At 47.1% G+C, this 121,896-nt stretch overlaps 3 protein-coding genes and 1 pseudogene across 7 annotated transcripts; 1 reads left to right on the top strand and 3 right to left on the bottom strand.

Moving 5' to 3' along the window:
- Positions 1–8,797: 8,797 nt before the first annotated feature.
- LOC139054787 (N-acetylneuraminate lyase-like) lies at positions 8,798–26,517 on the bottom strand. The gene is made up of 11 exons (XM_070532403.1): positions 26,364–26,517; positions 24,544–24,599; positions 22,754–22,824; positions 22,581–22,668; positions 21,886–21,943; positions 21,392–21,467; positions 19,581–19,673; positions 16,301–16,446; positions 13,409–13,540; positions 10,990–11,029; positions 8,798–9,080 (listed from the first exon to the last, which is right to left on the bottom strand). The coding sequence occupies exons 1-11, from the start codon at positions 26,382–26,384 to the stop codon at positions 8,935–8,937; spliced, it is 927 nt and encodes a 308-aa protein (XP_070388504.1). The 5' UTR covers positions 26,385–26,517; the 3' UTR covers positions 8,798–8,934.
- LOC139054788 (peptidase M20 domain-containing protein 2-like) lies at positions 14,871–93,505 on the top strand. Its single transcript, XM_070532404.1, has 8 exons — positions 14,871–15,005; positions 20,783–20,851; positions 70,390–70,594; positions 81,646–81,815; positions 82,627–82,776; positions 84,592–84,721; positions 87,579–87,824; positions 90,965–93,505. Exons 4-8 carry the CDS (start codon positions 81,771–81,773, stop codon positions 91,258–91,260), a joined length of 867 nt encoding a protein of 288 aa, XP_070388505.1. The 5' UTR covers positions 14,871–15,005; positions 20,783–20,851; positions 70,390–70,594; positions 81,646–81,770; the 3' UTR covers positions 91,261–93,505.
- On the bottom strand, positions 58,729–58,891 carry LOC139055066 (U2 spliceosomal RNA; annotated as a pseudogene).
- Positions 93,506–99,044: 5,539 nt separating the features above from the next.
- Positions 99,045–108,240, bottom strand: LOC139054786 (carbohydrate sulfotransferase 5-like). 5 transcript variants are annotated; one of them, XM_070532397.1, is made up of 4 exons: positions 107,938–108,240; positions 106,846–106,943; positions 102,936–103,468; positions 99,045–99,959 (listed from the first exon to the last, which is right to left on the bottom strand). In XM_070532397.1, the coding sequence occupies exons 1-4, from the start codon at positions 107,940–107,942 to the stop codon at positions 99,438–99,440; spliced, it is 1,158 nt and encodes a 385-aa protein (XP_070388498.1). In that variant the 5' UTR covers positions 107,943–108,240; the 3' UTR covers positions 99,045–99,437. The 5 variants fall into 5 exon arrangements, with proteins under 5 accessions (XP_070388498.1, XP_070388499.1, XP_070388500.1 ...); XM_070532398.1 differs by having other exon boundaries at positions 107,934–108,239; XM_070532399.1 differs by lacking the exon at positions 107,938–108,240 and adding an exon at positions 107,726–107,867.
- Positions 108,241–121,896: the final 13,656 nt, after the last annotated feature.

Below are 121,896 nucleotides of genomic sequence, written 5' to 3'. Positions count from 1 at the left end.
GAAACACAACAACGTGAGAAAACTCACCGAAAGTGCAGCCCTTTCTCCATTTCCCGCAGACATTCCAAAGGAGAGATGGCCTCCCGGGCACCCTGACAAGGCGGGTGGTGCGCTGGGTGGGTTTGAGTATTCTAAGACTCGGTGTTCACGATGAGATATGATGCCTCGAGAAAGCAGTCTGCATGCATCCTGTGGGTTAGTCATAAATGTTACTGGGTTTATCTAGGGAAAGCTTTGGATGGCATGGCATAGGTGACGGCGAGTGCTATGGCACACTCCTCGGCTACTTGAACCTGTGTGGGGGGGATGGCGATGATCGCACGGGGTTCGCTGCGCACATGCCTCCTTTGTTTGAGCATTCTGATGTATATGTGCACAGGACATCTGGGAGAGCCATTTCTGCGCTGTGGGTTTCAAGAAACCTAAGGTTTTATACCGATGCAACCTAGCTGTTACTCCTCTAAAATAAAACCGTTCAATATTATGGACTATTATATTACAGTATTTCGGGCGTTACAGATATCTAAGTGACGAACGTGCACATATGAGTATAATGCAGTGATATCATAAGAATCCATCAAACACTGACACAAAGGACAGCATAGTGAAAATTACTTGTGCTTAATAAATGAAATAAAGAAGCAATATATTTCGCGAAATGTGAAGCTTGTGGGTTCGGTTCCCACCTGCGGCAAGTTGTTTTTCATCCGCTTCAATTTCCATTATATTTATTGTTCCTTTATTTCATTTATTAAGCACAAGTAATTTCCCCTATGTTGTCATTGGTGTCAGTGTTTGCTGACTTCTTATGATATGACTAATAAAAATAAAAACCCACTGGAAATCGCGCATCTTTCGGCTGCGTTGAAGTCTGAATTAAAAAAGGCGAGAGATAACTTTTCTCGAACAGTTTGAGGAGCTTCATGCACAATCAGCCACACAAATTCTGGCGCTATCTGTCAAAACCTGAAAACCCAATAGTGGAAAGTGAAATCGCAGGATTTCTTACCCTTGATGCACCCACTATTGCTAACGCTATTAATGCCGATTTCCAATCCGTGTTCACACGCTCTCCCCGTCCAAGTGATGTTTCGTTTCATTTGATTCAGCGATGGATGACGTAGTTATAATGAGCCAGGCATACTGAACCTACTCTTGTACATTAACACAAAAAAATGCCCGGCCCCGATAATATTTCCAATACGTCTCTTAAACGATTTGCTGCCCAACTAGCTCCGTTTTTACACAGGATTTTTACGGCGTTGCTTCAAGCAGCTGATTACCTTCAGACTGGCTCGTCGAAAAGTAATGCCGATTCACAAAGGTGGCAATAGGTTGCACATAGACACATACCGACCAATTTCTTTGGCAAGCTGCTGTTGCAAATTATTGGAGCACATTATGAACAAATCCATTATTAGTTACTAAGAAAACAATAACATGATATACCCTAAACAGCTTGGCTTCAGGAAGGGCCTTTCTACAGTGACACAGCTATTGGAAATTTCGCATGACTTTGCAGGGATAATTAATTCCGGACTACAAGCAGACGCCATATTCATCGATTTCTCCAAAGCCTTCGATCGCGTACCTTACTGTGAACTGATCGGAAAACGTAAAGTCATTGGCATTGCATCTAACACTATTGCGTGGATAGCATCTTACCTCACACTCAGATTACAATATGTAAACAATAATGAGTCTGCGAACAATAATGAGTCAGAAGCCTTGAAGTCTTTTCTGGTGCTCCACAGGGGTCCGTGCTGGGGCCATTGCTATTTCTTTTGTATGTCAACGACGTCCCATGTTGTGTAGAGCCTAACGTAACCGTACGTCTTTTTGCAGATGACTGTGTTGACTACACAGCTCTTCGGGCTGTGAATGATCAAACTAAACTAAACACCTCACTAAACAGCTTTGCGCATTGGTGTGATAGGTGGGGAATGAAGTTCAACATCAGTAAAACAGCATGCATCACTATTACACATAAAAAGGTACCTGACATGTTCACTTACAACATAAGAGGCACAGCTATAATAAGATCAAATACAGGGAAATATTTGGGTGTGACATTCTCAAGATCGCTCAAACGGGACACTCACATTGACATCACATGGGCAAAGGCGTTTAGGCAGCTCAATTGCTTAGGTCGGAAATTGGCAACAGCACCATCTCATGTCAAATTAACTGCGTAGAAAACCCTCGTTCAGCCAGTACTTGAGTATGCTAGTATTGTATGGTCCCCGCAGCAGTCTGACCTCATTGATAAACTTGATAGAATACAGCTCATGGCACTCCGTTTCATTTATTCCAGATACTCGCCGTACGACAGCGTCACGGCTTTCCGTGAACAAGCAAATATCCCGACTCTAATATCAGGAAGGCATATGGCTGCCATGAAGTTCCTTTTTCTTCTTTATCACTGGCACATAAATATAGATAAAACAAAGTACATTAGGCCACTCTTCCAACATTCGGAAAGAACAAATCACCGTAACTGCATCAGTTAGTTTTCTGCACGTTGCAACACATTTAAATATTCATTCTTTCCATCTGTAATTAAATCCTGGAACCGTCTGCCGCAACCAATTGCACATGTTGACCCCATCGAAGAATTTGCAACCAGAATACGCGCACTTTTTTAAAGATTAGGTCTGTTTCCGATTATTTACTGCTTCGCTACAACGTTTCGTTGCGCCACTGTGTTTTGGCCGTTTCCCACCGCATCTGAATTGTTCATAGCTCTTACCCCTTCCCTATATTATCTGCCTTGTACTGTGTACTTTGGTCTGTCGTTGTGGTTGCATGTTATATCTTTCAATTGTAATAATTAGCGTATTTCATTGCTTTCTTCTGTTTTGACCAACAATGATTTGTTGTTTTGATTGTGACCCACTCCTGTATCAGCCTGTAAAAAGCTTGCAGTATTGCTAAATAAAAAAATCAGATAAATAAATATGGTACCCATTTTACCACTGACTACTCTGTCACCCGGAAAAGCGGGAAATCGGTTAAATGCAAACATACATTGACATAAACATAGATACAGAAATAGCTCTCGGAAACCATGTGAAGTATCCTAAGAATCCTAAAACATTAACAAAAACTAAGTAGTTGCACCAAGAAAATGTCTGAAACACAACAACGTGAGAAAACTCACCGAAAGTGCAGCCCTTTCTCCATTATCCCGCAGACTTTCACAGAAGGCAGGCGCTGGTGTCGAGCGTAGGAGCGCAGGTGACACTCGCACTACGAGGCTAAAAAGAAATATTGTCTTTAAAATGTCACTAACTTGAAATCCCCTGTTTCTAGGCACATTCCCCGCTGTGGGTTCGTGCCATGCCTTGAAGACACATCATCATCACCATATTTTTCATCTTCTTCTGTCTCGGATTCGCGTATCTTCCTCGGTGACGTGCCACTGAAATCGCTCTCATTCGTACATTCACTGCCTAGTAGCAAGTAAAGTGCCATCCGTGATTTCCGCTTAATTATATTGTGCACTGCCCCAATGGCAGCGCAACCAGCCCGGCAGATCTTCCGAGCCAAGCTGACGCCGCATCCTCGAGGCAGCCTGTCTGCTCCGGTGCTGTCCGAATACTACGTGATGCCACCTCTTTCCCTGACGTGCACCGCCGTGAGCCACGTACCTGACCGAGATCCGCTTCCGGCCTCAGCGACCTCGCTGCTGTCGTCTCCTGACTCACAGTCACTGCTGACGCCATGTCACGAACTGGTCTTGCAGACACAGTGCCACCCCCGCTCCGCGGACACTGGGTTACCGCGTCGTCCAGAAGGCATGTCGCTGCCGCCGCACACACTCCGGCATCTGATCTTGGCAGCAGCGTTGGTTGCGAGCATCATCGCCGCCTTAATGGCGGTGGATTTGCTCCTCCAGAAGAACAGCCACCCCGAGGAACAGAAGTACACGGAGGCGTGGCTGTGGCCCCTTGTTGACGAATCTCCCTCGGAAGCGCTTCCTGTGTCACATGACTACCGGACTGGTGGCACTGATGATGGAAGTACTACAGCCATCGCGACCGCGTACAGCGAAATTGATGAGGGAGAGAGTCAGTCCACGCATAGTACAGTACCTATGGCGACTTCCGCGCGGCGCTCTCAACACCGAACGCGTCGCCGATATTTTTGGAGTTCCCGACACACCCGACGCCGCATCTCAAGAAGCCACATTGGGACTCGCAAGCGGGCTCGTCCTTCGAAAAAAGCGCCACGGCCATTTCACTTGACAACCGTGTTCACTCGTCTCGCGTCAAGTAGAAGGAAAGGAAAACAGCCCCTGCACTATCTCTCAAAAGAGGTCAAGCAGGTCCGGCAATCGCGCACAACATTCGGCGCTCGACATGGCAGGTTGCTGGCAGTCGCCCGGGAAAGCAACCACACATCTTCGACGAAAATGTCACCACCTGCAGTGGTACTACCGAGAGGAGGAAGTGGTAACAGCGCACAGCTCGCTGCAACAAACCTCAACGGGAAAAGTGCAGCGTGAATATTTCTTACGGAAACTCGCAGCAAGAGAAATTTATGTTCAGGACGATGTGCTTCAACCGTTCGAGCATAACTGCAATATTGATACATTTGTTTTTGAATTGTAGAGTTTCATTTTATTAAACACATTACAGCCCTGTCACAAGGGCAAACTAAAATGCACTTTGAGCAAGTGCACTTCAGCATGGTGAGTGTCATTTTGGCTGTGCGCTGCTACACGAGAAAGAAAAGCGTTTTTTCAAATGGTGGCGATAGCGGTTGGAAGGCATACGGCTAATCATATATTGGCTAACTTAAAAAGTACATCCACGAAAAGAGTACGTCAACGTATGGAACAGCATTTACAAACAAGGTTGGCAGTGGCGGCGATTTGACCAGTACCAATACAATCGGCCCATTCCGTCAAACTGCGCGCCATTACCCAGCGTGACTGTAAACAGCCGGACAGTAAGAGAAGCTATTTGCTGTGCTTGTCCTTGTTTTGTTTTTTTCCACCGTGGCACACTATATTATCATGTAGCGCAACCAATTTAAAAAGAATGTTATCGAAGATTTATATTTTCTCTGCTTTCAATATTACTATACGTATTTTTTATTCATTCCTGACCAGGCTGCACACTTCGCTGCCGCAAGCTGTGTAAGCAGAACACACTCGCCGACGAGTGCCCTTTGCAGCGAGTGTTACTAAGCGTTCCCGTGTGGCAGCCTTGCAAATGGCACCAGCGGCGAAGTGCACTAGCTCAAATTGCACTACAGCTTGCCCAAGAGAAAGGGGTACTATTGAGAAAAGCTTGCTCCCAATAAGGATTCTCGGCATAGTGACCTTTGTCTATGCGCAATTTGCGTTGTATCGCAGTTTTCTGTCGGAACATGTGATCCTAGCTCTTCTGTCGGGAGCGACAGAGGGGTTAGCTTATTTAAATAGTAGCACTACAGGTTGGGCCCCTAGTGCAGGGCTACAATGGCCATGGCGATGCCACTGGCCCGCATCAACAATGCCTGCTGAATCAGGGGCTTTCCGTTTCTTAGCAAAGCCTTCCAGCTATGGACGTTTGAGATGGCGTTGTTCTAAGGTATGTGTCCAGGTGACGGGTGCTGGCACTCTAGCGTCACGTGGAATAACGTCGCGGAACCCCTAGAGCCATTAACGAGAGGAACAAGATGAAGATATACACTTCCACAACCAATGTGGCTGTGGAAGTCTTTATTACACGTAAAAAGAGGGAGTTGAACGTGTTGGCCTGCAATCACCCTGCAGCCACCAAGTAGGTATATATATTTCGGGTCCTGTAACGTCTGTATATATCTTTATTTACTGTAGCGATTGCGCAGCCCTGCTACTTAGGCGCACAGCATCTTTGTTGTGACATGCTGTCAAAATCAAATACACTAAACACCGTAAACAGTGCGGTAAGCGAAAACAAAGCTGAATATACGGGAGTGTCGGGAGGCCGAAGATCTTTTATTGTGTTATCAAGTATCCTGTGCTATCTAAGCTGAACTTTTTTCTGCTGGAAACTCTGGAACAGTCGCAGCCCAGAATAGCTAGCTAGATAGGCAATTCACTTTCATGCTGTCGTCGCAGCTGTAGCCTCCTTCAGCGCAGACACTGATAGCGTGCGAGCTCCGCCTGCGTGAATGGAAAGTCTGTCTATTTATTGAAACCCGCGCGATGCCGTCTGCGTTGCCAGCAATCAGGAGAGATTCTTAAATTGACACAAAGGTCCGTTCTCTGCACCCCTACCAGATGATGTGGCCCTCCGCGCATCACGGGTGCCTCGACCCACCGATCGCGCTCGCAGTATCGTGGATGTTCCGCAGCGGCCTAGTCACGCCTCACCGATCTCTATCTGAGTCTGCGGTGGTACGGGCGCTTGCCGCGTTAACTGCATAATGCTTGGCATCACGCCGTGTTCATCGTTTCACGGGAGCAAAGGTGGCTAGCCGAAAGTGTTGCTTCGCGAACAGGTGCGCGAGTGCATGGTAAAGGCAGCTGGCGAACTCTCGAGCATCTGAGAGCAGCGTTATACTAGAAACCAGAACACCCCAGTCTATCCTTTACATTCAAATGTCGTGGACGAAGCAGGACCTGAAAATATTTTGCACCGTACTAAGAAATTCTACTCGATCTGCCGTAGGGTCTACCGCGAATGCTTGAGCCAAATATTACGGCGCTGCATGCAGTAGAGAATGTGCAATATCGTGAGAAAAACGGCAAAAAAAAATAGTGCTTTCGCTCACTTCCACAATGGCGTCATGCGGCGTCACTGCAAGCAGCTGGACCCACCAGGGCGAACTAGCTGATGTGTGTGATCGTGAGATTATTGTCAGCTATGAATGAATGTTAATCTTCAGCGCAAAAAATGAAACATACCTGTGTCTGCAGCTCAAAATAATAGAATCGTCATTTCATCTTTACAATGCCGGTCTACGTACGGCACTTGCGCGTAGCTGCGTTTGCCGCACGTGCCTTCGATAATGCAGCGGTGTATGGTATGAAGAACTTTATTTAGGTCCTGAGGGATCAGTCTGGGACTGATGCGGGCCACTCCCACGTCGGTACAGAGAGGCCGAGCCCCTCTGCAATCACATGGGCCCTCTGGACAGCCCTGAGTTAGTCCGCCCGTATTCAACTTTTTGGGCTGAGCTTTGTCCTTTTTGCTTCACCGCTTCGTATCTTCCAGCGCGCTAACGGAGAATGAAAGAGAGAGATAACCAGGTATTGGCGCAATAACTCGGCTTTTAGTTGAAGGATTTGAAAAAAAATTTCGAAAGGAGATTCGTGTGAAATGACATCATTAGTATAGAGGCCATTCTATTCTTACATAGGAGTGTCTTTCAGGCCGTTTTTAAGGCCTCCAAGCGTTTGGGCGAGCTTGAGGTTTGGACTGAACGCGCTCAGCCCACACCATAGCTAGCGGTTACGCAGTCGCATTGCAGAATCATAATCACCGAGTCAGCTTTTCTTTTTTGTCAGGGATTCCGGGCCACATTGCCGTATGTACGTAGTGGGTCGAGGGCAAGAATGGGTCGAGCCCAAAAGAACAAAGAAGACCGCGCTTCTCTTCCCTGCTCGCGAGCCAGCCCCGACGGAGGCGTTTTCCAGGAGCCAGCTGCTCTGCGGTTTAATAAACCCCCAAGAGTACTCCTGAAGGCCCGTGACAATATAAACTATAACTTCGTAGGCTCACATTAGATTTTCTAGCGGTCACTTATTCTTAGCCTTATATGGAACTATACGAGCTCATTTCTTACCTTGGTTTGGTTAAGTGCCTACTAATATAGCTCAACCCACTACGGGGGATCGGCCATGAATCGGGCGGCAGTAGGTAAGAAGGGAAGAGTACTGAAATAGAATCTTGTAATTTAGGAACGATATTAAATGAAGACTAATCGCTATCAATTTTCAGGCTGTATTATTTTAAAATTTGAGGTTAATATTTTTGGATAAATAGTGAGGAAAGTAAACGAGTGAAATTAACATGGCAGCCTCGTTGTTTGACATACGAAGTAAATATGGCATCGAATACATTCCTATTGCAGTGTCCTAGTGCGGACGCCTGAAGAGACAGTTTCACAGGGAGCGTACTGCCCAAACCATGTTGGCGAAGGGGACCTTCCAGAAGTCATTTTCTATGCACCTTGAACCCACGACATTCTATAAAGAAATGTTCCCTAGTTTCAGGATTGTTGCTATAAAAACAATGAGGGGAAGGTGCCGAACCAGACCTGTGGGAATAAAAATTAAGCATTGGTATTCGGCAACGCTTCCTTGCGAATGAAACTTCAAATTTTCGTGTTGAACACAACTTTGCACTGCCAAAGGAATCTAAGGTGCTGGAAGTCATTTCATAGCAAGTGCACAGCTTGATATGTTTCAGTACACGACCGCTTTTGTAACTTTTTCTAAGCGTTTTTTATATATTCGAGTGGGAATCAATTCCAAATCAAACATAATCAGGAAAAACTTCATGTTCTGCCTTGCGCTTTGTCCATATTGTTGTGTCACAGGGAAAAATGAACAGCCATCTTCTATTTTTGCTGTAGACATTCGTGAAAAAAGTGAAGGAAGTTGTTGGCTGCATTTTAATCTTACCAGTGGTTTTTAATATACCGAAGAAATTCTTTTTTTTTACCATACATATATATAGCCTTTTTTCAATCGTGATGTTTTGTCCTTTTTTCTGCAATTTTGATGGCCACAATACCGTTGATTTGTTTTCCCTGATTATTACCATAAAGGTGAATGTCAGCGCTTGTTCTCCTTCTTTATTTTCGGACAAACAGGCAATTACAAAGATAAATTTTATTCATTCACTTCTTGTGGGAACAGAGCTTCGTGTCGCACTTTAGCAATTACATTCCTTACTTTCACTTCACGAATGTCGGTGACGGAAAGAAAGCACATTGTACGCCTTCACAGTGGCGTCACATGAGTATATCCAGGGCTCTAATCTCCTCCGCAAGCTTCTCGGCTTTGTCATCGGCCAATGGGCACACGGGTATTCGAGTGTCCCCGAAGTTGAGCCCGCTGACCTTGTTGGCGGCAGCCTTCAGAGCAGCCACGGAGAAACCTGGAACCACAGTCCACACGTTTCACGCATTCCAAACCGGAATAAAAAAAAACAGAGTTCAAGCAATTGTTACTTTCGTAACTAATACCAGTAACTGTATCAAGCGAGTAGTGGCACGGCCATAGCATTGCATTGCTTTGTTTGTATCTGTGCCATTATGCAATGTCCCGCTTCAGCATAAGTAAGATTTTTGGGGGCTTTGTTAAAAATTGTCATTAAAGAAAATTCCAGATTAGACTAAGAGCGATAGCGTGGCGATGATAGGCCTTCCACCTTAAGGCAGTATATTGCCACGGGGCGGAATTAGTGACACGACTGCATCGGAAGATGTATTTACAGGTGATTTACAAGCTGCTTCACAAACAAAGTGGCTGCCCAAACCAGCCGCGCGTGCTACGCGCGAAATCGTCTTCTTCGTCAACAACCAGTGCGTCTTTAGCAACAGGCCTCACTGCTCCCGTAACAACACGTTTTAAAGACCACATCTGAACACGATAGACGGAAAGTAGTTCATGCTTGCTACGCAGCCAGTCCTGGCCAACAAACAAATTAGAAGTAACGTCAGCTGAGCTTAGAGTGTCGAACCCCCGTATTCTAGAACATTCCTCCACTCAGTCCCCCACGTCGACTTGAGGATGATGATGATGTATATTGGTATGCCCTTTGAAATGGGATGGAGAAAGCTTCCCATAGCCTGTCTGATCTAATCAGGTTTCACTGCGTCTATCAGTGTCTATCCATTTGCATGCATGATCTCAATGTTAACTTTCTTACTTGTAATCTTTACCACTATGCTCTATCGTTACCCTCACTTGCAATGACTCCGGTTCCGTAAATGTCTTCTCTGCTTTTTATTTCCACCAATACTCTAATTAACCGTCTCTTACTTATCTCGACTGATGATCAGTTTATGCTTCCATCTTTGAATTCCATGGCTTCTGGATGGTGGGCACTCTACGAATATTGCTGGGCGAATATCTTTGCGTCCGTTTACGATGGGCCGAGTCGTTTCCGAGCTCCACACGTACAGCTCATTTCGTGACGCGCGTTTGCTCCATCATGCTTTCTCTCCTCAGGCAGCCACCTCGGGCCTTAATAGCAAGGCACTCCTCTTTGCGTTATCATACATATTCTCACCCCAGGTTTTTTTCTTGCCATTCTTGTGAATCTTCATTGTCTTTTTTGTTGTTTCCATGCTTTGCATCCAATTCGCCGTCTCTCTATTCTCACTTTGTTTTTATGACTCCTCGTTTTCTATCGACACTTTGAGTTACCCGGTACTCGGTTCTCACTTAATTGTCCTTTTACTACATTTCCTGCCGACGGTGTTGAGCTACAGATATTTGTGTACTTGAGCCGGCCATTTCCTTTCATGCGGGTTCGTTAGCGTTTCTTTAAAAATAACCTTGCTTTTCACGTCTCTGACTTCAAGAGAAGCCCGCCTCAAGTTTGCGTGCAGTGCTCCATTTCTGGTTTTACCGTAGAGGCCCAAAGCCGACCTCAGGTAAATCTCCAAGCCCAGAAGTGGATGATAACGCCACCCATCGGTCGATATGGTCATTGCTCTTTATTGATGCTTCATGTCAACTCTTTATAATCGTAGCTTCTTTTTCTGTCGAGGAACGACGGTGTGCTTAACGGGGTTCAGTGGAGGAAGAACTTCGAGTGAAGGATCGTTTTAGAATACGGGCGTAAGGCACTTTGTTTGCCTTTTTTATGGCCCAAATGGCATGATACTTCAAATATTTTATGTATTAAGCAGGGAAGATAAGATTTTTGGCAACGCACGTTACGGCCACAGTTTGTCATATATAATTTTCGTTTGACATAGGATGAATTTCACATCTGAAGAATGCATGCACTCCATGCAGTGCGTGCTGTTTAGCTTTAAATATATAGCAAAGCATACCATGATTGCAGAGGGTATCGATGCCATGCTTCAGCTTGTCCTGAGTTGGAAAAAAGAAAGTCATGTCACGGGTGATCTGCATCCGTATGGCCTTACGCATTTGAATTTAAATATAAAGGGTATTCAATATAAAGCTTAAATAGGGTATTCCCACATCAAATAGGAATGAGCTTCCATAAGTATGCACTCTAGCATTCTTAGAAACTAGTGCGATACGTTGATTTGCCATGACGAAATTGAAACAATGATTGAGCTCAGCGCTTGTTTATGAGTGGGTGTCGTTATTAGCCATGTAACTTCTGTTTTGTGATCTGACTACTCAGCTATTGAAACAGAGAGTTCTATTCCTGATTGTAATCTCCAAGTTGCATCAATAAAGCAGGGTTTTCTTTTGATATTGTAGGTTCGTTGCTATATACCAGCCGTAGTAATATTATTACCTATTGCACAAAGCAAAAGTAATATTTGGGCACCATACTATGCAGCCAGGAGGCACACACTATTATTAAAATACAAACACTATACACTAACGTGAATGTGTATTTGTGATCTTTTACTTTCTCCAAAACACTTATAAATTTTTAAATATTCCACATGACAATTTCCTCACAACCTTCATTATTCCTCATAGTACCAAAATTAGTGGGGGTCGTAGATCCCTTCGCAACTAATTTTCAGATTATTGGTGACTTGCACACTTATAGAAACTAAGTGCCTCGAATTTCTCAAAAATGGATTCGTCGAGATCAGTTTTCTTTCTGCAAAAATCATCTCATCACTCTTGCTGGTTCTCCGCCGCGCGATGATTAGGTGCTCGATTTAGCGCGCACTGAGGTCACGCTTTCTCGCGCTGCGTGGTTTAGAGCGGCCATGTATCTGGTTCCATAACGTACTTCCTGTGAGGTGCCTGGCTGCGGTATCGTGACGTGCATAATTGTTGTATAAAGGACTCATATTTTTCAGTACAGGCATGGCGTGGGTTTGGGTACGAGTTCCTCGTCACTCTGCTGCGGCCACATAGGATTCCCTTAGCCACGTGAGATATCTCTACCCGTGGCATAGGAGGAATCAGATCGTTTGTTTTCGCCATTCCCAACGTACTGACGCCTAAAAGAGCCATATTATCCTCACTACTTTTCAACATTGGTAGGACCCGAATGCTCCAGTTCATGCCAGATTTGGGGTAAGCCCTGCACGCCCTGTAAGCCTTGTACTCTACAGGAAACAGCACAGAAATTACATGCCTTTACGGAGTGCTGTGGTATCGGGTGAACCCCGGACAAATAGGAATTTGTTCGGGTACAGGGCTGAGGTTTACCATAGCAAGCAACTCTTCGGCCCTAGAATAGACGACCACCCATACTCATACTCGTAGCACTCATGCTCAAGCACTCCTACTCGGTGTCTTGGCACAGGGAAATAGGCACACAGACCACACACTTACAACCTTCGCCCGATAGTTAAGTTTGCTGCCTGGTACACAATGTAATCTACCATTGCAAAGGCTTTGAATAGGCGGAAACTCGGCGGGTAATCCACGCCTTTAAAATTAGCCGAGTCATGTACGGTCTCGCCTATCTATAACTCATTAAGGCCGAGGTCGAAGAAGCTGATACATTCCCCGGAACCGCCTACAAGGCTGCCCTCGGACTACTAATAGGAACAACCCCAGATAGGTTTCTAGCCTGAGCGACGTAGAACTAATTTGAGGAGCGGAGGACCGTGGTCATCATCTAGCAGAGAGAAAGACTGTCTCACAAACTTGGACCTGTTATCGTGAAACATATGTGTTTCAGCACATTACTCTGGCGCAATAAAACTTGAAATGATAGGCCCCTGTGACGCTTCGGATGATACTCGTAATAATTGGCTGTCCGGCTCCAACACACGTTAGATATCACAAAGACTACGACTTCGCATTCAAATAACTCACCCAAGATGAGACCTCACGCTATTAATTATTTATTCATTTGTTTTCATTACTTTCCCACTGGCGAAAACGCCATGTGCTACATCAGCAGCAGCGTCATGTCATGTAAAACAATCTTATGCGATCTCCTCCAAGGTCAGCCAGAGAATGTAAAAAATAGTGTATTTACAAAACAACCAGTCAAAATCATATCATTGGCTTTAGACACGACATACGAGGTGGCGACAAAGCAGTACAAAAGTGCCCAACAGCATCCACACATGAAGTGCTTCTTTGGTGAAGTGGGCCAGTTATTATTTTTTATCAGTTTTTAGAGCTTACCAAGCCATTCAAGCAATTTTTTTAGCAAAACACTTTTGCCTAAATTGAGCAGGAGCAACCCAGCTGTCTGACAGCAGGAAAGAGAAGGTGCTCATGACAAGATTTCTGTTTTTATTAAGTTATATCGCATGCTAAGCAGCTCAGTAATCCCAGAGCAGCTATTCTCACCTGGTGATGGCGTGCTCCGGCTAAATCACCTTTCTCGTACAAATCGACGATTTTCTTTGCAAGATGTCCCTGGTATGTGAATGTCCCTCCAATGGCGGCGGTCACTCCCAAAGCTAGAGCCGCAAGGAGCATCTGCGGCCAAAAAGTAATTTCACTTCATAGATGGCAGTGTCATTATGTCAGCTGACAGTAAATCGTCACATTCACCTTTAACAACTGGAACTTCAGTGTGTCAAAAGACTCTGGAATATCTGACACATTTTATTTGCTCGGTAGTATTTCCTGGGATGAAATATTGTTAACTCCACAGCTACTGCTCATTCAAGCTCCAATACGAAACTGTTCGAAACTTCGATATTCTGCCTCAGTTAGTAGTACATGAAGATGGTGGCCACGCATTTTTTTTCTCGTAACCACATAACGGTTTACATTGCATTTACAGCCGCAGGAGTCAGTAAAGTTCGTCTTCTAGACAACTAAGCGGGCTGTCGTTAAAGGCACAAGGCGGCTTTTGTTGCGCATTTTTTTTGTTTTTACGGCTGCAGGAAATTTATTATTAATGCACATGCGACTGTTCATTTATTTGCAATTATTTTAGTTTATTTTGGTTACTTCTCCGGCTACACGGATATGAAACGCATTGATACAGAATACTGAGATACAAAGATAAACGAACCTACATAAAACACCCTTTTGTCTTTCCTTCACATATCGAAGCACATGCCACTTTTCGTAGGACGTAATTAAACATTTCAACACCAAATCGAAAAAAAAAACATACAGATGCTCAAAGGAGTATAAAGAACTTTCCTCTTATCATTTGTGATTTTTTTTATTTGTTGGCGGTTATCAGTTTATTGAGTATTCGTGTTACCGGATACTCATACCCGCGCGCGACGTTCTTTCTCTAATAAAGCTCCGCTACCATTGTCACTAACAAGAAGGTGAGAATGTTTGCCTAAACATTTTTGATTCCAGAATCTTTAACTTCATTTAACTAAGTTGCACATGCCAAGCGAATGGAGTTGTACAACCAGCCGGATGCTCAAAATACCACGCAAGCATAGAACAGACGCTATGTCGGCGACTTATAACGGCAAGACGCAGCGATAGTTCACGCCTGCACGAATTCCACTCTACAGTCGTCTGCTACTCTGTTTCCTTAAGGTGTGCACAGGCCCTGACTTCATTACCTGGGAGACCCATCGCATTGCACATTCCTAATGGTAGGAATATAGAAAAACGGAAACTTATCAGCACGTGCACAGTATACTGAAACGTTTGGCTGATTGATGAGCCATCACAGATAAGAGAGGCCGGGCGTCTGGCACATTTAAGGGAACACTTTATCAAACGACACTGGACGCCGTAGAATGCTTTGCGCGCATGCGTGAACTATCCCCGATCGTGTCGCCTCTCGCCGTTATAAGGTGCTCGCTTAGCGTGAGGTCTATGCTGGCGCGATATTGTTGAGAATCTGGCTGTTTGTGCACCCTTGAGCAAAAGTACAGGGACCGCGGAAGCAGGTGCTGAATTTCATCGACGCGCTACCTTCCAGTGCGGCACCTGCTGTCGAGATTGGTGCTCGAACGCCCCGGTAAGCATGCACATGCTCTCATATCTTACGGTGTTTCTTGTTGCTAACCTTGAAATGGTACGCTAAATCTCGACTACACGTTAAACGGGTAGCTAACGGGGCCGCTTCCTTCGCTCCATCATATTTACACGACTGATGCGTTTCGGCAGAGCTGGCTTGCGCGCAGCGTTTTCAGGTTATCGCGTGGCCCTATTGCCTTCTCTCGCATCTTTAGATGACTCGGGTAGAAAGGCTTGTTTCTAACTGCCACGTTGTCTTATAAAAAGGGCTTCCAATATTTGCTGCCAACGTGCGACTGCTCCTTCAACAGATTACAGTGTCGATGTTTAGAATACGGCAATTTTTTCGCACGGTAATGGGTAACGATTGAAAAAGCGTGTTCAAATAAGCAGCACCACATATGGGAAGCGCCTCCCATAACATACGATCGCAGCATTAAGCATGGAGTTTTTCGCGTCATCAAAAGCGCCAGAGAATGCGATAACCGAAGAACTGCGATGCGCTACGGACGCTCATTCCGGCTCTCTCTGTCACTTGGTGAAAGAGCGGCGCAGATTAGCGGAGTCGGGGAGGCAGCACAGGTGGCACCCTATTAAACGTTTATTCAACGAGCAGTCTACCTCATTTGCAATGGCAACATGACGTAGGGGCAGATGTGATTAGACGTGCATGCGCACCCCTGCTCCAGCGCTAGTCTCGACAGCGGGTGCCGCGCCGAAAGATAGCGTCTCAGTCTAATTTGGCACGCTCTTCCGTTGTCCGTATGCTTCGGGCGAAGCACGTAGGTTTTATTATCTACAAGCATGTGGGCATCAATCATTGCTCTGCAACGTACAGTAAGACTCGTAGAAACACAGGATGAATTTGAACCATGAAATTCGATTCGGTGCCCTGGGCGATGGTACTCATCGTATATCAGTGTCACTTTAGCCAATCGCTGCTATCAGTTTGCAAGTTTTTTCATAGTTGGCTACATTATTTACTGGTGGGTGTCCCTCCTTGCTCACGTTCTGTACACCATGACGAAACATTTAACAGGTGACAACAGGACGGCGCTGAACAATCGTTATGATCGGCGGAAAACGGGTTGTGAAATATCCAGAGTGCTATAAACCGCCATGTGGTCGATGCGAAACGTCACTAATAATAACTTTAGATATAGTGTTTATATAGTGACACCATACCACCATACAGGTGGTATGGTGTCATAAATGATAATGACTGCAGTGTTTCTTGCGCGGGTGCTCTGAGAATCAGGTTCAGGCGTTCAGACTACAATAATAGTTACATCATACCTCTTCGTATCCAAAGAATATTTTGATGTCAGCTTTGTCTTCCCGCAAGAATCCAGCCAAGTCGCTCAGTTCACTGCATGAGTACTTCGCTCCACACAAAGCCGGCACGCGTCGCCTTGCCTCTGGTAGGAATTCAGTCATGCGCACTGAAAAAAAAAAGAACAATGAGTCATCTGCTGTGCGAAACCGTGATTGCCTTCTCGGGTTAAGTACGTCTCAGCCTTAACGCACCCAGAAGAAATGAACCTGCACTATTTGTTCCTTTACTGTGGCCTCCTCCAATCAGGATGAAGGCAATGTAAAATGGTTTACAAGGGTCAGACAAAAATTGTTGAGTGGTTTTGTTAGAGGGCCACTAAAGTACAGGTGCGTTAAGCTTGATTAGTAAATTACATGTCTTGAATACCGGAAAAGACCGGTTTAGCATGAGCGTCATTTTAATATGCAAGGAAATATGCAAAAATGAAAGACGGGGCTCCAGATCCTGTGCAATACCACGTCATATCATAGCATTCAGACAGCGGGTGGTCTCAACTCATTCGTACTTTTCGTTAAACAAAGATTCAATTTCTTTTCAATGTAAAGAAAACCATTACCTGCCGTGAGTTTCGAGAACCTTGTTTTATGATAACTGGCCCACTAAGGCGCAAATACGTTCGAACCCACTGCATCATACCAGCAATTTGGCGATGCGCTTTCTGTGCGAAATTTAGAGATATAAACAATGTCGCTCATTTGCGTCGCTAATCACGAACATTTCACCACGAAATACGTGCAAATGGAGCTTTCAGGAACACTTCATCCAAATTCACTAAATTAGCGGTGCTCGTTTGTGTTGCATTACATACATTCTCTTTAAAAACACAGTAAAGGAAATACTAAGTCATTAACCTGGATTAAAGGATTAGGCTTACGAAATAACACTTCCTTCTTTTGTAGCAAGACCGAAGCTTTTATAAGCAATAAAATATAAGGAAAAAAGAAAATAAATAAACAAAAATAAGGAAAAGGAACAGAATGAAAAGTCGGAGTGGCGTCACCCATTTTGCACTGCGGTACCTCTCGTATGACGTGAGCATTGGCTGATTCACAGAGGGTGGTACAGAATTATCTCACGTGAACATTATGCGATTTCGTCTCTTATGACTCGGACGTTCAAATTTAACGGCAATGGCACCTTCGATGTCAATTTATTCCACAAGCAAATTGTGTATATCTGCATGGCGAAGGATGATAGACTTTTTCGACGATGCTCTATTAATATAACTCGACCTAATATTTTCGGTTAGTGCCCCTTAATGGAGGACTTGAATGAGACCTTGCATGGCTAAATTATCGAATAATTTATTGCTGGTATGCAATGGGGCATGCTTATCAGAAAGAATAGCCGCGCTAAACGAAGCCACATGAGCCCAACATGGATGAAAAAGACATTTGACTAACTTGTTTCGCTTATCTATACAAGCGGGCAATTTCACGCGGTAATGAAGGAAAAGCTATGGAGACGCAGCTTCTGCGCATGTGTCACCATGCGAAGTAGTCCGGCAGTGTTCTCAGTTTCCCGGAACAGATGCTGAGGGAATCGACGCAGATTCCACATGCGACAGTTTCGCGTTTCATCAGAGACGGAAGGAAAATGCTGCAAAATAGGTCAACTTCCATCGTTAGTGGTGTTTTGCGGTGAAGCTGTACACCTCTACCTTCGAATGCATTTGTCGGGTGCGTGGCAAAAAAATTCGGGCCGATCCGCCACAGAAGTGACGCAGGCTTCAAGCACTCCGCCACTAGTAATAAATAATTATAAATGAAATAAATCAAACGCATTGCATTATTTCAAGTCGATGGGTATACTGGAATCGTTTGTGAACAGCACATTATATTCACAAGCAGGAGGTTTCCCATATGCGCAAAGGATAAAATGTGCGTACAACCATACCTCCTTGACTCACAAAAGAGCAACGCCACCACATGTGGCCATGTCTGTGTCGTACAAACGAAACACGGATTGCCGCATCTCCAGGCACCCCGAAATGTGATAACAAGAATTTCATGACCACGCACATTGCATGGTTAGCCGTAATGACACTACCTCTGTGATCACCCGCCGTGGTTGCTCAGTGGCTATGGCGTTGGGCTGCTGAGCACGAGGTCGCGGGATCGAATCCCGGCCACGGCGGCCGCATTTCGATGGGGGCGAAATGCGAAAACACCCGTGTGCTTAGATTTAGGTGCACGTTAAAGAACCCCAGGTGGTCGAAATTTCCGGAGTCCTCCACTACGACGTGCCTCATAATCAGAAAGTGGTTTTGGCACGTAAAACCCCAAATATTAAAAATTACCTCTGTGATCATCGTTGGAGATTTCAATGCGGCCACATCAAAAATAAGAAATGATCCATTTAGTTTATGCATGAAGAGCTTCGTTTGAGAGCCACATCATTCAAGTCGCTTCCTCGTCGCCAGTCACGTTGCAGCCGACCTTGTTCACTGAACCCACGTTTGAGGGCAGCACAATACCATTGCGCAAACGCTCCGTCATGTGGGTTTTTCATATTTCGCGGGCTCTCTTTGCAACCCGGAAGAAGGACTACGTGAGCCGTACCATAAAAGAAACAACTCGATCGGTGGTTTCTGAAGTTTCTCTACAAATCTGCGTATCATACATGGGGTCCTCAGCCAATAATTAAATAGTTGGGTAAAAATACCCAATTAATTCTTGAGTTATGGGGAAAACAAAAAAAAATGTCTGAGTTACTATTGGCTATTGCCAATACTATTCCTTTGGTTCAATTCGCTGCCGACGCGCCTTTAATTTTCAAATTCTTGGCTCAAGTTATGAGGGACACGCTGTATACCAGTAATCCCAAAGATGTCGTCACTAGCCTTACGAGGTGTTGAAAATAAATTCATGCGCCCTTGTATAAACCTGTGTGATCTGCTACAGCTTGGCGTGTCATCTACCTTCACAGAGTGGAGTGGTGCCTTAATTTTTTTGTCTAATTTATGTGTGGTAAATAAAGTGTTTATGTTGTCGCTACCAAAATAAACGCGGATGAAAGCATGAACCTTCTTTCAGAAGCACTCTCGAGTGAGCGCACTTTGCCTCTGTAGCTTACGCTTCATTGCCACAGAAAGTTGCTTGCAAGCATCGCCCTTCTTGGTGTGCTTTTGTCCATTAAGTCTTTTTGCTTCATTTATGTCTTCTGCACTTCAAGTTTTAACAGTGCTATTGTACACACTAAGCTACAGAGAATTGATTACTACCCAGACTGAAAACTCACCATTGACGCACGTGAACGCCGGAATATGGTAGTAGATGATCGGCGTGTTTGGAGCAGCTTTAGAAACTTCTTCGACGTAACGTATCAGGTGGTCTGAAATGAAGTGCAAATTATTGCACTGGTTATATGAAAGCTACATTTTCATTTCTGGTAATATATACAAGCTAACTCACTTTCTTTTACTCAAATGCTACCATTAGCTGGAAGAAGGCACTTGTTTTGCCGCCCATAATCATGCGCTCTTACGAACACTATACATTGCCGAGAAGGCTGCACTGCGAGTTAGCAAATCCTTTTTTTTGGGGGGGGGGGAAGTGGGGGGCTTTAAACCCTATTCCAAATTTACGTAGCGGCTCTAACACTTCTGTTTCGCGTACTTCAGTGTGAGTAAGCAATTTATTACTGGTGGCACTCAGGTACCGTTTGTACTGCGGTTAAAACTAAAGAGTTCGCATTCTGGAAGCTCCAATATACAGTGGAGTACAGCTTGTCCCATCCCGGTCGTAGTGCAGGGTGTAGGTGACTTATGAAATGTGTTTCCGGAGACAGGGTTGGCGATTTTGCAGCAGGACTTTGTTGTTCAATAGTCTCTATCTGTGTCCCTTGTGAACATAAGCTATTTCTCAAATGAATTAGTGATGCTTGTTCGATTTCCTCGTATATTTGTGTTTAAAATTACTTCAATCTTGTGACACCCAACTGGCCTAGGAGGGAATCGTCGCCAATAGTAACCAATACGCATCGTAAGTAAGCACCACACAGTAACTTGTAGTATATGGAAAGTGATTTCTATGTCCATGTTTTCCTTTAGTACTTGATTTTCAGACCACTGCGCACACGTTTAAGAGGAATACCGGTAGCCTTCCGGGCGTTTAGATGCGTGGCCTATGAAAGCAAGTGCATCACCGACTTAAATGAGTGCATTCGCATTTTCAGTCAATATGAACAAGACTACGGTGCGGAAGCCGAAACCTCTTTTAATATAATGCGTTTTGCCTTGATAGGCGCTGTGTGTATTACTTACTACGATGTTCTTCTACCAGAAGGGATTCCATTAGGCCCTCGATTTCAGTCGATGCCGATACTGAAGCACTAAAGAAGGCGTATTTTGCTGTCTCGCTTGCCCAAGACGCTAACTGCTAAAATTAGAGCCTTTACCGCATAGGGCTATCTTCTCTGTACCACATTTTCTCGCATTGCAGCTTTCTTGCCTCGGATTCACGGCAGAACCACGCAAATGGCTCTACCGCGATAACGCTTTACACAACAAGGTAGGTGTATAGGCTATACATATTCGATGAGTCAGAAAACCATGGCAATAAGCTACTGTTTATTAGACGCAAAGAGGACATAGGAACGGTCCTCAACTTCTCTACTCGGCGCGTTAAGAACATGAACGGCAAGATAACAGCTTAAACCAAATTAGCTGTAATAGGAACCACGGCCGTAAATACAAATTCCAGGACACTTCCGCATCACCTTCATAGGTAAGGTACTGCTGTTGGACAAAATGTAAATATAAGTGAAAACCCCTTCAGACGCATTCGTGCTCCAGTTTGAACGCATTAATGTATCGTTTGGAAAGTCGTAATTATATATGTTGTCCTGCCAAAAGAACGATAGCCTTGAATACGCTGCTATGGAGACCGCTCTAAGAGGCGGCAGTTCGTGATCCGGAGAACCTCACCTTCTTGCCATTTAGGCAAATAAATGTTTTCCTAACCATATTTCCCGCCGTAAAGTGCTAATCAAAAGAAGCAAAAGTTGTAGTGCGTTGAACTTGGCAACTCCATCGAACGGAGCAGACTTACCGATGGACGGAGACCTGAAGTAGAACGGTGGTAGAATGGAAATAGCGTCCACATTCAGGCTTTCAGCATGAGTCGCCTACAAGAAATAGCCACCATCAGCTCAAATCCTATGTATTCCTTTAACTCCTCATATGATGGAGGCATAGGATATGCTTGCTTCTTCGCGGTATCGCCTCGCCGAACCGACTCGTTCCAAAGAAAGGAATACAGCACTGCGCTGGGTACAAGATTGTTACTTCGTGTAAAGTGATGGTAAAAATTTCAAGTTCACGAGATGAAGTCTCATTATAAACAAATATGCACTATAGCATAGACATGGCAATATGTATTTTAGAACAAGCCCAACTGTGTAAAGCACACGAATGTCACGATTTATAAAAAAAAAGACGGGTTGACAGTCCTTGTCGAAAACATGAACGCATTGAAAAGCAGAAATCTGCAATATTCTGCGTTCGTTGAAACCTGTGAAAACATTGCAAAAGCAAGTCACTCACGAGCTCTCGGGTGTCCACTATTGACGCTGCCGTAACATGAACGATAACGAGGTCCAATCTGCAAGTAAAGTAGGTTTTGAGAGTTGTTTTGTTTATTTAGACTGTGTTCTGCAAGCCAGCAATAAGGTTTTGAATATGAAAGCATTTGCGGTATGGAATTCAATTATACATGCAGCGCTTTCGTAGCCTCGTGCATTGGCGGATTTCTCGCATTGATGGTAAGGGACGTTGCGAATCTGTAGTTTATTCTCTATCAACCATGTCAATTTAAATTAAATGGCAATGTGAAGTGCAACTTTCTGTACCATGGCGCTCTTGCAGAAAAGTTTCGCTACCAACAGAGCAAGCTATAGAACATTCAAAAGTCTCATTTGTGAGCTTTTCGGCGTCACAGCTCACATTGCATTGTAATCCAACGTTTCGAGAAAAAGACTTCCCTTCGGCAGGGAGAATGTTGCTGCCCGGACACAATTTGCGGCAATTTGTTCGACCACACTTATTCATTTCATGCCCACGTCCTCACGTGAACTTCTGTCTGGTTGCACTGCCTGAATCTGTCTGAATGAGAATGAATTGCTATTTTGTATACACTGCACAGGTTTTCAGCTAAACAGCTCTATTATAAAGTCACAATAATGTTATTTGTCACAGCACACCACTGGCAAAAATACAGGCAATGTAAGAACTTGGCTTACTTTCCTTTGGAGGCTTCAACCCATCTATCGGCCAGTTTCTTTCTCTCTGCGACGGTTAGTGAAAGTCCTTCACCAGTGGACCCATTAACTGCACCATGAAAATAAGCACATATTGTAATTTGTTTGTAAGCACTAAATATTCTAGGCATAAAGTGCATAAACAGAGCTCGTACCAAATGCCCCCGTGACACTCTGCTTCTGCAGCAGGCTCACATATTTGTCGATGAGATTGATGTCGATGTGGCTGAAAATACGCACAAATGCAAACGTATTACGACAAAATATAGCAATCGATGAAAATGCCGTTCCCGAGAAATGTGTTACAGTTCGTTTTAGCCGTCTGTCGTAATGTCCGAGATTGGGCGATGCGTCACAAAATCAGTGTAAAGATACTCCAAACATTACACATGTGGGGGGACTCAGAACAAACCGAGATTTCGTTTTGATAGCTCTCACGCATTACTTTGACGGAACCTTTGTAGATGCAAGTGATTCTGTGAATTGCTTTGTTCTGAAAACGTTAAACGAACACGACTTCAAAAGCATAATGTTTTCTGATTTTCGTTAAATCCTGAAGTGATATCTGTCGATTTCACATTGCAAAGCTGAGCAATAGAATAAGCTAAGACTCTACGGACAGCAATGACAAATAATGTACGAGGTGCTACGTGCAAAAAGCACATATATATTTCGTCATATTTCTTTCTGCTAGCTAAAACTATGAAGACTGTGGTACCGGTATTCCTTAGTGAAACATCAATCATAACCTACTGAGAATGGTTGGTATGAGAAGGGAAGCGCAGACAAGGATGAAACTGTGGGTGTCATAAAATGAGGAAATTCGGTCGCATAAAATGGGGTCAGCTCACGCAAGGTGCAGGTAATTGGATATTCATGAGGATAGGCCTTTGTCCTACAGTGACATAAACAGAACAATGATAATAATTATGAGAGAGCCTATAACAAAAAAGGGCTAAACCTAATGAATAAATTATCCCGCTATTATCCTTAAGATGTGGCTGGATAATGTCTAGACTGGACAATGGTGTCCAGTCCTAATTATGTACGTGCAATACGCGTGTTCTGGGTACAGCTTGGAACCTTTACACCATAGGGGGAGGGGGGGGGGGGTGGCACAGCACCACACGCAGCCGTGGCGTCGTAATACTCCTAAAATATTAGGCGAGTAACTCGCGATAGGTGAATCGTAAATTCGACTGCGCGCTCGCGAGCGCTTTCGCAGAGCAATTTACGCTGGACTGGCTCAAAACGAGCCCGGGGAACACATTAGCCTCGTTCAGTTCCGTCGCTGTACTTTCTGTCACCTGAGAGTTGGGAGTGTGCCAGAGACCCTATATAATCTCGATCACATGCTTGGTTACTCCGACTGCTCAGGGCGCAGCCCAACGTTCAGCTGGGGCAGGCTATCTAAGGCTCCGATCTTGAGAGTGTTACGCATCAGCGCATTGAGCGTGTACGAACCAATCCAAAGAGAGAGAGAGAGACAAAGAGGAGGAAAGGCAGGGAGGTTAGCCTCCCTGTCTTTCTGTAAGTGTAAGTGTAGACTGTAAGTACCTGTAAGTGTAGTGACTGTAAGTGTAGTGACTGTAGTGACCTGTAAGTGTAAGTGACTGTTTCTGTAATTGTAGACTGTAAGTACCGGCTGGCTACCCTGCGCTGAAGAAAGGGGTAAAGGGAATAAAAGGAGAAAGAAGAAGAAGAGGAGAAAAAAATAAGGAAATTCGCGCAGTCCAGTCCAATCCATTCCAAACCAATCCAGTCCAATTCAAACCAATCCAATGTACCACAAAGCACCTTGCCGAGGATGCATGCTTCCTGTCCCATTAGAGATCTCTATTTCCCATGTTTCTTTTTTGACGCTCATGCATCCGCGTAATTTCACACCGAGGTTAAGTGTTTCTGCCCTTTAGAGAAAAACCGGTGTCACTGTAATGCTCCTTACCCTTTACTGTCAAAAGGCGTGAATGGAGCGACGCAGAGGCCCCTGTAGTTTTTTATCTGCAAGAAAAAAAAATTGGACCGTTCAACGTTGTCTTGCATATGAAATAATTCGCGGTCTTTCGAACAGACTGAAACGTTTCCCCCCATTTCAATAGAGGTAACTCGAAACAGCGCAAGCTTTCGACAATAGAGAAGCAGGGTGCTGCTTCATTTCTACGTGTTACGTCATTTAATTTTAATCGACCATGACAAAAAGACAATATACAAGAAAACCGTAGGGCGAATAGCCGAAGGCAGCGGTGGTCCATGGTGAGCCCCAATTGGCAGCACAGCACTGTAGTACAAGCATCACTGTGAAGATGTAGCCGGTTCAAGTACTAGTCACACTGTCAAAATGTAAATCTAATTCATAAAAAAAGTCGAAGAATAGAGCTATAGTGAATGTACAACATATACACCTACACACAAAAAAAAAAACGCCATACGGACAACCACAATACGTTCGCCATACGTATAGAAAAAGTATATGGACGAAATTACACGATAGTTCAGGTGCAAGAAAGTTAATGAGCTAGATGCAGTGAAATAACGTTGGTGGTGGCAAAATTTAGCAAAAAGAACCTTTTAATTGATAGACCAATGTGGTTACATCATGTTATGAAATGCAAGGTTTATTGCGGTATATCTATTCGCGCCATAATGCCGTATAAGACGTTTAGTGGAGGCGTTACGCGTAGCAGGTGATCTTATATTCAAGGTTGTTAGCGTCTCCGGAATGACTAGTTGGTACAGTGAAAATGTTAATGAGGGGATGATAACTATGCATGATATCATTAGGGTTGTATTGAACTCAAGTTCCAAGACAGAGACGAATTGAAGGTTTTGCGCGCTTCTTTTTGAATAGGTGATAACGGAGCTAAAGGTTTCGGAGATTAGGTCAGGAAACTAGAGATGTGGTCTAGGTTTGGAAATTCATCATATTGCGACGTACATCGACCCCCACTCGGGCAGGAGAAGCAACAGTTGTTTGCAATTCACCGTGCTGATGCGTTATATATTAAGTGGCATGTAGGCACTGCCAAAGTCGAGCATCTCTTCTGGCGTCTCCATTATTAAGCTAGCTTTGAAATTGCTATTTGTCTCCTAGTATACCCCACAGTTATGAAGGTAATGAGCTAGAGGCAATGCAATATTATTCGTGCGGGCAAACGTTAGCAAAAAGAACCGTTTAGGTGATAGACTAATGTGGTTACATCATGTTATGAAATGCAAAGTTTATTGCGTTATATCTTTTTGAGCCATAATACTGTATAAGACGTTCAGCGCACACGTTACGCGTAGCAGGTGATCTTAACTTCAAGGCTGTCAGCGTCTCCGGTATGACTGGTTGGTACAGTCACACCGAGCTACGGCTGTGCGGTCTTTTGAAACTCTTGTTCTCACAATATGCATTAAGTAGCGCGAGCCCACAGCTTCTTTCTAGAAGATGAAAAAGTAGCAGCTGTGGGGGCAAATCTGTGCGCCTACTAACGCAGCTTGTGCAATTGACACTTTAATTATTGCGTGAAAACATGGAAGTGAAGCCGCTCGGAACGTGTCAAAGAAGACACGCTGATGGAACACTTTTTTATGCTAAAGCTAGTGACTGCCGCCTATCTACAAGCACCTTCCCGCCAAGTGCGATTAAATGCGCGAGAAAGTGTTCGCCAAAGACAGGCGCTTGTGACGCAAGCGGTCGCATGACGTTATTTTGATGGTAAAACCACCAACCAGGAGAAACACGCTAGTATTAGCAAGTCAGGAGAAAGTGGGCGTACTTGCCTTGGCTATCTTTGCGTCCATTTTGAGCGCCTCTACTCTCTGGCGGTGATTAAGACTAAGCAGCTGTACCGTCTCTCGGTCCAAAGAACTCGGCGTTTGTCTTTAACTTTTTTTGTTCTGAACGAGGGTGCAGATAGAGGGAGCGCGAGACAAGACCGCACGGCGCTCTCGACAACACGGCTCTCGCAATCTCTACGTCCGTGGCCACATGAGATAACAGGGTGCAGTCTCCCTCTCTGACTGCACGAATGAAACGAGCATCGCTACAGCGCGAAAGCTCGGTTTCCTTCAGTAGTGGTATCGGCTAGTGGCGAGATAAAATTACGCTGCGGCAGCGCAGGGAACCTCGTTTCCTCGAGGTGCTCATGTTTTTTTACGAGTGAAGCATCAACACATGCTGAGGACAACGTGCGTTCTCGCACAACGACACTGACATTCTCCGGAGAGTTCAACGATCAGCAACAAACAGCTGCGTTGGCCGAGCAGCTGGCAAGACCACTCTTCGCTTTTAGGTGCCGCAGGAGGTATTTTTCCCAGTATTTGCGTGAAACGCACGGGAGGCTTTGACGAAACATCGCGAAATATGCACGAACGCTAGCCGTTGACACTGCGAGCAGCAATTTTATTCTGATGGAATGAAGAAATTTCCGTGTTGCAGCAGGCCTATCTACAGCCTTTTAGATTCGTGTGCCCTTAAATGCTGGCAAAAAATTTCATTCCATCTTTATTACGCTTAGAAAACCTAGCGAGGAATCCCATTAATCACAGCCCCAGCGCATCACTAAATAGTTCAAAAACGCAACCTCATTTCTTTCCTACCTTGAGCAGCAGTACGTAAAATACATTTTTACTCAGTATAGGTCGCATACTGGTGAAACTTCAGTGTAATCCTTGAGATTTCGAAAGCAACCACGAGTGCCATGCGTTATAGCACTGTCCTGAGGAATGGGATTCTCCACATATATAATTTGTTTTGTTACTTCAAGGCCCTCGCCGCAATGCCATTCACTTTTTTGAAGGAAGTCAATCATTGCACTCGTAGGTAATAATAGGCACAAGATAAATGCTCCTGCCCGGTGTTCGTTAATAAAGAGCTTTAGTATAGCAAGAGCTAGCGTTTAGCGGGCGCAATTCATTGCGTGCGCCCTAGTACGCGTGAGCAGCACGCAAAAGGAGAGATTGCATTTTGCGGCCGCATGCAATTTTTGGTAGGTTGCGGGGGACGCTAACGCTCGCAATGCACGGACGCTAAGAAATAACGTTGTGAAGCATGGCGGCACCCATGGCTCTAGCTTCACCGTGAATTCTCGTGATGGCTACGCACCCGCTCCCCTTTTTTTATTATTGCGACAGCGTGCCTTCTGGCATAAATAATTATTTGCACATGTAGATACACGCCGTATTCTCAGAGGAAGTCCAGCAGTGTCCGCCAGTGGGGCCCCAAGACTCAACTCTTTACATCTGGTGGCCGACCTGGGGGTGGTCCACATCGAAGCAGGTGTTTCTGGCGGAGGGCGTCTAGAGAGGGACAGGTCAGTAGGAGGTGCCTAGTGTCCACCTCGTAGACAGGAACGGGACAGAAGGGGCAGGAATCGCTGACGGAGGCACGGTACTGTGCCAACTACGACCAGGTTACCGCAGAGGTAAGGGCGACACGGAGGCGTAACCTTCGTAGCAAGACCTCTTCCCAGCACGCTAGGCCGCCAGGGAGGTCGGTGCCACACGGTGGGAGAAGTGCTCGCGTGGCGCGCAGAAGGTGTTCTTTTTCGGCGAGGAACCTTGTCTCCAGAGAGAAGGGGCCGATTGAAGTGGACGAGAAGTTTTGTTATGACTTGCTGCATTCACTAAGGCCTGTGTGCGATGTGTATTGCAACGTATCCATTGTACACGTACTGTAACGGGTAATTGCTCAACTTTGTCCTGAATCTCCTGCGCCAAAACGTCGGAACTCAGAACACGCCGCAGACAACGGATGACAGCTGAGGAATCAGTGAAGATGTCAATGTGCCTACTAGACGGCAAAATGAGCGGATAGAGGATGGATATTGCGTCTCGGATTGCCAAGAGCTCCACCTGTGTCGACGGCCAGGCAGGGGAGCATCCATACGAGCACGTTGCTATTGGTGTCAATATTTCCGGACAAGCGACAGCCGTGGTCACGTGATCATCCCTCACACTAGTGTCGACATACGCTAAAAGTCTGCGGGAAGAGCTCGCACTCGTAGTTGATGACCTATTTGCTATTGCACTGGACTCACTAAGGGTGGCCAACGGATCGTGTGTGTATGTGAGTTAGAGGCCGACTGTCCGTAACTTGCTGCTAAAGGCACGGTGGTCGTGGCGGGGAGAAATCGCGGGGCATCACCGAACCGTCTGCCATATACTTATGAAGAGCTGCGGCATCAAGGATATTATGGCACTTTGCTGAATAAGCATGGCGAAGTTGCTGAGCCAGTCGTCTAGCGTATTTAATTGCGCTTTGGCTTGGAGCGCGTGAATGGGTGTAATTTGTGGGAGGCTCGTAATAACACGCATTGCTGCTCGATTGATAGATTACAAGCAGACACACTCTGCGCGTGTCATGTGGGAAAACTGGGCTTGCTATATCAATATTGGCTCTAATACAGTACGTATGCGGACGCAGGCGATGGTGGTTGTGGCACAACCTGACTTTTGAGAAATACTGCGGATGAGTTGCAGCATTTGGGATGCCTTCTGATGTGCTGTTCGAATCGAGCGGCCGGCGGATCCGAAAGCGTACAGGTCCAGGCCGAGAAGTCGGAGTGAGTTGACGACTGGAATTCTGCTTCCGTGCAAAAAAAAAAAAGGCGGATAGGGGGGATGTTAAACGTAGGGCGACCGCGCGCATTCGCCAACAAAAGTAGAGCCGTCTTTTGAGGCCACAAAGTGAGTCCTACAAAAGAGCACCATTGATTTGTAATTGTAATAGTGAGCTGTAGCCATGTGGCTTGAATTCAGAGCGATGGGTGGATGGTCCAGGCTGTGATGTCATCCGTATAAATGAGTGCGTGCAGGTCAGTAATATCACCAAATGGCCATGCCAAGGGATGGTAATGTTGAAAAGTAAGGGGGCTCGCACTGACCCTTGCGGTACACCGCGATGTGGCCGACAGGATCCCACATCGTCTTTGTTGATGCGGATGGAAAATTCACGAGATGCAAAAAGTGTGTGTATAAACTTGCGTATGTGGGCGGCTAAGTGTATCCAGCGTACCACTTCAACGAGGGCCGCGTGGCTGACGTGGTCGTGTGGCGTGTGCACATCCACGACGAGTATGGTCCTCACTCGAGTCGATCGGCCACCAATCAAAACCATAGAGGATAAGTGACCTAGGCCATCCTCTGGACAAAGGTGGGGGTGAAAGCCAACTTGCGACGGATGATACCAGTGATGTACGTCTAGCCACCACTGGAGACGGTTAGCCACCATACGTTCCAACCATTTCCATAATGTACACATAAGAGAAATTGATCGAAGGTTTGATATGTTGTCATGAGGTTTGCCGGGCTTTGAGAGATTATAGCTGCTTGCAGCCAGTGCTTCCGTACTTCTTCTGGAAGCGATGGAGCGTTTAATGAGCTGAGAACAGCTTGCAAGGTGGCTCCTTCTAGGTTTTTAAATGCCTCATATGTCCCGCCATCAGGACCCGGGGCAGTTTTCAATTTGGCTTGGTCTATTGCAGCGAGAAATTCAGCTACCGTGAATGGAGACTGCATGCCAGAGATAACATGAGCTTATGGGAGTGCTCCTGCATACTGCGGAAGCGTATATAGGTCGGAAACCACAGGTGGTTGCGCATCATAACCGGGAAATATTTCCTGCACCATGTCAAATGCAAACATTTCTGGGGTTTAGCCGGATGCGATGCACTCGCTGGAACCTGGGTCAGGGAAGCGTCCACCAACTTCCATTGCTCGGAACGTTCTCCATATTGAGGCGGCACTGGTGGCTGTACCTAGCGAAGAACACCACGCCAGCCAGCGTTGGCGTGAGAAGCGGCTTTCGTGGCATCTAGCTGCAGCTGTCAACTGACAGTGGCGGAGTTTAGCTTCCACGGAATCTTGGTGTCCCCCGGCATGAACCTCTACCTGGCGATGCTGTGGTCGAAGCTGTAGGAGTGGAAGATTTGGTGCCGGAAGAGATTCCTCGACCCATGACGTTAAAGTGGCTGTTTTGACCGCCGCTTGTCACATAGGGATGGGGTCGCATAGAGGGTCGAGAGCGTCCCTTGCTAACGAAGCACGAAACGTGTCCCATTCGATCACCCTACGTTGGCGACGGAGGCGATCGGTTTTCTGAGGGGCTGGGCCGAGCCGAATGGGATGGTGATCACTACCCCAGCAGTCCGGTTCCCTATGCTCGGTAACTGTCTGATGGCCGAAACACCAGGCCAGTTGTGGTGAATATGGTGGCATTCGTGGGTGGGTGCAGCGTCGTGCAGGCATGGATACGTCATTAATAAGATTACAGTTGTTCTGGGTGAGAGTATCAAGGATGAGATGTCCACGTTCACTGGACACAGAGTACCCCCAATCACGGTGAGGAGCATTGAATTCACCGGCGACGAGAATAGGACAGCCAGCATGATGCCGACGAATCCAGATGATCCACCCTAGACGAAGACCTGTCCCGTGTGGGGACGCACATAACACGATACAAGCACAATCGCACACTGAGGGAGTTGCACGTTTACAGCCACGACCTCTCGCCACACAGTGCACCATGTCACCATAGGTATAGCCGTCTGAACGAGAGAGGTATGATCATGTATAGCTGATTTGCCTGGTTTATCACCTGACAAGAACACACGGCGATCTGGGATGGAAGGTATTGCGTAGCTAGTAAACACTGAGATTCGAAGAAGAGAGTTCTGCTCCTGTAGGAGCAGAAGCTCTTCCCCAAGCTCTTCCCTCTTCGCCCAAACTCGAAGTGAGCCCAAGCGAATGTGTTTTCGCAGCTCACCAACCTTCTTAGCAAGACCACGACAGTTCCATTGAATTACATGTGAAGACGGGTTAGAGGCCATTGTGGCAGCCATCGTAGGTGCTCTGCAAGAATGGCAGTGAGAGCCTGTAACTGTTGCACGACATAACGCAGAAGCGATGCGCGGTCGGAGGCAATTTAGGCGCAGGTTTATGCGTAGACGCACTACCTGACGCCGGCACTGGTGGAGGACATTTATGAGGCGTTTGCGCCACCGATGACCTATTTGTAACCGACAAAGTATTCGCAGTGACAAAGCGGTTGCGGCGAGAGTTGAGTTTGGGCAATTCCGCTTGCAATCTTTCGATGCGGCGATCGATGTCACCCAATTCCTTTTCAAGTTCCTCTTGGGCCGTTGTTGTAGACTCACGATATCTGTGACGAGTCCGCCTAGTAACATCGCTGTAGGTTGCCTGAGGAGTAGATACCTCCTTAGATGATGAAGGGTCATCTTTCTCGATGGCTTCATCCTCTTCTGTTAGTGAAGCGGAGCGGTTGGGATACCAGCAGGTCCTGGGTATGTGGAGTAGGGCGAAAAGTATGAAGCCACGTTTACTTTTTTGAGCATTACGCTTGGTGATCTGTTAGTGAATGGCCATTGGATTTGCATAGACCACAGCGGAAGTCTTGGGAGGTGTTTGGCTCATTTGTCTGCACCGAAGCCGGGTTAGGGCACGATGCACGCATGTGTGCTTACTGTAGACGCTGGTAACAGTATACTGCGCTTGGGCGGTATGAACGAGGTTGAAGAACGCACCCATTGTAGATAAATCGTTTGGGCGGGGTAGCGGGTGCTGAAACTATTACAAGGCATATGTGACCACGTCTTAGGTAGCGATATAGCAGCACATGATGAGTGTCACATGTCAAAGTATCACGTAGGATTTCAGGCGATTCATTGGGATCGACACCTGTTAGCACGTAGCGAGAGATGTCAGTGCCAGAGAGCAGGTATGCTTGAACGGACAAGACGCGTGCATTGGGAAGACTGATTGCTGCCAATGTGTACAGGGAACACACGTTCTCTAAGGACGGCACCCAAGACGCGGGCACAGTGTTGGAGGCCCGGTGATATGTGTAGCCTGAGAAGCCCGTCGCGGTGACGCAGGAAGCGAGCGTTTTCTGAAGGGTCGTCATAGGGATCCCTTCTATGTTGTAGCTTTGCTTTGGATGGATGGCAACTTTATACGATGCAGGGGGGGCTATTAGGTGGGCGTACCGGGAGAGCGTCTGGATTGAGCAGACACGGACGCTTTTGAACAGGAGCAACTGGCGAGGCACGCCAAAGCCGTTGGGCAAGCGCGGGAGACGCGCCCGCTGTTGCAGCATTGCACGGAGACGCCGGTGTCCGCTGGTCGTCTACCTCGTCTTACATCCTCCCTTCGTTGGTGGCGGTTGCCGACTCAGCAGCTGGAATAGTCGCCATAATCTCCTTAGCTAACCGCTGCCGCAGCTACTCTTTGTTACGTGGCGTTATTGTGCCTTGGCGGCATCGCTGTTCACGCGATAAGGCGGCTAAGCCTAAAGAATTCTGACTCGCTTTAGGCGATGCTGTCTTGCCCTCGGGAGCATCCCGGAGGACATCAATGGCTCGGTTCGGTGCCCCAGGTGGACTGGCTACAAGGTGCAGCCAAAGGTGGCAGAATTTCACAATTCCAAAGGGACAAAACACATCAAACGCTGGAGCTGCAGGAACGCACGTCCCACGAAAGCAAGCGCTTGCAGAGCCCTCTACTTGCTCTCCTTGGTCACCAGCAACTGTTGAAATGCCTACCTCTAAACTCACCTGAAACGCTAGTTACGGGCACATAGCGCATCCAATTTTTGAGATTGTTCGGCTATTCTGGCGTCCGTAGGCCTGACGAGACGCATCCGCATAGCAACGTCAGAGAGGAGACGTTCATTTGAGGGATCGCCCCGCGGTTGTGCGCAGGCGCGAGTAATAACGGGCGCGAGAGAGAAAGTGTGAGGGCTATTGCTCCTTGAATACAGGGTTATGAATATTTCGCTGCGTTTCTTCCAAAAATGATTTTGCAGCAAAAGTGATAGTTCGCGAGTTGGTACGGATTCATAGTTAAATATTCTGCCCGCACAATCGACAAGAACACAGCGCTCGTGTGTCCCCTTCACTGTGTCCTTGTCGACTGTGCGGGCCAAATATTTCACTATGATTTTGCACTCACCACTGCACTGTTCTCCCTGATATTTTCCAGATGGATCGCATTTTGTTGACGACTTCGTTTAGTATACTACTTGCCATGATTAGTCGCCAGTTTTTAGGACAAAAATGAGAAGCTTTTTTCGCCAATGGAGAAAACTGGCGTCTGAAAACCGGGCCATAGCATAGACTTGAGTCGCTGTCTGCCGGCAGCAGCAGGAAGGAGCTGCTGCCGCCTACGCGGCCGATTTCAATATGCCGTTTTGTCTCTTAAGTTTTCTCCAGCGATATCAACGTGGGCTCGCTTGCTTTGCTGCAAAAGAGATAGGATACTGCACTTCTCGCCCAAATAGACTTACTTTTTCCGCTAATCAAAAATGCTGCTTTGACTACTCTTAATTAGATGGCCAGCCAATCAAGTTGAGATTTGACTACTGGCTCCTAGGTGGTGCGCTATTGGGGGCGAGGTCTTACGGAGTCCCGATCTGGTGGAAGCACCTGGCTTGCGTAGTATGAGGGATAACGCGGCGCACTCCTCACAGTTTAGGCTTACGGCGCTCAATAAAAACACCACGCGGAGCCCTCCTGGAGACATCTGTAAGTATTCTCTCAAAACGAGAGAAGTTTTTACTGTCAAAATAATTACCTTGGGCAAATTGAAATCACAGAATCGTTTACAGACGCAATCACTTTACTGAATATGTACAGTGAACGCCACTGCGCACGGTCACAGCGGTCATGTCTCCCGAACCGGCTTCTTGCGTGAAAGGCGGGCAAAGACAGAGAGCAAATTATGTGAAAATACGTTCTTATGGTGGGCTATCTGTATCACTAAATGGAGCATAACAGGATGAATCCTCCATGCAGCGATCGCATAGTTTCGTAGCGACCGAGTGTGCGTCTGTATGCATGTCCGCGCGCAATGTTTTCAGCCGTGCCGTGAGCCACAATATGAGCATTTGACAGTGCCCAAGCAACCATTGTTGCGTGGACACTGTCAGAGCTGTTCAAAAATAATTCCGTTATAGAGACATCGACGCCTAGCTACGGCGACTGTGATGTGCTGTCGCAACGAGGTAATCTTTTAATTAGTTAGTTATTTAGGTAGTCTTCTAAATTCTTGGACATTTTGACATTTTCTGTTGCACCCTTCCCAAACATAATTCTCAATATCTGGCAGGTCTTCAGAGTCTCTAAGGTGCGTTTCTGTCACCGCATACACCCCTATTCGATCTCTATTTAGCTGCTCCTCAATCTCTGCCCACTTTTTATTTCTTCTGCCGCCCTGCATGTTTATGTAGCCTATTGCACGGCGAGATCTCCTTCTTGCTTTTCTCCTTTTCTTGCTATCGATGGCGATGCTCTTCTCAGGTTCCCCCAGGGGACCTTCTTCATTACTATCTTCTCTGGCCTCCTGAGCGCCCGCGGACCCCCTAAAAAAGCAACAGCGTGACCACCAATTCACCAGCCCACTTCTTGTGCCAGCTTGTAATTGAAGTGGATACCGTCTCGTTTAAAACCACCACACCTTCTCACTTCCCTCTCAATCCCGTACTGAGTGTCATCTAGCGGCTATTGCACCAACCACCAAAAATAGAACACGTTGGTCCCAAAACCTGGCACTGCACACATCTGCAGAATCCCTTCTACAGACGAAAATAAATCTTTATGGAACTTTACGGGCAAATGATTCCGCCTTCCCCCCAGCACTCCCTTTGGCGCGTGCTTGAACATGGTACCGCGCTCTTGACTCTCCTTGCCTTCGGCGCCTGGGAATACGGCGTGCATCAGGCCACCCTTCTCCGCTCACTCTTACATGCTCTCCCTCTCATCTTCAGCGTACGGAGCGCAATGGGATCTTATCAAACATGCACTTATACTTAACATCACGGCCACCCCGACGGAGACAAGGATGGCGAAAAGCGGCCGCGTGTGTCCATATAATTGCTGTCACTGTAAAATTGTCGCTTGTGGAAGAAATACTAGCTGACGCTTGTCTGTCCTCTTTTTCCTGTACTGTTGACGTTGTATTTGTTTTAACACATTATTGTGTCAACCACGCAGTACTTATGTCCTTGTCAAGATGGATTACTTTAAAAAATGGGCGTATTAAAAGAGAACTATCTAGGGGCGACGTCAGTCAGTTCACGCCAGATAAAGCGTCGTATTCGTCATTGAGAGCAGCCCAAAGAAAATTGCAACCTACATGAAGCGGCGAGATTTTGCTTCCTATGAACTTCGTGCACGGCTGTTTCCAACCCGACGTGCAGCACCCTTGCGATGAGTTACGGCGAAAAGCATATGTTTGGTGATACAGCCACACAGGGATACGTATGGCGACCAGCGAAGCGAACCTGTATACGCGGCGAAAGAAAAAAGATCTCCAGTCCACGCTGTGAACGTGGTACGACAGCGAAGCTGTAAACAACTAGAACGATTACCCACTGTGACGTAGCTTGAAATTATTCACATGACGACATTCACCTGCACTTTACCTAATTGTTAGCTAAGACGTTTCAACGGCCTTCGTACACCTACAAAAAGTGGGCCTACTTCGTACACCTACAAAAGGTGGGCCAGAGACGAGAGAAATACACCTAACCAAACTTTCGCCACGCCTCGTGTGCACACTGCTTTCGGGAGGCTGCACCATACGTTGCCTTCCCATAGCACTGTCACAACATGAATTATTTGCTAGACGAGTTCTTTTTGTTACACAGAGCGTACTTACGTCACTGCCTGCTTCGTATGCTACAGTTGACGCTTCCCACCCAGTGAAGCTTATGTAACCATAATCTTTACCGGGAAACGCTTGCGGCTAACGCTATGCGTGAAACCGGACTTTCTGGTTCTTTTTTTACCCTCCCCGCACGGCCGGAGGTCTGCGCCAACTCTTGGTGCTGCAAGGAACCAAGCTCTGCACGCGGCACGCGCCTCCCGCTGTGTTTGCTTATACGGAGACGACAGACTCGTTGGGAGGTGGAGCTACACAGCTTCGCTGTAAAGACTACTTCTGTCTACTGTCGTCTATCGATGCTGAAACAGCTATTAGGTAACGCTAAGGTGGAACATTGAATGGAAATTTTGCGAGCCCAATAGCAGCCGTCCGTTTACCATGATAAAGAAACCGTGTTCATGCGTTTTCTTCTGCTTGCGCTCTAACATATAATTAGGACATATACGTGCCACTTGTTTTCTTCTATTACTGTTAGTAAACGTGTAACGTATCCAAGCTCTAGCCACCCCATGTAGGCGAACCGAGGAAAAAGTGGGAATCTCAGCTTCTCGCTTGTCTCGTTGTTTACGGCCTGTTCAGAGACCGCGAGCTCCCTTTCAAGCTGCTCTTTGCACCTTGCCCTGCATTTGTTCGGCGCCGGGCAAAGTGTGCCGGTGAAGTTTTAATACAGGAATGGAAGGGACAGCTAGGGAAGCAGGCATGATAAAGATATCGGCCTGGGGTCAGCCAGCGACAACATACAGCATACGGCGCGATTTGGGTTGAGGGCATGCCGCTCACTATCAGGGCCGAAACGCGTCGCGCCGTCGATTAGACGCAGATTTCTAAAATGCAAGCTCTACGAAAGAAGCGCTAGGATAATAGCAAGAATGCGCTGCGAGAGAGCAGTGTGTTCTCCCCTACGTGCACGTCACATTCAGCGTTCTTCTTTCTTAGGATGAACTTACGGAAGATTTCTGACGCACCGACAGCGCTGGTGATTTCTTATATCAGGCACTACACATAATTAATGGTGTACAAGTCTGCACCACAAACCGAAGTGTTTCGTTCGAAGTGCTCTTTAACTCTGCTTATTCTTGCATATCCACAGTACAGCAAGCGCGGCTCGTTCCGCGATGCTCTCACCGCACAGCGACAACCGCCATACACATCAGGTGACGCGCTGGAAAGGAGGGAACGTGCGGAATGTGTTTGACCCAGCCACAGTGGCGTTCGCGCCTTCCGCAGTTATGGTGCCGCCATCGGAGCGAGTAGAGCCCATTTTAGCATTGTTATTGTAGTGCTTCGTGGCGCTTCTTGTCCGAAGCGCCTCTTGTGGGTCACCTGTAGTTAAGAAAACATAAATAAATAAATTAACAAGAAAGTAGAGCAGACAAATAGATACACAAAAATACACAGAAATATTGAGGCAGCAGCCATCAGTTCCGCTATGCATTCTAGATGATGTGACAATGTCACGTTACCAATAACGAAAGAAAGAAAAGAAGCTTCGCCAAGCCAAGTTGCCCCTTGCCAGCAAAATTTTGTATTATGGAACTCAAGCAGTGATTGACCAGAAAGAGAGTGCGTATCAGTGGCACCATGAGCAGATAAGGCTTGAACTTGCTTTCCCAAAGCCATTGTGTCGCAGAGCCTTTCTTCCATGAATCGCTTGGTTTCACTGCGTCAGGAAAACAAATAGAAGGCAACACTAAGGCGACTGTGTATGGTGCGGCTGATTGAGGCAGTTCTCGGATAGGGTTATAACAATCGTATCAGTTGCAGCCACTTACGAGTTCGTTCGCTTTGGAAAGCTGGACACGTATTTGTTGCTGGAGTGCTTCTCCGAAATATCAGAGCAGAAGGGCAAGCCACGCATCCTGTTAAGTTACACATAGATTGGTGAGGCGAGATTGAGGTACAAGGTATACTTTTGCAACCGCATTTCTTTACGATCGAGAGCGAAAAAAAGTGCGATAGATTACATAAATATTCAAAATAAATAAATAAAGAACGCGATAGAGGGAATCATAACAAACACGAGGATGACGTGAAAGAGAATTCAGACGACGTCTGAAAACTATCCACGTCACCAGTTTCGCGCGCTATTCACTTTGTAGTTTTTTACTGCTTGGTGCTAAAGTTCAAGCATGGACTTAGACCTATCAATTGTTAGAAGCGTTCAAACGGGCGTCCCTACGTCGACATATTTGCACTTTTTTCTCTGAAACAGCGTCACCCCTGTTATTCCTCGAGCTGACGCAAAGGGAAGGACGAAGAGAAAAAAATCCCGAAGGACTCGAGGTCGTCGACGGCAGAACCTGACGAAATCACTGATACTTCCACAGGCTCCCCAAGAAGAAAGCGACGACCACAAGACCACCATGGGTTATTTAAGGCCGTCCTGGCCCCCGTATTAATGATAACCACTCGAGACTCGAAGGAAAGTCACAACCATGTGCCAGTCAAGTGACTACAGTCTTTGCAACTTTTTTTTCATCCCACCGCTGCCACCAGTTAATATGATCTCGATCGGGGGAGGATTCAGGAAACGACAACGAAGGTGGGCATCGTATCAAAAAGATAGGAGATTGCCGGGCTGGTCCAGCAGGGCGGGAGCGTGACAGTCGGGAGCTTCAGAGGCGCATTAGGCGACCGTCTGGCATGGAAAAAAATGGTTCAACAGCGCAAGATCAAGCGAGACAAGTATTCGGCTCAGCAAAGAATAGATAAATTTGCCACACCGGAGCCTATAAGAGAAATGAACAGGCTATCACGCAGAACTTCAGAGGGCTTGCTCTGCCAGGTGAGAAAACAGAGGCGTCACCTAAGAAGAAATCAGAACGCGTCTCTGCGAGTCGGGGTGCGCCGGAAAGGTTCAACTAGGCTAAGATATGCGTGTACGAACAGGTCCAGTCAGACGGTCTCTGCAGTGCAATACGCCCCGAGAGGGAGGGAAAAAAGAGGTTGGCAATTCCCGCGTTTACGGCCTCCTATTCAGGGACGAAAAAGCTGCCGCGGGCACACGAAGTGGCAGGCGACGACAAAGGGAAGCGTAAGCCTGGCGCCCTTTGTTTCCTTTGGCGAGGCCTGCAGGCCTTGAGACAGCGATCCAATCGAGTGCGCATTACGAGGTGATAATTATCGAATTAGGCGCATCCATAGGCTTCTTGTTTGCAAATAGAGCGCGATGCAAATTTTTTCATTTGTTAGTTATCAAGAGCCTATTCGTTTTAAGTTCAATGCGTTCTCAGTCTCTTGATTACCGTGCCTTTCTCGGGAAAAGGAAACCCAAAAAAGAAACACAAAGACGTTGGGCATTAGGTTGCTCGAAATACGCATTAAACTCTGGTTTTCTTCGTGGTTAATTTTCCGAAATCTCGAACAAGGCCTGCAGATAGGATTCTAATGGGGTTTTATGCGAAGAACGCGGGAAGTTTGCAGTTCTTGGGGTTAGTTATAGGTGCCCTCAGTTTTTTGTGCCTTGGGCTTCGTGGGGTTTATTTCCAAAAGGTGTCACCTCACAGGCCTTGGAACGATAAGCGAAACGAAGCACAGGCACGAGTTCTACCGGTCTCTCCGTGGTGCTTGGATGCTCCAACCCCTTCCAGACCTCCTGCGGTGGTGGACGGGCTGTTATGATCGACCTGTCTAGTGTGAGATAGATTCAGGCATACGTTCCCATGAAATTATTATTTGCCTCGTACCAGCAAAGACTGTTACGATAAGTCTGGACATCGACCTGCCAAGTGTGAGAAGCGTTCAAGCGGGCTTTTCCATAACGACATAATTGCCCTCTTCTCCGCAGCAGCGTCAACCATTTTATTCCCCGAGCTGACACAAACGGAACGTCGAAGGGAAGAAAACGCGAAAGGCAGGAGGTCGCCGACCGTAGAACCTGACGAAAGCACTAATACTTCCACGGGCTCCCCAAGAAGACAGCGACGACCACAAGACCGCAAGGGATTATTTAAGGCCGTCCTGGCCCCCCGTGTTAATTAGAACCGCTTGAGACTCGGATGAGAGCCACAGACATGTACCAATGAAGTTAATACATTCTTTGTCTCTTTTTTTCATTACCACGATGGCCAGCTTTATCGTCGTTTCCCGATTCTTCGGTGAAGACCCACCTCACCTGATCGAGAACATATTAGTACGCTATACCAAGAATTCACTTGCACTCAATTCTCTACAGGGCGTCACCATTATAGAATGGTAATAGGGGAACTGCTCGAAAAAGCCACAATCTCCAAACGCCCATGCACATGGAGCACGGCGAAGGGCAGGCTAGTTGAGGAGAGCAGAAAATTGGGTGGTGTGATAAAATCAAGAAATTTGCAGGCGCAAACTGAAATCAGCTAGCACAAAACAGGGGCATCGGAGATCTCTGGGAGAGGCGTTCATCCTTCATAGGACACAAGTATAAGCTAATGATGATCACGATAATTAAGGGGCACCAAAGACCATACGTAACGAAAAATGGTATTTTAAAAATTCTAACATTTTTGAAATTGCCCCGACTGCAGGGCGAAATGACAATGCAGAGGGGGAAATTTGAGACAAACCGTAAAAATAACACAACTCATTGGCTGCAAATGAGGCTGCTCTCGTCCACGTTGGGCTCAATCGTTGCAGCCTGAGTAATGATGTCCGACCTTCGTGCGCTTGCATACGAACCAATGACAGTCTGAATGGGAGCGAGTCAGCTGACTGACGAAGTACGTTTCCTCCACATGCTTGTGCAGGAAATGGGTGCTTTTGCCTTCGTTTTTTTAACCTTCTTTTATTTCGACATTTTGTTCTGAGCAAGACTCCATATCCTCTGGCTACATTTGCCAACAGCGTGGCATTGTAAGAATATGCGATGAGAATCGGGCTGACGTCTGCGTTGTTTGGTTTCAGTTTTATTTTTCTTCTAAATAAAGAAATTACACGGTAGCTTTCCCGATATTCAGTAGATTCAATGGGTTTCCCCGAATGCCTCTCCGGCGTACGAAGCACTTCTACCACAATTGAAATAAAGCGATCCGCTCACAGATGACTTCATGTGCACTGAAGCAGGGTGTGAGACCGGGCTTGTTGGTATTCCATTGCTGAAGTAAATGTGCAAGAGTAGACACTGGGCACAAAAGGGTGACAAGGGCAAGCGCACACTGCGAGGTATTTGCTGAGAAAGCAGCGCTGCATGTAATTCATTTGTACGGATGTACAAGTCTTGACAACAAGAGAATAATCGTGTAGAGCAGCCGGAAGTATTTAGCTCCATAAAAATGATTCTAGGGCTCACAAAGGTCTCCATGCCACGATTGCCCTATATCTTGCAGTATTTCTCAATTTTACCACGGTGACTACTAAGACGCACATAGAAGTACCCGTTTTCCGAGAAAGCTCTTACGCTAGAATTCTTCGCTAGAACATTTCAACCATTCAATATGCCTGACTTGTTATTAGCAAACATCATTGGCAAATATCACTTACCAACGAAGAGCTTTGTGAATTCGGCTTCAGAAACTTTCTCAAGGGGTAAGTAGTGAAGTGAAGAAATAAAACAAAATTATGGGTTTATATGGGGCGAAACCACTTTCTCATTATGAGACACACCACAGTGGAGGACACCGGAAATTCTTTAGGTTCACCTAAACGTGCACATAAACTATACAGGAACAATACAGTTGAGTTACAAGAAATGATTTATGACTTTAACAGAGAGAGTGTAACAGAGGGGATGAGGATTGACATGCAGAAGACAAACATAATGATGAATAGTCGGCAAAGGAACAAGAGTTCAGGATCGCCAGTCAGCCTCTAGAGTCTGTAATGGAGTATGTTTACCCAGATCAAATAGTCACAGGGAGCCGTGATCATAGAGAAGGAAATTCATGGAAGAATAAAAATTGGTTGGATCGTATATGGCAAACATTGTCAGCTCTTGACTGGAAGCTTACCAGTATCATTGAAAAGGAAGGTGTACAATCAGTGCATTTTATCAGTGGTAACATATTGGCAGAGGTGGTGACATATTGGCAGTGGTGAATATAAGGCAGAGGCCTCGAGACTGACCAAGAAGCTTGAGAACAATTTAAGGACCGCGCAAAGAGCGATGCAAAGAAGATTGCTAGACATAACGTTAAGAGAAAGAAAGAGAGCGGTTTGGATCAGAGAACAAACGGGTATAGACGATATTCTAAGTGCCATCAAGAAAAAATGGAGCTGGGCTGGTCATGTAATGCGCCCGTTGGATAACCGTTGGACCATTAGAGTTACAGAATGGGTGCCAAGAGAAGGGAAACGCAGTGGAGGACGGCAGAAGACTAGATGGAGCGATGCAATTATGAAATGTGCAGGCGCTAGGTGGAATCGGTTGGCACAGGACAGGGGTAACTGGAGATAGCAGGAACAGGTATTCATCCTGCAGTGGACCTAAAACAGGCTGCTGATTATTAAACTTAAGTAGACAGGCGTTTTCGCCCCGATAGAAATGCGGCCGCCGTGGACGGGATTCGATTCCGCCATCTTGTGCTCAGCAGCCCAACACCATAGCCACTGAGGAACCACGGGGGGTAATAAGAAATAAAAGAATAGGGGCGGACTTCACTAAGCCGCGCCCTTTGTGGGCCGCTTCTTGGCCAAAAAGTTCTCACGCTTGAGATAAGGGTGAGATGGAAGAGGCAGCACATTTTACTTACGACGTTGTTTGAGAGCGAGGAGGGACAAAGCGTGGAATAAACGACAAGGAATGAAAGAGCCGCGGTCAACTGATAGCACAATCGCACATTACAAGTCTGCAGTCGAGGCTATTTTCTGACGGCAAGTCACTCCACACCCCCATTCGACGGCTGCATTCTTCGGGTGTCTGCTACAACGCCGACAAGCTCACGTACGCTCGCCCGTTCAACGCACCGCCGTCAAAAAATGACATCGCAGTGGAGTGCCGCCCATTCTCGCATTCTTGCAATGGACAGGAGTGATGGAGAGGGGGTGACGTAGTTGGTGCAGAGACAGATGGTCTGGCTCAGGAAATGCCGGCAAAGTCTGCGACAGTAATCCTTCATGTAACAACATCGCCAGCACCACCACTACCACCATATTAAAAAGAAACGTCTGCGTTTAGACAGTAGTTGCGGAAAAGAAAAAAAAAGCTGTATATTAAATTCTTCATGTGAACTCAAGGCATGGCGACTAGCACCCGCATGTTCATCCGCATGGTATGTGATAGCACTGTACACGTTTGCAGTTGCGGTTATAATGCGCCGCATAGGCTTAATATCAGCTCCTTCGGCAGCCGGTACCGTCTAAGGTGCTGCTCGTCGATGTCGTCGGCGCCAACCGATGACAGAACGTGCCCTCTCTTTGCACAGGATTCGTGTCGAGGCCGCGGATAGCTGTGAAAGGAGATCTGAAAGAGTAATTGAGAATGGAGCCGTGGCTAACGACACTTTCAAACTTGACAGAAAATTTCACTACGCAACATCTCCGCGTGCAAGTATCGCTGCCTGTCACACATTGACGCCGTATAAGCGTTCATTGCTTCTTCTTGGCTTCGCCTCATCTGTTAAAACAATTTGATGCATTGAACCAAGTCAAGAGTTTGTTTTGCAGGTTGAAGGGCAGCTGCCGCATTCCGAAGAGGCGAAATGCATAAAGGCGCGCACACTTCAGTTTTGGACACCGGTAGTACACCATAGGTTGGTGACCACAGAACCTGGAGCCGTTACGTACGCTGTCTGTCATAGCCCAAGTGACACCTCATAGAAGTCATGGCTAATTAGTGAACATCAGCACAATATTGAGCGCAAATGTATCCCTAAATTCACCAGCCTTATAAGAACATACGTTCAAGTTCGCGTCGGAATAGTGCGCCGCACCGTACACGAAGTACATACCGGTTGAACATGTTATGCTATTCCAATCAAATAAAATCGTGATTTCCAATATACAGGCTGAATGGCCATCGTAGATACAAAGTCACGTCGGCAGCTTGACGTAGCCCAAAAGTTCTTACTAGGCAAAATCAAACAGTGTGTACGCAATTCAAATCAGTACATTATAAGAATGACTGAAAACAAGTGAACTTTGGAATAATTGAAAATCAGAAATAAAGTTTAAGACGTTTTCGCGTTCTTTCCATTCAAATACAACGTGAATTTTGCTGATATATTTGCAACGCTACTTTGTCATAGTTGTACAAAGTAAAGAAGCCATTACTCGATTATACACGTGCGACATGTACAGACGGCGTCGTTGTTGCATCACGCTTGACACAACCGTAAGTATGTTCAGCCTCTGGCTCGGCGTTCAACGCAGCATAGCTCGGCAGTACGTTTGTCGACACGAGTGAGAGGGCACGCCTTTGAGATAACTCATTCATTCAATGCTTCCAACTCAATTTGACGCAGAAACCAAGCGGTTTTTTTTCTGCTACGGCGCCCCACGTGCGACACTTAGGCCTAGAAAAGCCGTGAACAGAATGGGACAGCAAGATATTGGCGGCGAGGAGTTACGGAGTCAGCATCTATCGGAAGCGCCTCGCGGGCGTAGTATGAGGGATCACGTGGCGCACTCCTCGTAGGTTTTGCTGTCAGCGCTCACTGAAAACAACACGCGCGAGCTCTCCCGGACATTTCTGTAAGTATTTTTGAAACGAGAGAAGTTTCTTACTGTCTAAATAATAATCTTAGGCAAACTGAAAGCACACAATCGTTTACAGACGCTATCTCTTTACCGAATGCGTACAGTGAACGCCACTGCGCGCGGTCGCCGCGATGGAGTCTCCCGAACCGGCTTCTTGCGTGAAAGGTAGGTAAACGCTGAGAGCAAACTATGTGAAATATGTTCTTATAGTGTTTGTATAACTAAATGGAGTGTAATAGAACGAAGCCTCAATGCAGCGATCGCGCAGATTCGCAGCGACCGACTGCGCGTCTGCATGCTTGTCCGCGCACTGTTTCGCTTTCCCCGCGCGCGCGTTTTCGCACCGTGCCATGAGATTTAGGCACAGAATATAAGAATTTGACAGTATACAAGCAACCATTGTTGCGTGGGCGCTATCACAGCTGTTCAAAAATAATTTCATTGTAGAGACTTCGACGCCTACGGGGACTGTGATGTGCCGTCGCGACGATTCAATCTTTTTTCTTCTTATAAATTCTTCGACCTTTCAATACTATTTCTCGAGTTGCGTCACACTGTATGTTTATCGGTGTTCTCAGCGTGCAATTTCCCGCTGCTCCTTTTTTGTAATCCAGTGCATTAATTCATAACACAAACATGACCATATGCCATGCTTTTTTTAAATGTGCTTCTTACCGCTTCCTTTCCACTCCACTGAACTTACCAGTATCTAAAGCATCGACAAGTTCATAGACCAAACCATCACGACACTAGTCGGGCAGCAGACTCGGGCGAGCGTCTCACTCTCGGGCGTCTCACTCTCGAGAGCGTCTCTCTCGGGCGCGTTTTCAGAACATCGCAAACCGGGCACCGTAGCAGAAATCTTCCTGGCGTCTGTGCTTGCTGCATACCCGAGTTGTAGCCGATGACTGTTTGCCGGTTTTATGTTTCGCGAGCCAAGTTTCACGCAGCTTCTTGTCCTGTGGCTACGTGTGAATAAGGCTGACACCGGCCTCCGTTACGTGCGACCGGCCCTGCGGCACCGAGCAGTAGCCTACCATGTTGCGCGCCTTCAAAGGCAGTCACTACCTATTGTAGTGCTTTCAAGCGTTGTAAAGGAGACACTCGAAAAGGGAAAATGTCGCCACTAAATGAGGACCGCAGCGTACGAGGGAATTTAAACTCGTTTTCAGCTTGCTTCGGCGCGCCCGAAGCAGCCGACGCGGCCGCTATGTCCACGTGATCCCTCCTGGCACGTCACGCCGACGGTGGCGCCAGCTTTTCCAGTGGTGGAGCTCGAGGCCAATAGGAATGCGCCACCTATTTGACGACGGCGGAACGTGTCTGTCTCGATAGGGAGCGCAAGTGCAGGAGATGGAGGGAAGCACAGTGGCCCCAACCAACTATGTGTTAAGGCTCGAGCGACGCTGGGCAGTGTTGAGAGCTACGAGTACGGAGAGTCCTTTTAACGCGACAGCGTTAAGAAGCTCGTGTCGCAGAAAAGCCGGTGTCGTCGGCGTCGGTCTCGGGGTCGGCGTCGGTGGCATTGGCCGTGAGCGATAAATCGCGGGAGGCACTTCATGAATAAAAACAACTTGCAAGATGGGCTGGGTGAGAATTGAACCAGGGTCTTCGGAGTGTGAGACGTAGACGCTACCACTCAGCCACGAGTACGATGCTTCAAAGTGGTACAAAAGCGCCTCTAGTGAATGCGGTGTTGACTTAGAAACGAGTCGTAGAAAGTTATACTGCGGTGTATATAGGTAATTATGAACATGTAACTTACAGAAGTCGCAGTTACACGAGCAGCGAAGTGCGTTTCCGCTACATTTCTTCTGCGCTTTCCTCACACGCAGAGCCATCTTGCGGCAAACACAGAAGACCCCCTCCTCTGAATGTGCGGTGCTGCTCCGACAGGTGGCGCGCCACGCACGCATTGGGGCTGTGCGGGGACCGGTGCGAGGGGATTCACGGCCCGGACTCCCTCTCCCCTGACGACACTTCGCCGTGCTCCCGCACGGGTTGCAGAATCAAGCGTGCTTTCTTTCTTTAGATCACTATATGTCTATCTCTCTGCCCGTGCCGATCACGACGTTTGGTTGGCGTACATCGTTTCTCCCTCCGAGACACCGAGTTCTTTGGTTCGTTCCGCTTGCTCAGGCGCACGTTTCGTTGCCGCGCCGAACGCTGCGTTGCTCGACGCTCACCGCGTGATTGGTGGGTGAAACGTCCGATGCGGGGCGCATCGTAAGTGATCGCTGCGCCGTAGCGCATTGTCTTACACCCCTTGGCGGGTCGACGGGAATGCTGTCGCGTTCCACTCTTGAAGGCGAAGCTTAAGCGTCCTTCATTTTTTTTTTTTTACTCAAGTGCCTAAACACCCCCCGCAGTACAAGTGGGCCCATTACGAATACGGATCAAGCACTACTGCAAAAATAGATCGCGAGAACTCCGCTATAGATTTAACATAAGCGTGTGAACTTTTTTAAAGCGGGAATAAATATAACTTGTGCACTTGATTAGATACGTCATGTCTGTACCCGATTAGACCGTCATGTCCGAAATGTCGCGCTTTGCCCCGTGTCCCACTTTGCACAAGTGGCGCCATGTTTGGACCTTGCAAAGACAGAAGATCACGGGATGATAGATCACGTGGTGACAAAATTCTCTGGTATGTATGGTATCGATACACGCCGGCAAAAAGCGCTGAAAGTACATACTTCAGTCAGCGAAACTTCTCCGAGGAGTTTCCAGCCGCCAATAGAGATAACGTTACAGCACTCGCTTACAGGCGTGCTGTCCTTCGTGGTGCAAGCAAATAAATGCAACTCGAGTGACTCGTGGATAATTTGAGCTCCTGAGGGCGCAAATTAAATGACAGTCGGAAATGCGCAGCATAGAAATTATTATTATTATTATTATTATTATTATTATTATTATTATTATTATTATTATTATTATTATTATTATTATTACTACATATGGAAACATACAAACAAACGAAAGGAAACAGGGAGGGAGCAAGCTTACAAGTGCCACAGAGAGGGGCACCACGCACACCTACTCTGCCGGAGGAGGGAATGGAAAGATGAAAAGAGAAGATAGGAAACGAAGAAATGGGAAAGAAAATGTGAAATAAACAAATGACAGATACACTGACGAAAGAAAGTAAGAACACGGCAAAAATTTCCATTAACGAGAGGCCAAATCAGTTTTCCTAATGAAAGTTGGCAAGGTTCTATGGGCCTGGTCGCGTTGAGTAGCACTCCCTCTCGGAAACAGGCAATCGTCAAGGGCAGTACACTTGAGTCCAATTGGTGCATATTCTTTATTTAGCAATGTACGCTGTGTGACGAATGCGGGATACTCCAATATAAGGTGTTGAAGTGTCTTACAGGAGCCACACGATGTACACGATGGGCTGTCCACATGTCCTTGACGATAGAAGCGTGCCCGCACCAACGCGGAGCCAACTCTTGATTTCACTAACAGTGCTCTAGCACTACGAGTCAGGCCACGGCCAAGGAAGCAACGAGACGTTTGCAACACGGTGGTCTGGCTGCTGCTTTAGGAGGTACCGGCGGTATAACACACGGGCGTTGTCAATCATACAAGAAATTTCTTAGCAGTCACTCCCGTTGTGGACACAGGTTGAAGAAAAGTGATCAGCCTCTTCATTTCCAGAAATACCCACTGGGCAATGATGAACACCCCACAAGACGTAATTTTATTCGCGGACTCTATTACAGGACGGAGAATTGGGCTATTGACATCCTTTCTCAACACCTGCCAAGGGCAGCACGGCAGTATGTAAGGATAACAACCTTCGACGTGCTTATTTCGTCCTGTACGTACTTCAGAGCATCATCAATTGCTGGAAGCTCCGCAGTTATAGATGAGGATAGATTACGTATTCGAAACACCATTCTTATGTCGGTTGAATGGCAGAAGAAAGCTGCTGCAGCGCCTTCTGCTTCGCTGCTTAACGATGCGTCCGTAAATACTTTAGGATGGTCTCCTATTTTTCAAGTAAGTGCGGCTGGGTCAACTTGAATAGTGCGGAAGCAGACTGGTCAGACCTTTTGTTTATCTCTGGAATCGAACTAATTATAGGGAAGGGAAATTTGCTGTTGTGTTCCTTCAGAGTTGTCAGTGTGCTAGTATCATCTGAACTGCCAGTAATGGAAAAGAACAATGCCGCCATTTTCCGCATGCAGAACAACGGTCGCTGAATCAGCCGGGCAGTAAAGACTTGCCAATCTGACACTCGGTGAAGACACTCTACGTGATATAACGCTCTCTGGTTTGCTTGCAGCCTCAGGGGCAGCTGATGTGCTTCACTGAGTAGAGTAACAGACTGCGACTTACGAGGTAATCCAAGAAGGCTCGGAGGGCAACACGATGGTTCTATTCCACTTGAGATACCAAACTAGGTGGCGCGTTCAACACTGGCAAGGCATACATCATGCTAGAAAGCACAGATGATTGATATACCTGCAGTGCTGTCATCTGGCCACAGCCATGGACCCTAGCAGTCAAGGCGGCCACATATCTGAGTACGAGCACAGAAAGCAAGAAAGAGAAAAAAAATGTGCAGATCCTACGCGCAGCATTGTTTAGAGTTTCGCAAACCGACACCAAGTGGGGCAACGTGTTTCTGTAAATTGAGCAGATCTGAGCATGAGTAGCGAGCGTGCGCGTCTGTGAGGAAACCCGAACGACGGCGACCACGTTTAAGGCGACTGTATGGCGTCAACGGCATGGTTTTCCGGCCGTTTGACGCCCGCCTACAACACGAGAATTGTTGGTTTGTACAAAGTAAGCGGACGAGCTTAAGCGAGAGAACCACGAATTGCGACATGATCAGCGAATACGTGGTATGTAATCGTAAGTACTTGTGGTTATGTAGTGTGGTGTATATGGTATAATGACAATGGCAGTTTTACTGCGGTGAAGACATGATAAGGCATGATTAACTTGAGCGATCATGAAGTCTCTACAACCTCACACGATTTCTACGTAGCGTGTTACGAGAAAAGTCCTCAGGAAAGTGGACCGGTTTGGGAATTAAAGCAATCTAACACTGCGCCTCACAGCTCGAGCTGTCAGAAGACGAGGAAGTGGCACGCGGCGCTTTTCAAAGGACAGAAAGTGTATGCGTTTGTATACAAAAAAATAACTAGACAGAATTTAAGATATGTTTCTAGGTTGCTGGAGTGCAGTGCTTTTATTTTTAGGGGTGGGTGTGCATTTTACAGAGAACTCTGAAAAAAGTGCTATCAATAAGGCCGCATGGGTTCCGTTATCCGGCGGTTGACAGCGAGCTTGGCGTACTTTTTTTTTGATCTCGTTAAGCTCCTGGACATGCACAGAATATCACAAACTCGGACAGTTGCGCAGAAGGAAGATATTGATGTTAGACCTGGTCGCGAATATATCTTGCGAATCTTTGTCCCGTATTGTTGAAGTGCAAAAGATGTACACATATGTATTGAGTGGGTTTTCAGATTTTAACTTTTGTTACACATGTTAAAAGATTGGTAACATGTAGTCGGCAAACAGATGTCCCCTCATTGTGATATGGCACTGTTCTACTGTTGCTTTGAGTTCGCCATCTCTGTTACACACGAGGTAATAAATAAATAAAAAAGCGATTGCGGCTTAATGGTTAGAACAACAGGTTGCTGTACTCGCCGGCAGAGGTTCGATTTCGCCATTTGTCACATATTACTTAGTTTTTGTTTTTTTAATGAGGCGGCAGTGGATCCCACCTGCCTACGCACGTACATACCGCTAGGTGTCATGAGGGAGATAATGCTTCACATATATAATAAGCCTTTTCCCCCGAAGGCTGAACCATCGATTACGATAAAGAATGCTGAAACAGCTATTCATAGCAAGGACAATAGTTCTATCGGCCGTATACACTTGGAAATATTCGCTTACTATCTAAATTACAAGCATTTCTTCAATGCGCACAGTAAAACATGAACAGATTGCACTCGATGACCGCGGACACTCGCTGTCTTTCGCTGGCGTGAGAAAGTGCGGCAGCAGCAGCGAGCGAAATGACTTTCGTGGTGTGCATCGCTTCAACGCAAAGTGAGAGGTGAATGCAGCAGGTAGAAGGCTATGAGTAACCGCCGCACGTAGACTGAGCTGCCGACGCAGATCGCTTTCAAGATAGATCGCACGCGGCACGCAGTGTGCATTGGCTGCCGGAGTACAACGCCGCCCCCTGCCTCACTCCGGAGCGTTTCGCGCGAAGCAAGGCGGATCATTTCCTGCCTGCTTTCCCTCTCCTGCGCTAGCGAGATTGAGCTACGAAAGTCGGCTCACCCTCGCACGCTTTCACTGACGCCTATAGCATGCGGCGGTTAGGAGGATAGGTGAAAACCTTGCACTAAAATTGCCGCGGCCAGACTCTGGGCGGTTGGAGGTTTTTGGCTTACGATGCGGGCCCTCATTCCAGGGCTACTCATGCCCCTGCAACTCTGCGGGCGCGGTTAATCAGACTCAGCTGATCGTTCGGGCTCTCGCTGACCAGCAGCTCCTCCCATCTCTCTGCTTTAGGGTCTTTTATGGAGGTTACGGCAGGGATGGCCAATTATGTCAATGTATTATGATATAGGGTTGTTTTAGCCGAGCACCTTGGGCAGCACGGACCGTATACTGTAGGTTGTATTTTACTGAAGAAGTGCAAATTGGGATACATGGCAGTTTGGATTTGCCTCCAACTGACCGATTCCTACTTATTTAGTTCTCGGTGGGATTGGGAATAGGTTCAGCTGAGTCCTCTATAGAGGGTTAGAAGGAGTGAGTTGCACACAGAATGGGAACGGGTTCCTCAGGGGCAGAGTTGGAGGGTGCTCAGCCAGTATACCCTTGAGCTACCCTATCAGGTGCATGGATAGGGTAGCTCGAGCCGTCCAGCGCCATGTGTCCCGGGCTAATATGATCCGACGTTGAATCGGGGGCGGCATGTATTGCGATGTTCGCCAGTGTCTGTAGTGCTCAGGATGGTACTGGGGGAAGATTGGCTGATTACGCTTCATGGTAGTTGCGGCAAGCCGCTTGGAAGTACGTCAGAACTGTAAGTGATCATATATGTCTGTAGCGGTCGGCACGACCAAGCGCAGTGGCTGTTTCTTGGGCCTCAGTGGTGTTGTGGCGTCATATGAAGGCACTAGTAATTTTTGGAAGTGTGTTGCCCAGAACTGTGGTTACTGCCCTCGTGTTCGTCAGGTCATAGGTGGCGGTGTCAACATGGTAAGCGGCGTTCTTGTGCATGTAGTTTCGTTCGACGGTTTCCACTCTGGCTTCCCACCGGCTCTGCTGTAGTCGGGGGTCGATGCTGTGCGGGATGGGGGCGACATTTTAGGAGGCAGGAAGGTTGCCTGTAATGGGCTCGCGGCGAGCTGCTTCATGGACCTGGCCGGTAGACCCGAGGCGTCGGAGCAGGGCGCGGCTCGTTCGAATTCGCACAAGTCTCTGCAGCTTGGTTGCGCTTCGCGAAGCTCTGCATAGATGTTGTGACGGTCCATTGCGAGGAACTTGTTTGTGGGAGTGCCCAAGGGTAGCTTGAGTGCCACCTTATAAGCCATTCCGGAACGTGGGATCCACTTGGCTTTGTTCACCTTTGGTAATTCATTGATAGGGCAAACTGTAAGTCGCTGTAACCAACACAAGGCTGCGTACGAGCCTCAGGGTGTTCGCCTCGCGCATACCGTGGTGACGAGTGGCAACCCTTGATATCATTCAGGCCACCTGTAGCGTGGTAGCGCGGAGGAGGTTAAAGGTGTGATTTACATGTCGGTTTGTCTAGATCCACATCTTAATATACGGATGATGGTTTGCTGTGGGATTTCTTCGCAGGCGACGACGACACGAAGGATGCAGATTGGTTGTAGCTCAGACTTCTCGATTGCACAGGCCAGGCCACATGCTTGTACATATTGTTCGACGCAGGTAGCTGTTTGCTGCAGCTTCTTTTTTCTCCAAGGGACTCCCCTGTGGCCCACATTGTGATGTCATCAAGGTATGTTGCGTGGTTGATGCCATCGATATAGCAAGATCGGGCATGACTTCGTTGAACAGTAGCGGGACGATCTTAGAGCCATGTGGGGTGCCCTTGTTCGGAACCTTGATGATGGTTGATCGAAGCGAGCCGAGACGAACTGTGGCCATCAGTTTCGACAGGAATGTCTCAAAATCATAGTAGGTGCGCTGTCCGCTGTGAAGGGCAGCAAGGTCCTCGAGAATGAGCTGCTGGCTCACATTATCAAACGCGACCTTGATGTCGAAGGCCACAGTGATGTTTTCTCCTTGCTTTGGGTCAGTGTCAGTGACTTCCTTTAACTTAGCAGAGCATCCTCGATTGAAAGACGTGCCCGCAACCCGAACATAGAATGCGCGAGAAGGTCTTTATACTCGGGCTAGTTTTCCAGGCGGCTAGTGAGGATGTGCTCGTAGAATTTACCGAGGCAGGAAGTAAGTGATATAGGTCGGACATTCTTGATCTGCATCGTTCGGTTTCGGCATGATTATCACATCCGCGTACTTCCGATCGGGGGGAACTTGCCGCATTACCAATGGCCGTTTAGAAACTCTGTGAATTCTTGTACGGTGGTGTCATTGAGATTCCTCATAAGACAGTACGTGACGCTCTCCACCTTGGCTGCTCTGTTGCGGACACTGTTGTGAATGGCAGCATAGATTTTGTCCACCTTTATAGACTGGTCGAGAGTGTCGTTTGGGCGACCTTGATACATTGACCGTGACGGAGGCAGCTGATAATCGCCAAAAAATTTGCGCCGGACTTGAACAAGCAGCTCGGTGTTCACTCCTTCAAAGGTATGTATGAGGCGGCTTATTGACTTGTTCACGTAATTTTTTGTTCGAGTAGGGTCAATCAAGGCTCGTAGGACGTGGCACGTGCAGGCCGTACCCAGTGAGCCTCGAAGAGAATCGCTAAACCGGCCCCAATTTGTTCGTGTCAGTTTTGCAACATACTACTCAACCAGGGTGGAGAGAGCTGCGATCTTGAGCTTGAAAAGTCTTTTATGTTTTCGGGTCTTCCATCTGCTGGTCTGTCTTCTTCTGGCTTCCCATAATAGCAGGAGACAGCCGTCCACTTTCAGCACTTGAGTTCACTTAACGACGGTGGTACAGCGGTCCCGAATTCCTTTAACTTGGTCGCCCCAGTCAGTAGGGTTTGTGAGATTGCCAATTGAATGCTCATTCTCGCGGCGGAAGGCGTCCTAGTTTGTGATGCGCGATTGCCCGTTTGAGCGACGCATCGCACTCTCTGTAATTTGTGTACGAAGAATGCAGGGGTCACTACCCAGGGATTCCTGCAATTTGTCCCAATTATAGTTTTTACGGTCACGGGGGAAGGTGAGCTGGCGACAAGTGCCCCAACTTAACTGTTGCCAATCCGGGTAGGGGTTGCGGGGTCCGTAAGCACTTCCAATTGGAGTGTTTAGGTGGCAGCTGCAAGTTGCCTGCCTTTGATATACGAATGGTTGTATTCCCAGCGTTCATCGAGAGCGCTGAGGGCCCCAAGGAGTACGATTTTCTTTCCCTGAGTCCGTTTACAGGCAACCTGGACGAGAGCGCGGATGTCGGTGACTTTTTGCTTCGGGGGCTATATACGTTCACGAAGATGATGCTTCGCTTCACGGTTTTCTTTTTTTGCGCCCGAGAAGTAGCTCCACCATGACATGGTCGCTGTTGGTGTCTGAGATGTTGTGGAGGCCAATTGTGGTTAGCGCGTTAATGATCAGGACGGCCACTCTGTATTTTGACGGGTTATCGCATGAGCCAGGTTCCTGTAGCGCTGGGACATCTGGTTGAACAATGTGTGAGAATGTATTGTTGGTGGACGCTTCGCATTTTGCGGAAGCTGCGGCCGTTCCATTGCCAGATTTCTAAAGGTTCGCCAATTCGTGGGATTGTGCCAGTCATGGCTGATTTGTTGTGTCGGCAATTGGCGGTGTGAGGGTGTCGGCTTGCGAAATGGATGGGGGAGTGAAAGTGAGGTAAGCGAGTGTCAGTGCCGGTGTCGAATGGTGTTCGGGGGCAAGCTATTCCAGACTCAGTCTAGGGGTAGCTGATCTGCTGTGGTGCGGGTAGTGAGGTGGCTTTCTTCTTTCGTATATTAACACCTTTTTCGGCAATCTGGGCCTGGAGGCGTGTCTCGTGGGAGGGGAGGCGGACTAGTGTGAGAAACGGTGATCGAAGAAGGTACTGAATTGTTAGGAGAGCACGGAGCGCATTTCGCGCATGTGTTCGCTTGTGACCGCGGAGTCCGCCGGTGTGGGGAGCGAGGGCGGCATCTTAGGGCTTGCCTGTCTGTTTGCGGTGGCTTGGGAGTGGTGTTCAGTGGAGTCAGGGGGCGATCTAAGACGCTGGATTAGGGCGTGGAGTTGAACGCTGTCCTTGGGCTGTCACGTCCTGACGGCCGTCAGCTGCTGTTTGAGCTTTAAATTTTGCCCGGATGTTCATACGCGGAGGAGAGAGCATTGCGCTGAGCGATGGGGGTTCCCCGTACTGCTGGCCAGCTCACCTCGACATTGGTGCCGGCTGAGGGGATAGAATTGTGCTGCTCGACAGACTTGCTGAAGGACCGCTCAGGTTGCTGCTGCTGCCGCTTCGTCTTCCGGTCCTGGTTCCGCGAATGTTGGTGCTAGCTAGTAGCTGCAGGGGGAAGGGGACGGAAAAACTGCGAGCGCGAGCGAGAGTGGCTGCGCGTAGTCTCCCCCTCCTTGCTGAGCCACCTGCGTTTGCGATTGGGTGGGTTGCGCTGAGGGTTGCGCTCCTGGGGTTTGATGAATGGGGTGAGTGTTGCGAGTCGGGGGGCTGTGCCTGGCTACAGGCTTTATGTTTATGTGAGCAAGATTTGATGCCCATCGGGTGGCCATCCCCACGCACTTTGCATTTGGGAGCACAAGGGTAACCGTCCACGGAGTCGAGAGTACCACACGGCCGACGCACTCGAGCATTCGGCGTAGTACGCATGTCTGACCGGTTCCCTTGTTCTAAGCGGATTCGGCAGGCTTGTCACGTCGGCTTATATGGGTGGCAGGCTACATCCCCTTCATAATACAGTAGATAGCAGGGGATGAGGGGGCCTTCGTTGGTGATCAGAGCAGATTTAGTTGCACGAAGCATCCGCGCACTGTGCACTGTCACCTCCTTCATGCACATGCGGAAGTTGGCAAAGAGTTTCTCCGGTGTGGTGCCGGGTAGCCGAATTCACAAAGCTTTTCGTCCGTAACTGTTTTCCATTGGCTGATAATATGTCCTGCATCGCTATGACATAAATAATATGTAGTACATAACCATTAGCTAGCACGAACGCATTTAGCTTAAGAAAGTTTTTTGAATACGGGCAGGGGTCGATCCTATGGATGAACCCATACAGTGTGCCTTCGGAGGCCGCCCGTAAGCGTTGAACTTGTGGATCTTCCCTCCCAGCTTGTGTGGTGATCTGGCGGAGAATTTGCGATGTGTCAACAAGCGCGTGCTGGCAATAATACCACTGGGGACCACTTCAGGCGGATGACGAAGTGGCCACCCGTGCAGTGTTATTGGGGATTGCCCACCACCAACAACGGCAAGGCGGATTTCGTGCGTCGTGAAGTTCCGAACGACCAGGCCCTATTCCTGCCGCATGACGACATTTAGGTGTGTGCGCGGTAGCGGCGGCAGCTTTCATCGTATTCACATGTGGTGCTATTCACGCTGGTGCAACGCTTGCCGCGTCTGCAGACTCAGCAGGAGTGTTCTCCGCCGAGGCAGCCTCGGCGGCTGCGTGGCCAGGCGGCATGCTTGCAGGTCCGGTTATCTGCTTTGTTAGCGCCCAAGCTTGGTCGTACGTTTTCTGGCGTTGACGTTGACGATGAGAAATAGCCACTTTTCGAGTGCATTGCTGTCGGTCGCCGACCCTGGAGGTGCAGACGAGTACTGGGGCTTCGTCTTCGCTCGTCGAGGTGAGCTCATCGACGTCGTTGGCCTTCATTGGGACCAGGGGGTCATGGGGCTAACGATAGGTTGCAGGAACGGAGAGCAGGTCGTACCGGCAATTAGCGTGATGGGGCCATTCATAGGGGTGGTGGCCAGGGCCGCGTAACTGAGCCGGATGAACCGTACTCGCCGAGGCGAGCTAGGTCTACGCTTAGGCCTAGCGGGCCATTGCCCGCGCTGAATCTTCTCGAGCCGATAAAGAAAGAAGGATATGTGCTAGCGCCTCGGGAAAGGTGGCTGAGAGTTCTAGATCGCTAATTCTTGGAGGTCCAATGCAATGCCGGGGATGATGTTGAGATAATTCGGTCGGGGAGATGCCATGTTGAGCGGAGTTCAAGCGACGCACATCCGCTCATTCTGAACGCTCAAGCTCAGCATGCGGCGTGCAGCAAATGTTATCGTCCTTGGAAAACGCGCTTGGAGTGTGCGCAAAAAAAGAGTATGTGGAGATTTTGACGGAAATGGAATGTGGGCTCTCAGTGCCGACATGAGGGAATATTCGGGGGAGGAATGTCACTTGTGGGGGCTTTTCAGGGCATTAAGAATGCAATTAATGAGTGGAGGCCGTCTTTGCTGGGGCATAAAGCCGAGACTATTACAAAATGTGGCCACGAAACCAAGGATATGAGGAACCACCCGAGAAAAGGGATCGCTCGGAGGCGGGGGCCTCGAAGACCACTGGTGTCAATGTCAGTGTAGTCGGGGTCCAGACCCAAACCCGAGAGCCTCGACAGAGCGAGGACGACACCGGTTGGCGCCAGAGATATGTGCCGAGCGTAAGGCTTGGCTACTCATGTGAGCTCGTGTTGGGGTTTGTGCGTTGGTCTTGATCCTGTGCCGCCGTGCCGAGAACGGAGGTCGCTTGGGGGTGACCTGCAACATTGATTGGCGCTGGTGAGGGGCACTCCGGAAGAGCGTCGTGCTAGGGAACCAGCATGGGCGCCTCTCATCTGTAGTGCTCGCACTTGGACAGTCTTGGAATCCCGCGGTCTTGGACTTGGGCCTTGTACTCCGACATCCGTTGGTGCCGGCTACGGGACGGCTGTATTATGCGCCCGCGTCCCTCGTCTGCCAATGACCGGCCACACCACTACCGCTGTCAACGCAGCTGCCATTCCTGCCAATACGATGCCACCCAAGTAACTAGAACGTCTTATGACTCAGTTATTTTTTACATTCCGGCTCTTAGGAGCCTGTTCCTTCGTTTCGTGTCGGCGTCCTCCCTCGACGTAACCAGGGGAACCAGCACAGCGAAGGATGAAAGAGCGAACGCTGAGCGCAGCAGTGTTCAAAGACAGCGATAGCAAAGAGAGCGCGATGAGGAAAGTGGAGTAGAAGGGCGCAGCGTAACCATGAGGCCTAAAGCGGAGCAGCAAAGTATAGCGAAAGAGTAAGATGAAAAGCGCATTGCCGCGCAAGACGGGCTCTACGGTGACAACACCTATGAGATGGCGCTATAATAGCGCGGCTTCGGCTGTTCAACGAAGCCATGCGGCGAACGCATGGACCGATAGCAAATGTGGAACAAAGCACTGCATGAGCGGAGGTCTCTCCTAGGCGGCTTCTATGAATCACGCCCGCCAGTCAGCCGCGCGCTTACTCTCGCGATTTCCCAATTAGCGAAGCAGTCCCGCCGTAGTTCACTTACTTTGCATATGTGCCGCAGAAAATAGATTGCCCGCGCGAGGCAAAATATTGCGAAATAAAAACGCGTGTAGAATGGAGCTGAAATTTTTCATTAAGGAATATCGTAATCATCGGCGAACTTTTACAGCGAAGCTGCATATGGCTAGTTTATGGGGAAAAATTGCGTGCGTCTATCAAGCCATGTAGATCGACAATTTCTCTCCCTGCGTGGGCCATTGCCAAAGATAGTGAAATATCGGGCCGACCTGCAGCGGCAGTGAAGGCATCTTGCAAAAATAAGTTTAGTATCCTAGGTCCAAATACAACCCGTATCAAATAATAAGTTGATAACAGATACTACACTTTGAGCCTCGTTGGCCACGTCTACGTTGGCACCGCCCTCTCTTTGTCGGCGTTACAAGCGCTTGCGTATCTCCTTTCCTTCCGCTCTCCCGTGGTGCCGTTCGCATCAACATGCCGTCCGCCAGGAACGCGAATAGGAAAGAAATGCGAACCGTCCATATGCCCCAATCCCGCTAACGAGGGAGCTTGTGGGGAAACACTTTTCTGTGGCTCATGTTGTGTGCAACCGCTTGTGGTTTTCGAACGACCTCACAACCATTACAGGACTGTGGGACGTCGATCAACGCATGATCGCCTTCGCTACAGTGAAGCAGTGGGTGCGCTCGGAGTGCGGTGAGGTGTGTGCCTCTTCTACGTGCCGGGGATTCGTTAATAAAAGGTGTCGTGCGGCGTTTTCCAACAATACATGGGTATATATACCCTCCGATGCCTCATCATCTTCCTAGGCTCAAGATCGTGGCAGAGCGACTACTCGAGCCTCGCCTTCTATTTATATGCATACGGCGTGTGACGCACGGCAATAGACAGCTCGCCATTAAGGAGCCCACAAACCCACCTTCGCTGGTCATCCGCCTACATAGAGTGTAATGGCATTGATTTTTCTATATTTCTCCTCCGAGAATGCTTTGACCTTCGCGCATGAACTGACGGGCTAAGCAGTACTTCAGTTCTTGTGAACTGTCTGCGTGCTCTTAGGTATTCTCTACGTTTTTCCTTGTAATGTATTATACCTTCTTTTTATTGCGATAGCAATGATACGGACACGCCAGCTGTGTTTCTACTGTAGCCGTCGCCGTGTGGTTCCGTCTGAGCTCCAAGGGCGATCAAATCATCCCCACGCACCAAATGCTGAATGCACAAGTGGAAGCGTGCGAGGGTAAGCTGGCGCACAGGGCTCAATCTCGCGTGTGCTAGGGAGGAAGGCGGGCCAGAAACTCATGTTCTCCTCTCGCTCGCGAGGCACGGAGTTGAGGCGAGAGAGAGGAAACGCGTTCTTCTCCGCTGGTGAACCCCTGAATCTCCAAAGGTCGCGCCAACCACTACCCTCTGCCTCCGCTGCCTTCACGCGCTCGCCGCGGCCTAAAGACCCTTAAACTTCATAAAGTAGTGCTACGCTTTGAAGAATGCCGCCTCCTGCTCGAGTGCTCTGGCCGAAGCCGACGCCGCGTCGCTATTGGCCTAATCGCATCACGTGATTCCTTGCGGCGGCTTCGTTTTTTTACAGTGCAATTTTTGCTCGAAAAGCGATGCATGGTGGCGCCATTCCTTCCATTCCTATTCTGTGTTGTTTTGATTTTGTGAACGCCTTGAAGGATGTTTTGTGGCAAGTGCGACGTCGCTTCACGTCATTTTCTGTGGTCATGACCTGCTGCACGTTCGGATGCCAATATAGTTTTAGCAAAGGTAAGAATATGTTCGCGATACCGTCCGGTAAGCGCGTCGGGTGGGACATGGCTTCACCGAATTGGGTGGGAGAACTTCCGACCAACTTTCTCCGCGTGACTATGCGAGGTAAGTTGTGAGTCTATCAGAGTATAGTAGGTGCCTGGCTTGCGTATTGTGCTGCGGGCAATAACGTAGTAGATATTGCACAGTTCAATGTGCATGTTGTGATTTGTACGCACGCTTTAACATGATTTTTACGCAACGTCTGCTTTGTTTATATACGCACTACGTGGTCGTGTTAGTCGTATTTGGTGCGCTTAATCGTTTTGTACGCCAACCGACTTGATTTCGCGGGCACACGAGGTTGCGTGCGATAACACGTTTACGAAATTTATAAGATTCAGCGCAGTCCTTTTGACAAAATTTCAGTCTCGATCATGAAAGCGCCTCAGGAGAGGAACTCTCTGCCTTTAGTGGTTACTTACTAGCCTTCTTTAGGTAGAATAGCTTTGTTTGCCTCACTTGTTCGTGTTCCTCGTTAGCATCGCCCGGTGGATTTGCGGTACAGGTGGAGCGACGAAAGCGTGCGTGCTCTCCCGAAACCGTGTTACGCGGTGCGTTCGTCGCCGAGCCACAGCATCACAGGTAATTGAGATGTATGTGGCAATTTGCGTGAGCTTTAAAGCGTGCGAAGCTTAAGATGCGGCGGTGGAGCACTCGCAAAGAAAACGTGCGTTCGCCCGTCCGTTCCCTGGCTGGTTTAGTCGTCGTTCGTGCTTAGTCGTTTGCACGTTCGTTTAGTTCGCGTGCTCGTATAGTCGTTCGCTTGCTCGTTCATTCCACTATTAGTTTCTACAGTCACTATGCCTAATTGAGACGCGCTTGCTGTAGGACTCTTAGTCTGGTGCGTATATTTACGCAATGAGACAATAAATGGCGCACACGGACTTCTGACTGCAAAGGCAAACATGTAATGCATCTATGCTGAAAATAAACTGTTAACTTGCAACTCGAATGCCGTTTGATATCATTTTGACTTATAGTTAAAACATCATTTCACTTACCGCAGTTTCGGCCGCGTCATGGCGGGGGGATTCTTTGCGCGATCATGACTTCACTAATAAAGTAGTGTCTCGCAAGTGTTACTTCGGAGGGAGTGCAACCGTCCTCAATGCATGCACCTCAGTGCAACTCGGTTCGCGACAAGTACGTCACTTAGTAAACGGTCGAACTAACGCACGATGAAGTGTTATTCGTTATAAGTCATTAACCTGAAATAAATTACTGAATGCCACAGTGGTCTGGTTTGAGATTGAGTCAAGCATTGTTATGACGCTCCCGCTTCGCACACGAATGCTAAAAAGTTATTTTATTTTCTTGTGTACGCAGAGTCCCGACTCGATGATAGGCCCTGGTATTTCTGTCGACGTTGAGACACGGGAAACATAATAGCACCAGCGCCCACCTCTGAGTCTTTGCGCGCGCTCAGATTGGCAAGCACGCGCGTTGGCGGCACTGTAGCTTGTAATACACTTTCGAACCTTCTAAGCAGTGACCTCCGTCAGCCTTTGTACGTCATAGCTGATACCTGCCGCGAATTCACATGGTAAGGGCGGCGCAGATTCTTTAGGCTAAGGGCTTGCTGGAACTCAACGTGTTGTCTTTCGATCGTAAACGTGTTATTTACAACAATTCGCAACAAGATCTCGCGACACGCCCTTGACAAATGTTGCGTACCTTTTTGTGGGGCACGTGATACATTCGCAGTCGTCAACGCACAGCGTTAACACTCCTTCAGATACTTTTTAAGAGATACTTATCAAAAAATGAAACAAAAGCTGCCATTACTGAATTCGTATAACCATCCGACAAGGAATTTTATGCTGTACACGAAGTTACGCGGAGCTGGAAGGTTAACGTGAACGCCTAAAGAGCACTGCCTTGCTATGCGTGCATTCACTCTGCAAAAGGCCGTCGGCTGCGCTCGAGCATCGTAGGCGGCGCCACGGTCGAGGAAGGAGCGTGAAAGAGAGGAGAAACGAGGAGGAGTGAAGGGGGAGGAGGAGACTGTCACTACTTTACGAAGTTTAAGTGATTTTACCGCAACCTCGAAAGGGGCGCTGCCAATGTGGTCCCTACCCCAGCAGACGACGGCTAACGCGCTACTGCAGAAACTCCGCGGAAATGTTGTTGGAGCCCTGCAGATCAGTTTCTGAGGCAAGATTTTGCTTATTCAGCCGGTAACTGGCCTTAATAATGTTGTGTTGGGAATGCGCAAAAAAATAGAGACAAGGACAGTTATTTAGGGCGTAAAGCGCTCGCACGTTAAAAGTTCGTGTTCCATAAACACAACGCATGCACATAGTGTGCTCACACACGCTCGTAATTACCTCAGTTTCAGGTTTTGACTTCATGAAAGAATGTGTACGTGGTTTCGTAGGTTTATTCACGTATCTGCAGGATACTTTTTTTCGCCCGGCGCGTGAGAGATTCCAGCTCTCCGGGGCCAGCAATGCCAACAAACAGGGCCGCTTCTGCTCTGCGCCTTTTACATATGTGTGTACCTCATGCGTGGGTTGTGGTGGCCAAGAGCAACGCTTTCACATGTAGAAAGTATTCATAATTTGAACAACGAGCGAACACATGAAATCGTTTTTATTTATTTAATACAGTGTAGGTAGTTGGAATTTGATAGCAAGAACCAACTTTATGGGAAAATTGGGCAGAGGTTCCGAAAATAATTACACCCCCCCGGCCACATCATTAGTACTAGCAATACTTTTGCTGAAGTGCTCCTTTTATATCTTTATACTACGTGCATCTGTATTCTTTTGCGTTGTAGGTTTTCGCATGGAAGCAGTGTTGCTTTACCTGCAACACTAAGGCACACAGGACAGAAAAAAAAGTTGATTCTCGGGTTTTACGTGCCAAAACCACGATCTGATAATAAGACGCGCCGTAATGAGGGATTCTGGAATAATTCTAACCTGCTGAGGTTCTTTACCGTGCCCCCAATGCATGGGACACGGGCGTCTTTGCATATCACCCCCATCGGTATGCAGCCGCCGCAGCCGCGATTTGATCTTGCGCTGAAACCGTCTCCGTCTACTCTCGTCGCACTGGACCGGCAATGACAGTCGGAGCAGGCTGGAAAGAAAAAAAAAAATCTCAGCGGCTTTCCACTCTGTGAAGAAGGATGACCAGTCAAGCTGTGTATGCGGGCCCCTTAATGGCAAACTGCAACTCCGCCGTGTGTCGCCCCAGCATTGCACTATCTTCGGGATCATCCCACGTATGGGGAGTGCTTAACGCCTGTTTCACCTCCGCCGCGGTTCGGCCCGGCATTGCACTATCTCCGGGATCGGCCCACGTAAGAGGAGTTTTTCGCTTACCACAACGACACGAAAATTTCCTTGGATGGTAGAGGTATACAGTTTCGCTGTAAAAAAAAAATATACAAAAGCGCGACGCGTGCTTCCACGTGACACAGATTGGCCAACGGGAGAGCGGAAGAGGCTGAGGCGACACGAGGCGTGAAGGAGGAAACGCCGGGAAGAGCGAGGTGGCGGAAAGGTCCAGGAATGGCGCTACTTTTGGGAAATTGAGGGGCTTTAGCCGGCTGCAGCTTGTGGCGCGGCCATGCGGGCGCCGCATCTTGAAAGCGACCTGCGTCGTGGCCAAAGTGCGTCTCCGCGCGGGCCTCATCTGCAAAGTGATCTGTGATGTCTGCAGAGTGCGCGTAATACAGGTACCTTAGCATGCGTTGTGTTTTCGATGTTGCGTTCGCGTTGAAGCGAGAGATACCCGAAAGCCAGTTCGCTTGCTGCTGCCGCGATTGCTCACTCCAGCATTTTACCATGCAGCGAGTTTCCGCGCGTGTCGAGCGAGATGTCTTCATATTTACCTTTGCGTGCGTGACACCATGCTTTTAATTTAGTTAGAACCCGTTGGCTAGCTAATTGGTTTGAATGTTTGAAGGAATGTGTCAACGCGATTGAACAAGGACGTAGAAAAAAACAGACACACAGATACAACACTGTCTCTCTGTTTCTCTGTACGCCCTCATTCAGTCGCACTCACACATTATAAAAACGTTAATTTAGTCAGTAAGCGATAGTAAACAAGTTTATACGGCAGATAAAACTACTATCCGTACTTCGTGTAGCTATGTACTAATTTGCTATCGCAATCCGTACTTCACCTTTCGGCGAAATTGCAACTTTTTATCTTCCCGTTTCGTTCAAGAAAGACAGAAACCAAAAAGGCCTCCGTCCACTTGGGCTTCGTTCTTTCTGAAGTGAGGCTCGGCGTCAGTTTAACAACTCACAATTGATGAACCTGCCATCACAAGGGGAAATCCTCTGCTTCGGAGAGGGTAGGTCGCCATCTATTGTACGATCACCTCACAAGATTTGTTTTTACCTTTTTTAAAGAAGTCTTCAAATAGAACGGGCAAGTACGGCATTTTGGAGCCCGCAATATATTTGCGAAATTCGCGGCAGGACCTGCGGCATCGGGCCCTCGAAGTAAGTTCAAATTTTTTAGCCTATTCCTGAGCACACCATGAAGTCGCTTTGCAAAAATAAATAAATTAGTGAATAAATATATTTATATTTTACTTATGTACTCTAAAATGACGTAGGATAACACGGTTCACTGAGCATCAGGACTGTAGATACTTGTGCATGTTGAACTGATTTTATGGGGTACGACACACTGCCACATTGTGTCATACTCGATGAACTGCTCTATTGGAGTGTTATCTTCGAACGACTCGGACGTCAGTAGCAAGTTCGGGAACGTCTACATTGGTAAGGAGACGTGGTACGCATGTGATTTGAGAACAAGAAACCTTCTTTGACGAGTTATCGTAAGTTTCGGCGACAGGCTCGTCTCACCTAAAACGACTCCTATCAAGCCGGGCAAATTTTCGCGTGCCGGAATCAGAGGCCAAGCCAAAGCACCGTAATTTATCGGTACATGATATGTCTACGTGGCTCCTGCCTACCAATACAGGCCTGTGAGAGGAGAGCAAAGTACTGCTCCCAATGCTTGCCCCTCCAAACAAATCTTTTGCCGGTAATCTTGTAATACTCTGGTTACATTAGCAGGGCTCCTTTGTGAAGAATCAACTACAGTACATATAATTAGGCACTGGTCGTTACAACAGAAGCGCCAAACTCCCACGCTACCCACCGCCTGCTCCCTCGTTAGAGAAACCAAAAATGAGTTCCTCGCAGGCCCCATGCAATGTTTTCTCGGGGTAAAACTGCAAAAGTTGCAAGCAGCGAGCCACAAAATGGGTATGATGGCTAATAATGTTGACATCGGCGATAAGAGCAAGCAACAGATAAACCATTTCACACCACCCAAATTGAAAAAGAAAAGAAACTTTGTCATTTTTGCCCAAGACTGTGATATCTAATGCCTTCTCATTCGAAGCGTCGATTTTACCAGCGTTCAGTACCAGCCGTTTCTCGTCTCTGAAAAAAGTTATGGCACGATGCTTTCTGATAGGCTATTCTTCGCACACGGCAATGTACCGTTAATGTCGACAGAACATGAAGAAGATAAGTGTGTCCAACAGAAACGACAATCTTCCATGCCGTTACTGTGAAGCGTGATTTTACGTTTCGTCTAGCTGGACAGGAGAAAAAAAAGAGCGAAAGATGTGCTTGTATTTGGGGTGTTGTCAGTGCGTACTCATTAGGAAGCGATAGCCGGCTATGAAACTTGCGTATTCGTCAGATTGGTTACCTTAATACATCCATGAAATTCTTTTTTGTTGGATTCCTGAATGAGTTTTCTCCAATTATATGTGCTTACCATAAAGGTGCAATAGATTGCCCACAGGTTATCACGCGTTGAAACCAGGCTAGACAACATGCACCCTATCAAACAGAGATAACTTATTCCCGACTTCTCAATTCTAACCTGAGAATTACGCTCAATCAGTCGCCACTAATATTTCACGGTAAACAATAGCCAATGCCTAGATATTTTAGAATACCACGAATTACATCAACAACAGAGATAGCTTCTTTTCTTTTTACTATAGGCAGGAATTCCGTCTTTTTCCTTCATTTAGTAGGCCATGTTTACCCGATTCACTTCTGATTCAGTTCAAATATTCTTAGCCATCCAAAGCAAGCAGACCTCTTTGCTCCTTTACTCTGTATTTTGCATAAACGTTGTGAGGAATTTTATCTTACCGAAGCTCAACGACTCCTTAAGTGGAAGGACAATCACAAAAATCTCCAAGGGGCAAAAACCATAAGCCCAAACATAAAAAGTCAATGTTATCAGACACACAGTCAACCGGCTGTGCCCTGCGCGAACTACCGCTATCAGGTGCACATTGTTGCTAATACCCCAGCTATCTCTGTTTGTAGCTGCAGTTTTACGTCTACCGTCAAGGACAGCGTGACGCGTCTCTGTACGAGCAACGCTCGGCGTTTCTTCCAAGGACCGCGCGTGGCCGGTTGTGTCCGAAATGGTAGGTCCTCTAAGTTACTTCTCATGTTTCACGCGTTTAATAACTACTTATCATCAATGATGTACGCAAACGCAATCAACGCACAACCATGAATATAGGTTGCACAAAAGAACAATGTAATTCTGGTGTTTGCTTTTCGAAAAAAAAGAAAAGGCGCAGCTTTGGCACCAAACAGGGCAGCCATGGCACGGCTAAAATCGTTTTATCTAAAGCATGTGCTGCGTGTTTGCGTGGCAGTTGACCCAATGTGGACCTTTCCTTAAGCGGGAGAAGCGCGCGTAGCGATCCAGCACTATGCTGGCCTGAATAGATTAACTCGGTAAGTTTTGTACCAGCGCATTTCGCACGCGTACGTGTTAGTGTTCATGTGGCTCGTTTTTATCTCACTGGCATTCTTTGATTCCTCACCACCTCATCGGGGGCAACATGCTATGGCTTTCGTTCGGCTAGCCTGTCCAGATACTAATAAACTTAACCTTTCAATCCACCGGTTTGTATGCAATTTTCCGAGCAAGGAAAATGCCTGTTAGGAAATTTTATTAACCAAAAATGAGTGTCTCCCACCATGCGTACAGCCTGCGATTCTTCAGCGTTTTGCTTTAGGCTGTGCACTTCACTTTTGTGCATCCAGCATCTATCTATCTATCTATCTATCTATCTATCTATCTATCTATCTATCTATCTATCTATCTATCTATCTATCTATCTATCTATCTATCTATCTATCTATCTATCTATCTATCTATCTATCTATCCTATCTATCTATCTATCTATCTATCTATCTATCTATCTATCTATCTATCTATCTATCTATCTATCTATCTATCTATCTATCTATCTATCTATCTATCTATCTATCTATCTATCTATCTATCTATCTATCTATCTATCTATCTATCTATCTATCTATCTATCTATCTATCTATCTATCTATCTATCTATCTATCTATCTATCTATCTATCTATCTATCTATCTATCTATCTATCTATCTATCTATCTATCTATCTATCTATCTATCTATCTATCTACCTATCTATCTATCTATCTATCTATCTATCTATCTATCTATCTATCACAAAAAAAAATTACATCACAGAGATGACAAGAGGTAAGTAGCAACCTAAAAAATGCAGTTTATTTTTGCATTACCGCTTGCGCTTCGGTATGTGCGAATTTGCGACATTCGGTCTGATCTATCTATCTATCTATCTATCTATCTATCTATCTATCTATCTATCTATCTATCTATCTATCTATCTATCTATCTATCTATCTATCTATCTATCTATCTATCTATCTATCTATTATCGATAGATAATAGATAGACTATCTATCTAGACTATCTATCTAGCTATCTATCTATCTATCGATAATAGATAGATAGATAGATAGATAGATATATAGATAGATAGATAGATAGATAGATAGATAGATAGATAGATAGATAGATAGATAGATAGATAGATAGATAGATAGATAGATAGATAGATAGATCAGACCGAATGTCGCAAATTCGCACATACCGAAGCGGAAGCGGTAATGCAAAAATAAACTGCATTTTTTAGGTTGCTACTTACCTCTTGTCATCTCTGTGATGTAATTTTGCAGGCGTGAACTCCCCTTTGTCATCTTCGCAAAACCGCAGAAAATAATTGACGTTGCGCATAAAAGCACCTCAATGATCTCGACCTGAAGCTATCGTTGTCAGCCTTCTGCTATGGATCCTATATGGCAGCGCTTGCCAACGTAATAAAACATTATCGCGAATGCCTGAGAATAGATACTTGAGCCAGAAAGCAATCGCAGGGAATAGGCTGCAAGGTTGAAATACTAGATGCGAATTATTGCAAAATAAAGAATGGCCAACACGTAAAAAAAGACGAAAATTATGTCAGCCGATAATGACCTAGGATAATATAGCCGATGCTTGCGTCTTCAACCGCTCTAACCTCCCGTCGGAGCCATTCCTTCTCGTTGGCTTAGACTTGGTCTGTTCCCTCTATGAACGTCAGACAACAAGTAGGCCGCTATGGCAAAAGATAACGCCAGGCGCTACGCAATCGCCGGAGCACTCGCAGCAAGCTGCATGTCATCGCAACGTTCGAGAAGGTGCGCTTGCAAAAGACTTCGCGACATTGTGCAGTCCTGCTCAACCAGGCACAGACTGACTACGTCTTACCATCCACAAACTAATGGTCTCACGGAGCGCCTGTATAGAACACACACAGGCATGCATGAAATGTATGTCTCGCCCGACCTTACTGATCAGGACCTTGCTCTACGCTATTTCACATTTGCATATAATTATTCGCTCTACGACACTGCCGGTTCTTCCCTGTTCATTGTGCTGTTCGGTCGAGAACGAACCTTGCCACTGGACACATCCGTTCCATCCGCGGCAGCAGCGGCCAGCGAACACGCAATAGATGTCATGTCATCACCAGGGCAGCCCAAGCATGCGAAATGGTTCACGGTTATGTTGAAGAAATATATAATTTATTCGTAAGATCTGACTACGTATAAAATGCAGCACTAGGAATGTATACATTGTTACAAAAGGTGTAGCTTGAAATATAACACACCATTCGTTATCAGTTGGCTACCTAATAGAAAATACTTTCAGCTCATTTTAAAACACCTGAAGGTTCCCACACTTCACGTGATGTTATTCCAATATGATTATGCTGACAAGTACGCAGTATGCTTTCTGTAGCTCCTTCGCACGAATGTGATAGCTGCGAAGTCCTGCGGGTATCATAGGCCAAGGAAGACGATGCTAGTGATGAATATGGAATATATGATGCCAATAACATTGCACAGATACAAATTTGCTGCAGTGACGCCAACTGTTAGCAGTTATCTATAGTGCTTTTAGGAGACATTTTATTTAATACATAAGCCCTGCGCACCCACAAGTAGTCTCTACCGAGCGAAGGACTTACCCGAATGCTGCTTGCATTGAAGGAACTAGCACTACCCGGATATTCACCGCTATTGAACTCATGGACAAGTAATGGTGGTTCGAGGGTAGCTTATACGACTTTGTAGAGCCAATGACAGCAATACGTTTACAGTGACATCGTCTGCGAGACATTGACCTACGGTACCCACATAGTAAAGATGGTCACTTGTGCGAGCATGCAGTAGGCATAGCAACGTCGAACTGGGTTTTGATACGAGAAGTGCCCACCACTCATGAAATTCCCCGGAAGGACCACGTCGTAATCTGTCTTCTAGGCATGAAGCTTCATTACTTAATCCGTGTAGAATATTCATAGCTATAAAATTCTTTTTTCTCAGGTAAATGAAAGCACATTATAACATCAATAAATATATATTCTGTACTTAAGCCTTTGGACAGCTTTCATCAAATTCAAGTATACGTCAACTGTAAGTACGGCTCGCATGTCCGTGAACTCAAACGTACAGGATGGGAAGAGAAATGGAACTCGATCAATGTACACAGCTCTCACTCCTTCTTCGACTGTGAGAAGTGTTTTTTTTATTAATTTATAAGCTAAAAAATTTCTCCCGAAATTTATTAGTTGCCATGGAGCCTACGTTCTCATAACATGAATGCCAAAATTTTAGTTAGCGTTAGCCTGTTTTCTTGCAGCCTAATCTTATCTCGGCCCAGTTGGACGCACGGAAAGTCGTCGAGGACGCGGTGACATCAAGGGAGGAACAGCTGCACGCCGTGGGCCGCTTCCTATGGGAGAACCCGGAGACCCGTTTTGAGGAGCACAAGGCGCACAACATTCTTTGCGCCTTCCTCGAAAAAGAAGGTTTCGACGTAAAGCGACACTACGTTCTACAAACTGCTTTCCGCGCCGAGTACGGAGGTAACAACATCGCAAGAGCAGCGTCAGTTTCAAAACGCTTTCTTCATTGTACTATTTCAACGCATATTTCTGCACCAATAATGTCTATATTTTGTGGTAACGGTTACCGGTGCAATCTACCTTAAACAAATGAAGAAAATGTAACTGTGGGGTGTTACGTGCTAAAACTACGATTCGGTTATGGGGCACGCAGTAGTGGGGGACCCCGGCATAATTTTGGTCATTAGGGAATGGTTAACGTGCCACCAATGCACCGAACACTGACATTTATGCATTTTGACCCCATCGAAATTCGGTCGCAGCTGCTCCGTTTTGATCTCGCCACCCCGATTTGATCCCGCGACCTCGTGCTTAGCAGCGAAACACCATAGCCGCTAAGCTACCGCGGTGGATTAAACAAAAGAATGTAGATGAATAAAATGGACAGGATGTACACCGTACTCGGAACTATCATTTCTTGTTGGAGTTGCAGGCTCATATTTTTCTAGAAGCAAGATACCAGAAAGGAAGATGATCCAGAAAGGTAGATTAACAACGCCAAACGCTAGGAAAGCAAAAACGCTACGTGATCAAGCAGACAAAGGCCAAACCATAAGCAGGAGCAAGAGTAAAGAGAAACTAAACTGCTTGCCCACCTATCTGGTCATCAATCATCATCAGCATCATCACCGGCCTATTTTTATGTCCACTGCAGGACGAAGCCCTCTCCCTAGGATCTGCGATTACCCTGCCTTGTGCTTGATGATTCCAGCGTGCGCGAGCGATTATCCTAATTTCATCACCCCACCTCGTTTTCTTTCGTTTCCCGACTGCGCTTCCTCTCCCTTAGAGCCCATTTTGTAACTCTAATGACCCACTGGTCATCTACCCTTCGTATTACAGGGCCTGCCCAGCTCCATTTCTTTGTGTTATAATTACCTTGAAGATTGGCTATCACCGTTTTCTCCCCAATCCACCCCGCTGTCTTTCTGTCTCCATTTTATATAAAGTTTATTTCAACAGAAAACTATCCGAACACAGAGTTACATTGAAGGTACAATTCTAGCAGGACGATAACATATACGAAGAATGAAGCAATGTATACCCGGCACGTCTTCAAAGAAATGTCCGAGTACACTCCGATTAACATATACCAACACAGACCCGCGGAAGCGCACAGTTACGTGTAAACTAATTGTCAGATATTATAAAATGTTATTTAATGTGTACAGTGTCCACAGCGGTGATGCACAATGACGATGTGATAGAGCCACTTTAAATAATTTTGCAGTGATTCTATGAGATGTGTATGCGCAAAAATAATACAGAGACTTGTCGAAAATTAAACCGTACGCGTGCGTCAGCAATCGACAGGAAACGGCCTGATGACTGTTCTTTCCTTCCCCAAGGAAGAACTACTCCTCTGACAGAAACGGTAGCAGTCCAGTGTGGAGCCTATCCAGAAGTGGAAACAGGGCTCGGCGACGATGACCTGTCTCAACCTTACGCCTAGCATTTTTCGTTCAGTGGCTATCTTCGAGGTCCTTAGGTTGTTCTCGAGCTTCTTTGTACACCTCCAAGTTTCTGCCCAATATGTTAGCACCGGTAGAGTGTAATGATCGTTCACTTTTCTTTCCAACACAGTGGTAAACTCCCAGTTCGTATTTTTTAACTTCCATCTCATGACCTCCTGCAGTCGCAGCGGCCGCGCTTCGATGGGGTAGAAATGCAAAAAGGCTCGTGTCCCGTGCATTGCGGGACGCTTAAGGGCCTCTCACCAAGCCGCATACAAAATTTCGGTTATGCACTGGAAGTTGTTACGTACCCTCTGGCGAGCGTTCTACCACAAAAAAAAACAATAATAGGCAAGATGGGGGGGGGGGGAGGAATATTTCAGGGTCACGAACCCATGATTTCAGCAGGCGAGCGGCACCATTTGCTCTCTCCACTTGCTTCGTCTAGCCTCTGCAAGCCAAATTCCTTCCCTGCGTTCTCTATACCGGTTTTGGAGAATCGCTTGACTCATACGTTACTGGCGCCGCCTTCCTTTTTTTTCTCCCGCTCTCTCGCTCTTACGCTGCGCGCCGCACTTCCACTGACGGTCGCGTGCACGAGCTATTGCACTCATCTCGTTTCGCGCAGCGCAATATTTTTCACGTTGTGCGTGTGAACGCCTTACTAGCGCTATACGCCAGCGCTAGACGAACACTGAGGCAGACGCAAGCGGACCGCAGAGCATGATCTCGCGCCGGAACGCGGTAAAAATGACATAGTTTTGCTCTCAATGCGCGCGACTGCTCGACGTAAGAATACGCACACGGAAGGGAACTACTCTTGCTAATGTGCGAGGGAAAGAGAAAGACTCGCAGACATTTGTTTTGTAGGTTTTATTACTTATCTAAACTCTTTTTGGTCAATTAAAGCAGCAAATAACAGCCCTTGCCTTGAATAATTCTTGAAGTCACGTGCTACTGACAGTGACGTCACATCACTGCGATGTACGTAAGCAACTGTGACATATACGTAACTCTACGGCTTGGAGCGCGGAGCCCGCAAAAAATGTTTTCGTTTAAAATTTCAGCTCCTTCCGCGGCGCGTAGCGATCTAATACTAAGCAGACACGATCGATAGCGTGCATTGTATGGACTGCGCTTGTCAGCTCGAAATGGTAAGACCGGGTGAGGGGTCCCTTAACGATCGCCAGGTGGTCAAATATAATACGGAGTCCCTCACTGCGGCGCGCCTCATAATCAAATACTTATTTTGCCGCGTGAAAGCCCAGAATTCATTTCTTCTCATGATGAATGTCGCTCTCAGTAATTGACCTTCTGAACATGCTCCTGTACAGACTCAAGAGGCTTACTAGCAATCTCGAATTATTGTTTTCTTTCCAGGCTATTGAATCACAGTTTTGTTTTCTGTACAATAATCTCCAGCTCTACTCTGCCGCTTCCTTGGTTAAGGTCCTCGATCAGTTATTGTAATTCGTACCTAGCGTTGCTGAAAGGACAATTTCTTGTGCAAACTGACAGAACTGCTTTAAGTTATTGCGTCTGCACTCTGAAGTCGCGAAGACTGATTGTTTATTGGCACACTCTGGCTCCTTCAGTGGAAGAATAGTTGTTGAGACGTCAGCGGGCTGCAGCATGGCTTGGGTTGGAGGGGCGAGACGGGAAACCCCCAAGAGCAATGAACGTTTTTTTCTTTTTTTTTTCATTTACGAACCATGAATATTGTTGTATTGGTTCTTCATGCTTTTCTTCTTCTCACAGAAATCAATGTATATCGAGTAAGCCAACCAGCGTCACGCGTGGGTTATCCGGAAGTCTTTTCAAGACATTTTCGTACAACACCGCGCGTAGTAAACTTCGAGTTGACTAGAATAAGTTGGTGTGTCTTACATTTCAACGAAGTGTTTCAACTGAAAGGAAATGCCAATGCATGAAACAGCTTCTAAAACAGTGCAGGCAAAAAAGAGGACCCCGCTACCACAGGGGCTACTGCAGTTTCGGGCTTCGACGTATTTTCTGGAGACGTATTCACACCTATGACGCGAAACAATTAGCTACTGTTCTTTATTTTTTCTAACATTACTGCGAGCGTCAGTACGCAGTTGACAAAAGAATACAGCACTGGGTCTGGAATTTTCTTCTTCTTTCCTTGCTTCTTACAGTCAGTCCGCGATCAGTATCCCGTGCTTGTTCACGTGTCAGGAGAGGTACCTCGCTGAAGTAATGGACAACACAGCAAGATGGCCAGGCGGGTTAGTTGGTCAATGTTTACTGTAGAATGTCTTTAATTTTTGAAATCTAGCAACTGACGCAATAAACCCGGCAGCATGTTACACTTCCGTAACACATGAACGCGAAAGCCTACTGCACACTTGGTAATGCATTAAAGGGCCCCTGAAACGTTTCGGACAAATTTTGTGGACGCGTAGGGTACAGCTTAAGTAGAACATTCGCACCACAATTTAAGTGAAGCGTTACGTATTAATGGAGCTACAAGCGATTAGAAGTTACCCTCCTCAGCAGCCATGCTTTTCCTCCTCAACTCGTTTGCCGAGCGAGCGGGGCTAAGCTCCGCCTTCACTGGTCATGCGTCACGATGCGACGTCACATCGTACACTTCCGGTTGTTTTGAAGCCCGCCCCCGTCCGCGCGAAACCTCTCCGCTAGCCGCTTGGCTGTCGACCCCAAGCGAGAGCTATCGAAGCAGCGTGCGTTGCGAGCATTCTGTCGTAGCGCCGAACGTGTCTGGTATTCCGTTAGCCACAGGCAAGCTGGTCATATCGGCAAATGACTGGAGGCATAAACTCAAGCTGATGAAGGAACTTTGGCGCAGACGTACGTGAGCGGCCTGATCGGTCTGCACGGTCCAGACACTTGTTGGCGCAGCGCTTAACCAGCCAAACAAAGCGCTAATATTGCTCTAACCAAGTGTAAAACATTTTAAACATTTATAAAAACAACGTGTTGATGATTACACTCCTGCGAAAAATACGCACCGGCAGCAAAAAAGAATACGCTTCGTTGCTGCTACTGTGTATGGTTGAGCTCTATGCCACCAGGTGGCTGCACCGTGCAGACCATTCACATTTGCCCTTCTGCTCATCTCGGCTCATCCCGTTACGGCACAGTCAAGCGGCCAGACCCTGTCCCCTTGCGCTTGCCCTAATACGGGACTCGCGAAACGCTAGTGCGTTAGTAATCTGCATGTGTAAAGTGACGGCCACAAACGTGCAAAATCCTGGCGCCGATCGGATAGCGGCAATCTGATGCGCAGCAGCCAGTTCGCTCGTACGCTGCCCTGCAGAGGGACACGATGTCGCAGCTTGACATATTGCCAGTCGCTACGTTTGCAGTCCACAAGGCAACAAAGTCGAATCATAGTGCCCGCGAAAAGACTGAGACCGACTCTGACCGCGGAGCTCTCGTCGAAATGGAGTACGTTGTAACACAAGCAGACGACACTTGCTGTGTGCCGGAAGTGCTTAAGTGTAATGAAAAATTGTTCTTGTGCATTCTCTTTCTGCTACTTTCTCTTTATAAAAACAAATGAACTAACATTCCAACTATTACGAAGATCATTTGTTTACCATAAAGTTGAAAAAATTATCGATCACGCGCCCTGGTCAGCCAATCGGATAGCTCACCCCACTGACGTCATATGGGTTATTTCGGTCATATGGGTAGGGGCGGCTTAAAATTTCGCCGAGCAGTGCGCTGCGATCGGCAGCGATGTGCATTTTTAAAACCTTATAATAAATTACACGCTTTACGCAGAGCACTTAGATGTGTCAATTAATGATCAGAATGACCTACTCTAACGACTCAGTACGTTTGTAGAAAATCGTCAAAAGCGTTTCAGGGTCCCTTTAAGTTATACGATCGGAGGGGTCCGGCATAACGAGCCGCTGTGTAAAGTCAACGTATGGCGAGGTAGGTCGACTTCCTCAATGACACATGTGAGCACATGATATATTACGTAAGGGTTCTTCTGTTCTTTCTTTTGTCCTCTCTTTCTCTCCGTTTTTCATTCTTACTTCCTTTCTGCTTCCTTACTTGCTTACGGGGGCTGTGAGCCATTCCTGATGATGATATTTTTTGCATCACTCACTTTTTGCCTCACTGAAATAGGTGCCGCTTTTTTCAGGTATGAGCCGTTGCAACGAGCCACCTAGGACTTTCGCCTTATTAAAAAAAAGAAGAATCGAAAACCATAGAAAGGCCAGTGGTTCACTCCTGACTGAAATTTTTATTGGAGACAGAAAGCTTATGCAAGTATCGATGTCTTTTCGCACCCGAGCTTCCGAACAATTTCAATTTCGTGGGATTAGAAGATGGTGGTGGTGGTCATGTTAAAGCAGGTGGGGTTAGCCAGGCATACATATCCGGCAATTGTTCCGCCTGATCCTCATTCGAGTTGAGATCAGGGGTGTGTCCCCAGGTGTCGATGAGCCCCGTGTTTCGCAGGAAGGCTATCAGCAGTCGTTGCGCTCTCTTCCTGAATGGCGTGGGCTCTCCGGGGAAAACAACGTCGTCAAAGGTCCTGTGCGTAAGACCGCTCTTTTTTAGGTTGTCAACCATCGGTTTTCTTTCTGTGTCAAACTGCGAGTGACATTGGCGATGTCGCCAATGTCACCACAGAAAACACATAGTGCGGAAGCGCGAAGCCCAGTCTGGAATAACTGAGCTGGGGTGTACGCGGAGACGGTTCTGATGCGGTATAAAAGCGTCGCTTATTCGCGTGTATATCCATGAGTCACACAGGATTCGTGTGGATTCTTGTGCATTTCTCTAAAGTGAAGGCGGATTGCACCCTTAGGGTTTTGAAAAGCTTTTGGAGCTTTCACTTTTGGGACACATGTCAGCGCTAGGCGTAGTTTCCTCTACAACAGTAGAAAGCGCCGCAATCGCCGCGGCTTTGCGGAAACTGCGGGCCTTTTCTGCACGAGATGTCGTGGTGCTGATGGATTCCAAGTCAGCATTACAGAGATTACATCGGGGCTTACCTCTAGAGAAATTTACAAGGCAGTCTCTGGCACTGATTGACGACCTAACGAGCAAAGGATTTAACATTATGTTTCAGTGGATTCCATAACACGTAGGAATTGATGGAAACGAATGATTAGAAGGGCTGGTTAACAGAGATATGTCTGTTAGTACAATGAACCAAGGTCAATAAAACGTACTGAAGTTTAGCTCTGATCATTCGAAGAAGATCAGATATGAATAGCGGGAGCTAGCTTTTTTGTCTTCTTTACACGTATTGCTATCATCTTAAAGATGAGAGCTCTACAGCGCACGTAAAAAATGTAAACAAGCAGGTTACCCTAAATGTACTAACGTCCGTATGTAAACACAACCTCAGGAAATAAAAGGTACATATAGGAGAAAAAGCTCAACGGCAGGAACACGAACTACCGCAGAAATGAGCAGTCATTCCCTAGGCGCACAATATGTACTTGTTCATTGCTACGCCTTTACATGCATAAACGTGCGTCCATATGTACACATGGAGGTGCGAAGCACTACCAATTTGTGCCGTATGGAGCAGAAAGTAAATGCACGTTTCTGCTCGCGCATTAGAGAAATCTAAAGAAGTGCCCCGTGCCAGCGTTAAACAGAGGGCCGAATTCATCAACTGTGTGTAGGGACTTGCGTACGTGGTTCCACTAGCTTGCACAAAAGTTCATGTGGGGCAGTTTTGCGCGTGCGTCAAAGATCACTTCATTGAACATCACGCTTTGATAAGATGCTCGGGAACTTTACCTCAGCTTGTTGACAATTACCGAAATTGTCGTTATTCTGCTTCTAAATAAGCCGTACTAGCCTCAGACATCAAGGTCAGGTAACTCGTCAGGTAGCTGAGCCATACCTTATGGCAAATTGCGGTGCAACCTTCAACAGTAAAGCCAGTGACTTTCATGATACGGAGTTTCCCTTCCGATATTATTAACGTTAGGAAGGGTTATCGATAGCTTCTAAAGCCTCATACTGTCAGAAGGATGAGGTAGTTTCCTCTTGTTTAACCCATTTTTCTAGGCTCTATTGTGCATAGGCAAGATCGTTATGGCTGCGTAGATTGTCTGCTAGTCGAGTAAAAAATTTCCATTGTAAGGGAAGCTTGTCCCTGTCTTCAGGTATTTATATAATCCATTTCTGTTCTACGGCTCCAGCGCTTGAAAAATGTCAATTCAGCAGTAGTCTCGGCATCCTGTGTGCAATTCCCGCTATCTAGGTCATTCTGTGAGGGGTTGAGTGAGTGAGCGGTAAATCAAAAAGTAAATGAGGGTTGTACTTATGGATACATATTTATGCATTTATGCAGCTAGTATATATGCGATAATTGAAGTGTTGAAATCAACCACTAAATGACTGACATTTAGCGCGTTTTCGTCGTCAATGCCAGAAATGACCAGTTTCGCAGAAATTTTGTAATTTTGCATAACTTACCCGTCATTTCACACTACTTTACCGTTTTTACAAAGCTAAAAAAAAAACGCTTCGGCGAGCCCAATTGCCTGTTTTCTATCTCGTGAAACAGCATGAAAAATTGCTCTCAGATATAAGGTCGAAATTTAGGCTAATTCATAATTTATAGCTGACATCTAGCAGCACACACACACACACAATGAAAGAACGGTTTGCTTTTGCCTATCTTTTGTGTAAGGACTTAGCGTTCACTATGCCTGTATAAATTTATTTACGCCCATTTAGACATCCGCTGGTACCATTCAGTCAACAACGATTCAGTCCCTTTATATTCAGGCCTATTGTGTCCGTTTAGACTATAGAGTTATAGCATGCTAAGTCTGGTGGAAAAGCTCAGTGAAAAATGTAGCAACCGCGAAGGCGCGGCCATGTTGCTGTGACTCATTTTCTAACGATGCAAATTTCCAGAATAGTACCGAAGAACAATCATTAACATACATCACATACGTGTGAACAGCATGAAAGGGTTGTTCCGCATATATTTCAGAAAATTCGCATCTATATTAGAAGATTTGGTGTGAAAATTGCGGTGCGCGAAAGCATGCGTTTGCAGGCGCCTGAACTGGATGGTGCCACCATATTCAGGGAGGCCGAAGATAACGCTGATTGGCGCGTCCTGTCTGAATAGCACAGACTAGCAACATGGCAACGCCCTTGCTGTTGCCTATTTCAATCCATGGGCATTTTGAGGCGATACTAGAGCGCAGCTGTCTGGTGTCCGTTCCTGCGTTTCGAGTTGCCATCGCCGTAGTGCCTTGCCGTAACCAGCTCCGTAGCCGGGGTCCGCGCACTGTTCTAGCTGCTCGCGCTCTTGGCGCCATCTCTCGCGCACGGCGCGATCCTTCCTCTCTTCGCTCCTCCTCTAATGCCACCCCTGTGCGGCGGCAATCAAAGCGCCGGCACGGTGGTGGCTGATCTCGGCAATGTGCTGCTGGCTGAGCCGAAACGCATTGCCATGGCCTCCACTGAGTGTGCCCCCTCTCCCTCCCCCCCTCTCTTCCGTGGCGGCGACCGCGCAAGAGCGCGCGCTGTTTTCATATGGCCAACGCATATGGCGCAACGTTCATATGGCCCTATGGGCTGCCTCCCGCGACATCCCGATGAGCGAGGCAGTTGCGCCAAGCTACGCTCCATTTGCGGCGGCTGGTGCGAAATGTTCTGCACGAGGCGGATTGTCCGAGGCTCACAGACGGTTTATATCATAATATAATCCGTCTGCCTATATAAATAGTTTATTTTCAGCCAGTTCGTTCTGAGCCAAGAGCGAGGAAATCGGTGGAATTCCTGCATTTGCGCTGCTGCTAAACGAGCTGCCCGAGCAGAGGCCCAGGGCCGTTGCCGCCAGAATCCAGAGGCGTGCTACCATGAACCACGCATTGGTGTAGCAAGTCTAGCATATATCCATCTATTTCTCCGACTACAAAGCCTCCTTCATGAGAATCAAGAAGTGGGAGTGGAGTGTTTCTTGTAGAAGGAATATGTTTGAAGAAAAAAAATTGCCCCCAACTGTACATACATGTCTTGCTCGAATTCTTTGCCTCAATATATCGAAAAGCGGAAACAGCAGTAGAGATGCGCTCAAATTTCGCACTAGGAAGTAAGGTCATCATCGGCAACTTTTTTCTGTAGAGTCGTTTACATTCACTTTATGCTATAGACCGAGTAAAAAGCGAGAGCACTTTATGTTTCTAGCGCGGCTGGGTACCGGCAATACTTGGCATTAAAAGCACCGGAAAGTGATTAAAAAGCACCTCAGGCTCTTATTGTTCCGAGGTCGTTGGCATGCGTGTCCACGTTCACGTGGCCGTGGGCGCTTCTCATAGCACAAACGGCAAACATAAATTCCTATCGCTTCCAAACTGTAAATGTCTATTCCGAGACGCTTGTTTTTAGTGCTAGCGTCTACTCCTCGACGGGCATGCGCAAGTTTAGGGTGAGCTTAAATGTCGATGTGAGAACAAACTCTACATCGTTCGATCAAAATTCGGTAATAGAAGAGTCCCCAGTGCAGGATGACTATCATGTACGGGTTTGTAAAGAGATGCACGATGTAAACAACTTACATGCGCTTTGTCGCGTTGTCCTGCGCGTTAGATTAATAGAAAGGACAATAAAGGACGCACTCAAACATTCAACCGCTAAAAATCTACATGAAGCGCACTTATGCATACCCAATCTGCAGCCAAACCTTCTGTCTGATCTGCTGTTTCAGAACACATGCCCTCTGTTCGCAGCGTTGACTTCGGTAGGTCTCTATTCTTCGAGCACTGTTAATCCCTCCAAGTGTTCATCTTTGTCGGGACCTTTGTCTTGTCTGGCTAATCCATACTGGGGTAATACTCGTAAAAATTTTTATTATTTTTTTTCTGCCAGAACCTCGCTTAGCCAAGCCACAGGTGTCATAGCTCCTGCTGATCGTTTTCGTGTTTAGTTGCACCCGGGCATGGTAATTGACTATATGACGCATATGGCAGCCCGAAAAAAGTGAAAGTGAAAGAGAGCGTTTGTTCTGCGTTTCTTAGCTCGGTGCGCAGTACACCACTGCAAAATTTGGCTGAGGTGATCGCAGTGCGGAACGCTATATGCGGGCTTTCTTCTTTCACTGAGCCCGAGGAGTGCTTCAGGGCTATTGTAACAAAAAGCAGAACACTTCTTTGCTTCCCCATTCACCGCACCATCTCTCGTTTGGGTTTCACTTGTTGGATACCACATACCAAAATTGATTTTGTGAAGAGCAGATTGGGTGAGGGAATAAACGCGAGTTAATGACATCTTAGCTGAAATCAAGAAAAAGAAATGGGCATGGGCAAGACATGTAATGAGGAGGGAAGATAACCGATGGTCATTAAGGGTTACGGAGTGGATTCCAAGGGAAGCGAAGCGTAGCAGGGGGCGGCAGAAAGTTAGGTGGGTGGATGAGATTGAGAAGTTTGCAGGGGCGACATGGCCACAATTAGTGCATGACTGGGGTTGTTGGAGAAGTATGGGAGAGGCCTTTGCCCTGCAGTGGGCGTAACCAGGCTGATGATGATGACAACTTAGTGAAAGGTGCTGCTTCCCATCACCTATTCGCAGTCGGTTCATCTCCGGTCGTGGCTCTGCTTTGTGAGTACGACGCCCTCCCGGGGCTTGGTCACGCCTGTGGACACAACTTGATTGCCGAGAGCGCCATCGCTGCTGCTGTGGCCGTGCGCGACCTGATGAAGAGACAGGAACAGCTGTGCGGAACACCTATACAAGGCAGGGTGAGTACTGCCGTATTCAGAACCATTGGCAATTGTGGAAGAGGCGGGTTCTTAAAATGCAAGAGCTATGAACGTTACGTTTGTTATGCTGAATATTCTGAATATTCTTTCTGAAGGATAATTGGGCGAGGTTAGTTCGGGCTAAGGAACACTTATATCCATAAGTGTTCATGACGCAGTATACAGAAAGCCAATGAATATGCTCAAGTTGTATCCAATGTCTAGTGCACAAATGCAATAAGTATAACCGTCGCGTAATTGGAAATAATTACGAATTAACCTGAAAAAGCACACACGGTCAGTCGATACTTTCTGATTCAACAACACCGCTATATTTACACCATTGCGACACGGGCGCTGTGAAATAAAAGTCACTAAGTTATCTGCTGCTGTAACTTTCGAACTGTCGGTATACGTCTAGATTCAATTATCACGAGAGAGTCGCGGCTGGTAAATAAGCCTGTTGCAATCTTTCACTTATGATTAACCGCCGTGAAGGATTTAAGAAGGAATTTACGCAATAACGATTTTAACACACGATAAGAGCGCATAGCCATGCGAAAGTGAACACCCTAGATACTTTGCCTCATTGGACACAGAGGTAGGCCTTCCTTGGAGGTTTTCTGACTTTTCTCAAAGGGAGCGACACTGCACGCTCCTGGTATTATGTATGCAGTGTATATTTCTGCGTCCTCCGTTTGCCTTAGGCTATGCTTCGCCTTAACGAAGACAAGTGTCTAGCTCTCCGATCCAATGGACATGGTGGGAAGGCTAGACAGAGTAAACGATGTGTACGCCCGGACGACCGCAGGTGGTGGTGCTGGGCACACCCGCCGAAGAGGGTGGTATGGGCAAAGAACTCCTATTGCGAGCCGGTGCCCTGGAGGGCGTTGACGCGGCTCTGATGGCGCATCCGGAGACAAGAAGCGCTCTGCGGGTCGTCCTCTCAGCGCGATGCGGGGTGAGTACACGCTATCTGGTGCCAAAACGACTAAACATGAACATGCGTGCACCTTACATCCTTGCAACGGCTAGGCCTCATCCACTTATGCTTGTGTTCCGCATCCTTACCGCGCTGCTCTTTACAGAGCTCCTCGCCCTAGTCAATCCTCCACTAAATTCCGTAGGCATGCCAACCTAATTCAGTTATGTTTAGTAACGCGGCATGAATACGTGAGCTTCGTAATTTATTCCCTGAAGTAATAAATAATAACACTGTGGGACTGATGAAAAACCCGTTAGGCGGTTGCCGAGAAGAGCCCATGGAAACTAGTGTGCACGATCAAAGCGGTAATGTACGACGAATATGTACGAAGACCATCTACGCTGCTTGCCCGCATAATGGCACCAAGGATGCACAGAGAGTCGTGTAACAGGGGCGAATAGCACCCTGTTTAGTTTGTAGCCCTGTGTGCTTCTTTGCAGAATCTGCGCTAAGACACTAATAAGTATGTGTTATCAACGGGCCCGCCCGAAAGCTTTGATCCTACCCTTGTAATCAATTGTCTACCGCGTCTGGTAAGATCTGGTAAACAACACCACTAGAATGATCAGTATACCTTGTTACATGTTTCAATAATCAATAAAGAAGTGCTTATTTCGTCCGTTATTGACCTTGCATTTGTTTTGAAGTGGGTCGACAGCTATTAAAGCCTTCTAAGTGACCTAAGCATACATAATTTCCCGAGAAAACCAATCCGGCCCTGTGTGGAGCTCTCCCTTATGCCTCTATTTTTCGATCACATAATGACAGTTACAAGAAGCAAGACCTCGTCCACTTTTTTAATGTGGACGAAGTGTGTTTAAATTAGACATTTTAAAGCGGCCCTAAAAGAACACTTTTTGAACATAGAAAGAAAACGTAGCTAATCCGTTGACGAGGCTCCTGTGAGCACGTGATCCAAATATTACTGCACTACATGCAGCAGGGAACTTACAATCTCCTGTCAGAACCACGAAAAATGCCACTTCCTCTGACCTTCGCAATGTCTTCATGTAACGTCATCGCAAGCAGTGAAGCATACAATAAGCATACTGGCAAATTTCGGAATCGTGAAAGCACTCTGAGTAATACGAGCATTATTGCTTAGTTGAGTTAAATCAAGAAAAACATACGCACACAATTTCAAAAAGGCAGAAAAATCATTTCATCGTTGCACTGCCAGTCTAAATACGACAATGGCATGTTGCTGCGTCTACTGTGCGTGGCCTCCAAAATGTAAAGCCGAGCATTGATATTGCCTAGCGTTGAAATTTGGGTGAGGCCTCATGTTCATTGCTCTCTTGCGTCCCCTGTTTAGCTTGCAGCGTGTTTGTGCAAATGAAAAGAGAAAGCCACTCATTGGTCCGATAAAAACGTCTAATTTTTTTTCTCGCGGTAGGAAATCATGAAAGAAGAAAGGAAGGGAAAAGTGGAGAAGGAAAGGCAAGGAGGTTAACCAGTTTGGCTTAACCAGTTTGCTACCTTACACATGGGTGCGGGATGGGGGGATGAAAGATGGGGAGGAGAGAGAGAGAGAGCACATCAAAAAGCACACACATCATCAGTTACAGGCCTTTACTCTTGTGCGGTACGTGACATCACTGTCACAGCCGCTTGTCCAAGCCCATCTCTTTCAGAAACCGAAGTAGTCCCTTCGTCGCCTCCAGCTGCGATGTCTTCTGTCGGCGATACGGGAAAATAGTTGCAAAGGGGCGTAATTTACTGTTGATGTAATTTTCAGGTTACTTATAAAAGTGTTTCAGTGCTACGTTAACGTCTGCCCTCCACGTGCAGGTCACCGTGGTCTTCGAGAACACTTCAGGAAAGCAGGGCGTGCAGTCAAGTGCTTTAGACGCCGCCGTGCTCGCCTACTCAGGCGTGTCTCTAATGCGGGCTCGCCTTGACCCTGAGTGCAAGATGCATGGTGAGGCGAACGATGGCGCAGCGTGCAATGCTTTCAGACGGCCGAATAAGAGAACATCACAGTCTACGTAGTTCCGATCACTGTTGCAAAACTTTCTTTCGGGCCGCCCCCACTTCGCCTGTCTCTCATGCGACGTCACGAAAGCCTCGAAAGCTCCCCTTGTGATTAAAGTGTACGCTCTGATTATGCACGATTAGACCAAACAAAACGAAAATAATTATTTATGATTCTACAACTTTGTTCCCACTAACCGTCGGCTATCAGCGATATGTGTGCGGTCTGCGCCCGATTTGCCTGCCTGTCACTTCACATCACAAACGGCGAAAACTCACTACGTCAAAGTGTATGAACTTAAAATGCACCGATATGCCGAACAAAACTGCTTTTTTGAATAGCAGAAAACTGCACCATTACAAAAGGAATAGAGCTTTTCTGCCCACCGGTCACATTGATACTGTCCACTGATGGCTGCGGCGGAATATGAATTTATCTGCGTAGAATGAATATTTATGGTTGCAAGTAGACGTTGGTCAGCCCTTTCGGGGCCTTTATGGCTTAACTCTGCCAACACTTCTTCGCTGAGTATCAATTTTAGCAGCCATTTGATCGTTCCGATACAAGCCGCCGTGATTTTCGCGAAGCCACCGCAAGCTAAGCAAGGGGGAGCGGGCAATCGCAGACGCCGGCACTACCCTCCTCATCCGGTTATCCACTTTCCATGTGCTAGCTCGGCCCCACCGAAGCCATTTCCCCTCTGACCTGCTCCTCGCATCTTCTCAGCCAATTAGATTAGAGAAATCTGTCAATATAGGTAATGCTATTTGTTCTAAAAGCAAGCAAAGGTGACCTATAAACGATGACTCACAACTTTCGAAGAACGTTGTGGGTCATCGCACGATGCATCCGTTGGCGGTCACATAATTTTGTCATCACGAGACCAAAATAAAAATAGATTGGAAAGGTTTTGAGTTATATAGGGTCCAAGCGAAACAATAGCCACTTCCCACTGCTTATCATGGTACGCTTGCGCCTAAAACGATCCCCGCAAGCTTCGCTTTCGATGCACGTCGGAATGCTGCTGGCATCATTAATATATGCACGCTATGGATGACACCCAAATTCAATATTTTTAAGTGGCAACTGTTATTGAATATTTCAGTATTGAAAGTGCCCATGAGCTAGACATTGGTCCCATGACAAAATTCATTTAAAACATACCATACGTTGTTGCTTCGATTGCCTACGTGGATGCCGCGGAAATATTTTTTTCAAGGATCCTAATATTCGTAGATTGTCGTTTACTTCAAAGGTCGGTTATTGTATTTGGTAATATTCTAAGCAATAATATAGTGAAAAGCGTTGCTTCGATGATGAAAAAACATTTACTTGCTTTATCTTTTAAACCCACAATCATTTAAAGAAATGTCATGGTGATTGAGCTCGAAATAATTCTGGCAGATGTTAGCAGCAGAATACATAAGATTCTCGACCACCGCCAGTCGGTAATGCACCTTATGTCACAGGGGCACGTGAGGAGAAGACTCGATGCTATCATGACAGAAAAATAATGTTTCAACTGGGGCTAACGCACATTCTCAGTTTGTAGAGAATGCGGTGATACACAACTCACTTCATAACCACGCTAACTATGCAAACTACGCAGCAGATGCGTGTATCAAGAGCCTCCTTGACATCCAGGATATCAGACAAACGCCATCGCTGCAAGTCGTGCGAAAGAAATCTGAACTTTGTGGTGGTAGTGGTGGTTGTTATGACGGTTCTACTGGCGGGGTTAGCCTTGCCAAGTTCTTGCACTTTGCCCCTCTAAAGGTCTCTTCGCACGCAAAAGATGTCAGCATGTGTGAAGTAGGATTTTCTTTCACGGAAATGCCAGAAGAATGTGCGACCCATCCAAGTGCACTATCCACTCTCCTTCCGTGAAGAAACAGTTTGATTCGCATGCTGTACATACATGCTGCCCATGCTTTCAGGACAAAAGCACTTTCAGGCTTAAATTACGTCTTCTATGTCGCCCATTTCTTCGCACTCAGCGTAAGATGTAGTAGCAGCCTCTAGGTAAGCTTAAAAAATATTGCAGGAATGACAGAACTACGACGGATCCTTTCACCTTGTAGATTATACCACAGTTACCACGGCTGCCACTGCGTATTCTCCAAGTACTGTAAATAGATCTAGATTTTGTTTCGTTGCCCATGTTTACTGCGGTGCGGCAATTTAGAAAAAATTACTGTAAACTTTTTTACACCTTTATCTGTGTATAAAGCATGTTCGGTTGTCGCATGCCTAACACCCATACGTTTACTTGGGTAAGATCAGAATGTTGGTTAGGAAGCAAAGATGGCATCTTATTTGCCGACTATTTCTTGCCAGTAAAAATTATGAAAGCTGTGACAGGCGACGTAAAAAGTGCATTAAATAATGTTTCATACCTATGCCTTGCGAAATTCTCCTGTCGGATATTTCTGTGCGCCCAAGGCTATCAGGATGACTGCATAGTTTTCAACCACGTCTTTTGTAATCGCATGTACTCTATATATTTTGTGAGGCCCTAACGGTAGGCGTATCACTTGAGAAGCAAACACCCGTAAGGCTGTAAACATTTTATAGGGCTATAGTGCAATATCACCAACACTCAATTTATCATCCGTCGCCTTTTCACTGTGGATAGTAGCAAGCCGGAGCTGGCGCCGTAGCTCCCGCAGATGTTTTTGCTATTTTTGTAATTACCTTCATCTCTTTTTCTCTCTCAGTGCCTTCTCGTTTATGCGTAAGGTGTATTTGTCTAGCTAGTGCGACTGAAACCGTTTGCTAAAGTAAGCCTCCATCTTTACAACAGGCGTTATGCTACGCTCTGAGGCGACACCAGAGCTGGAGGTTCGTCGCAGCCAGCTGCACTTCTGCGTGAGGGCACCGAGCAGCGAGAGGCTTCTAAAAGTGCGTCGTGAGCTGGAAGCCTGCATGGAAGCATCCGCTAAGGCCACTGGCTGTGAAATACACATCACTGAAAAGGAAATCTTCTGCAAGCACATGAACCTCAATGAACCCATGCTGAGACTCTTCCAGAAGCATGCGGAGGCGCAAGGTATGCCCAGTGGCCTTAACGTGCCTATGGAAATAGGTATGGTGAATATAAAGCTCGATCTGGAATTAGTTTCAATCAATATTATTTACTGTCAACCTAAAACTCTATTACAAGATCTGTACACACAACTGCCTGGCATCTGTCCTGCATGCCTCCCCGCTCCGAAACGTAGGCCTGTATTAACGCCGACTGACGTGAAGTTCGCTTCTACCATAACATGAATATTAGCTAACGCTATGTTATGTGCGTTGTAGAGAGCGAAGTCGAAATGTATTGGCTATATAAATAGTATTTGAACTGAACAGCCATGTATTGGTAATTACATTGTTAAATTGTCACGTCTTCAAGGCTGCCTGGCACACTTCTCGGCCATGTTGAGAAACAGCCTGCGGATAGCATGCGCTGCTGTGAACCCCTTCGCAAGATTTTGCAGTCCTGCGTGATGTGTGAAGGTAGCAAACGGAGGGTGAAGTCACTTTTTTTCTCATATCCTCTCTTTTAGGCCGAAGCCTAGTCCTCACTATTTTCTGGATAGGTTACTTCGTAATTTAGCATATTCCCATATGCGGCTGCTATTGGCCAATAGGTGACACCAATCAAGAAGGGTGTTTGGATCGGGGCGCTTTTTCCTACTACTGCTGTGTATATATAGCCACGAAATTTACTAACAGGCTGAAGTGAGCGAAAATCTGTTCGCGAATTCCGATAGTAATTAGGTGCTTCCTGAAGAAGCGGAATATCGTCTACTGACGCTCTATTATCGCCGTGCCTGCAGGAATTACATTTTAGCCACCCCTCTTATCAGTGTTGTAGCAATCGCGTTCCGCTAATTTCAGCTAGCTCAAGATGCTCAACTGGCCTCGAACAATGCTCCTGGTTAGAAGCCTTGGCAGACTTCGGTTCGTATTGAGCTATAAATACCGCTTCGAAATGCCTAAGTTTGAGTTTTCTGGAATGGTATTTAGACAGTCAACGCCGACTTAGTATTTGCCTTTAGTGTCACTTTAATGTCAGACTACACGCATGCTTCCCAGCACGTGCTCATTCCTGGACACTACTGGCTAGACGCCTGAGCTATTTATAGCGCTTCATAATGCGCGACATAGATGTCACCATGCCATGCATCGGTCAAGCTTGTGCAGGAGAAAGCCGGGAACGTAGCACGACCAGAGTTGAGCAGATGAGCGCGAGCGACGCTCACGCCCTGTGCTGCGCGACAGAACAGCTGCGCATACGCATTGCAATTGCATGTAGCTGCGTAACGCTACGCAGCGTAGATACCGCGGCGGCCACGCGGTGCGGCGACGAGCGCGCTGACTGAGCGCACTACGGCTCGCTGAGTGCCGCGAGGGGCCATTCGCGAAGAAATTTTTTTCTTGTATTCGTGGGCTTCTTTCACGCTTGTAAACCACAATTATGTAGCAAGCATTGAGCAACAACAGAAAACGTTATCGGGCCCCGGACGGGCGTCTCCGTCATCACATGTTTAGTGTGTGGCGACACCAGGTACGCGAGCACGCGAGGGTAGGCACCTCCAGCCTGTAGCCGTGCACGGCTTTGCCGTGTCTAGGGAAAGGGGTATCCTGGGGTTGAGTCGATACCTCGTGTTCGGACTTTTAAGGTTCCCCGGCAGAGGCAAGAGACCTGTTTGGTCTCTGCTTCACATAGACATCACCTCCAGACTGACCAACCTGGAGGAAATCGGCAGACGCCTCATCCTGACCTCCTCTCCAATCTTAGTCATTCTCTCTCACCTTCACTCCTTCGTGTCTTCTAGTCTTCCTTTTACTTCTGACTTTCTGGGTGGCAAGTTTTAACCTTGTGCGGCTAACCAGTTTTGGTCATGCTGTATTTGGTTATAGCAGCGATGTTTTACTGGCGTTGGTAAAGCTTACCTTGAAGAAACTCCTGTCACGTCGCCGTGTTTGGCACTTTGGCGGGTGGTTAGCTTCGCTGGCAGAAACCACAGGTTTATTTCGGAGGACTGCTGGTCTAAACCCCCTGATCTTACTCAGAGATGATGGTGTGTCAAGGGTGTTTTTCAATGCTTCGGCAATGAAACACAACATTTCCGCTGTTTAACTCTGATAAACCTGAAAAGACGGTGAGATTGATTTCCTAGCGCTCTCCCTCAGGCGATGCCTAGAACCCGTATAGCGGGCGCCCGAATGAGAAGAAAATAAATACGGCGCCTGGCCACGGCACGTGAAGCCACGGCTCGCAGCTCTATTCTGGCGTCAATTCGGGTCCGCTGTCTCTTCGCTCCTGAGGCATCAGCCTACAATCTCACCCTTCCTCGTAGCGAAATCTCTCACTGAAGTTTTCGGTTTAGGTTCCAAAGCATCTGAAATTACAAGCGGTGATCTGCTACGGGAGCCCCGCGATCAGAAACAGCATGAAAAAATTCACACAGAAACAACTCCTCCAGTAGTTGTTTAAGATTGTGTAAGCATTGTGCCACTTCCTCATCTACACACAGCCCGATGTCATTATCAATGTTATGGAACCTGCTCGGACCAGTACAAATGGTTATCAACCCGCATCGGTTGTTCGCTTATTAGGTTAGATAGCGAAGACGATAACATAAATGCCGAACAGTATGCTGGATTGCGAGCGGCAGCCCAGCGCTCTAATCACTAAGGCTCCGCCTAAATACACTAATCAATATTACCACCATGCTGTGATACGTGAGCCAGAAAAGAGCGAACTTAAAAGGAAACAAAAATATAGCCGGCGATTCCTTTCCTAACAAGTCGTATCTATATTATTTTTTTTAAATGTGGTTGCTGGGCGACCATATGTGTTTGTATCTGATAGAACTTTTGATTCAACTACCGTGTCAACGTGAAGTTTCCTGGGAAATATATAAAATAGTCAAAAATATATCGCTGTTGCGCCATTCCTTCCCTAATAAACAAAAAGGAATTGTGACGTACCATTCATTGCGTTCACACAGCCAGGTATGTATGTCTATCATTGCCATGTGAAAAAGCTTAACGGTCGCTCAGTCATATAGAATGCATTAATTGGTAGTCAGCATAGTGTTTTCAACGTGTGAGCATTACTTCTCGACTATATTTGTTGTGTGCTCTATGACGCACAGCATACTCACCTCATTCCGTATCGATTGTTTGCCGCAGGAATGGTCTTCGAGGACGCGCGTGACTGCCGACCAGTGTTGTCTGGCGCAACGTCGGACATTGGCAATGTGTCCCACGCGATACCCGCCATTCACCCCGGCTACCGCATCGATGCGGCCGCACCTAACCACACGGCCGAATATTGCCGCGCGGCTGGCACCAGGGAGTCGCAGGAAAGGGCGCTGGAGGTGGGCAAGGCACTGGCGCTCACGACCTTCGACCTCCTTCGCGACCAGCGACTCCTGGACTCGGCCAGGGAGGATTTCGAACGCCGCTGCGAGAAGATATCTGTGTGAATGCCGCATCACATGCATGGACGACGCATGCGTGGGCCTGTTTGCCTGATGCCTGTGCCCCACTTAGTTGTAAGGGGCCTGTGGCGCAAGGCGAACGATCCGGTCGAACAATGCCGGAAAGAACAAGGAAAGAACGAACTGCAATTGTCGCCATTAATCTCTATGCTTTCGTTCTGCGTTACTTCCCCATACTTACTTCTTCCCACTCACTTCGGCCAGCGAATACCATTTTGTTCTGGATTCGCGGAGACGACATTAAATTATTCACGCACACTTGCTCTTTGCAACAGATTTTGCGCTGATTTCGCGCATCACAGTAGACGATGTCGACTGTTTAGTGAAACATGGAAAACATGGAAATGTATTTTGTAGGAAATATCTGACAATTTCTTGAATACCTTGCTAACTGACACGTTCACTTGTTGTGGCTAATGGCTGGAAATGCACTGGAATTTTAATTTTCTCAATATATCCCAGTTTGGCCGGCAAAGTAAACCGCGAAACGCAATTAACCTGTGTTCCCACAAACAGAGCTAGTGCTGCCTATAGCAATTGGCCCATCAAGGACATGCGAACCAAAATATATATTGCAATAGCCTCTGAGGCGAGCAACCAAAGCAATACTTCCAGTTTTCACTGTGAAACTCAGAAATCTGTTGCGACAATTATAGGGCCTATGTGAAAATTTACTGCACCGTTCAGTGTTCTCACGATTGCTCTGGCATCGCTAGTCAAGCGGAAGTCCTTCATTGGATATCAGTAAAAATAGGCTTGTTTACTAAATTACTCCATCAGCGAGCCGGAGTGCTTGACTTTAGTTTGGGCTGTCGCCAAGCTCCAGCCATGTTTGTACGACCGCACGTTCGCGATCGTTACAGACCACCACGCCCTCTGCTGGCTGTCTTCCCTCCAGGACCCGACAGTACGGCTTGGTCGATGGGCTTTGCGGCTGCAGGAGTTTTCATTTGTTGTCAACTGTAAGTTGACAGCAACTACAGTTGAAATCAAGAAAAAGAAATGGGAATGGGCAGGACATGTAATGAGGAGGGAATATAACCGATGCTTATTAAGGGTTACGGACTCGATTCCAAGGGAAGGGAAGCGTAGCAGGGGCGGCAGAAAGTTAGGTGGGCGGATGAGATTAAGAAGTTTACAGGGACATGGCCACAGTTAGTACATGACCGGGGTAGTTGGAGAAGTATGGGAGAGGCCTTTGCCCTCGAGTGGGCGTAACCAGGCCGATGATGATGATGCCAATGACTAATCTGGACATCTGCACAAGGACGCTGACTGCCTCTCATATCACCCCGTGGATCCACCCGATCCTGTTGCGCATGATCTTGTGACCAGCGTGATGGCTTTGGCTCACATGACCGACATGCGTGCTGAACAACGCAACGTATCCTTACAGTCCATCATTGCCGGAGTGCAATCTGGCAGCACCAACAAAACGTGCCGCATGTTCGTGCTGCATGCCGGCATCCTCTACCGCCGCAATATCAACCCTGACGGCCCTGGGCTGCTCCTTATCCTTTCTCGTCATTTGCGAGTTCTCGAACAACTTAAAGATGCACCGACGGCGGGATAATTTGGAGCCTACGACCTACGACCGCGTACGGCGCCGGTTCTTCTGCCCGGGTCTGTACCACTCTGTGCGCCGTTATAGTCGTAACTTGCAAATTCGGTCAGCGTCGGAAGAAACCTCCCCTGCCACCTGCTGGCTGACTCCATTCAATTGTAGTTCCCTTCGAACCATTCCTTCGCGTAGCCATTGACCTGCTTGGCCCTTTTCCGAGGACGACTAGAGAAAATAAGAGGATCTCTGTCGCCACTGATTACGCGACACACTACGCGACAACAAAGGCGTTGCCGACTAGTTTCGCAACAGATGTAGCCGATTTTCTCCACTACGCCATTCTCAAGCACGGTGCACTTCGACAGTTACTTACAGACCGCGGCCCCTCGTTTTTCTCTCGAGTTGAGGACGACCTCCTCCTCTCTTGTGCCACTGAACACAAGCTGTCCACCGTCTACCACCCACAAACGAATAGTCCTACGGAGCCCCTCAACCGAACACTCACAGACGTGCTGTCGATGTACGTTTCCAACCATCGCCGCGACTGGGACGCCACGCTGGCCTACGTGACATTCGCGTATAAGCCGTCCCGACATGACACCGCAGGAAATTCACTCTTTTATCTTTTCTATGGTCGCGACGCCACTTTGCCCTTTGACACCATCCTACCTTTTGTGCCCCGCGTTGCCACTGAGTACGCTCGTGAAGTCATCGATCGCGCTCACATGGCGCGTCAAGTCGCCCTATCTCGCGTCGCAGCATCTGAAAAAATTGGAGGACGCTTAAGCTTCGCCTTCAAGAGTGGGACGCGACAGCGTTCCCGTCGACCCGCCAAGGGGTATAAGACAATGCGCTACGGCACAGCAATCACTTACGATGCGCCCCGCATCGGACTTAGCGCCCACCTATCACGCGGTGAGCGTCGAGCAACGCAGCGTTCGGCGCGTCAACGAAACGTGCGCCTGAGCGAACGAAACGAACCAAAGAACTCGGTGTCTCGGAGGGGAAACGATCTACGCCAGCCAAACGTCGTGATCGGCACGGGCAGAGAGATAGATAGTAATCTAAACCGGATGCACGGCGAAGCGTCGTCAGGGGAGAGGGAGTCCTGCGACGCGCCTGGCAGCGGTCCCAATGCGCGCGCGGCGCGCCTCCTGTCGGGGCAGCGCCGTACTTTGAGAGGAGGGGGTCTTCTGTGTTTGCCGCAAGATGGCTCTGCGTGTGCGGAAAGCGCAGAAGAAATGCAGCGGAAACGCACTTCGCAACTCGTGTAATTGTGACTTCTGTACGTTACATGTTCATAATTACCGATATACACCGCAGTATAACTTTCCACGGCTCGTTTCGAAGGCAACACCGCATTCACTAGAGGCGCGTTTGCACCGCTTGGAAGCATCGAACTCGTGGCTGAGTGGTAGCGTCTCCGTCTCACACTCCGGAGACCTGGGTTCGATTCCCACCGGGCCAATCTTGGAAGTTGCTTTTTATTTATGAAGCGCCTGCCGTGATTTATCGCTCACGGTCAACGCCGCCGACGCCGACACCCGACGCCGACGACACCGGCTTTTCTGCGACACGAGCTCCTTAACGCTATCGCGTTAAAAAGAGCGTTACGACCGGTGCCATCGCGATGTGCAGTTCGCCCCAGGATGTTGGTTGCTGCTTTGGTCACCATGCCGTCGGGTCGCCCTCTCGCGGAAGCTTTTCGCTCGCTACACAGGGCGTTATAAAGTCCTACTTCAAGTTAACGACGTTAATTACGAGATCGCGCTGTTAGTTTCATCCATCCTCAAGTCCGCCGTCTGTTGACGTCCTGCACGTTTCGCGGCTGAAGCCATACTTCGCTCGCACTACTTCGCTCACCACCCGGGGGTTCTGTTGCGAAAGGTTGAAAGAAGAGAGCGAGGAACAAGAAGATCGTGAGACGCTGGCTGCTGCGTGTTGTTACTAGTCAGCCATTCCAACCCCATTGATTCTGCTTGTATATACATTGCAAATACCGTCTTATACTCCCAACATCGCTGTAACACTGTTTTAAACCAAGTTAAGTTTGCTGAAAATATTGGCATCATGAGCATAACCTGCAGCAAAATTTTAACATTCTTGGCCTAATTTGAAGTGTTGCAAGTAATTGCCGAAGCAACGTTATTGTGGCATTCTTATGCTGTGTAGAAGTCTTGTAGTAAGTTACCCTGGCGCCTTTGATGAACTAAATTAGGCACCTTGTTTATGTTTAATGAGAATAAGCTCCAGGTTATAGCGGACGCGCCGGAAAAGCTTATGTTGCGTGGGTGTTTCCTCCAATCTTTGCAATAAATTACGAAAGCAAGTGCTCCATAGCATTCTGCCTGGGTCTTACGAGTGGCGCAATATTTAGCCCGCTGGCCTGGCAGAACTCCCGAACGCCACTGAAATATAATTTATCAGCAGTGAAGCGAACTACATAATTAATGTGTCTGCGAAATTAAATGCGTTTTTATCAAGTACAGCACTTGTTAAAAAGTCCTTAAACAAATGTTCGAAAATATCATATGGCTGCTAACTGTTTTCCGGTGTCCCGAGAGAAGTCTAGGCTACAAAAATATTATATCAGGCCGTAATTGGGATCATGTTATGTTTAATGTTTGTCCAAACTTGAATATTACTGGCCTCCTTAGAAGCGTGGGAAACAATTAGAAACATCTTGTTGGTTCTGTTATTTGTGCATTATGCGAGATTCATAGCAGCTTTCCTCGGTGTGCTCAGTAATCTAAACACGACAATCTGTTTATATTCGTAAAAATGACGGGAAGAGTGTGGATAACGCATCAGTGAAGCTCGAATTACAGCCTTAGCAGAAAAATAATAATGCAATGCGGAGCGTTATAATGGGTGTTAAGAACAATGCAGAATTTATTCTGTTGCCCAGAAAGAACTATGACCACAATTTCAGTCAAATATAGTGACACGTGTACTTATTTATCCTTTTCTCGGTGACAGCATTTCACCCGCTAACAAATTATAGTTATCGCTTAGGCCAAGACGTGGTTGCATTATTGGGGACTTACTAGAATGTTATCGTTGATTCTATCTGTAGTGTACGTTCTCATCACAACTTGTGTAATCAGAGTCTATCATCATCTTCATCGTCATCATCATCATCATCCTGGTTACGCCCACTGCAGGGCAAAGGCCTCTCCCATACTTCTCGAACTACCCCAGATTCATTCATCAGATTGTATACGCATCACGAATTGTGCTGTACTTTGCGGAAGGCGCGCAGGCCCCAGCGTTTACCCTAGAACCTCTGAAGGGTCATGTATAAAAGACGACGCGTTTGGCTCGGGGGTGAGATTTCGACGATCGCCGACTGTGCTCGCCGCAGTTATTTTGCTTTGAGTGCACTTGCTTTTCTGGGCATAGGTTGGCCAAAAACAAAGCTCGTTTCTGATTCACAGTTTTGCTATACTGTTTTCTTCACCGTCAATAAAACATCACAGTAGTCGAAATATATGAGGGGGGGTAATTATGGCGAATGTGTTCTTGAAGTAAATGGGTTTGATGAACTAGTACTTAGCAAGGGCTCGAGAGTTTTATGTGCCGGCAAGGCTTCAAAGAACCCACTTATATGCGGACATTTCTGTAAAGTTTTTGATTTCACTTCTGCTAGTGGAAAGTGGTAATGCGGATTCTCGAAAGAACGGCTAGTTTTCCTACAAATTGGATTGTGATTTGAGAAGGTCGCACGAGTCTGCTGTCTTTCTTAAGAGGCGAAGCCTTCATTACAAGCGCCATGTCTTTTACAAAGATACGCCGCACAAGTCTTGTCGACTCACCGAAGATTCGCTTACGCCTATTCTCACGGTGCGCGTAGCTGCATGCTTTTGCATTTCGGCATAGCTTTTAAACAATAAATTGCATAAACAAACGTTCTCAGTGAGAAAAGAGCAGCGAACGCATTAGCAGAGACGTCGCACGATGTTAGGCGTTGCATATAATCAACATAAACAAAGTTTTGCGCGTCGCTTTCAGCTGCATAACATTACCTATTTCGCTAAACATCGGTTCCCGTAGGTTTCGAGAAGCGCGTTTCGCGCGCATAAAGTTTCAAAACTAGGCTTCAGGATGGGCCCACTCCCTAGTATTGTTCTTTTTCTCTCTTTTCTATGGCCTTCGGCAGCAGCGGCATGGTAGACAAGGGGCGAGCTCCAACCGACACTCTCCACTGCAGAGCGACAGAGAGCGGTTATCTTGCAGCTGCGTCAAGCGAAAACACTCGGTTGCCGAGCCGTTTTGCGCACCGCTGATCACCACTCTGCCACAGGCCATGCTCGGTGCGGCGCAGGGCAAAATTCCTGGCGTTGTGGCCTGACTTCGCCAATAGGTGCGCCCACTGCAAGGCTCGCAGTGAACACACATTGTAATTGCCTTAACCCTGACTCTCACAGAGACAAAGCATCTTGAGGTAGGTGGAATGGCACCGGCAGCGAGCACTAATCGACATGACACGTTGCACCGCTTAAAACTATAAGTAAGTTCTCGTTACCTCGCTGAGTGAGCACGCACCCCCGCAGAAAGCCGCGAATGAAGTATAGTGTGCAACATCGTCGATTTTAATTCGCGGCGAAATGGCAGGTCATATCGCTCCTACTCTCAGGTAAATTGATAATAACAGATATACGCTGAGTGCCTACATTGCTCCGCATCGTGGTGTGCCGCCAATGTCAAGACAATTAAGAGATAACGCGAGCTAGGCAACGTTGCCATTTTTTTTCATATTTCTGTATCATACCCCCAAAATCAAACAATACCAAGGAGAGCAGCGGAGGAAAAAATGCGTTATCAATTATTCCAGCTTATATAAGTTTAGCTAACGCAAGTACCAAAGCCTCGCTTGTAGAAAAAAGCGACAAATGAGCTGAAAAATTATATCTGTAGAATGACAGATGCAAAAGAATATGGACACGGTTACGCAAGAATAATAATTGGGAACTTACAAAACCTTAGAAATCGCCTCAGATTTTTTCAAAAGCTAGTGGGTGGAGTCCCTTTCAAGGCGTATACACTGATTATTTCCATAATGAATTTCGCACCCTTTCAAATGAAATGCAGCTGCCTATTTATTGTCATTTCCCGAAGCCAGAGATGACAAATAGTGGTCAGCCCGAGTTTCCTCAGCTACAACTCCGTTCACCGCTTCCAATGTCCCTCTTCCACTTAATTCTCAAGTTTACTTCGTCTGCTGGCTTATCGACTCCCTATTATTTCGCAATTACACCCAATTTTTTTCAATGCGGTATTGTAAAGTTTGCACCAACCTATACATTTTATTTAGAATTTCTTGCCTCTTCGAGGCTATTCCTCTTCTCGCACCCAGGCTAACCGAAATAGCTTGCACGTCCACACGGTTTGTAATGCGATACTTTGCAAGACCAGAGCCAGCTAAGTAAAGAGAACGAAAGCTCGAAGCACACACACACACACACCACTGTTTATCACAATGCGCAAACTTATACCAAGAAATATTGAGCCCCCCGCACTCCCGCAAAAATACAGGAGGTGCTGCTGTGGCTACACGTGCCGAACATCCTCACAGCCCTGCGTCACGCATGCCGCTTATGTCAGTTGTTTTTTTTATGCGGAACATGTTCTTCTAAAAAATTACCATGCATATATAGGTCCCTGCTATTTTTTGCAGAAACACTACGTGGCTAAGCGTCATTAGCAGTGAGAAGCACCTTGAGGCAATTTTGTCTCATGACGGAGTGTGCTAATAATACAACATCTACTAACTAACCTCAGGGCACATTCCACTGTGAAATTAAAGCCGAAAACGAGTTAATAGTAAAGCCCACATGGGCTCAACAGAAATACGAGGACTTTCGGGATATTCGGCTCCGAAATCTCCTCAAAAATGCCTCGAAGTATCAGTTACAATCCTCCCGAAATGTTAGAGGCACACTTTAGGGAAACTCTGAAATGGGACGCCGGTTTTATAGCAAGACATTTTAAAGTCGCATATCTCTAGAGTAGTGCTAGCCTAAATATTTGTGCTCAGCAGACAATACGTTAATTCTCCTCGGCGTCTACTTTTATTTAGAGCAGGTGCCCTAAGTCAGCAAAAAAAAAATTATGTATCATATTTTACTTAATTATCAAAATTATTGCTCAGATCTTTTTGCTGCTAGTGTCCACTAAACCGGGTAGCCTCTCAGCAAAAACAAGTGCCTGGATGTGAGCTTTCTTTAATAGTTTGTATCAAAAGAAACACCTGGTTTATTTGCGCTCGTACAATGCTTACTTTAGGGCGTCGTTGGCGCATCACTGCTCGTATTGCACGTGCTTAATGTGCAATTCTGCGACCGTCCCTGCAGTGTAGATCGAACGCGTGACAGATCAAAGCATAACTTCTTAGACTTTTATTACATTGCGAAGCGACATTGCGCACATATAACTTTCGTCACTCTCTTGTACTGACGCCATCACCACTGGCCAGAGGACGTAGTGCCAGCTTGGGCTCGCACATTGTGGTTGAAGTATTAGAATACACATTCATTGGTATTTCAAGCACAGCGTGGCGAATGTGTCAAAAGTTTAGGGTGGCGAAATCAGCCGTGTTTCGTTAGGCTTTTGCATCTTTCGCGCTTGTCGGCCCGCTCGTGTAGCCAAGCCTTTGAAGAACATCACCGCACGTCGTTTCTATTTCCCGTATCTTTACCCTCGACAACTTCTGCTTCCACATGTGCACAACCGCTTTCGAGTTTCTCTTCGTCGAGTGATCGTTCCTCATTTCCGCTGCTGAAGCTGTTGCCGTGTGGGTTTGAATGTATTTCGAAACGGATGGTGCATAGTTTAGACCTAGGCTCACGAACACGCGCATCGTCTCGTTCAGGGGGTCCGCGGCGAGGTCTTCGAAACGTATCTGGTAGGTTCTGTTTATCTGCAGTCGACGGGTGAGCTCCCCGAATGCATCCAAGTCTGAGCGCATCTGGTCGCACAAGGTGGCCGCGCTGTCGCAGTGCTTGTAGTCCGTGCACCAGCGAATACCTCTTCTAGATGAGTAGATGGCCCGCGGATCTCGCACCAGGTGGACCACGCGAACAGACTGCGCAATGTCCGGGTTTCGCTCAATCCAAGATGCCACCTGCGACAAATAAAGTTACGTAAGCTGTACGAGAACAAATGTTGCTTTCACAATTGGCGCCTCAAGTTAAAGAGCTCGAGCGCACTCTGGTCGGCAGAGCGCATTCTAAGTAAACTTAACGTACTTAACGGCCGAAAGTGACTTCCGGTGCGCGATGAGGGAGCGCTCACTAACCGTTCCAGCTTGGGAGATCGTGTGCGCGAGCTCTCGTGTGCTACGGCTTCGGCATGGTGACGTATTTCCGCCCTCCTTGCACTTTTACCCCTTCAATGCGCAGTTGTCGCGTCGCACGCGCTCTTTGGTGTCTCATTCGCAGTGGTGCTTCGTGCAAATGCCCGCGTGATCTCCGGTCGTACGACTCGTTGACGCGCATTCTAGTAGTTTTTCTTCGTGACTGGTTGGCCACACATTTCGTTTGCTGCGTAATCCTTAACGCCTCTAATCTTTATAATTTCTTCCCCACTACAATGTGCAATGAATTCCTACAGTCGTCATACCGCAGAGCAGAAACAATTCGCGTTGTGCGGTACCTCTGGTAGCAGTGCGAACGCATTGCATCACAAACGTCAACCGCTGTTGCTGCCTCTATCGCCCCACGTAAAATTCCTCGAGCTCGGCGACATCGATCAAGAATTGTGGCAGGTTGCAAGCGGTGCCATCTTCACGAAGCACGAGAAACGCGATAGCGCATATGCAAGTGACATAACACTGGTCTGATGACGCGTTGGTGTTCCCGGGCGCAGTCGTTTATTATCGTCGTGAAGTTACGCTCCACAGGCGTCCCCGAGTGCACTCGAGTGCTAACTTTGGAGTTAGGCGCCTGGTAACCTAACGCACCCAATTTGATGTGACAGAATCACTGCTTTACCTTTCTTTCATTTCCAGCGGCTGCGCGAAGCCAGGGCATACGCACGTTTGTTGTTTAAACAAGCAGTTTTCAAAACACTTCCCGTTTAGGTCTGTCGAACTTCCAGGAACATTTAACGTTTAACGGAAACATTAAGACTTGCAATAGTCAGCAAATACTCAGGAACTTACAGCTGGTACCGGTCTTGGTACGCATTCAAAGTGTTTTTTTTTTATGGACACGCTCCACTCCTTCATGCTAAAGAAATATATACACATCTAGTAGAGACATGAAGCGTCTTTTTAATCTTTCGACACACCGAGAATATATATGTACAGTTTACTACGAGAGAAAATAGCAACAGTATTAAATTTTGAAACGCGTCGCTCTATATGTTTTGGAGTCCCGAACGCAAATCTGCCAGCACGCAGGGGAAGCTAGAATAAAGTGCCATGACAATGTCAATGTGGATAATATACGGCTTTTCGCAGCAAGCCATCCTTTTCACAGTAAAGTACCTGAAAAATACACTGAAACTGCTGCACATCATGCCATCGCTGCTCGCGAAGTCATCGCATTCAACCTATGGCCTTTCATACAACTACACGGCCCACCGCGAGAACGTCTCACAGAACTAAGCCATGTCCTCGTCTCTGACGCTATTAATGAGCGTCTAGCAGCATGCGGCTCTTTTGACTGTATCATTAGCGGTGTATCACCCATAGACGTATGCTCTAACGGAGTGGTTGAAGCACATTCTCGGTGGCATGCTCACACTGTACGACGCATCCGACCATTTCAATTGGGAAGAAATCCTTCGTTTTGTCGCGTACGCGTATAACACCGCCATTCAGAACACCAGGTGCTTCCGATGTTTTTATGTTTTTCGATGGACGATAAACATCCTCTACTTCGGACACCATTGTTCGGTATCATTGTCATTAAGGGTTACGGACTGGATCCCAAGGGAAGGGAAGCGTAGCAGGGGGCGGCAGAAAGTTAGGTGGACGGATGAGATTAAGAAGTTTGCAGGGACGGCGTGGTCACAATTAGTACATGACCGGGGTTGTTGGAGAAATATGGGAGAGGCCTTTGGCCTGCAGTGGGTGTAACCAGGCTGATGATGATGATGATGCTGATGCTGATGATGTTCGGTATCAGCTGGACATCCGTAAATTTACGCCGTTCAGACAATTCTCAACATGCAGAATAGTGCCGTCAACTAGCTCACTCATTGACGACCCATACCGAAGGCATCCAAAAAGATCACCGCGACCACGCTCAGCCTGCAGAGACGTTCGCCATTGATTCTATTATCTGGCTTCGGCTGCCATTCCACTCTCCAGAACTCACTCCAGAGCCTCCTCCGAAATATCTGGCTCCGTTGCGATTCAATGAGCTTACAGCGCCCTTGAACTATGTGGTCGAACCGGTGACCTCAACGTCGGGCAAATGCTGTCGTGACTGCGAGACGGTTCACATCAGCCGCCAAAAGCCGTACCATGATCCTCTCATTATGTCATTAACTTAAGTTGCCAGACTGGCTCATTTTAGCCGCCAAATAATTGTAGTAGAAGATATGGTAGGAATCTGCGGGCACTGCCATCATTTTGGCGTGAGACACGAGCTCGTGTTCTTGCTGCAAAAAGCTACGACTGCTCCTTCAGAGGTTGATACGATCTTCTTCCGGTGTTGTAATCGATCTCCCTCTCTGAACTGACATTAAGAGCAAAAACGAAGCTCGGAAGCACAAGTATCGCGTAGAGCAGGTCTATTAAAAGTAAAGTTGCCTGTTGGCTTTACGTTGGTCTATTAGCGTTACATAATCAGGTGTTGTGATGAAATTAGAAAATTTGTTGGCATAACTTGTAATCAGCTATCGCAAGACTGGGGTAATTGTGGATCACTAGCAGAGGTCTTAGTACTGCAGTTGACACGAATAGGTTGCCGATTATGCATAAACAATGACATCATGATTGTTCTTGCTTTCGTGTGCTAAATGTTTGATTGAGTTATTTCACTTGTATTGCCCATTCTGCCTAGGCCTGATGAAGGCTGGTATTACTGTATAAATAAAAAAGCATATAAGTAAATAAACAAATAAATATCTGGTATGTGAAAACTCTTACCTGGCTGACGCGAAGTCTGGTGAACTTGAAAACTTGGGTTTCGGCTCTTGAACAGAGAGCAGACAGGTGACCTGGGGAGGAGCAAGACTCTCCATCTTCGCAGAGGTCGGCCAGGAAGTGGTTGAACTTGTAGTAAGGGTTGTTCTCCAGCCACACTGTGTAGAGCGGCTCGAAGCGGCACCTTAGAAGCTCGTCGATCAGACGGAAAGCGTGGCTCTGTCTTCCTGGTCGTATGCTGCCGCTGACAGTGAACGGAATAAGAGGCTCAAAGTGGAAAAATGTCCTTGGCGCTGAAGACAGCAATTCGCCAACAAAGGATGACCCAGACCGGTAATAGGCGACGATCACCACTATTTTCACATCCGCTGCAGCGACGACGGGATATCTTTCGAGCGCCGCTCTAAACGCAGCGGGGAGAAGTCTTTCTAAAGAAGAATCACTGGTATCTGCTGACGCCATTGTATGTTCGTTGACCACAACGGGAGATTCTGTTGTACCTACACCTTCCGTGAGGAAACTTCTTTGTGGGAAATCTGCCGAAAGAAGAAAGCAAGTCTTACATGCTCACGTAAAGCAAAATGAAGATGCGAGCGCATTGACCAGATATATATGACGTTTTCATTCTCAACTACATATTTTTCTAGACAATGCGCTTACCGTAGCTTAGGCTCTTTTCACCGAATTATTGTTTCCATGATTATATTGTTACGAATGATGTTTATTTACAGGGTGAAACGGTGAAGCGAGGCCCGAGAGGGAAGGTGCAGGCCAGGCCCAGCCGGCGCAGGGTACCGCGAGATCACGCGCGCACACTCAACTTCTTTCTCTCCCTCAGCCGCGCAGTGCTGCGACATTTTCCCCGGGGGCAGACGAAGCTCGCCGAGCGAGTTAAAGGGACCTGTGATGGCACTGCTTGAGTCTGGCCACGTGAACAACTTGCGTCGCCCGAGAACGCCGATTCCTTGCCGTCACTTTGGCGATGACATAGTTCACATCACTCAAGCGGTTCTGTATAACATATGGTCCGGTGTAAGTGGCGAGAAACTTGCGGTACAATCCCTTTTTGCGAACAGGTGTCCACAACCAAACATAATCACCGGGAGTACAGCTGACGGGGATATGCGGCGCATCGTAGCGAATCTTGCTGTTGACTTGTGAGAATAACGTCCTAAGATGCACCAGTCGACGTGCTTCCTCAGCACGACACAGAGTTTGGGCGATGGAAGGATCTTGTTGGCATGATAAAGGTAGAATAGTGTCCAGAAAGCTCTGGGGAGCGCGGGCGTACAGCAAAAAGAACGGCACATATCCAGTGACTTCGTGCTTGGCACTATTGTACGCGTACGTTACAAAAGGTAAGACGGCGTCCCAATTCTTGTGGTCAGCAGCGACATACATTGATAACATGTTGGTAAGGGTTCGATTCGTCCGCTCCGTGAGGCCATTGGTTTGCGGGTGGTAAGGAGTGGAATGACGATATGGAGAAGCACAAAGTCGTAAAAGTTCTTCAACGACGTCGGCGGTGAATTGCCGTCCACGGTCACTGATGACAACACGGGGAGCGTCGTGACGGAGTATGACGTGATTCTTTTCGGCAGTTGACATTTCGACCGCTCCGACGCTGACAATGGCTTGCTCATCAAAACTTGCCAGTTTAAGTGCTAGCGGCAATGTTATGGATTGTGTCGAAACGTTCACTGTCCACAAACGAGTACAGCCACCCGTGGTGACAACGAGGGAGCGAGGGACTATCGCATTTTTCTTGAACGCATTGTTATAGTCGGGCTCGGCTAAACCACACCAAGAACCTGTACGAGGGCGAGAAGTATTCACAGGTACAAGCATTGCAGTCTGAGGGGGCAAACACAGATCTTGTGACACGGAGAAAACGTCGGTGGCATCACGGGTGCTATCTGTCGTTGAAGTCCGTGCGTCGCGGCGAAGAGAAATCGCGTCACTTCCACAATCCAAAGTTGCCCCCCACTCACGCAAGAAATCAATTCCTAAAATAATGTCATGCGTTGTACGTTCAAGCACAGTAAACTCACTTCGAAACATCTGGTCCCCTATCGTAACTGAAACAGAACAGACTCCAAGTGGGCGTAACATTTCCCCACCAACTCCACGAAAGGTAGCGTTCCGATCCCAAGAAAACATTGTTTTTAAACAATTTTACACAAGGGGGTCTTGATGAAGATGAACATATTGCGGCCTCACCCCCGTCGGTCGCACCAGCTAGTTTCCCAGCGGCGGCGGTGATAACGAGCAACGACGAGGTGATGGAGAGCGTCGTTGACGTGTCGGTGGTGGCGTCAGGCTGCGATCGGAAGCGGGGGAGTCACTGCGATTCACGCGTCCCTGCTGCAGCCGCTGGAAGGAACTGGGATACGGCCAGGGCTCGTCAGTAAGCACGCGGGGTGTGTAGGAATTAAACCGTGGCCCACGCTTCTGGCGGCGCTGGCAATACCTAGCAATGTGTCCAGGCACACCGCAGCTGTAGCAAATGCGGGATTCGCGGCTTGTCGCGGGTGACACCGGTGACATGGGTGTTATGGGTGGAAACGTACTCTCAGGCTGGTTGTAGGAGGGAAGAGCCCGCGGAACAAATCGTTTTTGTGCGTCTTGTCGGCGTCCCAGACTTGTCGGCTGCGGTGGCAAGTTGCTGCTCTCCGTACGAGCAGCATAGGTCCTGCGAGGTTCTCGGTAACTCTGAGGTGCCCAGGTGGCCGGTGGCACACGAGAACGATGATCAAATGCACACTGATGGCCCACATGAGCGTCGTCAACAACTTTAAGGCGTTCAAGCTCTTTTTTAAACACTTGCCGAATCACCGAGGACATGTCGTCGTGGGTTGTGACGGACACACTTGCAATAGTAGTAACGTTGTCCAAGCGTCCAAACTTTGGCCCAATCCTTCTCATTTTCAGCGCTTCAAACGCCCGGCAGTGCTTCCTCAGATCAGACGGAGTACTAAGATCTTCCTTCGTTGTAAGAAAATTATAAACATCTTCAGCGATTCCTTTAAGCAGATGGCCTACTTTGTCTTCATCTGTCATGGTAGCGCTGACGATTCCGCATAATTTCAGAACAGCCTCTATGTACGTTGTACACGTTTCGCCAGGTAATTGAGCTCGTCGGGAAAGCGTCTGCTCAGCCTTCTTTTTCTTAGAGATCGGGTCCCCGAAGCGCTTGGTGAATTCTACAAAATTGTCCCAGCTTGTCGGAACGCTCTCGTGGTTTTCAAACCAGAGGAGCGTGGTTCGAGCGAGAAAAAAAAACCACGTTGTCCAGCTGCTTCGTAGTGCTCCAGTGGTTGTGGCGAATCACTCTGTTGTAGTGTTTAAGCCAGTCGTCGACGTCTTCGTTCGCCTTCCCCGAAAAGGTGGGTGGCTCTCGCAGCGGTGTCCAGTAGCCAGCCTGACCTTCGTGGTTGCTGTCTGGTCTGCCACAGGTGGGGTCGTCACTGCCTTCTCAGGAATCGGCCATGTCTGCTGCTTGTGGTCGTAAACCGGCCAAGCGCCTACTCCGTCGGACAGTTGGTAGAGCTGGTTCGTCCAGGATCATCCAAGATTTACCCCGCACCTCCTCCAAAGATGTTACGAATGATGTTTATTTACAGGGTGAAACGGTGAAGCGAGGTCCGAGAGGGAAGCTACAGGCCAGGCCCAGCCGGCGCAGAGTACCGCGAGATCACGCGCGGACACTCTACTTCTTTCTCTGCCTCAGCCGCGCAGTGCTGCGACAATATGAAAGGCATGAGTTAGCAAAGAGTCGATAGGACATATGGCTTAAGAAGTCGATTCAATTTTATGTCGGTAGATTAGTTTTCTGCTGTAATCATGAGAACACACTCATCGGGCTGTGTTTTCGCCATAAAGTGATAATATACCGAGTTCTCAGATTACTTACGTAGCTGCAAAGCTCTCCACGAATATAATACGCTGTAGCTCAGGAGGAATATGCTGGCTAATAGTAAAGCGAAACGTGTTTTCGTTTTCATTGAGGCTCTGCAACGAAAAAAAAAAACAGTAATTCATCAGGCACTGGAGCTCACATTGACCATTGTGTGTTTGTACATCTGAATTGTCGCTAGCGTCCTGTTTCGAAAACTGTATTGAAGTAGACAAGGCACACATCTTCCGAACCGGCAAATATCATCACCACTAGTCATCCTTACGTTGCAAGAAGTACCATTATGCAAAAAAGAAGTGAGGCGTGCAGACAGGACACAAAAAGTAGAGAAGTGGACAACACGAACGCCTACAATCAACTGAGGCGAAAAAAGAAGACACGAAACTCATTTGCGCATGCTCAGGAATAGTAACACCACGTGTCAGTCGGGTACACGTGCCGGCCTACGTGAGAGATAACTGTTAAGGCACTTAATCTCTTCCTTATGTAAAGTAATCGAAGGCTGACTCACGCACGCACTTCCCCCATTATAGATATGCCATGCCTCTACAATAAGACGCGTTTCTTCATTCTTATGCCTGTACAATATAGCGCATTCATCTAACTCTGGCCTGCAATTACAATCGCGGCAATGTAGCGAAAGATTAGACGGTGATCCACCGGTTAACGAACTTTTACGTTCCATTAGCCTCTGATTGATACACCGTCCCGTTTGCCCTACGTAGAACTGGCCACAGGTAAGGGGAAATTTATACACCACACCCATACGACAGTCAGTAAAACTGTTGTTCTTATTGTGCTTCACTGGACAAATATCTGTTCGTTTTTTTGCCTTTTACCCGCTCCTTTTTATTCTGTATGGCAGCACATATCTTACCTAGCTTATTGGGAGCAGTGAAAGCAACGTTAGAGTGGTCATGGACGCACGACAGGAATGATGGCCTCACGCATATTTTTGTTCATTCCACAGTTATTCGGTGCCCTGGTCCTTGGCTGGGAATGTCATGCTGTCTGTCGTCACGGTGCAGCGCTCTACAACGGTTCGTTAACCACGGAAGCAAAGTTTCAAGACATCTGTGCCTCACCTACCTCATCTTATCCTGGCGGCTGCTGCTTGCCACCAAATGATATGCTCCCTGTCGACCAGTGCCTCACCGGCAACGGTACAGTTGGTGACCCTTACGACGAAGCTGTGATGGCGGGTGCTTTCCCAGCTTCCATGTCTCCGTGCGCTGGCACCCTCCTCTGGCAGGGTGGTTACGTCACTGGTCACTTTTCACCTGATGTGCACTGCGCATCTTCAGCGTCTTCGGCTGCGCCGATAGCGAGTCAGCTTAAAGCCAGCGCTCCGAATGAAATCTTCAGTGGGCATAGACGCATGACAGGAATGATGGCCTCACGCATCTTTTTGTTCATTCCACAGGTCAGTTGCCTTTCCATATCAAGACTAAAATCCGACGATCAATTCATAATCGTGCTTCCATGCCCAGAAGCAGTGCTTGGTCCTTTTTGTTCTCTGTTATTGCTTTTGTGCGGTGACGTTGAGAGTAATCCTGGTCCTCCGAGAGAACAACCATCAGATACATTATCCGAAGTTCTGAAAACCTTACGCGATTTGAATCAAAGGTCTAAAAGAATGGAGGATAACCAAAAAGCAATGCTGGACACTATTACAGAGTCAAAAACGCATCAGGAAACGGTGGCGTAAGCAATATCAGAAATTAAAGAAAGACTTGCGACAGTAGAAAATCAGACCGGTAGTTTTGAAAAATGGCAGCATGAACTCGGTGACGTGCGTGAAGCGGTGGGGAATATAGCAAAGGACGCTGCATTCCTACGCTCCCGACTCGATGATGCGGAAGACCACTCTCGTAGAAATAATCTACTTTTTTATGGTTTAACGGACATCGCCACCGAATCCACTGTTCAATCGGAGGAAAAGATACTGGACATTCTAACAAACACTCTAAGCCTCAGAATAACTAGTGACAGCATATCGCGCGCACATCGTATTGGTAGATTCAGTCCAGGGAAGTGTCGTCCGTTGATAGTAAATTTTGCTGCCTATAAAACGAAGCAAGAAATATTATCGAACCGCCCCATGCTAAAAGAAACGAGTATCTCTGTTAGTGAAGATTTCAGTCTCGCTACACGTTACGCCAGAAGAACTCTTATCGAATACGGAAAAAGTCAGAATGTACCATTTAAATTAAGATATAACAAGCTACTAATTGGTAAAAACTGCTATGTATACGACGCCACTGAGCAAAAGGTCTGTGAATTGAAGCCGTTAAGTAGTACCTCAGATGATGCCACGGCGTTTGTTTTATGCTCAAGATGTTCTAACAGCACGCCCATAGGATAACGCGAGGGGTAGGGACCTCGATCCTATAATACCAAGATTACCGGTTCTTTTTACTAATATTCGTAGCTTCTTACCTAAAAAAGATGATCTCTGTAGCCTAATAAATGATTGTGATGCAGACTTAATTGCATTAACCGAAACGTGGTTGACGAGTAAAATAACAAACTCTGAGTTATTCTACTGCAATAAAAAGTATAATATTTACCGTACTGATCGCGCTAACACACTACGCGGTGGTGTCTTAATTGCTGTTAATGAATGCTTTGACTGTTTCCCTGTAGCCATATCATGTAACATTGAGTGTGTATGGTGCTGCATTTCTGTAAATTTCAAAAAAGTTGTGATCGGTGTGTGTTACCGACCACCATCATCAGCCCCTACTTTTTGCGATAGCAGGTATGATTGCTTGTGCCAGATAAGTGTTCGCTTCCCCGGAACGTCAATATTAGTTATGGGTGATTTTAATTTTCCGAATATTTCCTGGTCAAGCACGTGTCTTTTACTAAATACAACTTCCGCAGAATCAAAGCATTTTGTCGAGGTATGTGCTGATTTCAACCTGGTTCAGGTAGTTACTTCCCCTACACGTGTAAAGGACACCACATCATCTCTTTTAGATCTTGTTTTAACGTCATCAACAGATATCACATCTAAGGTTACACACTCAGCCGGCTTGGATGATCACGACGTCTTGCATTTTTTCATTAGCTTGGCAATCCTACCGTCCCAAAACAGTATTAAAACCATTCGTGATTATAAAAACGGAAACTTCACCGCTGTCAATAACGAACTTGCTCTTTTCCTTGATAATTACCTGCCTAAAGTTGCTGAGCGCTCACTGGATACTAACTGGAATATATTCAAAGAAAAAATTCACGATCTTGTTAACAAGTTTATTCCGAAGAGGCGCGTTTTTTAGAATAACAATGCTTCATGGTATACTAAATCTTTGAAACGCCGATCTAACAGAAAAAAAAACGTCTTTTTCGCACCGCTAAGCGGACGGAAAGACAGGATAAATGGTCTGCTTACAAAGAAGCTGCCTCGGCCTACTCATCTGCGATAAAGAATACAAAATTTTGTTTTTTCAATAATACCCTTCCGAACATGAGCATCAATAATCCAAGAAGCTTCTGGAATGTAGTAAGGCCTAGTGCATCGAAAATAATATCTTAGCACGTCTTCCGGTGAGCCTATACCTCGGCAGCACTGCGCTTCGATTTTAAATAATCTATTTATAAAAGCTTTCTCTCCTTCAGCACATGATAACGACCTTCCTAGGCTACCATGCTGCAATTTTTTTCCTATGGATCCCGTAATTTTTAACTCTACTGGCATAAAAAAAATGATAGACACTCTTAAACTTACGTCTTCTTGTGGAATAGACGAAATCACGACGAAATTTCTAAAAAATACTAGTGAGTATTCCTCTATCATCTTAGTGAGCATTTTTTCACAATCGTACCTGTCCTCATCCTTGCCTCATGACTGGAAAACAGCAAAGATTACTCCTATCCACAAATCTGGCGAAACTCAAGATCCTTTTAACTACAGGCCCATATCGATTACCTCAGTACCATGCAAAATTATGGAGCATATCATATTTTCTAACCTCGTCAACTTTCTTGAAGAAAATAATTTTTTCTCTAACAGTCAACATGGCTTTCGCAAATTTTTTTCTTGTGTGACCCAGCTGGTAACTTTCACTATGACTTACATGTATATCTTGATAGCGGTTTTTTGACTGATTGCATATTTTTGGATTTTCCTAAAGCTTTTGACAAAGTGAAACATGTACTGCTACTACACAAACTTAGCGCACTCAACATTGGCCCGGGAGTGCTCAGCTGGATCCAATCATTCCTTTCTTCTCGTTCCCAATTTGTTGTAACTAATGACTCCACATCTCACGCGGCTCCAGTTGAATCCGGTGTTCCACAAGGGTCTGTTCTTGGTCCTATTTTATTTTTAATATATATTAACGATTTACCTGATAACATTTCCTCACAAATTTGTTTATTTGCTGACGACTGCGTTATATATCGAAAAGTGACTAATGCACCTGATATAGCTACCCTTCAATCCGATTTAAATAACATATCTAACTGGTGGCTCACTTGATGCATGGAACTCAACATTATTATTGCAAATCTATGCGGCTTTCTCGTTCTAACACAACTTGCCCTACCTACGCCCTTAATGACTGCCCGCTTCTGTTACATGCTACCGTTATCTTGGCATTCATATAACTAGCAATCGTTCTTCGAAGCAGCATGTACAGTATGTAATATCTAAAGCTAACCGCTCTTTAGGATATTTGAAGAGAAATTTTTCGCTTGCGCCAGTTTCATTAAAACGGCTGTTGTACACGACATACGTCCGCCCCCAATTAGAATATTGTCACGTGGTGGTGACGTTGAATAACACAGTAGCGATACTGTGAACGAGAAAACTAACTTTTATGGGTGAACCTGTGCCCACAAAACAGGCTACACTTATAGCACAACGATAGCGGCGAACACGCTCGGCGATCGTCGAAAATCTGATCAGCGGGTCAAGCGCGTCGGCTTTTATAGAGCAGTCGTCGAATGTTCCAGTCTAATCGTTCGGACCCGCGTGCCTTCCACAAAGTTCTACACCATTCGCGTCAAGCGATGAAATCAGATAACCCAACGTTCGGCGACAACAGACTGCGGATAGAAGCATCGATAACTTTCCAGATACTTCGGACACATGCAGGCGCGTCCCGCGCTGTGCGAATGACATTTGTTAGGCGGCAAAACGTGTCGCCCGATAAAGACAAGTACACGTGTCAATATGCCTCATCCGTTTGGGATCCTCATCAGATCACATTAATTAACGAAATTGAATCGGTGCAAAATCGCTCGGTTTGTTTCATCTTAGCTAACTACCATCGCACTGCTAGTGTTACATTAATGAAGAGAACCCTTCAAATTCCATTATTGTCTCTTCGAAGAAAAGAATCATGCATTTCCCTTTTTCATAAAATCTACTACCACAACGCATCTCTTCGCCCTCTTTGGATCCGACCTGCACCTTATCATTCGGCTCGTCGTGACCACTTACATAAAGTTAACGTACCCCGTCATAGCACCGTCGCGTGCTCACAATCATTCCTTCCTAGGACTTCAGTCGACTGGAATAACCTACCAACATCATTAGTAAGCATTAGTGACCCCACTCGATTTAAGAATGCACTAACCAACACAAAATAATGTATGGTAGCAAACGGCATGATTATGTACTTATCCGTCAACATTGTCTGCTTGCTAAAGTGTATTCTTTGTGTAATTTCATGTTATGTAAGCCTCTAATATTTGTTATGAATGCATTACTACTTTTTTCATATTGCTTTTGTTCGTTGGAAATTCCTTGAACTAATCCTGCAATTTTTACTCTTCGAATGTATTCTCGCCCCTCCCCTCTGCAATGTACAATTATGTACCTTGAGGGTATCACAAATAAATAAATAAATAAATAAATACACATAATATCTCATATTTCAGTTTCTTGACATTTCCTTGATCTTCGAATAAAATCGTGTTTGTTGGCAGTACTCCCCAAGATCTTCGAAACCATTGCTAAACTTTCAATCCAAGCAATAAATTAGTAAAAAATGGAATTGCCATGTCGTGCCTTAAGTCTTCCTTGATCAGATCCTGCATGCAGAAAATGAGCGCGAGTTTTAATGCGCAGGTCCGGCGCCTATTTGAGCAGGTTATCCTAGTGTAGTGGTGGCCACTGTGGCTGAGCGCCTAAAGAAGTCGGTTTCGAGAGGGACGGACGTGATTACAGAAAGCAGTAGTGGCTATTCCGTATATTCATTCAGTGTCGCACAGGCTTAAACGAGTTGCAAGTAAATATGATGTTAATGTTGCTTTCACTGCTCCCAATGAGCTAGGTAAGATATGTGCTGCCGTACAGAATAAAAAGGAGTGGGTAAAAGGCAAAAAACGAACAGATATTTGTCCAGTGAAGCGCAATAAGAACAACAGTTTTACTGGCTGTCGTATGGGTGTGGTGTATAAAAGTGCCCTTAGCTGCGGCCAGTTCTACGTAGGGCAAACGGGACGGTGTATCAATCAGTGGCTAATGGAACATAAAAGGTCGTTAACCGGTGGATCGCCTTCTAATCTTTCGCTACATTGCCGAGATTGTAACGGCACGCCAGAGTTAGATGAATGCGCGATATTGTACAGGCATAAGAATGAAGATACGCGTCTTATTGTAGAGGCATGGGATATCTATAATGGGGGAAGTGCGTGCGTGAGTTAGCCTTCGATTACTTTACATAAGGAAGAAATTAAGTGCCTTAACAGTTATCTCTCACGAAGACCGGCGCGTGTACCCGACTGACACGTGGTGTTACCATTCCTCAGCATGCGCAGATGAGTTTCGTGTCTTCTTTTTTTGCCTCAGTGCTCCCCTTAGTTGATAGTCGGCGTTCGTGTTGTCCACTTGTCTAGTCTTGTGTCCTGTCTGCACGCCTCACTTCTTTTTTGCCTAATGAATCCTTACCAACTAGCTCAGCTTTCTGTTGTTTAAGAAGCACCAGATTTTTTTAATTATAAATTTCAATGACACAGCGAAGGGGCTACTACCGTCAGTCCAAGGACGGCGAGAGCGGCGACATGGCCAGAGGCATGCGAGAACCTTGCTTCCGTCACCGCTCCATGTGGATGTTGTAACCTTGCATAAAGGAGTAATTTGTGAATACACGCTCTGTTCGTAACAACCTTTTTGGTTGAAGTAAGGGGTATGCCTGCACCTGCGTGCCCGCTCCGTGTTCGTCGCTCTGTGATGAACTACGTAGTGACGACGGCGCAGCAGCCACAGGATCATGTGATACATTTATAACCACGATACACGGGAACTTTTTCTGGCACGGATGGTTTAGATGTAGAAGAGCGGATCTGCATGCACGAGCGCGTAAGAGGCCACTGCAGCTGGGACCCCACGCTGATATTAGTCAACGTGATATTCTGTCTGTAAAGAAGGGCACGCGTGCGGCCCCAGACGCATAAAGATCTTACAAGCTCGGACGCTTGCAAGGCAAAGCTGCACGAGTTCGCCGGACCATTTGGTCGTCAGCAGACCGCTAAAAGGCAGTTGGCATCCCGCGTTCAGACGGCCACTGAACCATACGTTTCCCACTTATAAGTCGTGCTGGGCCTTTTTCGAAAAGCTGACTCAAAAATGACCGAATCTTATAAGAGAGAGTAAGGAAAGGCAGGGAGGTTAACCAGACGCGCGTTTCCGGTTTGCTGCCCTGCACTGGATAGGGGATATAGGAGTTGTAAAGAGGACAAAAATCGAGAAGAAAAATAAAGGATTAAGAAAGAAAAAAGAATGAAAAAGTATAGAAATACAGTCAACAGAAACGACGTTACAATCACATGCGTTCTCAGAGGCGAGTCGATCTCAGGAAGCGAAGTACTGTTTGCACGGCCTTCTGATGTTGAGTCGCGTTGATATTTCAAAATTCCTTCTTGGGACAGAGGCTGGTCGTCCAACTAGTTCAGCGTGACGGAAAGCGATTCTCTCTGAGACCTCTACTGCGCGCACTGACAATGAACACACGCTCCAGTGTCGGCCACCCCTATGCGCAACGCGTAGGCACGGTAAACGCGACGGCCAACTATGGCCTACACAAAAGGGTCGCCTCTCTTTCGGGAAGTTTTTGTGGAAGTCGGAGGCTCAAATTTGTAAGGGTGATGGTTTGGGCTAGTCGGTTTTACAATTTAGTCTATGCGGCGCAGCTCAATGTGGCACAGGGACCAGAGGAAAAAGGAGGGCTGTAAAAATGAAGCTGTATTGTCTTATAGAAGGCGTTACATAGAAAAAACAAAGGGAAAACGACATAAGCATAATATATGTAAAATAAAAACAAACACCAAAGATATAAAACAGAAAAAAGACATTATAAACGTACCATCACTCTCACTGTTCGCTCTGCCATTGCCTAAGAATGCCAACTACCTTCTTAATAAGGCCATGGATGGCCTATTTATGTATGGAAATACTCCACGTGCAATGCTAGCCGACTCAACGATGATGCACTTTCGATCGTCCCTGTGTGTGAAGGTTACTCTTGTTTTTCCAAACAGAGGGGTACATCCGCATGCGCTGTAATGCAGGGCTAAAAACCTTCCTTCAGATTCATAGTATTAATCGCATGCTCACGCAGACGATCGTTCAGATACCTGCCTGTCTAACCTGCGTAGCAGGCGGCACATTTCAAGAGGACTCTGTACGCAACCCCCTGCACACAATTCATGTAACGGTTGCGGGGCTTGACTTCACAGTGGGTTTTCGTTTCTTCATAGGGGTGCCTCTTTTTGATACCGAACACAGGTTGTGCGGGGCAGGAAACACTACACGTACACCAGCCCGCACACCCGTGATAGCCTATTTTTATAATTTTTGATCTTTATTCTTTGTTTTATTATTTTACATATGTACGTTTCATGTCGTTTTTGCTCGGTGTTTTCTATATAAAACATTGTATAAGGCATACAATTTCAGCTGGCAGTAAGCACTTGTGCTCAATTTTCGTATGTCGCCTGCTCCGTTTTGCGCTGCACCACAAATTCTTCAGTGTGAATCCCGGATGTATAAACAGACGTGCATAAAATGTGGTTCATTTAACTCTGATGTAGTGCTTGGTTGTGCAAGTAGGTGGAGCATCCTAGCAGCATCTGTCCTAGACAACGGGAACGATACGCCGTTGTCTCCTACAATACCTGAACGAGCAGTTTGATTGGCACGTTCATTGCCAAATATGCCACAGTGAATTGGTAGCCACTGAAAAATTATTTGACGTAGTTTCTTAGGTGGTGTATGGCCTATGCGATTTCAAATACCGACTCTTTATGCGGACCGCGTGATAAGGGTGATCATAAACCATGTAGTGCCGTCTTCGAGTCGCAGAAAATCGGACTATTTGTGTCTTCGTTCATCATCGATAGAGTGGAGTGAGACCTGGAGCGCTGCTAGTTCTGCTGCCATCAACGTTGCCCAGAGAGATGTTTTCAGTTTGATAGCGGTACCTTTCGATGGAAAGACGACAGCTGCAGTAGTACTCTTTTGCAAGACGCAGTCGTCATGTATATGTATGAATCTTACAAGCTTTCGCGCAGTTTGAAGCACGCTATCTGGTGGTAGTGGAAGCAGACCTTACCTGTAGGAAACGCGCCACAATAAAGCTCGTTTGTCCACGCCGCTGCAACAGATATTGACGACTTACGACGACCAAGTCGCAGTTACTCAGGAATCTTCTGCAATGCTTATGGCATCAACATTAGGGGAGTCCACAGGGAACAAATATGTGGTTCTTTATGGGGGCAACAAAGAAAGTTTATAAAAAACGAAACTCATCTCGTTAAAAAATCACGACAGAAAGAGGAGTACGACAGAAGTACGACAAGAAAGAGGAGAGTGAGTACAGGAGAGGGACGAATTGCTAGCAATTTGACGAGGCCGCAATAAATGTATTTCTCTTAGGAAGAGGCTCTGCAGCAAACTCTGGCTGTGGCCTAAACAGACATATCCTGGCGGAGAAGAGAGGCTATATTCGCGTTGGTGGTAGACACTAAGGAGGAACAGCGAAATACAGCTGAAACAAATATACAGCAACCAACTATACTGCTACTCCTGGGGCATAGAACACTACAAATTTATTGCACAACGATGTGAAACATCGCGTGACTACTGAGGTTTGTTCAATAAGGGAGCACTAATTGTACGCATAGGGCGATAAAACACCGTTGGATATTATAGCACTTTCAACCGCCAGCCACAGAAAGTGACTATGTATTTCAAAACCACGGATTGCCATGTAGTCAGGCTTGTCACATACATTACACACCTTCATATATTGATTTTTCTGGCCAGAAGGATGTTCAAAATTATAATAAGGTAGACAAGGCACACATTCTGAAGACCGGCAACCATCGTAATTGTTACTCATGGTTATATCAAAAGAAGTGATCCAACGGTTCACAAGTTTTGACGTTCCTTGGCAACTGCTGATTTAATGCAGCGTAACCAAGGAGATTGTCGAAGCGTTCCTGAGATGTGCGATGTTGTGTCTAGAGATGGTGTATTCCCCAACATGCCATACTTCAAGCAGTCGATGAATTCCCCCCAAAATAATATCACTGAGACTCGTCTCGAGTTTCGTTATCCTTGACGCTATTTTCGTTGCTCTGCCCACAAGTCCACTGCCATTATTACGCCTTTGTCTCAGTTTTTTCACTACGTCCACCGAAATACCCGCCTAGTCTCCTGAGTGTAATGTAAATACGCATTCCAGACGCTATGCCGGGTTCCGACATCTCATGTACACCGCAAATAGGATGCGAGGGCGTTCATGCACCTACAGACATCCATGAACGCCAGTGGCGTAGGCCTTGACGCTGCGCTTTCGCCGTGAAAATTGGGCCATGACATGTATGGTGTCACCTACGAAATTCAGACCCACACAATGGACCAGAAGAACAATTGAAAAATCGCGAAATACTACTTGATCACCGTCTGGGCATTTGTAAGTTCTGAGCCTTCCTTTATGGTCGTCCCGTTACCGTCGTTTTATGTCGTCATGGACCACCCCACTCCTTGCTCGCTATCGTCAATGAAAAACTCCTCGGGCTGTCTTGGCCGCTGAGAAAGTCATGTGCAAACGTAGGGCGTCTAAGTCAAGTACACATCTCGATGCAAGCATTCTCACGCAGATGATGTTCTCGCTCTGCTCTCTCACCTGAATCTGTGTCTCTCTAATCAGCAAGCCGCAGGCTAAGCGCTCAAAGAATGCGCTGCGCGTTCACAGCTGCGGAGGGATCCGTGGATATTTTCTCTTTATCTTCAGCCTGATTGCAGTAATATCCCGCCGGCGAAGAATGGTTTTTTGAAAATAAACCGTCACGTAGGCTAGGCTCTGTCATGTGCGCTGCTTTTCCTGCAGTGTCATGGAGCGACCGCGTAGCTGTGTTGAGGAATTACTTCCGCAAAGCTACGTCATAACATTTTCTGGCGCGGCGTGTACAGGTGGGACCGCAAGTACACCTGCGCTTGTACCCCATGCCGTCAACACAAGTTGCCTCCTTGACGCAAGATCGGCGCGCTAAGAGCACTACCTTGCCCTTCACATATTTTCCATCGCGTTGGCATTGACCCTTACGGCCAAGCTCACCAGCGGTACTGGTGTAAGAAGAGCTAGATAATTACAAAATTACCCACTGGGGTGCTATGCAGGATGCGCCGAGTTTTACCCGAGTTTGCCCGATGGTAGTCAGTGAACGGAGATAGCGTGGAACGCGCCGAAGGTGCAGGCAAAAAAATTGGAGGACGCTTAAGCTTCGCCTTCAAGAGTTGGACGCGACAGCATTCCCGTCGACCCGCCAAGAGGTATAAGACAATGCGCTACGGCACAGCGATCACTTACGATGCGCCCCGCATCGGACTTAGCGCCCACCTATCACGCGGTGTGCGTCGAGCAACGCAGGGTGCGGCGCGGCAACGAAACGTGCGCCTGAGCGAACGGAACGAACCAAAGAACTCGGTGTCTCGGAGGGGAAACGATCTACGCCAGCCAAACGTCGTGATCGGCACGGGCAGAGAGATAGATAGTAATCTAAAGAAAGGAACGGCGCTTGATTCTGCAACCGGGAGCACGGCGAAGCGTCGTCAGGGGAGAGGGAGTCCCGCGACGCGCCTGGCACCGGTCCCAATGCGCGCGCGGCGCGCGTCCTGTCGGGGCAGCTCCGTACATTGAGAGGAAGGGCTCTTCTGTGTTTGCCGCAAGATGGCTCTGCGTGTGCGGAAAGCGCAGAAGAAATGCAGCGGAAACGCACTTCGCAACTCGTGTAATTGTGACTTCTGTACGTTACATGTTCATAATTACCGATATACACCGCAGTATAACTTTCCACGGCTCGTTTTGAAGGCAACACCGCATTCACTAGAGGCGCGTTTGCACCGCTTGGAAGCATCGAACTCGTGGCTGAGTGGTAGCGTCTCCGTCTCACACTCCGGAGACCCTGGTTCGATTCCCACCGGGCCAATCTTGGAAGTTGCTTTTCATTTATGAAGCGCCTGCCGTGATTTATCGCTCGCGGTTAACGTCGCAAACGCCGTCGCCGACGACACCGGCTTTTCTGCGACACGAGCTCCTTAACGCTATCGCGTTAAAATATGTAGACAAAAAGCCGAGTATGACATCATGAGCGCACCCTGCGCGGCACGCTGCTTCCACGTTTCAAGCGCAGAAGGCTGCACAACGAAACGCGCCAGCGCCGCGTATTGTTATCAACGGATTATCGCAACTTAGCGATACCGTGACTGCCCCGCTGTCTGTCTGCGCACTTGCCGTGAGCCGCTTGCCACGCCTTTCCCGAGCGCGTCAAGGGCGTGCCTCATCTTTCGGGCACTGTCTTTCTATCTTCCATCGAATGCGAACAGGGTACATGCGGCGCATTCTTGCACCTACACTTTCACTCAAACGAATACGTTAAAATACAACAAATAAAATAAAGAACGTTTTTTATTTCTTTAGGTATCTGTTTTTCGTTTTCAACGATTGAAATTTGTGATGACAAACGGAGATCGAGCAAATTATTAAATTTTGCACTTCTTGTCGCGAGTGGCGACAGGGAGGCGAAAGCTTAGAAGCGGTACATAGAAGCGGGTCGCACGCACGAGGGCGTTCATACGGTGATAATTCGCCTAGGGGCGCTGCAGTGCTATTCTCAATAAAGTCGGCCATGATCCATGGAGGTTCATGGCCACTCTTTCTCTATTAGGGGAATAGAAATGCAGCGCCGCGGTACGGCTGTTCATCGCAGGCGCTTCACTAGGCTATTAAGGTCCCCGCTTTACCAGCTAAAAACAACACAACAGCTGTCGCTGCAACATGGCGTTATCTTATGTTAGAGTGCGTAGTGACGCATTTCAGTGAAAATGTACCAGTTTATCTTTGTGCGCGAAGCCTCTGCAATACATTGCGAAAAGTGCGTGCTTCCCCAGCGACACAATTCATCGCTTGTCATCGCTTGCCCAGTGAAGGTGCCTCTGAGCGCATGTACGCAGTATACGAGTGTTTTGTGTAGTCGAAGGTGCTTGCGAATTATGTCTGCTGGAGCCAGCAGCGATCGCAGATGGATATCGTAACGACACCGCAGCAATCGCATTTGGGCAGGTGAGGGCTATTGTGTGCAGTTATGAAATGGGACTTCGGACGGAGGAAGGTGTTGGAACTGTTGAGTGCGCAGTGCTTGTGATGAAGAAATGCCATTGCACTGTGTCTAGAAAAGCGAGCGATTCTCAGACGCTGATCGTGTTTACGACGCTGTGGCTACGATACGTCACCGATGACAGTGCAGCCATCTCAAACGACTGCTGCGATATGCACTCCTCAGCATCGTCGTCCCTCTCCGCGCATCGATGCCTTGCAAGCAGCTACAGTGACGTGCCAATAGGTAATTACTGTGCACTATGTCACCACAATGCAGACAATGAAACAGTGTTGTGGGGCCATCTCAGCCCAAGATATATGCATAAGCCAGTGACAGTCAACGCTTTGTTTTTGATACTGGTGCTGTTAGGAATGGCCGTACGGGGTGACAACGTGCCAGCTTTCAGCCCACTGCACGTGTTCCAAGCCCACCAGACGGGGCGCCCTTCCGAGAACTGCGGATGACCGGCAGCCACGTGGCGCGCGGTCAGCTCAGGAATGGGGTACGGAGCAGAGTTCCACGAAGCCCTCTGACGTTAACACCGAGAGCTGTGCGGCACTGAGAGCTGTGCGGCACTGAAACCTGTGTGTGTATGCAACACGAACATTTGTGTCCACGGGGCACTCGAACGTGTGAGCCTTTGTGTGTCTGGGCTCGAACTTGTGTGTCTTTGTGTGTGTGGGCCGTCCTGCGGGGGGGGGGGGACGGCAAGTTTACAATGACTGGACGAACGTTTCCGTCCACTCGGACTCCGACCTCGTGGACCTCGAAGAGTGGACGCCGAAAGATGACGTCGAACTATGACGTCAAGCGTTGAGCTTATAAGCAGCGTTTGCCGGCTGCTAGAGCGTGCTCGTGTCGTGCTCGTGTCGTGCTTGTCGTCGAGAGCTGAGTGCTCGTTGTCATGCTCGAAATGTAGTAGTGAGCTTTGTGCTCGTAAACTGTTCGCTGTATGTTAGTTTGGCGGGCTCCATATGGGAGCCCGCCAAACTGCCAATAGACTGCCAATGTATCTTGCTTTTAAAATGCTTAATATCTAAATAAATCTTGTTCACCGAGTTCCTCTCTACGACCTTACAATGGTGGCAGCGGCGAAATAGTCCGACGAGTCCTACATCTGGTCGACAGCGGTAGGATCGTCCGACAAGTCCTACAGTGCTCAGTACATCCCCGATGACAGTGCGTTGTGCGTGTTTTATGTCGGCGGTCAAGATTGTTGATGCCTCTCAGCTCGGCACCACGTCGCTGTTGCCAAAAATTGAGGTGGGCGTGGCCGAACCGTGCTGGGTGGGCGCACAAGAGTTACATGCCTCGCGCGAAACGTGACCTCTGGTTTTGATTGACAGGCGAATTCGTACTAAACTCGTACATCGTGAAACCCCCTCCGAGTTCAACTCGGGAGCATGGCGGCGGCAACAGCAGCCTGTGCCA

This window comes from Dermacentor albipictus, chromosome 1, assembly GCF_038994185.2.
Source record: "Dermacentor albipictus isolate Rhodes 1998 colony chromosome 1, USDA_Dalb.pri_finalv2, whole genome shotgun sequence".
Lineage (NCBI taxonomy): Eukaryota > Metazoa > Arthropoda > Arachnida > Ixodida > Ixodidae > Dermacentor > Dermacentor albipictus.
Note: the sequence above shows the minus strand (reverse complement) of the source record. Positions and strands in the feature narration are given on the sequence as shown.

What these genes read in the sequence shown, in the direction of transcription:
- LOC139054787 (XM_070532403.1), bottom strand. Translation starts at nt 26,384, where the DNA reads ATGGACGCAAAGATAGCCAAG. An exon ending in GTTGAAGCCTCCAAAGGAAA is followed by an intron (nt 21,944 to 22,580) that starts GTAAGCCAAGTT and finishes CTTTACTTGCAG; the next exon opens with ATTGGACCTCGTTATCGTTC. An exon ending in CCGGAGCACGCCATCACCAG is followed by an intron (nt 11,030 to 13,408) that starts GTGAGAATAGCT and finishes TTTCCAACTCAG; the next exon opens with GACAAGCTGAAGCATGGCAT.
- LOC139054788 (XM_070532404.1), top strand. Translation starts at nt 81,771, where the DNA reads ATGAAGAGACAGGAACAGCTGTGCGGAACACCTATACAAGGCAGG. An exon ending in GAACACCTATACAAGGCAGG is followed by an intron (nt 81,816 to 82,626) that starts GTGAGTACTGCC and finishes GGACGACCGCAG; the next exon opens with GTGGTGGTGCTGGGCACACC. An exon ending in TCCTCTCAGCGCGATGCGGG is followed by an intron (nt 82,777 to 84,591) that starts GTGAGTACACGC and finishes CTCCACGTGCAG; the next exon opens with GTCACCGTGGTCTTCGAGAA.
- LOC139054786 (XM_070532397.1), bottom strand. An exon ending in GTGGAGAGCTTTGCAGCTAC is followed by an intron (nt 103,469 to 106,845) that starts GTAAGTAATCTG and finishes TTCTTTCGGCAG; the next exon opens with ATTTCCCACAAAGAAGTTTC. An exon ending in CCAGACTTCGCGTCAGCCAG is followed by an intron (nt 99,960 to 102,935) that starts GTAAGAGTTTTC and finishes TATTTGTCGCAG; the next exon opens with GTGGCATCTTGGATTGAGCG.